The 143166-nt window shown below is 46.9% G+C and overlaps 1 protein-coding gene across 7 annotated transcripts; it reads left to right on the top strand.

The window, feature by feature from the left end:
- Positions 1-25615: 25615 nt before the first annotated feature.
- On the top strand, positions 25616-134132 carry ZNF831 (zinc finger protein 831). 7 transcript variants are annotated; one of them, XM_073883987.1, is made up of 7 exons: positions 25616-25915; positions 26533-26675; positions 65463-69194; positions 70288-70409; positions 86367-86518; positions 126872-127032; positions 127770-134132. In XM_073883987.1, exons 3-7 carry the CDS (start codon positions 65499-65501, stop codon positions 128607-128609), a joined length of 4971 nt encoding a protein of 1656 aa, XP_073740088.1. In that variant the 5' UTR covers positions 25616-25915; positions 26533-26675; positions 65463-65498; the 3' UTR covers positions 128610-134132. The 7 variants fall into 7 exon arrangements, 6 of the variants coding, with proteins under 6 accessions (XP_073740088.1, XP_025709049.1, XP_025709052.1 ...); XR_003204677.2 differs by lacking the exons at positions 25616-25915; positions 26533-26675 and adding an exon at positions 41376-41760 and having other exon boundaries at positions 127770-129000; positions 132473-134132; XM_025853264.2 differs by lacking the exons at positions 25616-25915; positions 26533-26675 and adding exons at positions 41376-41760; positions 45764-45816.
- The last annotated feature ends 9034 nt before the right edge of the window (positions 134133-143166 follow it).

The raw sequence follows: 143166 nt of genomic DNA, 5'->3' as shown, positions 1-143166 counted from the left end.
AGTGCCCGTAAATAGGCACAGCTCTGGGCCACGTTCCACTAAGAGGTTACTTGTCTTCCGTAACGTCCTCAGAGGGTGTTGGATGTCCCTGTGGCACGAGGCTTTCCAAGTTGGTGCGCAGATGAAACCTGTGTGGAGAGGGTCCTCGAGCCAACTTCAGGGGACTGGTAAGAGGCTTTCTGTTCTATCCCGAGGAATGACAACGTCGGATGTTCTTGCAGCTGGAGAGCCTGCTCTCTGTGGGGGCAGGTGGCACCAATGGACGAGAGACGAGGAGCACAAGCTCCTTGAGAGTCATTGTGTTGCCAAGTGTGGGATTTGGAGCGCTATCCAGTCTAGAGAACATTGAGCAAAACAAGAAAGAAACACACACCAAAATATTTATGACCTGGGTGATGAGGGGGCATCTGGGGAGGCTTCCTGGCCCACTGGCCCTGATCCCAGCCCTGTTGCCGAAAGTGATGCCTTCCAATGATTATTTTAACCCGGTATGTTGACATATGGAGAATAATATGCTGAGAAATACAGAGAAGGAGATTAAAGGGAGCTTTGTTGTTGTTGTTGTTGTTGTTGTTGTTAATGTGCCAAGGGTCTGTCTTCTGGCTCAAGCTTTCTCCCCATAGGCTGAGAAGCGGGCTGCCCCCTCTTGGGGTACTTCACGAAAACTCAGCGTGGAGAATTTGGGATTGCCCCGATTTATCATTTCAAGGACGATTTATTAGGATAGCGAAGGAGCATTTTTAAGTAGATTTCATTCATCCGGCAGCTACTGACAACCTGCTTTGTGTCGGAAACACTTTGTTGGGGGATGTGGTCAGGGCCAATGTAGGAACATGGAGATAAATATCTTGGCGATTCTAAGGTCATGATGTAATTCACAAATGTGGAGATTTCACAACTGCACTATAAAACGTGAAGGATACCTATAGCACGATACAAACAAAAACAAACAGAAATAAACAAACAAAGCCCCTGGAGATGAAACGCTTCCAGCTGGATTAAAAGCAACCGTTTGCGGAAATAGCCAATAACAACCCCCCCCCCCCGACCCAGGAGGGCCCCCGAGCCTCAGGCTTTCTTTTATCAGCCCAATTTCCTCATATTAAATTTAGACAAAAATGGAACATTGTCGTTGAAAATCAGCACATTTGTGAATTAGAAAATGATCTGAAAGCATAAGAAATGCAGGAGATAAATCAATTTTGACACCTAGCTTTTTGGTTGACTTTGTAGCCATTGAACTTGCCGAGCTGGAGTACATTTCCTAAGAAGCTGCTTTATTAACAAAGATCAGACTGAGATTTCTCTTATTGCGTCTGGGATAAGATTTGAAGCCGAGCAGGGGTTATTTTGGGTGACAATTTCCAGCCACTGCTTTCCACACACAAGCAAGATAATGTAAATTCAATGTCACTGCCCCTGGATGCACTGTGCAAGTTCCCTTAAAAAATAATAAAAAGAAAACGTCCAGAAAGCCCCATCCATCATGCGTCTTTGACTTCTTCCCTCCGCAGACTGTCACGACTCCACAGTATGATATTCTTTTTTGCTTCTGTTTAAAGCAACCACCTTTTAAAGAAGAGGTTTTCAACCCGGGGATTAGGGAATTGATTATGTGGTGACATGGTGCTCCTGACATTTCATGGAGTGGGAGGAAGGCGGGAATTTTAAAGTGGATGAATCACCAGGGGATTCAATCTGGAGCGCATGGCTTATTCTGAAATGCGACACTGTGCTTCTGCTTTTTTGAAGGCTAAATGGTGGAGAAAAACTTATTTCAGTGACTCATAGGGAGCAGGGAGCGGGAGATGGGTGATGGGTGAATGAGCAGGCGGATCCGGGCTCTGAGAAGTGGGTTAACTCTCTCGTGGCCTCTCTGAGGAGCGCTTGGGAGGAGCAGTCTCGCCTCCGGGGTGGCCCTTCCTAGTCCCTCCCCTGTGGGCGCTGTGGGCAGACAGGAGAGTCTTCAAGTTGCCAGTGGAAAATACCACATTGCCCAAGAAGTTCTGATGCATGAGAGATTTCTTTTTCCCTGGTCACTGGTTCCTTTTGTAAGTACCTGCTTGGTCCCTGGCACAGTGAAAGATGTTGGGGTTCCTACACTGGGGCCGAGACGTCTCACGAATCCAGTTGTATTTGGAAGGATCTTATCCTTGGTCAGAGGGACAGACAAGAGATGTGGCTGCTAATGTCACTTGAAACCCCAGCCTGGCCACATCTGAGCTCACCTGCTTGAGCCTGACCTTACTTCCCAGCTTGATGAATTCCTTTGGAAGGAAGCCCATCTGGCGGGGCCTTTGGTCACTTACAGAGAATCCTGAGGAACAGGAAGCTAACATTTGTTAAGTCAGGGCAGCCCTGGGCACGTGGTGAGCACTTATTAGAAGGGGATTTTCACCACCCCTGTTGGGCTGTCGCTGTACCCCACATGTGCTGTGACCCCTTATGCTGGACCACTCTGGAGTACGGCTTCCTTCACCAGCCTCAGGAGGGACGTAGACTCCTGTAGCCAGGTAGAAAGCCAGGTAGAAACCTGGTCTAAGATTAGGCAAGCTGAGATTATTCTAGAGTTTGTTTTTTTAAAATAGTTTTGATAGAGCTCTGAAGACTGCCAGAGGCTCAGGGGGGCAAAGGTTTCACCCAATGAGAAACCACTCCATTTCTCTTGCTAAATTGCCCTGTTGACCCAGCACGGATTCCTGCCTCTTGGCTGGGGGTGGCTGGTGGAGGTCTGCCATTAGTCACCTGTTGATTTTGGCTGTCCAGCGCTCATGTCCCTTTGCCTGGGGGTGGGATTTCTCTTTTCTGTGGGATATACTGTATTCTTTGCCTGTGTGGGTCAAGCCAACTGATAACATACATGCACAGATGGAAGCAATGCGGGCAGCTACAATGTCCGTGAGGAGGGGGAGTCTGCTTCTAGAAGGGTTGGCCAACTTGGGAATTCCAAGGGATCCATTCCCTCCGGGCCAAGGCTGCTTCTTGGCTATTGATGCCAAGTGGTGGTGTCTGAATCTCTTCACAGGAAATGTGGAGGGATGTGTGGTAGATTGTTTGCAAAAATGGTCACCCCTCCCCTTCACCCACCCACATTCTTTGTGATGTGGCTTTTCAGTCCCTCCCATCGAAAGGAAAAGTCTGTTGCTTTACCCCTTGAGTCTGGTCTGGACTAAGACTTGCTTTGGCCAATGGAAAGTGATGGAAACGATCTCGTGCCAGCTCCAAACCTAGGCCCCGAGAGAAGTCCCTATCTGGTCTTCTCCCTCCCTATCTCCCTATACCTCAAAAGCCTACTGCCTCCATATGAAAAAGCCTAGGATCACTGAAGGATAGGGAACCCTGAAGTGGGGAGTCTGACTGTCCTATCTGAAGCCATCCTGAACCAGTCTATGGCCAGAGGACCCCCAGATAAGTTCGAGAGCTTAGCCAAGACAAGTAGGCTCTGTACCCACCCACCTGAAGCTTTCCGCAGACAGGAGACTGAGCCCAGTTGAGACAGGGACAACTCCCAGCAATGACAATGCCTATTGCTTCAAGCCACCAAGTTGTAGGGTTATTTGTTACGCAGCAAAAGCTAACTGCTACAGACATCATGGGTTAGGCTTGCTAGGTACTAAATTGGTTGCTGTGGTAAAAAGTGGTCGACACATAATTTATCTCCACAAGTCCCATGAAGCCTGGGGAGGTCACTGACTTTGAAAACGCAAGGTATTCTTGTTGCTATGGATACCCCCATTGAGACATCAGAGTGCAAAGAGAGAAACCTAGTGTTGCCTTGACAACAGGTTTGAAAATCTGAGTCTGGTAAGGCAAAGACTAGGGGAAAAAATGGGAAAAAATTAGGAAGAAGCAGGAGGAGGGGGAAATGAGCCTGACCAAGCTTCCCCCCCCCCCCCCAAACAACAACTTGCCTCCATGTAGTCGTCAGTCTATTAGAAGCAAGCGCTGCCTGAGTCGGAGGCTATAAAGTGAGCAACAGGAAGCTCCTCTCTTTTCATGGCCCATCCCTGCAGCGGGAGGAAATTGCACAGCCGGGGAGCAGCAGGCATCACTGTCACTAAGTGCCGCCTTAAAGAGTCTGCAATTTGCTCTCAACCAAGTTTCATTCCAGGAATTAGAGTTTGCCCGAGCTGGAAGGGGTCTTAGAGTGTCCACTCCCTTACTCATGCTCTCCTTCTGCAGAGAGGGAAACTAAGGCCCAGAGAGGGTGGGCCTGCTCCAGGTCACCCAGGGTGCTAGGATTTTGGTCCTGGTGCAGTGGGTGATGGCTCCAGCCCAGGAGTCAGTCAGCCCTGGGTCCAGGTCCTTGTGATAGCATTTACTAGCTGTGTGATGGCGTATACACCAGCCGACCTCCTAGACCCTTTCTGTGAGAGGGGCTCATCATGATGTTGGCCTCAAAGCGTGGGGACAACCATGAGCTCCTGCATGAAAAGCCCAGGGTCCAGGCTGCAATGAGTTTGCAATAAACGGCTTGCTCTTATTTTTACTATAATCATGTTACTCTGTCTCTACTCTTCAGAGTCATGGGGGTAACCCCGGGGAGACCCAACAGGACCCAAATCTTCCCCGGGAGGCTTGCCGGTGCCTGCAATGATGCCCACTGTCATTTTCTGTCTCCTGCAGGTGGATGGCACAGCTGGTAATCTCCAAAGCAGCTTTTGTGTCCTCAGAGGCAGGCAGGAGGATGACGCAGTTTCATTGTCTCACTCTGTCAAGGAGGACATCACCTGAAGTCCCCAGGCAGCTCCGGTGTGCCCGAGGGTTGAAGCCCGGCTCCCCTGGCACATCTCCTTCCTCCCCATACACAGCTGCCCCGCAGAAAGGCACAGCCATGCAGATGGCCCAGATGTGGGGTTTAACACAGAACAAGAAGATGGAAGTTTGGGGTGTCTGTTAATGAGAGAAAATCACCAGTTGTGCATGGAAATCTTCTGTATGGCCAATAAATCATGGGCAAATACCACTTGCATATTCAGAGGCACATTCCAGACCTGAACATCCTTTCCCTCCTGAGCAATCCCAGCTAAGTTAGAACTTTTGTTAAGGGAGGGGAAGGGTCTCTGTGCATGGCCTGGTATGATAACAGAGAGGAGGGGCCCAGGGAGGTCCAAGGACACCGCCACCGGCCGGGGTTGTTTGCGGGGAGGGTGGCTTTGCAGTTGGAATCAGCAGCCCTTGTGTTGGACAGCCCCAGCATGAAAGGAGGGGTTAGAAAGCAGTGCTGGGCCGGAGATTCAATGACCAGGCCAACACAGGGGAAGGGAGTTGGCTCCCCACAAGTGGTGGGGTCAGCAAGCAGCAGAGGGATCTTGCTCTCCAACCAGCGTCTCTGAGCTGGGCATGTGCTCAGCAGAGCGCTTCCGGGTGCTGATCAGGCTTCTTGTTCACAGACCAGAAACCAGATGAAGAGGCTCTGCGGAGCGTCTTTGAAGTGGGTGCCAGTTGAAAGGATATGGAAGTCGGACTTCTCACTAGCTTAGCCAGGGCACGTAAGCCAGGGCATGTAAGAGCAGGCAACACAGACCTCCCTTCTGCCGGGAGGGCACGCGTCCACTGCCCACGAAGGTCAGCGATGTTGGTCCAGGTGTGGGGAGTTGGGGGGAGAGGGCGTCTGATGTGAAATAATCTGTGTTGGTAGCAATGGCAGGTGATCAGCTAACAGCTCAGGAAAAATAAATTTTCCTCCTATGGCTGTTCCTTTTCCTATGGCTCTGAGGAGAATGAGACACAGGGCTGTCTGCGTGTTCTGTAACGCCAGCCTCCAGGGTCACTGCTCAGGCTGCCTCGGCAGAAGATGGTTGCTGTGCTGGTGGCCTTGTCTGGCCCCGAGTTTGTACAGGTGGGCTGGAAGCACAGCTGGGTACAGATTCTGAGTTTGAATAAAACTGTCACCTCTTTTGTCCCTTGGCAACAGCCCCCAATGCCATGTAAGGTTCGTTTTTGTGAACCCAACTTGCCATCTGTCTCAGGGTTAGCAATCCAACTTCTGTGATCATTCAGGCTCCACAACCACGATGGGTGCTTGATCTGGCTTTTATCGACTCCAAACTCACAGTTGGGGATTAGATGCCACTAAGCAAGTGCTACCGTGTGGTCAGAGGCCTCCGTGGGGGGACAGCATGTCTGGGGAGCACCCTCCTCCTCCACTGGGCTTCCCATCCGACCAACGAGGAGTTTACACAAGGTGACACTGATCTTATAGTTAGAAGACCAGGCTCAGGTCAAGGCACCTCCCTCTGAGTGTCAGCTTCCTCTCACAGGAAGGGATGACCCTTTTGTGAGGCTCAGGCCGGTGCATAATGGTTGTTCCCATAGCTGGCGTTTCTCTCTACTGCTCCTCACCCTTGCTGGCAGAAGCTCTGTTTTGGGGGGGCGCCCACCCTCCTCCAAGTGGCGGATGTGTTCCCAACCTCAGACAGGGGCTCAACTCCGACCAGAGTCAGTCAGCCGTGGCAATCCCACTCCTCTGACCCGTGCTGGCTTTGGGGTGAGCAAGCGTCTCAGTCCGGCCTGGTAAGGCACTAGATGATGTCTGCTGGGGGCTTCTGGAAAAGGCTCTTAAAAACAGATGCAGGCAGAGATGGCTCTTTTCTTTGGCTGGACCTTCTTTGTTGGGACCGGCTATGATGCCCGGGATGGCACCGGCCATCTTGTGACAGTGACAGCCCGAGGACGAAGCTTGTGCTCCAGGGATGCAAGATCAGAGGGAGGGAAAGAACTCGGGGCCCTGCTAGGAGCTGTGGGGTTCCCGGCTTCGCCGTCCCTGGCCCTGCCCTGCTGTAGGACCTCTTGTTACTTGAGATAACCAAACCCTGACTTGTTTTAGCTTTTGTAAGTGCTGATGGCTTTTCCTTGCAGGTCAGCGCATCCTCAATGTCCTGGTTGTTTGAAAGCAACGACAGGCGATTCATGCTCACCACCCTGAAATCTGAGTAGCCCAGCCCTAATGGGTATGCTTTTTGTTCGACAAGCCTGACGGAGGAGGCCTTTGCCTTTGCCCTCAAGATAGAGTAAGAGGTGTTGGCGTGCGAGGTCTGCTGTGCCCGTCCCAGGTATGCCAAGGAGTGGGGGAGACAGTCGGGAAGATGGACAGCCTTGGCTGGCGTCTCCCAGAAAAATGTGAGTGAGTTATTAGTTTCTGCTTTCCCTATTTTTCATCCACTCGCATTTGAGTACAGCATTGATTTTAATCTAAAGCCGTGAGTGCAGGAAAATCTCATTAATTCAGGCCTCACCAATTTTGAAGTGATAATTTAAATTGGGGCCAGGCTGAGAGCTGGCTGGAGTGGGAGCAAGATGGAAAGCAAACTGTTTTTAAGGACTTTGGCTCACTAGGTAGATGTAACGAGATGCTTCCAATTATAAATGAACCTTGTGTGTTCAAGTTCAGTGGGAACTGTGCATGAAAATCAATCCATCAACAAATATTTATTGAGTGTCCCTTATGCACACGTCCCTGGCTGGCATAACACACTTTGTTAGAAGTTACTTCTAATCATTACCTATGCTGGAAAGTAATGAATTTCTTTAGGAAATGCAATTTCTTAAGCAGTCTGTGTTCCCATGCACAGCCACCTTCCCCACGGGTGTGTGTGCACTTGGCTGCAACCTGCGTCCCCGTCTAGCAACATCGATCCTCCTCCCCACAAGCTGTTTAGAACCTGACGCTACTTCTGTCATCTTGAAAAAAAGGGCTAATCTTGACCCTGTATCCCCCGTCACCGCCACCCCATTTCTCTGCTCCTGCAATGTCTTCCATGAGCAGACTGTTCCCCTTTGCACCTGTCCGCCATCTTCCTTTAGACCCACTGAAGTTTGGCCTACATTCCACACCCTGAAGACCTGGCTCCTTTCACGCTCACTAGGGGCATCAGGCGGCCCAGCTCCACGGTCTGCCCTCAACCAGCAGCAGGACGCAGTCTAGCCCTTTCTTTTTCTGGAGACCTTTTCTTTCTTTGTCCTCTAGGGCCAGCTCTTTCTTGGTGGTCAGCTGTGTTGGTTGCCCTGTCTTCTTTGCTGGATTTTTTCTCGTCTTCTCGTCTCTGCTGTTGGGAGTCTCCGGCTCTCTCCTAGGTGAGGTTCTGAATGTGTATGACACACACCTGCCACATGTCTGTGGGTCCCAAGTTCATGGTGCTGCTCGCACCCTTGCCCATGGCCACCAGCCCGACTGTCCCCCTTCACTGCTGGCTACCCCTAACTTCTTGCTTCCCCGCCTGAAGATGCTGCTCCCCAGGTGGGCTAAATTTCAGCTATTCTTGAGTAAATGTCAACTCTTCCTTTTGTTTTGGGCAGAACTCTTGAAAATTTGATTCTTCTCTTTAGCTCATGCCCTACATGGACTCCATCCTGTGGATGCTTCAGTTGAAGGACAGTTGGGGTCTTAACACCTTCACGGCTGCCTACTAGGTCCCAGGGGCCCTCTGGCCTCCTCTGGGTGGTCGCCCCCCGCCTCGCCTCTCCCCTGCCCTTGTGTCCCTGCAGTTTTCCCTTTCCTGAGCCGTCCTGGGATCCTCTTAGAACCTCAGTCAGATCGCAGCAGTGTCTGGTTGAATCTTCCTATGCTTTTCTCTTATTCAGAGTACAACCCTAAGTCCTCATTATGGCCCTGAGGCCTGACATCTTCCTGTCCCCATGGCACAGGGACTGCTCGCCCTGCCTGGGTTGTCCCAAACATGCCTCAGCTGAGAGCGTCAAAGCTTGCTTTCCTCTGTTTTTTGGAACTTGCTTCCCTCAGGTGTGTGCCTGGGTTGTTTGTCCTTTTATGGGTTCTCTATTCAGATGCTTCCCACTTTATTTCCTACTGGGCGGTTTCAACTCCTGGCTCATGAGACTGTCACCCTCTGGAATGGAAGACACTCGAGCGCCAGGCTTTGCCTGTTTTGGTCACTGCCATGCCCCACAGTGCTCAGTAAGCATTCATCCAGTGAGCTGGTCAGTCTGCCTGCTGAACCTTTCTGAATGTGGACTGATCTGGCCAAGACGCAAGAAGAGGGTTTTAGGGAGGATCCGAGTGAAAGAGATCTGAGATCCTCCCTGGTGAGCTCACTGTGCCGCGAGCCCGCAACGAGGTAAGCCTGGCAAATGTTTATTCATTGTATCCAGCCAGGACCTGAGCTAGATGCTGCGCACGCTGTGTGAACAGGCCAGATGTAGCTCCCGCCGTCCAGGAGGCCTCTGCTTCACCTCACGCAGAGGGCGGCTGACCGTGTGTGCGTGCAGAATGTGTGCGTGTGTGCATCTGTGTGTCAGGAGACAGGCAATACACAAGTAAACACGTGTGAAAACATGATGACAGTGACATGTGCCATGAAGAAAATAAACAGGGTGATAGAGCAGTCGCATTAGGCAGGGGTCTTCAACACTGTGATTGCATTCTTTTAACCAGGTGTAATTACATAAGGTACAGATCAAACACGTTCTCTTTGGTGAGCTTGGGCCAGTGTATGCACCCATACCACCAACACCCCCACCAGGGTACACTTCCACCACTCTAGAAAGTTCTGTGTCCCTCCCCTGTCAGGCCTGGAAGGGGCCCTGTAGGCAAGGGCTCAAAAACGGCCTGTCTGAAGAGGTGGTCTCTGAGACCTGAAGGAGGAGAAGGCAGTGGCCACAGGAGAGCCAGGCACTAGCGTGTCCCGATGCCGGGAAGCCAAGGGGGCCATGTGGCTGGTGGGGAGCAGAGGAGCGGAAGTGAGAGCAAGGAGACCCATAAAGGCCCGTGGCCATTGATGCCCCTGAGAGGTTGGTGGCCCCTGGCGAGTGCTGCAGGGCGACCAGCTAAGCGATGATGCAGCTCAGACTGGGAAGTAGGAAGTGGGCAGATTCTGGATGTATTTTTGAAAACTTTTTATTTTGAGATAATTTTAGACTCACAAGAGGTTATGAAGGTAGTACAGAGAGTTCCTGTGGACCCTTCCCCCAGCTTCCCCCAACGAAGGCACCATGTGGAGTCACAGCATGTATCAAAACCAGGAAACTGACCTTTGTGCAATGCCATCCACATGCTGCGGACCTCACCGAGGAATCGCCTGTGTGTTCGTATGTGTGTGTGTGCATGTGTAGTTCTACACAGTTCCATCATATGCGGATTCATGTGACTCCACCACCCTCAGGCTACGGAGCTGCCTGTCTCCCTGTCCTGCCCAGCATTTGCCGTGATTGAAAGGGGGGGAAGCTAGAATGCCGTCATGAGCTCCTTCCCTCCTTGTATTTTTCCGATGGGATGTGAACCATTATAGCTGTTGGGCGATGTGTGGGTTTTGAAGTGTGAAAGGCCCCCTCAGTTTCCAGGATGCCCTGAACTGCTGAACTGTTCTGGTCCTGGCACACTGGGCCGTCACCTGACACATCACCTTCCATCCTCCCCATCAGCGGGTGAGGGCCAGGAAATAGGTTTGGGGCCTTTGGCTCCTTTCCTCTACTAACATATGAGACGGGCTTTATAAACGTGCCCTGTGCATGTTTATGTGCTTGAGCCCCACCGAATGTACAAGAGCACTTTTGAAATGCAAGGTGCTTTCACGGGGAGCTTGTCAGTGGTGTTGGAAGCTGTTGGTAGCATGATTAACCCAGAAATGATAAATGCCCCCAGTTCACTATGGGTGCAGAAATATCCATGACTTTGGTGTTTTAGGTGTTATAGGTTGTTCCTAGCAGGCGGTCTAGGAATTTGAGGGTGGTTTTCCAAATCTCTACTTTTGAGACTCAAGACCCAGTGTCCTGTGTCTGACATTTACCCCTGGTGTGACATAGGCTGTCACTGTGTGCCACGGCTTCCTTGTCTGCCACGAGGGCTGGTAACACTCTCCTCAGGTTGTTGCAGGGCCATAGGAAGTGAGTGTGAAAGTGTGTGGTGCACAGTAGGTGCTTAGCACACGTGAGCTGCTTCTGAATGGGTCTCATTTTAAAATGCCCTTTTGTGTGGGAGAGAGGGTCAAGAGATGCCTTTATCCCAGTGCTAACCTGCCAGCATCTTGGGCCATTTCCCCGTCTGGGGTCATTGGCAGAGGCCTCCCTCCACATGCTCAGCGATCTGATCATTGAGGCCCAAGGTCACCAGATACTTCAAGTTCACCTCTAGCCAGAGTCTTGGTTTCTTCGGAGAGCAGGAACTACACTTCCAATAACACGGATGATTCATACTGCTTGAACCGTCTGTAAAGTCCAGGCCATCCAGATGCTGTGCTCAGTCCCCATGTGCATCAGTTCAGCATGAGGCAAGCACCATTGTATCTCACTGCACAGAAGAGGAGGTAGGATCCATTGCTCACTGATACACGACTGGCCAGTTCACCTGGCTCCCAAAGCGTTGGCAGTCTACTCCGCCCCCGCCCCGGGCTTCCTGCTGCCCATTCTAGTCCTGCACCCCAGACAGGGTCCCTAGTGGTGGCCCTCTCCTGCTGCTCATCCACTTCCCAGCCCTGTGCATGTGCCCCTCTGGGCATTGGGACTCCTCACAGGGCCCTGGGGCAGAGAAGGGAGGCGTGCTCAGGGCATGGGTGGGAATTTGCCAGCAGGGTGGGGGTGAGTGGGCCGTGTGTGCAGTAGGAGGAGGTCTGAGGCTGCATGTACCCCTGTAGGCAGGGACGGCCTTGCAGACTCCCTGCTCTCTGGGGCGTGAGGCAGATTTATCTCCCACCCAGGCATGGCAAGGGCCTTCAGAATGTCTGCATTCTTTGTGCCTCATTGAATTTGCTCGTTTTTTAAAATGGAAACCGTTTTTATTGTACTTTTTTCTGATTATAAAAATGATACATGATCATTGTAAAGAATTCAAACCATACAGGAAAGCATAAAGATGAAAATGAAAATCCCTCCAGTTCCCTCTATGGAGGGGTAACATTGTGGTCGGTCTTCTGCGGCGTCTCACTGAGCTACGCACACAAACGCCCCATCATATGAGCAATTTTGCATAAATGGGAAGATCAGAGTGTGCTGTTCTGTAACTTGCTATTTTTCCACCCAATAATGTCATAGAGACATCTTTCTAAGTCAAAAAATGTAAAGTTATACCAGCATTTAAAATGACTGCACTGCATTTCATTGTGTGAATGTCCCTTAATTTAGCTGGCCAAGGGTCTTTTGTTGGGGATTTAAGTTTTTTTTTTGTTTTGTTTTTTTGGTTGGGGGCATTTTCTGGCTTCGACAAACCACTCATACACACATACTGTGAATTTGTCTGATTATGTTGTCGGGCAGAAAATTCCTAGATGATTAATCACCGTGCCAATTGTGCCCAGCTGGACTCCACAGAAAGTTGACCACTGAACATGCCCTTCAGCGGGGTAGGAGATTACTTGTCTCCTTCCCCCTTGGCAACCCATGTTGGCAATACTTTACCTTGTTGTGAGCTCATTTTCACAAGCTTTTCTCTTGATGCTTTTCTCGAGGTGAAGCATCTTTTCATCTGCTTCTTTGACGGATATCTGCATATTTTCTGGAAATATCTTTGCCAACTTTGGCCTCTTTGTTCCTTTCATACTTATTTGTAAACCACTGGACTGCTAGACGGGTGAATTCACTCAAATCCTCGGCAAACCCTCCACTCCATCTCAAGCATTCCTTGACTGGAAGGTGAGCCCGTGAGGGGGAACAGGCTACTTCTCCAGCCTTGTGGGCACCGGTGAGCCGGGTGAAAACCCTGACGGTTGGAGATTCTGCTCTGCTGAGGTTCCCAGGCCCTGACAGGGGCCCCTTATGCTGCTGACCGCGGCTGGAAGCTTCTCAACTGATCTGTTAGGGCCTATTCAACCTCTGCTCCCACATGACTTCTGTGGGGTCGCCTTGGGTTGTAGCTCTGCTTGTTTTTCCAGTAGGAAAACACATCTCACCTGTCAAGCTCTTGCCCAAAGTCAATTTTTAAGATGATTTAAAGCAACATATGCTAACGCAGATCCACACACAGGCACCTCCATGCAGAACCAGACAGCCTTGCCCATGGGCGGTCCAGGTGGCCCTGTGTGGCTTGGTTTGACAGCTGCCAAGCAGGAAGAGGGAACCGAAAGCATCAATTTATAGTTATGAATGCAGGGCTGGGTGCACAGCAGGGGCAGACCGAGGCTGGGTGAGTGAGCGAGGGGTGAGTACATGTTGGAGGCTGGGAGCTGGAGGACACATGAGGGCTCATCTCCCTTTGTTCTTTCATCTAGAGCTTGGAAAATGGGGCTCAGAGAGGGGAGGCAGACTAGTGCCCAGGGCCGGCCCTGGATGGAGACCTCATGCATCCCCCTCTTCCTTTAGGCTCTGCTCCACTTCTGTTCTTGGGTTCCAGAGTTTCAGTTGTCACTGCCATGAAGTGTGCCTCACCGACAATCAGCAGGGAAGATCAGAGCCCCGATATGGGGACAGGTCGCAGTCCAGACTCTCCTCCTTGGCTCCCGGAGATGCCTTGGGCATATCTCTAGGTCAGCTCTATGCCAGCTTCCCAGCGGTACTGGGGACCACCCCAGATTCCTCCAACATGGACAGTGATGCCCAGCATCTTACTGAAGAGTGGAGAGAGGGTAGTGGCACCAGGAGCCAACAGACCCAGGCCTGAAGGGCTCCCTCTATCCACAATGATCAGATTTGCTCATTTGGTTATTTACTTGTTTCTTGTCCTAACCTCCTTACAGGGACTGTGCCCAGCTTGCTCAGTGATGTAACCCAGCATCAAGAACAGTGCCTGGCATCCAGAAGGAGCCCAATGATTACTGAATAATGGAGGAACTCTACTGGGCTTTTTGTCTACTTTTCTCTCTTTTGGCCTTTAAATGGATAGAAGTTGTGACCTTTCTCTTCAAGCAGCCAGCTCTTGGAAGCTGAACAGCAAGACATTAGGCTTCCCTGCCATCCAGGAAGGATGAGAGAAAACCACTAGCTCCACTGTGGGCCATGCCTGAAAGGCGATTGGTCATCTGTGTTTCAACCCAAGACCTGCTGTTCTTGTGGAGCTTGGCTCCCTAAAGACTGGCTCCCAGCTTCTCTTTGCTCATCTGTACAATGGGGCTGGGATGGGAGCATCTGGCTCCCTCCTCTCAGAGCTCTAGAGCCCCATGGTTTGGGTGGAATCTCAGCTTTGTTTATTAGCTTGTATCACCTTGATACTTTGTGCTTTGTGCACAAAGCACTTTGTGCTTCAGTTCCCTCTTCTGCAAATGGGGCCAATAAAAGTAACTGCCTTATAGGGTTGTGGCAAGCATTGATTAAGACTGTGCATGTAAGTGCCGGCTTCCATCTGTGTCTCGATGGCCTCGGGATCTCCGAGGTGGGAATAACAACTATCCCGTGCTGTAGCGGGAATATGTGTCGACTGTCTCCCGCACACCAACTATCTGAAGTGCCTTTTTTCAGCCTCCTACAAGCCCTCAGGAGTGACTGCTATTATTCTTCTTGTTGACCCATGAGGAAAACAAACTGCAGATGACGGACTTGCCCAAGGTCACTGGCCTTGTTTTCTATTGCTGCCATAGCAAATGACCACGTTTATCACCTTAAAGCTGCGTCCAGTTATTGTCTCACAGTCTGTTGGGCTCAGCTGGTCCTCTGCTCCAGTTCCAGGATGCTGAAAAGGGGTTGGCAGGTCTGTGTTCTTGTCTGGGGGGTCTGGGGAAGATCCCACTTTTAAGCTCATTCAGGTTGTTGGCAGAATTCAGTTCCACATGGGTGTAGGACTGAGGTCCTGTTCTTATTCAATGGGGGTTGGGGGACATTCTCAACTTCTGGAGGCCACCCACACCCTTTGGCTTGAGACCTCCTTCATGCCAGCTTGGTGGTTGAGTCCCTCTCACGTTTCAAACCTCTTTTCCCTCCCTGCTGCTTTATCTCCTGTCTTCCTCTTCCCCTGCACCTCTGCCTTCCTCTTCTGCTTTGAAGGGCTTGTGTGATTACACTGGCCTCACCTGGATAATCCAGAATACTTTTATTATTTAAAATTTTTTTTGAAGATTTATTTGAGAGTGAGAGAGAGAGAGCACACACAAGCGTGAGCAGGGGGAGGAAGACAAGCAGACTCCCAGGTGAGTGGGGAGCCTGACACGGGGTTGGATCCCAGGACCCTAAGATCATGACCTGAATTGAAATAAATAGTTGGACATTTAACTGACTGAGCCACACAGGTGCCCCCAGAATACTTTTAAAGTCTCAACAGATTTAGTAATCTTAATGCCATTTGCCAAGGTTTTCTGCAACTGTACCTAGACTCATGTTTGATTGAATAACAGGGGTTGGGAATCTTGGGAGAGATCTTTAGAATTCTGCCTTCGCTGTCACCGAGAAACTAAGTGGTGGGCAGGACTCAAGCTCTGTTCTATGACCCTGGAACTCAGGCCACCTTCTACCACCCTGCTTGTCCCTGCACTCTTGAGTTGATGTTAAGCCTGTAACTATCCTTTGCGGTAGATACTGTAGCTCCCTCTTGAGTTTGGTCCCCAAACTACCCCCTCCTGTGAGCTCCCATCCCCATAGGTGTTTGGCCCATTCTGGGGTGAAATGTTGGAATTTGGCCATATGCTTTTCTTCCTCCAGCAGACTCCAAACTCCCAGAGGGCAACATGCCAGGGCTTATAAGCTGTCCCTCCCATGTCACTTTTCCTTTCTGTCTCATAGCTGAATACCTGGTCACCCAGATAAAAATGAAACTTCCCATCTTCTCTTGCAGCTAGAAATGGCCTTATGACTAACTTCTGGCCAAAGAACTGCAAAGGGAAATGAGTTATACACTTTCCATGTCAAGCCCTCATGGGGGAGGGGTGTGCTCACCTCACACCCCTTGATCCATCGTGAAAAGAGGTGGTGCGCCATCTTGGATTGTATGGGCAGGGCATCTGCCAGGCAGGCAAACCAACCAGTTAGAAGCAGCCTGGGTCTTTGACTCTGTGCATCTGCCATTCATCCCTGGACTGCCTGTGTCGGGACTGTTACATAGCAGAAAAATAAACATCCATCTTGCTTATGCCACTGTAATTTTTGGATCTCTATTATAAAAGTGCAAACTTGCATCCCAAGACAGCAATATCCAGATTGTTGACATGTCATACATGTTAATACACCTTTCATATGCTCCCAATAAACCCTTTTTGGGAGTGAATCAGTGCAGCATAGTATACAAGATAAAAATATCTTGTGTTTTTCACTACATTTTTCTATTAGATGTGGTAATTCCCTCTTTATTTTTGTTCACTGGTGTAGCTGGGATGAAGAACTGGGAGCGCAAAGATGTTACTGTGGGCTCTAAGGGGTGGTCAGCTTCAAACTCAGCCTTTTCAAGGTTCTCTTAGTGGCTCAGACTTTATGGAGATATCAAAGCTGCTGTCCCCATCAGTTCCCCACTCCCTTGACATTTTCCTTTAGCTCCTAGTAGTCAGGCAGAGGCCAGGCAGGTATTCTTGTGTTGAGTGGGGATGTGAAGATACAGTCCACCTGTGGTTTGCAACCTTTGGTTTTCAGCAGCATCACCAACATGGCCACATCCTGGCAGAGTCTCCAGGCAGATAGAACAGTACTCACGGAGCATCTGCAGTCACCCAATGCCGGGTAGAGGGGCCTGGCCGTGCCCGTAGGTTCCCCTGGGTGCAGCTGTGTTATTCTAAGGTAGGCTCTGACACGGCACCAAGCCCCAAGCCCTTTGTTTTAGTGCTTGCCTCATTTCTGCACACAACCCCAGTTCTGAGAGCCAGGCCCCTCCATCCCTAGCCATCCCAAATAAAACTGCTAAGGCCCATTGGACTTTACCCATTGGCTTTCAGAAATGCATTATTTTCAAAATTCCAAGTGCCAGGTGTTAAATATGTATCAATTACTCAATGTATTTAATTAGAGGATTAATGCTGAGACACAGTAAAGTATTTAAGGACACATTCCATGTATTATTTTAAAACTGTGATTAACACCGATTTTGGAGCATTTTGGAAGACTAATTAAATGATTGAAAACCACATTCTGGCATTACAGTGTTTGCTCAACAAAAGCAGTTGTGGAAATTAGGTGTAATTGAACCACCTCATTATACAATTAGTTGCTTAATTCTGTCTACAGGCATTTGAGGTCATAGGATGAAGTTGTGATTTCTAGAGCATGGCTGGGCTCTAGGACAGGTCTCTCTACTCTTCAGGGTGCTATCTTCTGCCACTTGTCCCCCCTTCCACCCTTCTCCAGTCACACTGACCTTCTTCCTCTCTCTGCCCCATCCCTATCACCATGCTTCTTTGCACCTCACTGCATTTGTGCTTGCTCTTCTCTCTGCCTGTGTGGTCATCATTACTGCTGTGCCCTAAATCTGATTGGTTCTTCTCATAGGCACACGGTAGATTGTACTCCACTCCCCGTCCCCTGGAAGTTAGGCAGCCCTAGTAATTTGCTTTCACTAAAGTCACGTGGGCAGATGGACATGTGTCATTTGTGGGTAGCAGATTTTGCAACCTGTGTGGAATATACCCCCTTCCTTTCTCTTTGCCATGGCAACTGGAGATTTCCAGACAGTGGCTTCTCCATCAACCTTGAGTCTTAAAATGAGAACGATAACTTCAGTCTACCCGCGTATGCATGTGAAGTATAAATTAGAAACAAACCTTTATTGTTTTATGTATTTGAGACTTGGGGGTTGTTTTGTTTTGCAGCATAATCTAACTTCTCGTGCAGATACAGTCAGGGACACTTCCTCCTGATTTTCCTTTGGTCAATGGCTTCTTATTTTTCAAACTCTTTTCAAATATCCTGTCCTCAGAAAGGTTCTCTTTGTCCACCTCCCTCACAGCCATTTTTGATAATATTTTCCTGCTTCATTTTCTTGATAGCAGTTAAGGCCATCTGACATTATTTTATTTCTCTACTTATTGCATTTCATTATAAGATGAGCATTTTTCACATGAACATTATTTCTGAAATTAGAATGGATCTTATGGTCCACAGTGCGTTATGAAGGCCATGACATAGTCGAATTGTCTGTGCATTGCACAAACCAAAAAAGCCCAGCATCCAAGCCTGACATTCCCTTCTGCAGCAGCAAACACATGTAACTGATACAGAACTGAGCAGTCTCAGTATACTGGAAGATCCTGGATTGGACAGTGAGCCCTCTAATAACCTCTATGAATGTCATTGTTGTAGGGATGGAGTGATGAAGGATTTGAGCAAATCATTCCTGTTTAGTGACACTGCTGAAGTGGGAACCGAGGCAGAAAAACTGTATGTAACTTTAAAGTCTGATGAAAGCCCCATGCTCATGACTTTTAATCCTTTTATGGGTTCTTTAAAGAAATGCTACATCATCAGTGCTATGGATGAATGCACAGAGGATGAGAGAGTGTGGAAAAAACCCAGACATTGATGAGTCTGAGTTGAAAAGTGATTCAGAAGAGTTGGACTCAGTATAAAGAAGTTTGAGGAATAACAACCAATTTATTTCCCTTGTATTTTCATTTTTATGTATGCACAATAGTAATATGTGATAAAAATCTGTCTAATTAAGTCTCAAAGAACTCTTTCAATAAGTAAAATTAAAAATTCTAAGTGATAAGAAAGCATTGTGTCATGGTTTAATTGGCAGCTTATTTTTCTTTCATAGCGGAACAAAAAATAATGGTGCTTCTTGCAATTGTGTGTCTTAGAGTTGATGAAATGTGGTATTTCTGTCTAAGGCTGCTCTTATCACAAAGACATCTGCTGTATCATTCAATTCAATTTCAGTTGAGTTTAAAGAAGGCCTCTGGCCATTTAGAAAGTTGGCTCATTTGGACTCAGAGGCCACTGTGATTTTACATTTGCCCAGCCCTGAGTGGAGAAGAGCTAGAGTCTTGCTTCTGACCTCCACTGGATGTCTGCCCATGGGTGGGACCAGGCCTGTTGGCACCAGAGGAACATCTGTCCCCAAACCTTGGGTGCGTCTGTGTTGCTACCCCAATTTTCCTGCTGAATTCATGAATTACCTATACTATTATGTAATTAATATTTTTCTCTTTTGAAACCTTTTTTCAATAATTATAGACTCAAAAATAGTGGAGAGAGGTGCTGTTAACCTTTCATCATTTCAATGGCAACATCTTAATAACTCTGGTACGATATCAGAAGTAGGAAAGTGACATTGTACAATGCACTTAATTATGCTGTAGACCTCATTCTGACTTCACCAGTGTTCACGTGCACTCATGTGTATGTGTGTGTAGGTCTGTGCAATTTTATCCTGTGCGGATGCTATCAAGATCTCTGATGCCCCTTCATGATCTCACTTCACTGTCTGTCCCTAACCCCCCAGCAACTACTGATATGTTCTCCATCTCTATGATTTTGTCATTTTGAGAGTATTACATAATCATATAGAGCATATGATTGGCTTTTTCCCCCCTCAGCACAATGCCCTTGAGATTCATCCAAGTTGTATCAGTAGGGTTTTTTTTTTCCCCTTAATAGTATTCCATGGTGTAGATACATGAGTTTATCAAAGGACCTTTGGGTAGTTCCCAGTTGTTGGGTATTGCAAAGAAAGCACCTATAAACATGCATAGGCAGGCATGTGAAAATAAGTTTTCATTCCTCAGGGAGAAACACCCAAACGTGCAATCGCCAAGTTGTTTAGTAAGTGTATGTTTAATTTCATAAGAAACTGCCAGAATGTTTTTCAGAGTGACTGTCCAATTTTTCACATGGGTGATCAGATGTGGGTGATTTAGTTTACTGACATCTTTGCCAGTATTTGGTATTGTTGGTATTTTTTATTTTAGCTATTGTGGTAGGTGTGCAGTGATGGTTTTAATCTGCATTCCCGGATGGTGTTGAGCATCTTCTCATGTGCTTTTTGACCATCTGCTTGTCCTCTTGGTGGAGTGTCTGTTCACGTCTGATGCCTATTTTTTAAGTGGATTTTACCATTCAATTTTGAGAGTTTTTTACATTTACATTTGAGAATTCTTTACTACATCTACATTCGAATCTTTTGTCCAACATATGATTTGCAAATATTTTTTCCAGGTTTTAAAAATGAAGACAATTTTTAAGAGCAGTTTAAGGTTCTGATGAACCCACTTTGATACATCATCATCACTTAAAGTATATAGTTTATAATAAGGTCACTCTTGGTGTTGTGCCTTCTATTGGGGCTTGGACAAATGTATAATAAAATGCATCCATCAACATAGTATCATAAAGAGTGTTTTCACTGCCCTAAAACCTCTGTGCTCCACCTATTCATCCCTCCCCTCTCACCTGTGGCAAGCTCTACAGTTTTTTACTGTCTCTATAGTTTTGCCATTTCCAGAATGTTATATAGTTGGAATCATACAGTGGGTAGACTTTTCATGGCTTGAAGCTCATTTCTTGTTAGCACTGAATAATATTCCATTGTCTGGATGTAACCATTGTCTGGATATATCATGGTTTATTTATTCATTCACTTACTGGAGGACATTTTGGTTGCTTCCAAGTTTTAGCAATTATGAATAAAGCTGCTATAAATATCTGTGTGCAGATTTTTTTGTGGGTATAAGTTTCAACTCCTTTGGGTAAATACCAAGGAGTGTGATTACTGGATTATCTGCAAGAGTATGTTTAATTTCGTAAGAAACTACCAAACTGTCTTGCAGAGTGGCTGTACCATTTTGCATTCCCACCAGTAATGTATGAGAATTCCCATTGCTCCATATCCTTTTCAGCATTTGGTGTTGTCAGTGTTTCCAGGTTTCAGCCATTCTAATACTTACATAGTAGCATCTTGTTTTAATTTGCAATTACCTAGTGACATATGATGTTGCGCTTGTATACCTACTTGCCACCCTTGGATCTTCTTTGGTGAGGTGTGTATTAAGGTCTTTAGCTCATTTTTAAACTGGGTTTCCTTTTCTTTCTTTCTTCTTTTTTTTTTCTTTCTTTCTTTCTTTCTTTCTTTCTTTCTTTCTTTCTTTCTTTCTCTCTTTCTCTCTCTCTCTCTCTCTCTCTTTCTTTTTCTTTCTTCTTTCTCTCTCTCTCTTTCTATTTATTTATTTATTTTTTAAGTAAGTGCCACATCTAGCGTGGAGCCCAACTCACGGCTTGAATTTATGACCCTGAAATCAAGACCTGAGCTGAGATCAAGAGTCAGACACCTAACTGACTGAGCCACCCAGGCACCTGGGTTGTTTCCTTACTGCTGAGTTTTAAGAACTCTTTGTATGTTTTGGATAAGTCTTTATTAGATGTCTTTCACAAATATTTTCTCCCCATTTGTAGCTTGTTTCCTCATTCCCTTGACATTGGCTTTCACAGAGCAGAAATATTTAATTAAAAAAAAGTTTTTAATTTTAATGAAGTCTAGCTGACTGGTTATTTCTGTCATGGTGGGTGACTTTGGTGTTGTATCTACAAGGTTATTGCCAAACCCAAGGTCATCTAGGTGTTCTCCTATGTTGTCTTCCTGGAGTTTTACAGTATTGCGTTTAGGTCAGTGATTCATTTTGAGTTAATTTTGTGAAGAGTTAAGGTCTGTGTCTAGATTCATTTTTAAAATTTATTTTTATTATTTGAGAGAGAGAGGAGCAGTGGGAGGGAGAGGGAGAAGCAGACTTCCTGCTGAGCAGGGAGCCCAACATGGGGCTCAATCTCAGGACCCCAGGATCATGACCTGAGCTGAAGGCAGACACTTAATCAACTGAGCCACTCAGGTGGCCCTAGATTTTTTTTTTTTTTTTGCATGTAGATATCCAGTTGTTCCAACACCATTTGTTCAAAAAAACTTTTTTCATCATCTTCAGAGAGTCTTTTGCAGAGCAGAAGGTTTAATTTTAATAAAATACAACATTAACTTTTTTCTTTCGTGAATTATAGTTTTGGTGTCATATCTAAGAACTTTTCGTCTTAACCTTAGGTCCCAAGGCTTTTCTCCCATATTTTCTTCTAAAAGTTTTATGGTTTTACATTTGACACTTAAATCTACTATCCATTCCAAGTTACTTTTTGTATAAGGTGTGAGATTTAGCATAGATTTTTTTTCTTTTTGCCTAAGATGTCCAATTGCTCCAGCATCATTTGTTGAAAAGATTATCCTTCCTTCATTAAATTGCTTTTGCACCTTTGCCAGAATCAGTCAAGCATATTTGTGTGGGTCTATTTCTGGGTCCTTTATTCTGTTCTATTGATCTATGTGTTTATCTCCATCAATACCACACTGTCTTGATTACTGTAGCTATAAAAGAAGTCTTAAAATTAGATAGTGTGATTCTTCTGACTTCATTCTTTTTTCAAAATCATTTCTAGTTCACTTAGATGTACGTATAAGTCCTTCAATAATATTAGTATTTTTAAAATTGACTATTAACATTTATTGAAAAGGGAAACACACGAGTTTGATCTTTTAGCTGGAGCTCTACTAAGTCACGTTAGAATAAAAATATAACTACGGCAATTTAAAATATTCATCTGTAAGTCATGGGGAATTACCTCATGGACCACCAGATCGGTCCAGACCCTCATCTCCTAACACCACTATATTGGGAGGGAGGCTCTCCATAGAATGCTGGCTTTGCCCTTTGGAGAAACTCAGTCCCTTGTTTAGGGCTGGCTCAGTGGTAGCCGGCTGGCTCCACAGCAGTCATCTGAAAGAAGGCTTGTGGCTTCTGGGTAAACCCAAAGGGCAAGCTCTGACCAACTGTGAGGCTCTGTATAGACTAAGTGAACCATTTCCTCTCTTGACACATTTGAATGTCAGGTGTAAAGAGTCAGGAATTGGCAGTGGGAATAGGGTGGAAGCTATGGAAAAGCAGAGACACAAGGGAGCGAGGCATATAAAAAGCAGTAGACACTGATGTGTAGAGAAATCTTTCCCCATGGTGGGAAGCACTGGTGTGCCTCCTCTGGCCTGCCAGGACCCAGGGAAGGGTGGGGAACTACACAACCAGGCATCCCAGAGCTGTACTAGGTTCTGAACAGCACCCTTCCTTTGGTAAGACCTCAAATCCATGCTTGGGATGGTTTGGGTCCTCTTCTTCAACAGTGCCTCCACGTTTAAGGGAATGCTTCCAAAGCTTAGGGTTCACAGAAATTGTGGAGTGCAAGATGACTTTAGATGGCATAGAATCTGGAGTTGTGTAATGATGCATCACCAAATGGGAAGCTACTCCCTTTCCGACTAACCCATCGTAGATTGGTAGGTCCTTAACTCCTGGTCCCTCCCATCCCTTTTTAAAAAAATTTTTTTATTGTAATGTTAATCACCATACATTGCATCATTAGTTTTTGATGTAGTGTTTCATGATTCATTGTTTGTGCATAACACCCAGTACTCCATGCAGAACGTGCCCTCTTTAATACCCATCCACCCATCCCTTTTTAACAAAGACAGGTGGCCTCGGCTTTAGAGCTTCTGATAAGCATTACTCTTCAGATAGAGTTTCATGAAATTGTTGTTCTCATTGTTGATAATAATTTGCTTACACATTTTTTTTCTCCTTGAATAGTGCCTAGTATAAAGTAGAGGTTCAAATACTCAGTCGATGACTATTTGAATGAATTGGATGTTTTTCATAATTCTTTGATCTTTGTCTTTTTACTCCATCTGACTATGAGCACAATGAAGGCAGAGACTGTCCTTTGCTTTTTCTTCACCACTTTGTTCCTAGGGCCAAGCAAAGTGCTGGCACAGGAAGTTCTCAGATGTGCGACTATTGCTTGTCCTGGCTAGTGAGTGGATAGGTGGATGAGGGAGGCACGGGAAAGTAAAAACTAACAGCCTGGCCTTGCTCTCTGTTTTGGCTCCTGGAGGAAGCTGATGTAACTGGCTAGTGTGGGCCTAGTGCACCGTCCACGTCAGAAACTTGGCTTGTCATTCCTTCCTCGAAAGCCTCTTTGCAAGAGTGCTGGTCTTTGCACTGATAGCCTTGCACACACCCTGTCTTCCTTCACTCCCATCACAGCAGGTCTGGCCCTACCTGCCTCTCCTGAGTTCACACCCACCTGGGACTTCACTACTGGCCAAGAGAAAATTATTTCCAGGGCCTGGGCTCTGAGTCCTGCCTCAGGGTCCCACTGAATGGGGGCGCAGAGTGAGGCATGATCAGCTTTTCTTTTTGAGGCTGGGAAGTCAGCTGGAACAGGACTCTGAACTTTAATTTCACTTTCTCTTTTTGTTGATCTCTAATAATCTGCCATGTACTGAGAACTGTACTGTAGGCTTGGCTGAAGATTTCTTTAAAAGAAAACCTCCAACCAGGCTGGACACATTAGTGTTGTCAGCATGACCGTTACCCTCCTTCAGAGGAAAGGTCAACAAATAATTTCAGCTTTGTTTAAAGCCCCTTTAATGGATTCTATAAAATGCTCTAATTACCAATGATTATCCTTCGAAGTGCTTGCAAGCTTTTTAAAGGCTTTCTACACTCATTTCACTTTGTTCACACAGAGTTCAAGTTCTCTGATGTACTTAAGCAAGAGGAGGCATTTCTTATTTTTTTTTTTTTAAATCGCGTAATTTGGAGTGTTTATAAGGCAGGCAGGCAGGCTTTCTCTCATCTTGGTCTGAAGCAGAGAGCTTTTACTCTACTTTCCATCTGTTTCCATCTTGTTTCTCAATAAGAAATTAAATGCCATCTACATGATATGGAAGTCTCCTTCTTATCAAACATACTGTAATTGCCTTCTGGTTTAGTCAGAATCCCATGTGGTGTCTCATTTGAGCCCCATCAGGGGGGACTGGACACCTGGACTGGGTTCTCAGTTTCTGCCACACTGTTGGCATTGGGGCTTGATCATTCTCTTTTGGAGACCTCCCTGTGCATCTCTGGATGTTTAGCAGCATCCCTGGATGCTACCCACTGGATGCCAGGAGCACTCGCCCCTCGTTTTGACAACCAAAAACGTCCCCAGACATTGCCAAATGTCCCCCGGGGGTCAAAACCACCCTTGGTTTAAAACAGTTTTTATATGAGGCTAGGGCTCCAAGGCCTTGCCCAACGCCCAACGATGGGGACCGTGGGGCCGGCATCCCCCGGCACTGATGGGCCACAGCAGCCCCCAGTCCAGCAGAGTGCCCCATCTTTTCCTCTCCTGTCCCTTCCTCCACGCCCCTGCCTGTCCCACAGGCCATTTCCAATATGAAAGGCTCCCTTTGGCAAATTTATCTCCTGGAGTTGACGCGTTTCAGGCTATGTTCTTCTGCCTCCTAAGCGTCATGCTCTCGAGGAGCGGACGGCCCACCTGCTTTCTGCACCGCCCAGTAGAGGTCGGCGGGCAGGGGGCTCTCAGGCCGCTCCGCGCCCGGTGCCCCACCGCGCCCCGTGATCTCGCGTGGGTGCGGCCACAGGCTGCGCCTCTGGGAGGGAGGAGCCAGGAGGGGCCCCATCAGGCTGGGCGTCCGCAGCCCCGGGGAGCCGTCGGCACCCCTCGTGTTCCCTGTCCCGCCGGAACCGGAACCGCAACCTCAGGCTCAGCACTCACCGCGTGGGGCAGTCGTGTGAGTGCCTGGCTGCTGCGTCCTCACCGCCCCGGCCGCCCTCAGCACCTCGCTCCGCCAACTTCCTCCTGTGCTCGACTACAGTAGCCAACTGCCGGCAAGGTTCCTTGGCGGGACGGGGTGGACACGAGTGCGTGCGCGCGGCGTGCGTGCGGGGTGTGCGTGCGCGGCGTGCGTGCGCACCTGCGGGGCCTGCGTGCGCCTGCGTGGTGTGATGGATGGCGATGCTGTTCAGGCCCACGGCGCTCTGTGGACTGAGGTCTTGCGTGCTGTGGAAATGCTGGGTTAAATGAGAGAAACGGGGTTCTTAATCGCAGGACTTCTCAGAGCCTTTACCCGCTACCGTGCTCTGTGAGTCTCTGAGAGCGATACTGGATACAACGGTTACCAGAGTAACTTGACCATGGGACCCTCTTTCTTTTCAGCGACTCTCTCGTGTCGCCGTTCACAGGATATTCCGGGAGGAGAGGGTCACCCAGCTGGGGGAGTGCGTCTCGTCACCCTGCGTCGGCCAGTTCCCAGGTAGCTTTGAGACGAGGAGGGTTGGGAGGTGGCCAGATATGGAAGCCCCCGAGCCCGTGGGTTTGATGGCTGCCGGTGGCTGGATTCCGAGCGAGACCCTGGAGAAGAGAGTCTTCCTCGAGTATCTGGGCGTCTCTAGAGCTGTGGCGTCTCAGTGGTCGGACGCCCCTGGGCATGTCGGTGGCCACGGGAGTGGGTGGTGTGGCTGCGAGAGACGGGGCCAGGGGAGCCCAGCGTGTGCCCACCTTCGTCCGCCTCCTCCAGCACCCGAGCGGAGAGGTGCGGGGGGACAGAATACAGGAAGAGAAGGGAAAACAGAAGTTTCCATTTGTACCGGATGGTTTTGTTTTTTTATCTGTTTGCAAATGTTCAGTGTAATGGTTTGAAACCCAGCCGTGTAGCTGCCGCCGCCCACACACGGAGCTGCAGTGGCACTGAGCTTCAGCAGGCAAACCATCTCACCAGCGTCGGCCATTAAACCCGAACCCACACCAGGGCAGGCTGCACACCTACCCCCCCCGTGTCCCTCTGCCACCCCACACCGCCCCGGCACCCCCGACACCCACCACCCTCCACACACACAATTTTTTTTTTTTTTTTTTTTTTTAAATTTCCAGCACTCGGTTTTCTCTAGAGAAGGCATAAAGAGAAGCAAAGGCAGAGATGGGACGAGCAGGGAGAATACTCCTGCCTCATCGGAGCCACCGGTTTTCGGGAGAGCGCGGCAGCCCCCACCTGCCTGTGGACTGAGCACATGAAGGTGAGAGAGGTCTTTGTGATTTCTTTATGCACCTGGAGGTCTGGGATGCAAGGCCAGATGAAGGGACCTTAATCATTGAGCCTTGTCTGTTGCCTCCCGAGTGATTATATCAGGCAAGCATGATGGATGCTTCCTTCCAAGCACACGTAGTTATCTCTGACACAAGCCCCCACTCAGGTCCCTGTGAGAGCTTTTGAATCAGGGGGCTTCTGATCGCCCCTCCTCCACCTTCCAGCATAGCCTCCTAAGCCTGAGATGTGGAATAAGGTCTGATCCTGCCTTTGGCTTGACCTGTTGATTTCCACCCAAGGCTGCTGACCCTTCCTCCCTGAAGTGAGCACTGACCCATTCTTTTGGGGCTGTATGGAATGGGGCTCCATCCAAGGGGCTTTGGGAAACCTGTTTCCCCGGTGGCCCCAAGCCCAGTCATCAGAAGCAATCAGACCCAGCTGTCCAGCTAATCTGTATGAAATAGGCTTCCTTCCCAGTAGAAATCAACAAAGTTTAAAATAGAAGGGACCGTAATCGGAAACGAAGCTATAGAGTTCTGTGTGCGATGCAACAGGCAGAAACATCCGCATGGAAAATATTAAGTACAAATTACATAGCTCCCAACCCTGTGAGCCAGGAAAAGAAATGATTTCCTTGCTTATTAAGCATGTTTGTGGGTCGGAGGGTAGCCAAGTGGGGACATCTCTTCTGGAAGGTTTAAACCTCTCAACAAGAAGGAGAGACATAAAAGAAGAACAACAAAGATGGAGGGAGAGAAAAGAGGCCATAATCTAACGTACATACAGAAGAGAAACAGATACAAAACCTCCGAATTCTGTGCAGTCAGGGGATGAATCAGTTGGAATAGGTCTATTTTTAGTTTCCAAGATCTGCTGTTACATTTTGCCTGGCATTAATTAGTGTCACAGGCATGTTTCATCCACTGGTTTGGAAGGGCCTTAGCATGTCATTCAAACTGGGAGGGGCCGACCCTCATGTAGAGCCGCTCTCTGGTCCTATGAGTCTGTCTCTGACACACACGTGTCCAGAATGTTCTGCTCTCTGACCTTGCCCTCTCTGGGTGTATCCGTTAATCTCCTGGCTCCAGGCTTTGGATGTCTGGCCACTGGCCAAGGGAGAATTGTGATTGCTATGCTTTGTTTTTCAAAAAGGAAAGGCTGCACAAGCTGAAATTGGGAAAAAAAAAAAAAGATGTTGGATCATGGCTTGGATAAACAAAAATGGCTTTGGGGGCAACTCTACCACCACAAAGAAGAAGAGCGAGGCCCCCCTGATCTCCAAACGAGACTGATTTTGACAAAGTAGATTTCATAACCCAGGAACATCTTCCTATGTAGTTTAGACAAAGTGTAATATTTTAGCAGGAACTAATTATGGGGCTAGGTTGATCGCATGTTGGCTGAAACAGTGCGTGAGGCTCATTACCCTGAAAAAGCCTGTTCATGTTTCAGAGCTGAGGCTGTAAATCTGAAGAGCAGTTTAAATGTAGGAGTTACCATGAGCGTGGCACCTAGCTTTCCGAGGTGATAGAAGGATAGCTGTCAGCTTGAGCAAGAGGCAGGAAGGAGAAGTGGAAGGCCAAAAGGTAGTCGAGCTGTTGGGACAACTGTTTCTGTACATTTGCAACAATTATTAGGTCAGTAAGAAAGCGTGAATACGTCTTGGCCCCTAATGAGAAGAGACATGCCTTCTACTCTCGTACATTATTCACAATATTCTCTTGCTGTCCTGGAGTCAGATTGAGTCACTGCTAATTGTTCAGTGCCGTTTGTCAAGGCCTATGTATAGTCTTCCTTTAGTTTACAAATCACTTCTGGCTGGCCCTTCCAAGACAGGAGCATGGACAATCACTTCAGAGTAGTCTGGGAGAGTTCCCAGGGCACATGGCTGGCCTCTCTGTTGAGTGGGGAAACAGAATGTAGATGAGCTGGCCAAATCTGTTTTCAGTCCTGAAGAAGCAGTGCCACCACTGAGTTTCAGAACTTCTTGAGAAAAAGGGTCAGAGGGTATGAGTAAGCAGGGCACTGACCTTGGGTGTCATGCCGTGAGGCCCTACCCATTCCATCCACCCAGAGAGCTGATTCAAGGGTCCTGAGCCTGCCAGTCTCAGTTATGTGTGTCTGCCCTCTTGACCACACCATGCTCCTTGAACACTTCTGACCACGTCCTTCACCCAGGCACCTTTGGCCTGTCACCTTCAGCAGGCACAGTTGGATTGTCTTGGGCTGGGAACACCTGCCTTCAGCCGTGGCAAGAGGTCATGAAGGGGGAGCCAGTGAATGGTCTCTCTACTGGTAATAAGGATCTCTGGCCCCTTTTAGGCCAGCCATGTCTGTGGCCGCAGATGTACAAGATTAGTGCCCGTCTTAGCATGTCGGACAAGGCAGGTGGCTTTCAGACTTTTGCCCTGTTTGAGACCTGACCAGAGGCTGCCATTAGAAAATCAAACGAAATCTTCCTCTTGTGCCTAAAGCCTATAGAGTTCTTTGATTGCTTCATGATTCCTTTATGCACAGGGAGGTCTCACATACACGATCAGATGAAGAGATCTTAATCGTTGAGTCCCGTCTCAGCGGTAATCAGAGTCCCAGTTAGAGAAGGGCCTACTCTTGCCTGGTGCTGTGCCAGGGAAAGGCTTTACCTGCATTTCTTTATTCAGTCCTTGCAGTGGCCCTGTGCCTGTGAGGTTGGCATGCTCTCCATCCCTGCTTGAAGAAGGAGGAAGCCGAAAGTTTTACATTTTATTTTTAGCGTTTTATCTAAAAATACGAAAAATTTGCATGGCACTCCATAGTATATCAATTGATCTTACTATAAAATAACACTTTCCTCTAAAAAAAAAAAGTCTTGAAAGAAAATCGCCAGCCCCAGATGCAGCACATGCTTACTGGTAGTGTCACTAGGTGGTACTTCTGTGGCGCTCTGCCCATTCTAGAAAAACAGATGCCCCTGCTGGAAAAGCTTGAGCTTAGCCCATTGGAGGGTCAGACTGTGATGCCCTGAGGACAGAGCAGATGCTCTCCATGCACATTTCATGCCCGAGTCTTCTGCATTTGATGACAACTCCCAGTGAAAGGTGGGACTCCCTGAGCCCTGTCCCTTCCTGCTAAGGCCAACCCCCGAGCAGAAATTAGGAATCGGACACGTGATCACCTCTGTGCTCTGCAAAGGGTCCCAGTCCACTGGTGTGTAATGAGGAAGCTGGGCAAAGGGCTAGGGGGAGAAGGCTTTTGTCCCATGGCGGGTGGGGGCTCTCCAGGGAGCCCCCAGAGCCAGAGCCTCCCTCCCAAGCAGCCCCTGCCCATAGGCCCTCCCTCTTCCTCTGCGACCTGCCATGGGCCTCATATCCTGAGAGGAGCCCTAGAAACGGGCCCTGTTGATGCAAACACACGTACCCTTCGCCACAGGAAACGTGGCCTCACGTTCACAGTGATAACCACCGGGCTCCTCACAGAGACCAAAGAGGAACAGATTTTAGATTTTTAACTAAATTAGGAAACACATGTCCCTCCCCTCCCTCTTTACCCTCTCCCCTCAGCAGTTCTCAGTTCACTTCCCACGTAACCTCTGCTCTCCCCGTCCGACATCGGAAGCTGGACTTAGGAAACAAAGTCCGTGTTCTTTGTGTATAAGTGAAAGCTGTGAGAAAACAGACTATTAGTAACAAGGAAAGGCAGTGAGCCTTGGGTCCCAGGTAGCGTTGTCAGATAAAATACAGGACCCCCAGTTAAAGTGAAAATTCCAGGTATGCAACAGATACGTTTTTGGTATGTGTCCCAAATTTGCACAGGACATGCTTTATACTAACAGTCAGATTTAACTAGGTATCCTTCATTTTTATGTATTTGCTACAATCAGTAACCATAGCACAGGGAACCCACCCTTCGAGGCTCAGAAACTGCATCTGGGCAGAGTGTTGGGCCAACTTACGCACCCAGACTTGCTTTCTGGCCCTCAAGACCAGTAAGGCAGCCTGCTGCGCTCTGACAGGTGCTTGGCTGCAGGCACAGCCCAACATTTTCTGTGCAGGAAGATCTCCTTGGGTCTGCCCGGTGGAGGTGTAGGCTGTTATTTGTCGTTCAGGGGAGAAACTGAGGCCCAGGGTGGCTGCCGTGACTTGCCCGGCACTCACAGTCAGCTCTTGGCCTGTCTCACTGTATAGTACTTTCTGGCAGTGGGTGGTTAGCAGCACGAATGCTGAGAAAAACCGGGCTTCAGAGGAGCAGTAATAACAGGTTAGCTTGGAAGTGCTCTGTGCAGAGATGGGAAGGCTGTGTCAACACATGCAAATTATATGCAAATACACTTGGCCCCCTCACAGGCTCACCTACCTGATGGGACCCCCGTGAGCACAGCCCCTGCTGCCCTGGCTTTCCGGTAGGGCAGGTGTACCCGGCTGAGCCCTGCTGGGTCCCCGGCAAGGTCCACATTCCCGGGTGCACGTGGGCTGGAACAGGAGGCGTGTGTGTGCGTGAGTGAGTGCACACACGTGCTCTCTCGGCACAGCTGAGGATGCGAGGGGGCTGGCGTGGAGGTGGACGCGTGAGGCTGGGGGAGCATGTTGACATGTGCGTGACTTGCCACCTCGAGCTGTGCACGCCCGGCAAGCCGCATGGCTCCTGTCTCCTGGGATGACCTCTCCTGAGGCAGGAGTCAGCTCCTTTCCCTGGGCATCCTCCTCCTGAGATGGCCAGCCCCAGAGATGACTGATGAGAACATTCTTAACAGCGATGTTACTGTTGATGTTTGCTGAGGGTTGGAGGTCTACCTGTCCTCTGGTGAGCACCTTGTACCTCATTTTCCCGAAGTGCCTGTGTGGTGATTGTCCCTGCTTGACAGACAGATGGATACACAGAGGCTTTGGGAGGTAAAATAAATTGCCCCCGACCAGCGAGACACCCAGCCGAGCTCACCCCCAGGTGCCACCAGCTCCCTCACTCTGCTGCCCGGTGGGTGAATCACTGCCCGCTGAATACAAGACAGAATCCACACCTCGATCCTGGGCATGGGCTCTTTGAAGAGGGAGCACTGTCTTGAAAAGTTCTTGATGGAGATTTGCACCAGTAGAACTGAGATGGTTTGGGATTGGTGCTGTCAGTGTCAGTAGGGCTGGCCTCAGACGTTGGTGCTAGCTGAAACCCTCATGCTGGGAGACGTTCTCCAAGACGGGCTCTGAGCACAGGGGACATTGATCAGGAGTGGGTTGCCTCTTGCCCGTCTCTTGTTGAGCGAGGGCATTCAGGCTGAGCAAGGGAGCTTGTTTTCAGGACTACGCATGCTGGTGGGGCTGGTAGCCTGAGTCTAAAGGGTGTCTTCGCTGATGCCTGGCTGAGTGTTTCGGTAAAGCTGCCTCACCTGTGTGAGCATCCTTTTCCTCTTCTGTGAAATCGTGTGCATGATGGCTGCCTACCTCACGCCACAGATCGGAGGCGTGGCTGGCCTATCATCCAATAAGTTTCTTCTGTTATGAGTCATTGCCGGTGCTACCCCAGGTGCCACAAGGGGCACAGCAATATGAAATGTGTGGCTCTCACCTTTGAAGGTCCTAGAACTCAGGAAACCAAGCTAAATTCACTACAGTGGGAGGTGGGTAAAGATATACCCCAAAGTGCTGCAGAAAATGTGCTGCTGAGGGGACTGCTTCCAGCTGGGGGGACCCCAAGGCCATTGTTGGGGAGGCAGCATTTGGATCTATCTTGATGAACAGTAAGCTGTGGGAGGTCCAGGCTGAGGGAGTAGCATAAGCAGGAGTGCGGGGGTTGGGGGGATGGTCTGAGCTGTCCAGTTTGGGTGGACGATTCGTCCACTTACTCACTCATGCAGGGCAACAGAGTTGGTTGTCACTTGGAGCTGGTGACAAAGCAGAAGGGTCCCTGGCCTGTGGGGTTTGTGTCATTTAGCAAGTCCTGACACATGTAACGTTTCGTGAGAACTGTGGTAAGTGCGGGGGTCTGGCTTGGTCAGGGAGTGGGCGTCGCAGCAGGCTCCCCCTCAGGAGCTGGGAACTGGCTGAGAGCTGAAGGGTTAGTGGGGGCAGTGACATAGGCTGGAGCGTGAGGAGCTACATGGCCAGTGTGGCTGGGATGCAGAAATAAGATGAGAGGTTTGGGGAGGAACTAGGGAGGTGGCAGAGGCTGGTGCTCGTGGATAATGCAGACAGAGCAGATCGCTGAGCTCCAAGAGCGATGGGCACCAAGGGATTGTCACCAGCATGAGGTGGTGGACGTAATTGTGTTTTTGGGAACCGTCCCTCTGGCTGTGGAGTGGGGAGTGGATCTGTGAGGGGCCAGGATGAAGGTAGGGAATAGCTTTCACCGATTGTGGCCAGACAGTCTGACCAAAATCCTGCTTGGCCACCAGTGTCATCCCCAACCTGCTGAGTGGCTCACAGCTTAGCACCTGGAGCAGCGTGTCATGCAGATCCTGTTCCTGAGTTCAGGAGTCCCTTGGTCTCCTTACCACCTTCCTTAGGAGAACACGTGCTTTGGCTGCTAGCCCCCACACTCCGAGTTCTTCCCCTCTGAGCCAAATTCTGTGCAACTGGACCCAAGGAGAACAGGAAGGAGTCTACAAGATATTAAGCATGCTCCAGACCCATTGGCTGACTTTGGAGGAGGTCAGGGCTGATTTCTGTTTGGCTCTCTTCACTAGGCCAGGCACATCTGCACGGGCTGGACTTCCTGGGGAGCAGAAGGCTTGGCAGAAGGAGCAGATTGCTTCACTGAGAGGGGCCCACAAGGTGAAGAGCTTAATTGTGCTGGACGCTACCCAGACAGCTTGGGTCTCCCAGTTGCCAAGACCTGATTGGGAGGCTGGACGGACATGTTTGATGGTCCCGAGGGTCCACCAGCGCACCCTGTGAAGGGCAGGTCAAAGGTGGGGTGTCCCTGCTGAGGGACAGGGACTCTGTGGGAAGATGCCTGGGCCAGCACAGCCTCAGAGAGGGACGTCCTGCCCTGCCGCTTTGTGCTGCAGCGAACTCCTTTGAAAAAGCCCCGGGCAGCATTGGCTTTCCCCTGTTCTCAGCAGTTGCTCACCAAGCAGCTACTTGGGGCTAGGCTAAGAAAGTTAAACTTTTGTCAAGGAGTGCCTCGTTTAGTGAGAGAAAGTGATGTGTAAACTGATCAGTACGGCACACGGCGCTGAGTGCGTGAGGAAGGATATGCCTGCTGCCACGGGACCCTGGAAGTGGGGGAGGTCCCCTCAGCCAAAGCCAGTTGGGTCATGCCTGAGAGAGGAAGGAACATTTAAACAGCCCGGGCCCATTCTTCCCACGCAGGGACAGGGAAACATGCATCCACAGTGGGGACTTCTCCAAAGATGCACACGCGCATAGTCACACCTGTTGGTAAATCCCACAGGAGGCTTGGCTAACCCCCTTAGAATGGGCACCTATGTGGTCTCAGAGCAGCTTTATGAGCACCAGATCCAGGGCAGAAAACAATAAGCGATTTGATAATGCATGCTTTTTTGCTTGGATTTTTTCAGCCCTGGGAGGTAGAAGCATGATCCACAGCAGCCCTTGCAAATTTGTTCTTTCTCCTTACATTCACTTTCTCTCATGTAGACTCTGAAAAGTTCCTTCTTTTGTTCTGACCCTGTTGTTTCTCTCAATTGCTCTCCTCACCTCCACGCATTGTCTGATGCTTCTTAGAATAACATTTCTCCTGTGGCCTAAAAAGCTCTGCACCATCTTTCGTCTGCCTGCCCTCTGGCCTGTCTCCCAGCTCTCTCCTCTTTGCTATTACCCAGAATGCCCTTAGCCTTCTGCTCGTCTTAACCTGCCACAGGAGTGCTTGCCTCAGGGCATTTGCACATAGTGCCCTCATGTTTCCTCATGGGTGAATCTTTTTTCTATTTCAGGTCTCTTCCCAGGCATGCTCCTTCTTCCCTTTCCCTCATCCCTCATCAAACCACTCCAGTTTTCTGCCTTCATCACACTCATTTCTGTCTGAGATTACTCCACTCATTGATGTGTTTTTGTAGTTATGATGATGTCTCTCACTAGAATGTCAGCCTCGTGAAGGCAAGGACTTTATCTGTCTTACTCTCCCCTGATCCTTTGACCTAGAGTTTGGAAACTGGTTGGTACTCAAGCAGTATTTGGTGAATATATACCTGTTGAATGCAAAGTCCCAGACACCTGGGAGGGGTAATGTCTTCTTTCTTTCATTGCTTTTTTGGGGTTAGTATCTACCTATTTGGACTTTGCCCTTATCTTCTCCCCAGTTATTGTGATCCTCTCAAGGCAGTGGGAAGTGAAAGGACAGATTGGACAAAGCCAGAACAGGCAGGTCAGGAAAACAAACAAGGCTGGGCACACGTACCTGGACATGTGTCTGCATCTGCACATATGTGCAGGTAACACCACGACAAAAATAGTGGCAGCCAGAGTTTGGTGTTGCAGGGAATGGTGTGGGCTCTGGTGAGAGGTGGGTTCTGGTCCCCCTTCTGTGACCTTTACAATGAGGACGTGGTCGATTGGTTTTAGTACAGATCTCATGGTAGATGGTTTTGTAGAGGTCCAGATAAAGAGGCTTCCGATGCGTAGCTCTGTGGGGAAGAGTGCCATGACCAAGTAGCCATGGGTGCCAGGAGGGGAGGGGACTGGTGCACCTGCACTTGACATTGCTGGGTTACATGATCCTTGAAGTAGCTTTATCTCTAAATTCCGGGAGCCCTCATCCACTGGGCATGCTAAGAGGTGGGCTGGGGACACTGAGTGAGGGGGCGAATTCTCTCACATTGGGAGACTTCATCTTCAGAGCCTGGTCTTGAGAGATGTGCTAAAAAAGCTCTCCTGGGGGTAGGAAATGATGGGCAGTCCGAGGAAGGTGTGGATGAGGTGTATGTTTTCCCTGGTGCTTAGCCAAAGCTCCTGAAATTGCCAGCACTTAAATGCAAGTCCTCCTGCTGGGAGCTGGAGGTCTTTGTGCTGCTGGAAGCATGACATTGAGGTCACGCCACCCCTTCCCTCTGGATGTGGATGGGACTCTGGACTCTGGCTTTGGAGGGAAATTGGGTGGCTTACAACTCGAGCTCTACTTCCTTCCAAAAAGGCTTCGGGGGAACTTACAGTAAAAACACACCCAGAGGATAGGACAGTCAGAAATAGATCAGAGGCCACCAAGAGGAAGAGAAAACCAAATCTCCAGGAAGGTCCAGGATCTCTCAGGCCAGGCCTTGGATTCGAGGAACAATCATCATTTGGTCTCATAAGGATAAAAGGATTCTCGGCTTGGAAAGGCAGCTGGCAGAGGCTAATATACAAATCTGTGTTTTAATCTGTTTATCGAAATGTTTAAACATTGTTTTTGTAAATACATCCAAAAGACACTGATTAGCCAGTTTTCCAAGTGGTGGGGTGTGGTGGGGTCTTAACCCTGCCATTTTGTTCCCCATCTGGACCAGTGAACTCTTCCCTTTAAAAAAATAAAAACGAAAAAAAAGGCCTTACATAAGAAACTTTTGGAAGTGTTGGGGGGTGGGGGGAGAAACCAGTTTTTCTTGTTACAGTTGAAATGTATGGCTTTTTCTTTCTGCTCTAAAATATTAATCTACAGAAACAGTGGGTGACGCCAGCAAAATCCCTTCAGGTGCTGGAAGTGATTTCATTTTTACACTGTGATTAAAAGTCTGATAGCCAAGTGCTCAAGAGCCACATCACGTCTTCCTCCACAGGGATACAATTTGTAGGGAAACAAAACGCCCTGCCTAACCCTTGCTTTTCGGCTGTCACTCAGGCAGCCAGGGGCGATGGTTTGGGGAAATGAACGGCAGCTGGCAATTACGGCAGGAGAACATCGGGGGTAATGGGCCCCGGGAGGCTTTGTACCTTTCCCCCGACGCCGCAATCACAGCCGGTGCGAGGCGGGAGACAGCTTGATGGAGCCATCTCTGTCGGCCCGATGGGAGCTGTTCCGGAAAGGGTCAGGAAAGGGGGAGCTCTGTTGCGCAGGGAGAGGGGAGCAGGGCCGTTTGGGGGAAGCTGTCCTGTGAGTCATGAGGACGTCATCTCAGTGAAGTTCTGCCTGGTATCTTTTGAGAAAGACCCTTTTAAGAAAGCATAATGCTTAGGGAGTTATTTTAATGGACATCACAAAAATAGATGAGGCCCATGTCCATTAGGAGTATTATTATTATAGTAATGATACTGTTTGCAACACATTAAGTGGTAAAAGCAAGTCAATTTGAAGAAATGTGTTGTACCTATAAATAAAGGTGCCCTACAGCTTGGTGCTGAGGCACGCTGCAGTCCAGCCCCTTCCCGTCGCAGCCCCCCTGAAGGGAAGGGCGTTGTTCCACGCCCCCCAGTAAGCAAGTCACAAAGTCCTGGCCAGGGCCTGGATGCGGCCTCCAGCCCAGCGCCCCTTCCACAGTCCCACAGCGCCTCTCTCCCCTGCGGAAGGAAGGAAGGAGGTGGGGGAGAGGGAAACTCTCCGTGGGAATCAAGTTTCCATTTCAATTATTCAGCTGATCCTTGACCCCCATTACCATGGATAATCAAAAACTGGCTGGATGCATCATGTTTTAAATAAAAACATTGTTTAAGTGGCCCCAAGGACGTGCAGACAGATAATTGCATGGGGCACTCACGCAGTTACCCTTCGGGGAGGGGGGCCCTTTTCTATCTGCACAGAAATGAGAACTGCAGCCATCAGCACGAGGTCACACATCTGTGGAGTGCTCCTTTCTGAAGGGGCTTGACAGGTGCACCTCATTTCCCAGCCTACATGGGTTGTGATTACAAACCTCTTCTGACAGTGAGGACAGTGTGTGGAGGATGCGGAGGGGAGCTGACCTCCCAGACGACCGGACTTGAATGCAAATCCGAGTGCGCGTGTCCCCAAGGTGACTCGTTGTAGAGCCCCAGAGCTGCCTGTGCCGCTGTGACCCCTGCCCCCGGAGAGGTCAGCCTCAGGCTTCCCGTGTCAGGAGGGTTCCGCCTGGTTTGTACGTTTGTAAGGCTCTTGGTGCGAGGTCTGCCTTTGGCCCAGAGAGCGAGGGATTTGACAGGGCTCGTCACTCAGCAGACGCTGCCGGAGGGCTGCCTCTGTGCCCAGCACTGCGCGGGCTGTACGGCAGGGCGTGCGTGAAGGCCTGGCAGGGAGGCTGCGCTGGCGACACATGGGGCATGCGGCTGGAGAAGGGCTGCACGTACAGAGCAGGAGATGGGCCGTGCATGTCCATCTTGGGAGATTCTGCAGAGAGGAGGGGGTGGTATCTGTCTTGCTCGGCCTTGTGTGGCCTTGGTTCTTCACGTACTGTGTTCAAAAAAACAAACAAACATTCATTGATTTGGTGCATACTTTTGGGACTGTGACACTGTGCTAGGTGGGCACAGTTCTGGGTCCTTCCAGTGCTTTGAAGAGGGCCACCAGAGGTGGGGCTGGAAAGGCAGGTGGGAGGACGTGGGGAGAGGGACAGCACTTGGGGACCGGTCTGGCAGCTGCTATTGACTTGACTTGGGAGGCAGCGGGAATGACTTCTTTGTGCCCTGCTTGCAGGGGTGGTGGCCGGACCAGCCCCCAGCCAGTGCCTCTCCCTTCCTCTTTCTGCCCCCGAACGGCACACTCGGGGACTGGGGAAGGTCCCGAGGCCGAACCCCAGAGGCAGGGGCTCATTCTGCTCCTGGCTGTGGCTTCTCAGCAGGAGGGGGGGAGAGAGAGAGAGTGTGTGTGTGTGTGATTCTTCTGTGGCTTCTCAGCAGGAGTGTGTGTGTGTGATTCTTCTGTGGCTTCTCAGCAGGAGTGTGTGTGTGATTCTTCCGCGGCTTCTCAGCAGGTGTGTGTGTGTGTGTGTGTGTGTGTGTGAGATTCAGCAGGAGTGTGTGTGTGTGTGTGTGTGTGATTCTTCGGCCCGGTCTCACTGGGACCCTGGGGCGCCTGGCGTCTCCTCCTATTTCTGCTGTCGCTGCCTGTACCTGCACAAGCTCGCTTTGTCGCAAGAACAGCCATGGGAGACTGCGGTGTTGCCAGATGAAACTAGCTCCCGGCAAGGGAGTGATAGATCTTTTCTATTTGTTTCCTTGGTGAAAAAAAGGCTGGAGAAAGGAAGTTCACCATTCTTTGGAAATTATGTTTCTTTTCTTTTTTTGGTGACTATTGCCAATGCTGAGCTCATGGGCTGTCTGTTGTACCCGCTCTGGAGAGTTATGTTCTGGCGCTCAAGAACTTGGCTGGGGACTGATTATTATTACATCGAGGTATGAGTCGCGCACCATGAAATCTATCCTCTGAAGTGTACAATTGAGTGTTTTTTAACATAATCACACATTTGTGCAGTCACCACTATGATCTAGTTCCAGAACATTTTGAGCACCCCCAAATAAACCTTGTACCCATTAGCAGTCCCCCCCTCCTCCTTTCCCAATCCGTGGCGGCCACAAATCCACTTTCTGTCTCTGTGGGGTTGCCTGTTCTGGACATTTCCTAGAGGTGGAAGCCCGCAACATGGGGCCTTGTGTGTCTGGCTTCTCTCACTTAGCATAACGTTTTCAAGGGTCCTGAACGTGATAGCAGGTATCAGGACTTCATTTCCTTTCTGTTGCCTAATGATGGTCCATTGTATGGATGTTTGGATGTTTATCAGTTCATTGTCGATGTATTTATTTTCAATCAACTCCAAGGTTTTTTTTTTTCTTTGCTGTTACTGTTTTTTTTTTTTTTTTTAAGATTTCTATTTATTTATTTGACAGAGAGAGACACAGCGAGAGAGGGAACACAAGCAGGGGGAGTGGGAGAGGGAGAAGCAGGCCTCCCGTGGAGCAGGGAGCCCGACGCGGGGGCTCGATCCCAGAACCCTGGGATCACGACCTGAGCTGAAGGCAGACGCTTAACGACTGAGCCACCCAGGCGCCCCTGCTGTTACTGTTTTTTAATCAATGTTTTAGCTCTTGTACAGGAAACTTCTTCACTAATTTATCTTAATGAAGTGTTTTCAAACTGTAACTTTGGAGAAAAAAGGCAAATCAAAGTCCTTTTAGGATATAGAGACAAATTTGTCCTTGAGGACCTTCTTAGCCAAGCTTCTGGACCAGGCCTCTCAGAGAGTGGGGGTGGCAGTGTCCCAGAGAGCCTCACCCCTTTCTGCTTTGGTCCCTCCTTTTCCACAGCACTCAAGCTGCCAGGGCCCTCCCCCCCACGACCGGCAAGGCCGTTGTCTTCACCATGAGAGCTTGGGTGTCTGTTGGCTCATGCCAGCTTGTGTTTCCAGTAGCCCCCGTGCCCCCCTTGTCCACGGCTGCCCATGGCCCTCTCCCTGTTGAGTCAGGGGAGCATGTAGAAGTCTGGCCTTCGTGAACTTTCCGGCCTTCCCAGCTTGCCTCTTGCTGCCACTTCTGCCATCAAACTTTTCCACATCCGGCAGTGCCCAGCTCATCTGTCATTTTCTCCAGGAAGTCTCCCGAAACTTTCTTCCTCTGGGCTCTGGCAAAGTTTTGTTTGTATGTCTGTTGTGGCCAGGGGTGTTTCTGACAGTATTTAACAACGGAAGAGGTGCAAGCACCAGCAAATCAGAACGGACGGTGTCAGAGCCAGGCAGGTATTTACTCCTGGCTTCTGGGTTCTGGGGATGTCCGGGGGGCTTGAGGAGGGGACTCTGAGGTGTGGCCATGCCACACATGCCAGCCGAGTTCCGTCTCACGCACATGGACCGGTTGCATCAAAGCTGGCTCTGCATCGGTCACTTTTCCATTTTCAATGGCATCCTCCCTGTGGCCTCTGGCACAGCCAGTGAGGTGCCTGCTCACTGATGCTGGGGGGACGGGGAGTGGAAGCCACGTGAATCTGCATCATTTGGTTCTTCCAAAGCCTAGATCACTCAGCCAGATGAAGTTTGCCCCCAAACCCAACCTAGCTGAACATGAGTCTTAGATACTTGACCAGCTGGACATTACTGACGGCAAAGTGGGGCAAGGAAGCCTCCCTCTCCCAGTGAAAAACTAGCACATTCAGAGCAATGGGACACCGGTCTAAAGGAGTTGATGTGCCCCCAGTCCGCATGTCCAGAGTTGCATCTGGTCAACCCTGTTTCTCTCTTGAATGCACTTCTTTCCAGTAGCGTACCCCATTTTGCTGTCAGCCTCCACCACTTAGAACAACTGTATTTTTCCCTCTCCATTGCTGTCATGTTTGGTCCTTCCAAAGTTGTAGGGAGAGAGGGGGACTCAGGGTGCACAACTTAAGGGACACCTGAAATGCACTCGTCGGCACTTGTCGGGGTAATAGTTCACTGCAATGTGTTACAAATAAAAATGAATGGAAACAGTTCCAGGTTGGACAGACTATTCAAGTTGTAAGTGGGGACAGCACCCCAGAGATCCTTGTGAGGTCTCCCACCATATCACCTGCAGTGGAAATGCTCGTTCTGGGCCCTTGGGAAGCTCCAGGTATGCATGTGAAGGCTGTGCAGACGCTCTTTCCAACCCCACAGCCAGGAAGGGACCACACTGACTCTACTTCTTACCAACCTGCCCAGAAAAACCTCCCCTGTGGTGCAGGGGGCTGCACACCCTCATTTCCAGGGGGCAGGCTCTGTTTATGGTTGTTAGATCAATAGTCACAATTACCAGACTCGAGCTGTGGCTCTATTTTTTCCCCTGTGTCTAGCTCTTCCTGTTTTCTAAGGGCTGCTACTGTGACATTAAGTAATGTATAGAAAATAATGTACTTCCTATTTCTGAGCCAGCCCGGGTTTCGTCTCTGCTTGAGTCTCCTCCGTGCTGCTCAGAATGGTGCTTTTCCCAGTTAGATACAGAGTTGCCTCAAAGGCCAAGCAATGAGGGAGCCATCCTCTTTTGCTTTATTTTCTAAGATGCAGGGAGCATCTCTCTGTGCTTTGAGATGCTGCCTGCAGAGTGGGAATGGTGGAAGATGCCTCAGACACCTTCTCAGCAAAGAGTCGCAAACTCCCTACGTGGAGTGGGAGGAGGGTGTGTGAGCCCCCTCTGTCCTCGGGAAGGGGGCTGCCCACAGGTCTCTTCAGGAACTATGGATATCTTCTCAGTTTCTGGCCAGGTCATTTGTGTTTGAGTTGGAGCATCATTGGCTGAAAATCATCACGCTTCATAAAGGTATGTAACATGTCCCATGAGACAAGCATATAGAAGAAGCCAGCTAAAAAAAAAAAACCAAACTTTTTTTTTTACCCTGTGTTCTTAATGATATATTTATCTTCAAGCATGCAGTTAAAAAGAAATACCACGTAAAACTGGGTCTGACCCAGTTCAGTAATTCTCTTGTGTGCTTAACAGCACTGTTGCTTTTGTCAAAATATTTACTGCAATTCATAATGGCTGTCAGAAACCAGGTCCACAATCCATGTTTGACTAAACATAAAACAACCTATAGGAAATTTGTGGCATTGTAAGCAGTTTTTTCCAATGATAGACCTAATTAAAATGGAGGTGTGAACTGTTTAGAAATATTAGTTATGTTAGCCCAAGAGTTTGCAAAACTAAATGTACAGTAGATTCTAAAAAGGTATTTGATACAGATCCTATTTATGGCACTTGTACTGATCACCCAAGGGTAGCATTTTTCAATGAGATTTACAAGGGACCATGGACCCTGGGCCACGTATTTACACACATATTTGGCTTCCCAGTGTCCAAAATAGCTGAGAGCTGCAGGGTCTGTCAGATAAGCTATGGAGCCATGCTCTGAGAGGTAATGTGCTTCTCTGTTCCCGTAGCAAATCTTTCTGTAAGAATGAAACCAGAGATGTTATCTGCCAAAATGCAGCGAGGGACAGGATGCGAGCTAGAAAAATGATAGCATTGGGTGGCTGGGAAAAGCAGAATCAACGTCAGGGCCAGTTTAAAATAATGTGCCTAATTCTACTGCCCCAGATAAGAGCAGGCATTTTGGACCACAAGGCTAATGTCAGAGCGAGTGTGGAGGTTCTGCAGCCATCTTGGGGGCTGTGGGAAGACCCTGAGAAGCCAGGGGATGAAGATGGGCTTCCTCATTTGCACTTCGGCTGAGAAGTCGGGGAAGGGGTACGGTCACGGAGGAGGAAATCCACGTGATCGGGGTCATCCAGAAGAATCCACATGATCACTTCGTGGTGACCTATGGGAAATGAGGCCACCACAAGAGGCAAACAGGTACCAGGCAGAGACTTTTCTCCTGGTAGAAATTGTAAACATGTATGCAGAGAACCAAGCTTGCAGAAGGGAGGTGGGGGACTTCTGTTTGATTAAGAGGGAAAATCCTAACGTGTAGTACCTGCTGTGCACACACCAATCACATTTATTGTGTTTCCAATTTTTTGAAAAAGTGGACGTGAGCCCCACTTCTTATATCAGGAACGCTCAGCTTGGAGAAGTTGGGTGGCTTATTCAAAGTCACAGAGTTTGTCAGTAGCAGCAGACTCAAAGGCAGGTGTTGTCTCTGGAGTCTAGGGATTCCACGCGGCCCTTCTGGGTGTGGTGCTGCAGTGGTGGCTGAGTGGCCCTGGGATGGCCACACTGGCGGGGAGTTTCTGCAGGGCCCGTTTGAGACATCAAGAGGTAACCTTTTCTCTGCTTTGGCTTGCAACCAAGTGAGCACGGTCTTTGCAGACCTTCATTGCTTTAGCTGTGGTTTCATGATGACCACTCAGTATTCATAGCCATGGTGGAGCTTTTCCATATATGGTAGTAATGTCCTATGTCCTTCGAATATAAGAGTACATAAGGACAGACCTGTACCTCTGAAACAAATAATACATTATATGTTAAAAAAGAAAAAAAAAGAAAAAGATAGTAGGAAGGGAAAAATGAAGAGGGGGAAATCGGAGGGGGAGACAATCCATGAGAGACGATGGACTCTGAGAAACAAACAGGGTTCTAGAGGGGAGAGGGGTGGGGGGATGGGTTAGCCTGGTGATGGGTATTAAGGAGGGCACATTCTGCGTGGAGCACTGGGTGTTATATGCAAACAATGAATCATGGAACACTACATCCAAAACTAATGATGTAATGTATGGTGATTAACATAACATAATAAAATAAAATTAAAAAAAAAGAATACATAAGGAGAAGGGGTTGGTACAAAGAAGACCACGTCCAGGAAAATGATGCACGTTGAGTCCATTACTCCAAGGGGAGCCTTGTGGCACTCCCGGCTAGGGACATGGTTTTAGTTTAGGGAAACTACAGGTGCTGCATTAAATACATTGACTCACACACTGGAAAGGTGGTTCCTATTTCAGTTATTTATTTATTTATTTATTTATTATTTTAATAAATTAGCCTTTTGTTTTGAGATAATTGTAGATGTGCATGTGGTTGTAAGAAAACCAGAAAGACCCCTGTAGCTTTTATCCAGTTTCCCCCAATGGTAACGTCTTGCAGATCACAACTAGGATATTGATGTTGGTATGGTCACTTTGCAGACCATTTCCATCATTACAAGTATCCCACCCTCACAGTCATGCTCACTTTTCTCCTGCCCTCCTCCTCTTAACTCCTAGTAACCACCAATCTATCTTCCAGTTCTAGAATTTGTCACTTTAAGAATGTTATATGGATAGAATCACACAGCATGTAGCCTTTAGGGATTAACTTTCCTTGCTCAGCATAATTCTCTGGAGAATCATCTGAATTGTTCTGTATATTAATAGTTCACCTCTTTGGGGTGCCTGGGTGACTCAGTCAGTTAAGCCGTTGCCTTCGGCCAAGGTCATGATCTCAGGGTCCTGGGATCAAGCCCCGCATCGGCTCCTTGCTTAGCAGGGAGCCTGCTTCTCCCTCTCCTCCCCACTCGTGGTCTCTCTTGCTATCTCTGTCTGTCTGTCTCTCTCTCAAATAAATAAATAAATAAATAAAGTCTTAAAAAAAATAGTTCACCCCTTCTTATTGCTGAGTAGTATTCTATGATGTGGATGTACCACAGTTGGTTTAAACATTTGTCTGTTGAAGGACTTCTGGGCTGATTCTAGTTTTTTGCTCTTATAAATAAAGCTGCTATGAATATTTGTGTACAGGGTTTTGTGTGGACAGAACTTTTCCTTTCTCTGGAATAAATGCCCAGGAGTGCAATCCCTAGATTGAGTGGTAGTTGTATGTGTAACTTTTTTTTTTTTGAAACTGCCCAACTCTTTTCCAGAATGGCTGTACTACTCCACACTCACCCCGCCAGTGTATCTAGTGAATCAACATCCTCACCTGTGTTTGGTGGTGTCACTGTTTTTTGTTTTTGACATTCTGATAGGTGTGCAGTGATATTTCACTGTGGTTTTAATTTGCATTTCTCTGATGGCTAATAATGTTGAACATGTCATGAGCTTGTGAGTCTGTAGGTGCTCTTCACTGTCTTATAAACAGGGGCTTTCACAGAGCAAGGATTTTTCATCTTCAGCTCAGGTCTGAAAACTTTTTAAAATTTTTTATTGTTATGTTAATCACCATACATTACATCATTAGTTCTTGATGTTGAAAACGTGTTTTTTTAGAGAGAGCACGAACAGGAGGAGGGGCAGAGGGAGAGGGAGAAGCGGACTTCCCATTGAGCAGGGAGCCTGATATGGGGCTGCATCCCAGGACTCTGGGATGATGACCTGGGCCAAATGCAGATGCTTAACCAACTGAGCCATCCAGGCGCCCCTGAAAACTCTTTCCTATGCCCTAGATCCTGAAGATTTTCTCCAGTGTTTTTTTCTAGAGCTTTCTGATTTTACATTTTACATTCAAGCCTGTCTCACATTTTGAGTTTTTTGTCTACATAAGGTGTGAGGTTGAGGCTGACCTTTATTTTTTGTACCTATGCATGTCAGTTGCTGAAAAAGTTACATACTCCCTCCACTGAATTGCCTTTGAACCTTTGTTCACAATCAGTTGGGTATATTCGTGTGGGTCTAATTCTGTTTTTTAGGAAAATTCTTTTGATCGTGTGTCTCTTCCTCTGTGAATACAACACAGTCTTGATTACTGTAGCTGTGTAATATGTTTTCAAATCAGGTAGACTGATTTGATTCTTTCCATTTTACTATCATTTTTCAAAACTGAGTTATTCCAGTTCTTTTACCTTTCTATATAAATTTTAGAATAGTCTTGTCTATGCCCATAAAAAGTCTTACTGGGATTTTGATAGGAACGGACTTGAGCCTGCGTGTCAGTCTGGAGAGAATGGACATCTTTACCAAGGTGAGTTTTCCAATCTGTGGACACAATGTCTCCTTCTTCATTTAGACCTTCTTTGAGTTCTTCCATTAGTGCTTTCCACTTTTCAGCAAATAGGTCCTGTATAGGTTTCATTAGATTTATACCTAAGTATTTCAGTACTGTTGAGTGATTCTAAATGGCACTGTATTTTAAGCTTTGGTTTCCAGTTGTTCATTGCTAGTTATAAAAGTAGAATTGACTTTTGTATGTTGAACTTGTATCATGTGACTTTGATGAATTTATTAGTTCTAGGAATTTTTTTTGTAGATTTCTTGGAATTTTCTACATAAACAATCATGTCATTTGCAAAAAAGGGACAGTTTTATTTCTTCCTTTCCTATCCATATGTCTTTCATTTCCTTTCTTGCTTTATCACACTGGTTGGAACTTCCAGTACTGTGTTGAATGAAAATGATAAGAGAGGCATCTTTGTCTTGTTCCCGAACTTAAGGAGGAAGTATTTCAGTTTTTTGCCATTAAGTGTAATATCAGCTGTAGATGTTTTGTAGATGCTCCTCATCAAGTTGAGAAACTTTCCCTCTATTTCTGCGTTCTGAGAGATTTTACCACATGTAGATTTTGACTTTTGTCGAAAGCTTTTTCTACATCAGTTGGTGTGATCATGTGACTTTCCTCCTTTACTGTGTTAATGTGGTGGATCCTATTGGTACATCCTTGGAACCCTTGGCCATGGTGTATAGTTCTTTTTATATTGTAGTCTGTTTGCTAATATTTTTGTGAAGGATTCTGCCTCTATATCCAAGAGGGATGTTGCTCCATAGTTTTCTGTTTTGTGCTGTCTTTGGTTTTGGTGTCAGGGTAACATGTAGATTCCTAAAATTAGTTAGGAAGTCTTCCCTTCCCTTCTATTTTCTGGAAGAGGTTGTATAGAATTGGCATTGATTCTTTTTTAAACATTATGTAGAATTCTTCAGTGAAACCATCAGGGTCTGGAGACTTCTTTTTTGGGAGTTTTAGAATTACAAATTCAGTCTCCTTAATAGAGTGCTATATAAGTGATCTCTTTCATATTTAGCAAATTGTGATAGTTTGTGCTTTTTGAGGAATTTGTCCATTTTATCTAGGTTATCAAATTTATCTGAGTATCATGCTTATTCACAGAATTCCCTTTTTATCCATTTGGTATCCACAAGGTCTGTAGTGATATCCCTGCTTCTTGCCTGATACTGCTAATGCATGTCTTCTCTCATTTTTCCTTTCTCAATATTTGTAGAGATTCTGAAGATCAATTTATTGATCTTCTGGAAGAAGAAGATTTTTCCTTTCATTGACTATATTATTTTTCTCTTCCAACTTTATTAATTGCTTTCCTTTTCCTTATTATCTCCTTCCTTCTGCTTGCTTTGGGTTTATGATGCTTTTCTTTCACTAGGTTCTTGAAGTAGGAGCTTAGATTATTGCTTTGTGGCTCTCTTGTCAAATACAAGCCTTTAGTGCTCTACATTTCCCTCTGAGCACTGTGTTAGCTACACCCCACAAATTCTGAGATGCTGTATTTTCATTGTCATTCATTCAGTGTTTGTTGTTGTTGTTGCTACCCTTGATATTTCATCTTTAAACACATGGGTTACTTAGTGGTATGCTGATTCATTCCAAGTGTTCGGAGATTTTCCTGTTACCTTTCCATTATTGACGTCCAGTTTGATTTTATTCTGGGCAGAGAACACTCTGATTTCAGTTCTTACTAAGGTTTGTGTTATGGCCTGGGAGATGGTCTCTCTTGGTGTGGCATTCTGGATCCTGGCAGGAAGTAGAAATTACACAGGTTAAACAAGAGAAGGTTATGACAAGAAGTAATACCTTTGTAGAGAATGACTCTAAGATGTAAGGAAACTTTATAAAGTACTTTAGGATTGAGAAGAAGGACAAACTTGGAAGAGGTTCCTACCTCATTGGAGAGGCTATGGCTTGACTCTCGAACAGCAGAGAAGCTGGCTGGTTTAGCCAGACTGGAGCTTGCCTGGAGTTACTGGGTGAATGATAGGCCACATTCCAGAGTGTAGGCAGTCAGCAGGTGATGGACAATAGGAGACATGGGTCTACACTGGGAATCGGCACCAGTGGGGACAGAGGCCTTTGGAACTAATGGGCTGCGTGGGTGGGAGGTGGAGTGGTTCTCTGTGGATGCCCACCCCAGCCACAGGTGGGCTGTGCATAGGATACAGAAGGAGCTACACAACCATGTGACTCTCTGGCCATAGGCAGGCTGTATACATTCTGAACAGGAGCTTTGGTTTCCATGTGTGGGGCTACAGACAGCTTGGTGTCAGGCTGAGGTTGCAAGATTGCAGGGGGAGTATATCTGGGGACTTTGGCAGGGGTAGGCTCCAGTAGATGTCCTTGCACCCACACCACTGACCCTCTCCTTGGCCCCTGCTGAAAATTGCAGGAAGCCTCTCCTTCCTGGAATGTCCCTTAACATTGTGCCGTCTTTAAAATCTTAAAGGAATTGCACTGTTTATCCTATAGCATATGTTGAAGGGTACATTTGGCTCTGACAGGCAATAAATTAATAACTGACATGGCCTGCCCCTGTGGCCACTCAGCTTCCATGTACATATTGGGACTTCCTTAACACAATGAAACAACTCCATATTTCTGCCTAACAAGATACATCTTTCCTTCCTACAATTGAAGAAGTTTAACTCTTTCAAAATGAGAACAAACAGTCGTTATATCCGTCATGGGCTATATTAATTACTACTCAAATTCAGTCAAGGGCTTCCTCAATATTCTCTTCCCTAAAGACCAAGTTGTAAAGTTAACCTCCAATAACTCATGCATAAAATCTAAAAGTATGAAGGAGAAAGAAGTAGAGGATGATTAGTATATGTAAACAGACCCATTGGTACTGTATGCATAGAGATCACACATAAAGCTATTCTAGTCCTCATTTCTGCAGTTGGCCATGAAGTTGTGGTTCATTCCAGAGTTTCCTTGCCCTCAGGGCAGGACCTCAGCCTGCTCTGCATTCTTTACCCTTGGATTATATAGTATTCCCTGGAAAAGTTCGAGTATTTACTTTTTCCTCCATCACTAATATGTGGCCAAAGGTCCCTCTGGGGAGAAGGCTTAGAAGGAAGATCGAGTGTGTCTTTGTGGCAATAGGAGGGGGTCCTCTTTCAGGAGACCTAGCACTCCTGTCTTTCAGGGGCTTCTGGCCTGTGAACTGACTTAGGTCTGAGAACTGGATGAAAGGCCATGATTCTCCATTTGGTGACTCGAGTCAGGTTGTTTGCTACCACACTTAAGAGTGTTTCTTGCCATGTAGACCAAGCAACGTCCTAGTAGGCTGACTACGTTTTTCACTCTTTTTTTTTTTTTTTAAGATTTTATTTATTTATTTGACAGAGAGAGAGAGAGAGCACAAGCAGGGGGAGTGGCAGGCAGAGGGAGAGGGAGAAACAGGCTCTCTGCTGAGCAGGGAGCCCGACACGGGGCTCCATCCTTAGCACCCTGGGATCATGACCTGAGCCGAAGGCAGACACTTAACTGACTGAGCCACCCAGGCGCCCCTACCTTTTTCACTCTTAGGGACACCAGGATTAAGCAGCCACTGCTAAAGATCTCTGAGGCTCAGAGAATTCTGATTACTGACATGTCCCTACTGCTGTGTGGTTGACATGCCTACTTTGCCTTTGACAATTAAGTGCTGCCACTTGGCCTCTGCAATACTGGAATTCAGACATCACATTGAAATCAAGGAGCCTATCCCAAGGGTGGCATCCACTATAGTCATACTTGGCCCGAATAAACAGCAACCACAAAGGTTTTCAGAGACGGAAGTGGCCCCTCATTAATGTATTTCTCAATGTCCTTTGAATCTGTTTCCACACATATATTCCCCATGTTTCTGTGACTATGTATTAGCAAAGGCCTTCAGTTCTTTTGGTGGATAAGCTGTTTCCTCCTGGGTCACAGTGTATACCTGACCACCCAATCATGCTGAGACTTGATTCTCGTTTGGGGTCTTTTGGCAACAGGGGGTAGTTAGGGTGGGTTCAAAGAAGAAAGAGCAGCCCCTTTCAAGGTGTCTTCCCCAAATGAGGGTATCACAGGGCTTTTAAACTGACAGAGACAGGTCTTAGACATTGGAGGGGAATCTGTTGCTGCTGCTAAGAGAGACTCAGGATGACCCAGACATCAACATTGTCAATTTCTTGAGGTCCAATGAGATGTCCTTATTCCACGTTTCAAGGATCTCATTTTTTCCCCATTAATGACCTAATTTTTACATGAGAAACTTGGCAAGACTGTGAATTCAGCTGCCATTTTAATTCAGCAACTTATACCATTACATTTTGTGTTTGATTTTCAGCAATGTCGGCCCTGTGGCTACGAGAAAGAAGAGATTCTTTTAGGGCTGTCATGGAGGCTGTCTGCTTCTCAGACCATGACTTGAGGTGGGAGTTAACAGACCTGAGCTTGTCATTTTCTCTCCGTAAGCACTCAAGGGCACTCAGAAACATTCATCCCACACCACAGCCCTTGTAGTCATCATTACTGCCAACACGGCAAGAGCAGAAGCCACTTGAGCTCCCAAGGCACGTGCTGCAGTTGGCACTTTATCACAGTCAACCACAGATGATAGCTTGATTAATTGTGATGCCACCGCATGTCAGAGGTTACAAGCAACACATTTCTCATTGGCAAGGAGCTCAGCATCACACTCAGGTCCAGGGGCATGACCAGATCAGTCCCTAGATCCCATCTTTAGGGATCTGTGTCCCGGGACCACTCCTAGAATTCTGTAGTAGTCTGTGTCTAATCAGGAGACAGAAACCACAGTAATTGACACTCCAGAAGTTTAACATAAGAATGATGAACTGTAATAAAAGACCAATTATAAGATATAAGGCAACTCTGTGTGGTACCTTAGGGTAGAGAGATTACCCAAGAAAGGACATACTTGGAAGGGGTTCAGACCTCATTGGAGAAGCTGTGGTTTTGCCATTGAACAGCAGAGAAGTTGACTGGGTTAACCAGACTGGAGCTTGTCTGGAGTTGCTGGGTAAACAGTAGGTAAATATCCTGGAGTGCAGGCAGGAAGCAGGAAATGTTGGTGTGCACTGGGAGTTTGGACACCAGTAGGGACAGAGCTCTTCAGAGCTCGTGGACTGTGTGGAGAGAAGTAGGTCTTGCTGAGGGAGCAGCCACTTTGTGTAGATCCCCCCAGCCACAGATGGGCTGTGCTCTGACTGCCGGGCCCCTAGTTTCTCTGTCAAGAAGGCTACAGACACATCATCTCTGGTCTTAGGCTGTACAGTTGCAGAGAGACCACATCTGTGGCCCGTGGTTTAGGCAGACTCCATCAGATATCCCCATCTTGAGTATGCGGTTGCTCTCTGTATGACATCGTAGACATGTAGTTCATCAGAGTCCACTGGTGTCATTATTTTACCATTGGGACTGAAGTATAACAACCTTATCTTCATTTGCCCTCCCCCATTTATGGTTATCTTAAATATTCTACATGCATTTAGAACCATATGAGACAGTGTTGTTTTTGTTTCAGCCATAAAACATCATTTTAAAAGTTCTAAGGGAAATTTAGAATTTACCTATATTTCTATAGGTATACTAATATTACCTGTATTAACCTATATTTTTACTCTGCTACTCTTTTTCCTTTTTTTTTTTTTTAAGATTTTATTTATTTGACAGAGAGAGAGACAGTGAGAGAAGGAACACAAGCAGGGGGAGTGGGAGAGGGAGAAGCAGGCCTCCCTCTGAGCAGAGAGCCCGATGTGGGGCTCGATCCCAGGACCTTGGGACCACGACCCGAGCCGATGACAGATGCCCAATGACTGAGTCACCCAGGTGCCCCCTCTTTTTCCTTCTTGATGTTCCAACTTTCCTTCTTTTATTATTTCCTTTCTGTTTAGAGAACTTCCTTTAGGTATTCCTTTAGGGTAGGTCTGCTGGTGACAAATTCTCTTGGTTCTCTTTTATTTGAGAGTGTTTTGATTTCCCCTTCATTCAAGGAGGATATTTTTTTCTGGATATAGATTTTGGGTTGACAGTTCTTTTATTTCAGCCCTTTCAAAATGTACCATTTTCTTCTGACCTCCAAGTTTCTGATGAGAAATTTGCTGTCATTAGAATGGTTTTCCCCTTTAGGTAAGGTGTCATTTCTTTCTCATTGTTTTCAAGATTTTTTTCTTTGTCTTTAGAGGTCAGAAGTTTGACTCTGGTGTATTTTGGTGAGGGTTTCTTTGGTTTTATCTTGTTTGGGATTCACTAGCTTCCTGAATCTGTAGGTTTTATGTCTTTTGCCAAGTTGGAGTTTTCAGCCATTATTTAAGTACTGTTTGAACTCAGTCCCCTTTTACTTCTCCTGCCAGGACTCTGATGACATGAATATTACACTTTTTGTTAGTCTCACAGGTTCCTGAGACTCTGTTCATTTTTTCACCCTGTTTTCTCTCTGTAGTTCAGACTGGGAATTTCTATTATTTTATCTTCAAATACATTGATTCTTTTTTTCTGTCCCTTCCATCCTGCTCTTGAGCCCATCCACTGAGTTTTTAAAATTTTGGTTATAGCATTTTTCAGTTCTAAAATTTCCATTTGGTTGTTCTTTTCTTTCTTTTCTTTTCTTTTTTTTTTTTTGCTGAAACTTTCTATTTTTTAAATTTGTTTCAAGCATATTCATAAGTGTTCATTGAAACATTTTTATGATAGCTGCTCTAAAATCTTTGTCAGATAATTCCAACATTTCTTGCATCTTGGTGTTAGCATCTGTGGATTTTCTTTTTTCAGTCAGTTTCTTCCTGTTTCTTGGGTATGGCAGATGAGTTTTGATTGAAATGTAGACTTTTTCAGTGCTGTGTTATGAGAGCCTGGATTGATTAAACCTCCTGTTTTAGCTGGCTTTCTTTGATACTGCTCAGCAGGAGAAGCAGGTAGATAGACGGCCAGGTTGCTCACTCCGTCTCAACCCCCAAGGAGGAGCTTCTCATTAGTCCTTGGAGAGGGTGGTAATTTGGCTCCCCACTGGGCCATCACTGATTTCTCCCTGGGAGATAGCAGTGCCTGGAAGACATAGGATGCCTTGTTATTACTTCCCACGTGGCCTCCACTGCCACCGTGGACAGGGGTGGCCTCCTTGCTGTTAGGCAGTGTGAATGTCCTGACTTTCTGCAGTGCTTCCTCAGACACCACCCAGTAGGTGGGGAAAGTAAATAAACAAACTGTGACACACCAACATACTGGAATACAACCCAGCAATAACAAGGATGAACTAATGAAGCACGCAACAACCTGGATGCATCTCAGAGGCATTATGATGAGTGAAAGAAGTCCGACTAGAAAAGTTACGTACTGTGCAGTTCCATTTATATCACATCTGGACAAGGCAAACCAACAGGGACAGAAATAGATCTGTGGTTACCCGGCTAGGGGAGGGGAAGGGGGTGATCAGAAGAGGTGTAGGGTAACTGGGAGGAGGAGGTATTCTTCTGTATCTCCATTCTTTTGGTGGCTACACTAGTGTGTCTGCTTATCAAAATTCACAGAACCATATACTAAAAAGGTAAACAGTACCGTATGTAAATTGTAGCTTAATTGAAAAAACAAAGTTCAGCGCAGCCTGGCACTGCCAAAAGATGGAGAAGTTGGAGGAGTACCATCGCTTGTCAGCCAAAGCATCATCTTTGTGGGTCCTAATTGACATGACTTTAACAAGTAGAGCCCACAGGCCCCTGTAATGTGGATCTGTGCATTGCGTTCAGTGCACACAAGGTGCATATGTACAAAGAATGCCTGCCCACATGCAGCATTCCCAGAGTGGGCATTTGAATAGGTGGGGGTTAACTCTTGTAATCTTCTGAATTCCATCAATATTTGGGACCCTCTGTCCTACTCTGCTTTGAATTCAGCACCACATCTGTTTGCAGTTTTCCTGCCTAATTAGTATAATCATAGAAAACAATAACCATCTCCAATACCATATTCTGAATTATGTTATCTCACACTGTAAACACACAAATCTGTTTATAGCCTGCCAGGCGATCATGAATTATAGTGTTATGTACCATTTTATTTTATGTGTCCTGAGCTGCAAGGGATCATGATAAGCCTCCAGCATGGCCAGGCCTGTGGTGCGGAGAACTGGTGTTGGGATACACAACAGCAAAGGTGACCTTCAAACTCATGGTCTGTGGATAAAGGGAGGTGGTCCTGGAGGATGGTTCTCCCCTTTGGCTTATCCCCATCTCTTGGCCAAAAAGAGAGCTCTAAGCTGTGCTTTCTCCATCTGCCATAGAGGAGAGTAACAGTGACAATGGTGATGGGGACAGGCCTCTTGTTATTTAACTGAGAAGAGTACCTCGAAAGCTACAATTGGAGGTCACTTGGTACCTAGACATTTTTCTCCTTGCTTTGTGGTTGAGGAAACAAAGGTCCGGGGAAATAGACTTTCCCTGAAGGAATCACAAAATATAGTTGGGCAGGTTGGTATCTGTGAATGAATTTCCTTTGCATTTAGTGTATCATGTCTCAAGCATGCCAAACACATTCCCACCTCAGGGCCTTGGCTCTGATACCCCTGTGGCTCACTCCATCACTCGCTTCCTGTATTTGTTTAGACGTCCTGACCCATCCCATTTAAAATGGCAACCCTCCCTCCTTGCCTGCCTCCTCCCACACCCCCCCACCTCACTCCTACCCTTCCTTACCATGCTCTGATTTTTTTCCCATGACACTTATTTTCTGATGCATTATATAATTTATTTAAAAAAAAGCTCTCTCACCTGTCTGTGTACTGGTGTATCATAAGGGAAACCAGCACATGAAATAACACCTGACATGGAGTACATGTTCCATAAACATTCGAATGGATGAAAAAATGAATTTTCAATACGTGAAAGCTAAACTGGACTCCTCTATTTAATGTCATCCTGAGCAGTGCTAATAATGTACATTCTACCACTTTTTGTTTGAAATATTTTACTAAATAAACAGTGCGTTGTTAATGTGAACACCCCCATCATTTTGGCACAACGTCCAGCTGATGAGACCGAGTGTGGCAGAACCTACAGTATTTTCTAAGCCAGGGACAGTGGGATATCCATGCTGCCAACTCTCTCGGCCAGTGAGAGCTCTCCTGTGTGTCCTGTGGCCTCTCTCCTAGCTGTTTCTTTTGCATTCTAACAGTGTTGATCTCAAATGGATGTCAAAAAGCATGCGAGTCCTTGAGCTGGATTGCCTTAAGAACTGGTGGAAAATAATCTTGCTGTGGGTTAAAATGCTAGTTTTTAGCTATCGAGGCCCTTCAGAGAAGTGGGCGAGAAAACAGAGGGCAAGGATCAGACACAGAGGCCATCGTCAAAGCTGAGTTAGCCTGCAGGGTGACCAACGGTGGGAAAAAGGAAGCTGAAGAAACTCTGTCAAGACCTTTCAATATTTGAAGAAAACAGAAAGTACAATGCCACTGCCAGAGGGCCTCATCAATTCTGACCCCTTTCAGTGCTGGTGCAGTTGTCTATCCCAGCAGCGGATCCTGGGAAAAGTGGGTTATCATGTAGTCACAGCCTATGAGGGATATGGGGTAAGGCAAAAATCACCACTGGTCAAAATTACCCTTCAAATTCCTCAGGTAGGCACCATGTTGCTATCATACTATTCGGTTAGTTCTTGCTACCTAACAACCCCAAACATAGTGGCTTAAAATGACAGCCATTTGTTGAGCTTATGATGCTGAGGGTCAGTATCTTAGGCTGGCCTCAGTCTAGTGGGTCTTGTCTTGGCCGGGCTCACTCAGGTGTCTGTGGGCAGCAGGCAGCTCTGCTGGGCACTGGCTGGACTAAGGTGGCCTCGCCGGGAAGGCTTGTCTTGGCTCCACGTGGTCTCTCGTCCTCCAGGCGGCTAGCTGGGGCTTGTTCTCATGGCTGAGGCAGAGCAGAAGCATACAGAGTTCTTGAGTGCTAGGCTCGGAACCAGCTCACGGTCATTAATGCCACCCTGTCACCCAGAGTCGAGGGGTAGAGAAAAAGTCCCCTGATCTTAATGGGAAGAGCAGCAAAGTCCCCTTGCAAAGGCTGTGGAAACAGGGAGGTGTGAGGGATTGAGGCTGGTTTTTGCAACCTGCTAACAGTATTTCTCAGTACCTCAAATTCAGTCAGTTTTTCCTTTGGTGTTAAAGCTTATCTTATTTCTTTGTTTGATCACCACATGCAGCAGGGGACTTGTCTAGTCAGTGTGCGGTGCATGAAAAATACTGCTAGCACTGGGATTATGCTCAGCAGTGAGGTGCTCATGGCGTGAGAACCAAGTGGGCTTCAAGTCTGCTCATTTTACCCTGCTGTTTGCTTATGGAGTTGACTAGGGGCATTGCCAAGAGATTGAAATGATTATTTTCATTTTTGCTCAACCTCCCCACATGTTGTGGCTCTGTTGTATAAACCTTTGGGGTTTCTGAGAGATGAGAGACTGGAGCAGCACGGCTTGGTCCATGTCAAGTGAGGAGTCTCTTTACACTGGAGTTTCATGGACACAAGTCTCACCTGCCCCTCATGCCTGACTGTGTGGGGACATAGGAGCTGGGGGTGTCCTCTGCTTTCATTGGGCCCTGATTACAGTTGACTTCTTTCTTGGGGGGGGGACAGGGTGGGCAGTCACTGGATGGGTCACTGAATCTGCCATGGGGCTGACGTAGCTCCTGATCGAAGTTAGGCCATTTCTTTATCTTCTCCAATGCTGCACTGATTCAACAGTTAATTTATTGAATACCTACTATGTGCTGGGCCATGTTTGGGACACTGGGACATCTGGGCCAATGGTTAATAATATACAGCCAGTAACTGTTAACGATTCTGGAAGAGTTTCATGGTATGAAGAAACAGAGCTCACTCTGTGGCTCAGACACACACACAGCAGAGCGCTCCTTTCCTTTGCCTGTGGTTGACTGGCTCTTCTCTAAAGCCCTGTTCCTGGTTAGCGGGAGGCAAGAAGAAAAGTTAACTTGTATTTATTGACTCTTTTGAGCTGGTACTTTAGACCAGGCGCACTTACAATCCACACAACTCTCACACCACCATATGGGGGAGGTATTACTGTTTCCCCATTTTACAGTGAGGAAACTGAGTCACAAGGAGGTTGTGTGGGTCGTCTGAGGTCACAGCACAGATGAGTGTAGGGTGGGATTTGGGCCCTGCCTCCCAAGCCCACTCTCTAACCAGTCTGCAGAGCAAATCAAAACAAATGTCCAGTTCCTTTGGGTCTCCTCATATGATATCTTTTTTGCCCCTCCTCCACCCACAGCATCTCCACAATGGCATCTGTCAGTCCACTGGGCCTCTTCAGGGGTTTTGTTACAGAGCTGTTCTTCCTACCAGGTGCCCTCTTCTCAGCACCATGTCAGCCCCAAGCCAGACCCTGTCCAGCCTCCAGGAAGACCTGTGGCAGCTCAGGATGGCTCAGCCCCAGGGGCCTCCCTCTGCCCAGCCTCGCCTTGCTCTGGCCACCTCCTTGCAGAGGGCTTCAACAGAAAGATGGGGGACAGCCTGGTGTTGCCCAGGCTTGCACCTTCTCTTGTCCTGCTTGCCTTCCTCTTCTGGGCCCATGCCCCCCTCACCATCTTCCAGGGCCAGGAATTGGAGCATTTTCTTCTGTTTCCCATATGAGTGTCCTGGGACTGCTGTGACCAAGTCCCCCTGGGACACTGGGAGGTTTAAAACAATGGCAGTGTGGTCTCCCACCATCCAGAGGCTAGAAGTCTGAAATCCAGGTGTGAGCAGGGCTGGGCTCGCTTTGCAGGCTCTTGGGAGGCTCCTTCCCGACTCTTGACGCTTCTGGTGGCTCCATGTGCCCCTTGGCTTGTGGCTGCACCCCTCTGTCTCTGTCTAGTCACATGGTCTTCATGTTGACTGTGTGTGCCTCTGCATCCTCCCTCTTCTTACACAGACACAGGTCATTGGACTTAGGGCCCACTCACCTCCAGGTGCGGTTCCTCTTGTCTTGGAGCCTGAAACGTCAAAAGAAGAGAGAAGCTAATTGTGAAAAACCTTTTGCCCTCAACAGCAGTATCTGCCCTCAAGATTATTGTCTTACCAGAAATCCTGTTGTGCAAGCAGGAAGCTGAAGCTTACTTACCTTGTTTCTCTGTCTTCCTTCTTCAGGAGGGAGCACGTTTCCCAGCAGCTTGCCTTGGGAGAGCAAGTCTCTCCCTTCTTCAGCATCCCCCTCCCCCGGAACACCAGCAGTGCCTTCTGAAGCGGAAGCCTGGTGTGTACTGGGCATCTCAGCCCCTGTAAAGCACTGGGGCTGCTGACTAGCCCATGGCCGGCACTAAATAAGGCTCAGCTATGCCTGCTACCAACCTGAAAAATTCTCCTCTCTTTAGGCTGATAGATGTAGACGCCTTAGGCTGACCAAAGCGAAACTGATTAACTTGGAAAAGGAAAAAAGAGAGAAATGTCAGTAACTGTTAGCAGATTGTTCCCCTTTTGCACTTGTGCTGTGATAAGAGCCTGTGGGGAGTATCTCTCTTATCTTCCATGTTGATCCCCATTTTACAAATGAGAATCCTAAAGTGAGAGGAACTTGCTGCAGCCAGACAGTGGGTAAGTGGCAGAACTGGAATTTGAGCCAGGAAGATAGGTCTTTCTTCAGCCAGGGACCCCGGGCCCCAGGGATAGCTGACCAGAGATGCCACCTGGCAAACATGTGGCCTTCAGCAGAGGGACAGAGCTCCCTTGGAGCCAGTTCTGGTCCGGCTCTCCTCCTTCCTGCTCTGGGAGCCGTGGCTACTCCCTTGGGGACACAGGGCAGAGGGAAGAAGATCTGATTTATCTGGAGGGTCTAGCTGAAGTTGTCCCAGGTCAAGATCTTAAATTAGAGGTACGTTTCCCAAAGCATGGGACCATACCGCTCGGTTGTGCAAGATCATCTGAGGGCCCCGCAGATACACGTTTAAAAAGACTGTTACACAGGGGCTCCTGGGTGGCTCAGTTGGTTAAGCGACTGCCTTCGGCTCAGGTCATGATCCCAGGGTCCTGGGATCGAGCCCCGCATCGGGCTCCCTGCTCGGCGGGAAGCCTGCTTCTCCCTCTCCCACTCCCCCTGCTTGTGTTCCCTCTCTCTCTGTCTCTCTCTCTGTCAATTAAATAAATAAAATCTTAAAAAAAAAAAGTGTTACATATTTTAATAATAGTTTGAAGAAAAAATACTCTTTTTTTCTCCAGTTATTACAAGAATGTATTTATTTATTTAATTTACTTTGATAAGCAAAACATGGCATCATGTATACACCTTGGATTTCTTGGCTGATAAGGGTAAACGTCTTTTCACGTGTCTTTTTAAACACTGTTCTGATTTAAAAAATTTTTAAAAATGAATAGACTTAATTAATTTTTAAAAGATTTTCTTTATTTATCTGACAGAGAGAGAGGGAGAGCACAAGTAGGCAGAGAGGCAAGCAGAGGGTGAGGGAGAAGCTGGCTTCCCACAGAGCAGGGAGCCTGATGTGGGGCTTGATCCCAGGACCCTGGGATCATGACTTGAGTGGAAGGCAGACGTTTAACGTCTGAGCCACCCAGGCGCCCCTAGACTTAATTTTTTTAGAGCAGAGTTAGGTTTAAGGAGAAATGAGGGGAGAGTACAGAGAGCTCCTGCATAGCACTGACCCCCAGCCTCTTGTCCACTTTGGCCTGCGTTTAACGTCTTGCATTAGTGTGGGATATTGTTACAGTTGACGAGCCAGTATTAATGTGTCATTATTAACTGAAGTTCAGAGTTGACATTAGGATCACTCTTGGTGTTCTGCATTCTGTGGGTTTGGACAAATGTATAATGATACATATCTGCCATCACAGCTTGATAGCTCATTTTGTTTTAGTGCTGGATGATATTCCATTGTCTGGATAGACCACAGTTTATCCATTCACCTGCTGAAGGACATTTCGGTTGCTTCCAAGTTTTAGCAATTATGATGAAAGCTGCTATAAATATCCATGGGCAGGTTTTTGTGTGAGTGTAAGGTTTTGGCTTGTTGGGTAATGATATAGCACTCCCCCTACCCCATACCTTTTTTTCCTACCTTTTGAAAGTTGTAAGATACATATAACATACAATTTATCATTTCAGTCATTTTTAAGTGTGCAGTTTAGTGGCACTGAATACATGCACATTTTTGTGCACACAGCTCCCCTTTAAAGTAACCATATTCCAGGGGCCCCTGGATGGCTCAGTTGGAAGAGCATGCAGCTCTTGAGCTCAGGGTCATGAGTTCAAGCCCCACGTTGGGTCTAGAGATTACTCAAATAAATAGACAAACTTAAAAACAAGAGAGAGAAACTTAAAAAAAAAATAAAGTAACCATATTCCAGCAAACCCCAGTTACCCAGGGATGGGGAGGAAGTAAGGGCCTGAGAGGTCCCCACATGGCACAGCAGGTGACAGACAGACTGTGGCTTGGGAAACTTTTAGCGAAAACAGTGTACTTAGCACCAGGTTCTTCCTGAAAAGTTCAATGTGTTTAACACGTTGGGTACATTTCTCCATAGCCGCCTCTTTCAGGGCCCCAAACATGCATTTTTTAGAACCTGTTTGTGGCATTTCCATGCTCTTCCTTTGTCCAGGCCCCTTTATGGGTTGTTTTTGAAAAAAGGGATCTTTGGAAATAGTCACTTTCTTACAGCTTTCTGCCGCCTCTCCCTGTAAAGCTGCACATTCATACCAAAAAGTATTACGACCTTGGGGGGCTCAGAGGAGGTGGGGGGTTGCACATGTGGCAGAATGGAGGAGGTGAGGGGTTCTTCAGGCTCTCTGCGTGGTAGACCCTCAGGATGGCAAGGAGGCGAGCACCTGGCAATGAGTCTTGCCAACCAGGTGGTCTTTCCAGAGCCTTCCCTGACATGCCTGCCTTCTCCACCTTGTGCCTCAGTTTCCCCACTAGTCCAGTGGGGATAATAGGACCTGCTACCGCCTTAATTCAGAGTGAGAAAAATTAGTGGCGGCCCTTTGAGGTTTCCCTGAGAAAAGTGCCATCTCCCTGGAGGAAGGTGTTAGTTGGCTCATTATCTTGCCGGCAGGGATCAGCTGCCCCTAAAGGGTGTTGATTTTGCTGTGATCACAGAACAGCCTGCAGAGAGAGGAAAATAATCATCGTGGCAGGTGTTTCAAAAATGTAGCACTCTTTTTCTGGAATTTCTGTCTTGAAGCCCCGTGCTTCCCTGAGGCAGTCTGGGCTGCTTTTTTCCTTCCCCCATGGGTGGGCTGATTTCGGGGGGCATGTGGTGCTCAGCCCTCAGCTCCCCAAGCAGGACCCCCAGGACCCAACTGGAATTTTCCGGGTCCCTCCAGGGCCCCTCCCTGGGGCTCTGGTATTCACTCTGGAGCACGGGAACCCCATAGGCTTCCTCCATCCTGCTTGCCTGGACACGCACAGTGGGCTGTTTTTGCTCTGCCCTGGGCCCTCACCTGATTGCCCCAGGGAGTAGGGTCCAGGTCACACCTCCACTCAACTCACCCTGAAGCCAACTTTGGAAGGCTTCCTCCTTTTCCTCCCACCTCTCCTCCTTCCCACCTCCTCCTAACTCAGGGACCATCATAACTGAGGACTGGGAAATGGATTTCCTCCTTAGGGTTTAGGCTCTGGAATCCAGAAGACTTTACTCTTTTTCTGCCACAACAACTCCAGCAAAGCCCTGTCTACCCAGCTCCCCTTGCATTTGTAGGAGCCAGCTTCTGGCAGCGCTGCGAGCCTGACGGTGCTGCGGGACCCCCCAGAGCCGCCCGGTGTGTGCGCTTGCCAGCTGCACGGCCCGCATCTCACTGTTCTCCGGAGGACCCTCAGTGCATGACCGCTCCCTCACTGTGTGGGGTCACTGAGATATGTGTTCTGTACGGTCTCTGTATCCCCCTCGGGGTCAAGCTCTACCTGCCCCATGACACACACTCTGTAGCTTCCCTCACCTCGTCTTTCTCTCTCCCTTATGAGTGTTTCCTAGGGTCACCTCCCAAATAGAATCCTTGTGATGGCATCTCTTTTTGGGGGACCCAGCACGAGACAGCCTCTCTTCTCAAGAGCAATGAATGGGACCTGCTGACCGATGGGGGAAGAAGAGACAGGGTAGGAGGGAAGAGAGGGTGGAGGAGGAGTCACGAGTTAATAGTTCAAAATATCAAGGTATATCCTTGGAAGCCCAAATAAGTGGAGCTTTCCTAATTGTGTGCTTTCTTCGACAATTACTCCATGCCTGGCGCCGTGCTCCATATTCTCACAGACCGTTTCAGGAGATCTCCCTGTAGGTCTGCCCAGGTGACCTGTTCTCAGAGCTGAGGGATCTGGGTCTCAGGGATATCCACCAGCAAGCCAAGTGAGCAGGGCCAGGAACTCAATCCGATGGTTCTACTGGGAAGCATCTCAAAATTCTTCGGCTAGTAGGAAGGATGCAGTGCCTTGAGGTAAGCCATTGTCTATCCTTGACATCAGCTCTGAAGAATTCCAGTACCTTCTGATCTCTAAAGATTTTTGTCTTTAAATCTTCCCTTAAAAAATTATAACCTGTCAAATGTTTTGAGGCAGCTGGCATGGTGGTGTGAGATCTGTAACGTTAAATAGGTCTATAAGGAACAGAGAATGGGAGAGTTGGTTTCAGGATTAAAAAAAAAAAAAAGACTGGCTTGTGGCATTTGCTGATTTCTGTGGTGTGAATAGCCCCACCATGGCCAGTCCCAGGCTGTGAACATGACATCACTGAACCCAAAGCCGGGACGATACCAGGATATGGAGTGCTGCACAATCATGTGGCATTTCCATCCTGACGACGCAGTCAACAGAAACAACCCCCCGAGCACCGATAATGGTAAGATGAAATAAAATGATTAGCAAGTGATGAGCTTTACGTATTTAGCACCTTTTTTACTGAGGTAAAATTCACATAACATCAAACTCACCATTTTAACTATTTTAAAGTGGACATCTTGGCAGCGTTCAGGTACACTGATAATGTTGTACCACTGCCAGAACATTCTCATCACTGCAAAAGGAAGCCCTGTGCGCAATCAAGTGGCCACCCCGTATTCTCCCTCTCTGTCCCTCACAACCATTGTAATCCACTTTCTGTGCCTGTGAACTTGCCTCGTCTGGGTTTTTCATATAAATGGAATCACACAGGATGTGACCTCTTTGGTCTGGCTTCTTTCACTCAGCATTGTGTGTTCAAGGTTCGTCCCTGTGGTATCGTGGGTCAGCACTTCGCTCTCGTGATGGCTGAAGAATATCCCATTGTGTGGATGGACTGCATATTGTTTATCCATTCATCCGCCAGTGGACATTGGGGTTGTTCCCCCCCTTTTGACTGTGTTGAATTGTGCTGCTGTAAACATGCATGTACAAGTTTCTATATGAATTCCTATTTCCAGCCCTTTGGGGTGTGTGCCTAGAAGTTGAATTGCTAGGTCATATTGTAGTTTATGTCTAACTTGCTGAGGAGCCTCCAAAATGTTCACCATCTTACGTTCGCATAAGCAGTGCTCATTTGTCATTTCTAGCTTGTTGTTATTGCTGAAGATGTGCTGGTGTGAAGTCATGTCTCATGGTGGTTTTGATTTACATTTTTCTAATGACTGATGGTATCGAGCATCTTTGCCTCTGCTTTTGGCTCTTTGTAGACCTTCCTTTTGGAGAAATGTGTATTCAAGTCCTTCGCTCATTTTTTAGTTGAGTTGGTTGTCTTTATTGAGTTGTGAGAATTCTTTATGTATTCTGGACATAACAGATATGTGATTTGCAAATACTTTCTTCCATTCTGTGAGTTGTCTTTTCACTTTTTTAAAAAATTTATTATGTTCAGTTAGCCAACGTATAGTACATCTTGGTGTCCTTTGATGCCCAAAAGTTTAATTTTGGTAAAAAAATTTTTTTAATTGGTATAGGGGTGCCTGGGTGGCTCATTCTGTTAAGTGTCTGCCTTCGGCTCACGTCATGATCCCAGGGTCCTGAATTGGAGCCCTGCATCGGGCTCCTTGCTCAGTGGGGAGTCTGCTTCCCCCTCTCCCTCTGCCTGCCACTCCCTCTGCTTATGCTCTCTCTCCCTCTGTCAAATAAATAAAATCTTTAAAAAAAATAAAAAGTTGGTATACAATCAGGTTTAAAAAGTATAAGATTACATAAAACATGATTAAAATTTTTTTTAATTGTTTGTGCTTTTGATGTCATATCTAAGAATTCATTGCCAAATCCAAGGTCATGAAGATTTACTCCTACATTTTCTTCTAAGAGTTTTGTAGTTTTAGCTCTTACATTTAGATCTTTGGTCAATTTAGAGTTAATTTTCGTATATGAAGTGACATAGGGAGTCCAACTTCAATCTTTTACATGTGAATATCCAGTTGTGTACCTTTGTTTTTAAGATAACTTATAAGTTTATATAATTTAACTCTTAACTGTGGCCATGTTTAACAACTGGCTTGCAAAATTCCTGAAAATCAGCTATCATGAGCCAGCATGAACTGGTGTGAGCCGTTAGGAGCCGGTTCCCGCATGCCGCTACTTCTACCTTACCCAGCTTGCTGCAGAAACCTGCAGTATATATTGTTTTTCTGAAGGAGATGAGCTGGGGGATGATCAAAGGGTGCTTATGGAGCTCCTAGGGGATGGGTGTCTGAGTAAGAAACATCTGGAGACCCCATTCCTGTAACCTGGGCCTGTCCCGCCTCTTCCCATTGTATTTGGCTTTCCCTCCCATGGTTTGAAGAACATGGCTGGGTCTCTCTTGCTGTCCTGCCTTATATTTGCCCAGCTCTTCCCTCTGGCTGAGAGGGAACTGATTGTGTTCCAGTTGGATCTGGAGGGGTTTTGGAAACCCCACCTTTGAGCAGAGACCCAAGCCTGATCCTGAGGTTGAGGAAGTGCTCCTTATCCTGGTGGGGTAACCAGATGAAGTACAGGCTGCCATTACATTTGGATTTCAGGTAAATAATACATAATTTTTAGTGTAAGCATGACCTGTGCAAGATTGGGATATACTTATACTAAAGAATTACGTATTGTTTATCTGAAATTCATTTAGCAGGGAGTCTTCTGTTTTCATTTGCTGAATCTGTTAGGCTTCCCTTCAGGTCAGTTTTCTTCCTTATTGCCCCCATCCAATAGCAGAGGCTAAGAACTCCAGAGTGAAAAAGGTCCTAGGGAGGTGCTGATTCTCTTCCCCTTTTATAGATCTGGAAACCGAGTCCCGGCATGGAATCACTGTGCACTTTGAGGACCTTGCTAAGCTACACGACTTTTCTTTTTCATGAAGGCAGCACGTTTTCTAAGTGTCCCCTCTGCCCAGGGTACTGTGCTGGGTGTTGAGGGATGACAGTAACAAGCCCATCGTGTGTAGAGGGCAAGGGTCAAGAGTTCCCTTAAGGCATATGAAATAAGAGGCAGGAATCAGACAGACCTGGGTCCAGATCCTGATTTGCCATGTATTAGCTGCTTGTCAAGTCACTTCTCTCTGAGCCTCTGTCTCCCCTTTAATGTGGGGATAACTGTTTCTATGGGGGGATTGTTACCAAGGCTCCAGTGGGGTGATGAAATGCCAGGTGGGGGCAGGGAAGGGTTTACTGCATGATGAGAGAAGAGAGGTGCCCCCAGTAAAGTTTGGTGTTGCCCACAGGTCGCCAGGCATCCTGAACCACCCAGATGATGCAGGATGGAGGTGCCAGAACTCACTCGCGCTTTCTCACCTGCCGGGGGCCAGCCGGCTCTGGCTCCTAGACACCCAGGAGCCCCAGGTGGGCAGGTCTCATCTCACCTGACCCTGGGCCCTGTCATTCTGCCACCGGAGCAGGGTCTGGCCCCTACCGTGTTCCTGAAGGCCCTGCCCATCCCATTGTACCACACAGTGCCTCCGGGGGGCCTCCAGCCACGTGCCCCCCCTGTGACACACAGCCTCGACGGGGGCAGCATACCCTTTATTCTCAGCCCCCTGCTGCGGCCTGAAGGACCCGGCCCTACCCAGGCAGGGAAGCCAGTGGCCCCGGCACTCACCGTGAACATTGTGGGCACTCTGCCTGTCCTGTCGCCAGGCCTGGGGCCCACTCTGGGGAGCCCGGGCAAGGTACGGAATGCCGGCAAGTACCTTTGCCCACACTGTGGCCGGGATTGCCTGAAGCCCAGTGTTTTGGAGAAGCACATCAGGTCCCACACGGGTGAGAGGCCCTTTCCATGTGCTACCTGTGGCATCGCCTTTAAGACCCAGAGCAACCTGTATAAGCATAGACGCACCCAGACCCACCTCAACCACTCTCGGCTGTCCTCGGAGTCTGATGGCGGTGGGGGCAGCCTCCTGGAGGAGGGGGACAAGGCTGGGGAGAGCTCCGGAGCAGATGGCAGGGGGGACAGCAGCAGCCCGAGGGTGGGCGGTGGGGCCCGATCGGAGAGACCCCTTTCTGTAGGCGCCCAGGGTGCTGGGCACTGCCCAGCGCCTGCCATGCCCCTGTCTTCTGTTGCCAAGACCCTGGGTCTGAAGTTGGAAGCTGTTCCCTGTCCAGGGTCCACATTTGCTGACAGAGAGACCCCCGTGGACTCTGCCCACACGGCCTCCCCTGGGCCTGCCCTGGCTGGCTCCCAGCCGAGGTGGAAGCTGCCAGAGCAGACGTCCCCGACTGCCAGCCGGCTGTGCTCCCTGCAGCAGCAGCAAGTGGTCACGTCCTCGGAGAAGCCCTGGGACGCCAAGGCCTTGGAGGGCCGGCTGCGGAAGTGTGAGAGCACTGACTCGGGCTACCTGTCCCGCTCGGACAGCGCAGAGCAGCCGCCGGCCCCTGGCAGCCCCCTGCATAGCCTGTCGGGGCACAGTGCTGAGTCTGAGGTGGAGGTGGCCCTGGGGCCTGGGGGGCCCAGCCTGCAGCTGGAGAAGAAGCAGCTGGAGGAGCGCATCGCCTGGCTCATCTCCCACAATCAGGCTGTGGTGGACGATTCCCAGCTGGACAATGTGCGGCCCCGCAAGACGGTCCTGTGTAAGCAAGGCAGCATCGACCTGCCCATGCCCTACACCTACAAGGACTCCTTCCACTTTGACATCCGGGCGCTGCAGCCAGGCCGGAGGAAACCCGCTGCCCTCAGCTCGGCCCGTTCCACCTTCATCCTCCCGGACAAGGCACAGCCACTCTTCTTTCACTCTGTCCCCACTCAGCTCTCCACCACTGTGGCATGTGTGCCCATCACCAGGAGCAACTCACTGCCCCTTGTCGAGGGCACCAGGACATGGCAGGAGCCCCCGGGCCCCCAGGACGCCTGCCCCAGGAGGCAGAAGCCTCTAAGCCCCAGGCCTGCCCCCGCCCAACTGGTGAATGTTCCCAGCGGCCACCCCCGGGCCCTGGTCAGACAGGCTGCCGTGGAGGACCTGCCATGCCCCCCCACTGGAGACAGTCTGGTGCCCGCAGAGGACTCGGATAGAAACAGAGCTGCTGCTGGGGTGGGGGCAGCCAGCAAGGGCAGAGCAGGCAGTAAGAAGTGCAGCCAGAGGAAGCTGAAGATGTTCTCCCAGGACAAGTGGCAGGTGTATGGGAATGAGACATTCAAGAGAATCTACCAGAAAATGAAAACCAGTTGCCATGGAGGGAAGAAGGCAAGGGAGATGACCCTGGGTAGTGGGACAGAGCTGGCCCTTCCTCTCCAGGAAGAGTTAGCAGGGAATGAGGGCACAGTCCCATTCCAGGACAGGAGGACCCCTGTCCATGGGGACGCAGCTGTGGGGGCCAAGCCAGGGCCTTGCCAAAGTCCACTGGCCCCGGAGGGCTTCTTGGTGATGGAGTCCCCCAAGCAGAGGGAGATGGTGGCCAGAGCAGGAGGCAGTGAACAGCCTAGGGTGAACAGGGCCACCTCGCCCCCCACCCTCAGCTGCAGAGAACCCCCCTGCTTGGGCAGCAAGAGCCCCCTGCTTTCTCCAAATGGGAGGCTGGAGCTGGGGTGTCAGCTGCCTCCAGCACCTGGTCCCCTCAGGGGAGGTGACTTAGAGGCTCCCAAGCTGATTTTGCCAGACCCTAAGATGGAAGAAGGCACCAGTGGTGGTGGGGACAAGAAGGAGACCTGTCAGTGGACCCAAACTGTGCCAAGGCGGCCCAGTGGTAGCTCTGGGGAGCCCCAGCCCTCAGAGGACAAGCTCCCCTCAGAGAGGAAGAAGCTGAAGGTGGAGAAGCTGAGCTGCCAGGAGCAATCAGAGCCTCTGGGAACAGAAAGAGAGGCCCCAGGTGGCCCCGTGCAGGCCACGTCCCCACCATCTCAGAACCAGGACTGTGACCCTGGGGATAAGCCAGGGGAGCTGCATGGGAGTGCTGATGGCATGGCCAGGGGCAGGGCTGGGCAGCCGAGCAGGCCCTTGGAGCTTTCTGGCGCCCCCTCTGCTGCTCCTTCTGTGGCCCCGAGGCAGGTGGGGCTGAGGGAAGAGATCTTGCCATGTCCTAGAGCTGCGTCCCTTGGGCATCAGTCCCACCTGGCCACTCAGGCTCCTGGTGTCCTCGCTGCCCTGGCAGACACTGCCTTCCCCCCCAAGTACCTCCTCAGGTTGCCTCAGGAAGAGACCCACCCACCACCTCCCGTCGCCCTGGGGCCGGGACAAGGCCAGGACCCTGTCTGCAGGAGAAGGTGGCCCGAGCAACAGGCATCCTTTGTCGGGTCAGGGCTGGGGACCCTCTTGCCTCCCTGCCCGGCTTCAGGCTTGGCCCCCACTGGGGCAGACAGCTTCCAGGAGGACCCCAGCTGCTCTAGGCCATGGGGCAGGAGAAAAAGGGTGCAGGGAGAGGAGAAAGGATACTTGGACACTGGCACCCCAGCAGCGGGGCAGTCCCATGGCTCATCCAACAGCAGCCCCAGGGAGACAGCTTCTTTCTTGCCCACCCCAACGTGTGCCACCTGGAAGAGTGGGCCCCCTGACACCCGACACCTCTGCGCGGGCAGCACTGTGGTGGGGGCCAAGCTGTCTGGGGGTGTCCTGAGTCCCTGCGCACTTAGCAGGGAGTTGGGACCTCCTGAGAATGCCCCGGAAGACCCTCCCTCGGGGCCTCTGGCTGGGCTCAGTTCCTGCCACTCCTTCCTCACAGCCCCCACGCCCCCCAGCTGGCCAGAGCTGGCCTTGTGTACCCACTCAGAGACCCTGTGGAGCTTCAGGGCCCACGGCCCTTTCCCGTCATTGAGGGCTGAGCCCCGACTCACATGGTGTTGCTTGAGCCGAAGCCTGCCTCTGCCCACAGAGCAGAAGGAAAAGGCTGCTTCTGTGTACCTGGCACTGCACTTCCTTGGTGGCAGCGCGCAGGACAAGGGTCCAGACGCCCGGCCCGTGAGCAGGGCAGTGGTGGGAGGATGGACGAAGACAGGCCTGGGAGAAGGAGGGCAGGTCCAGACATCAAAGGTAAAATCCTCCTTTGCCTAGGGCCCCAGGGCTGGGGGAGTGTGCTTGGCACACTCGTAATGATGGAGAGGGGGCGTGAAGCCACCCCGGGGAACACTTGCTCTTTGTGATACCGTCTTCTCAGCCTGCTCCCAAGGGAAGTGGGGCTGCCATACACGGCGGGATAGATAAAGGCCAAAAATGCAACACAAAACAAAATAATGAAAAAATACATTTCAAAGGAAAGAATTACTGTACCAAGACCCTAGATGAGATACTTTTCATCACTAGACGTTAAATTTAACTCTGAGCTTCCCGGTAACAGCAGCAAAAAGTGAAATGAACACAGCCCAGGAAAGCTCTGTGGGTGACAGAGGATTATAAACTGGAAATTGTTACTGAGAGACTCCAGGTGAAACACCTTCTCTTACAAGGAGAGAATTATTGAGGCACCTGGCTGGCTCAGACGGTAGAGCATAGGACCCATGATCTCGGGGTTGTGAGTTCGAGCCCCACATCGGGTGTAGAGATTACTTAAAAACTAAAAAAGAGAGAGAGAGAAAGAGTTATTATACCAGGAACTCAGGAAGCAATTACTATGATCAGATAACTTAACGTCCGAGTTCCCTGGGAGTGGCCAAAAGGGAAGGGGCCGAGTGCTCTGGAGTTCTCACTTGGTGACCAGTAGTAAGTTTGTGGTCCCATCTCGAGAGCGAGTCCATACATCTGGATTGTGTCCGGATCTGGGAAGTCTTGGGCCAGGGCAGCTGAAGAGGGTCCTGGAGCCTCCGTTCTGACGTAACCGTAGGCAACAGTGGCAGAGCCGGGACTCCAGACCCTTACGGGCTCTTCTTTGTCCCGAGAGTGGTGATTAATAAGGAATGTGCTGAGTCTCAGATGGGGGTGCGAGGGGCAGGGCGGGTGGGATCCGAGACCCAATTGGGCCCTCCTTCCTCCAAAAGGCCATTGGGTACAAGGTGCGGGGGTTCCTGGAGAGGTGGAGTTGGGGGCTAGGGGTGGGGGTGGGGAAGACCTGGCCACAGTGTTCCCTGGGCCTCCAGTTGACACCATAGGGCTTTGAGCAATATGATGCCAACATGCCTGGTATTTTCAGCTCTCCTGCCCAGTGGCCTCAGGGATGGTGTCCCAGCCTGAATGGAAGAAAGGACCGCCGTGGAGGAAGGTGAAGATGTTCCGGGGGAGTGGCAAACAGAAGCTGAGCATCCGCTCCAGAAGGTAGGGGGTGTGGCCACCTCTGTCTGGCCCATGTGTGCTCATCCTGTCAGGAGCTGCCAGGGGCGATTTGCTAACCCCAGGAAAACCTTCACCGGGGTTCCAGAGGGTCTGTGTAGGAGTGAGGGTCTGGAGGTTCATGGGCAAAGGAATCAGTTTGTTCCCCATCAGCCCATCTGCACAGCACCCTCCCCCGACTGTGCTTTTCCGGGGGCACCTCTCCAAGGCCAGGAATCCAGTAAATATTTGAAATAACTGAGTTGAGAACACATCCACCCGTTTAAGTCCTGAGGAGAGAGTGCGTTAATTATTTACAGCTTTTATTGCTTTTTTATTTATGCAAGTGGTACATGTCCTTTGCAGAAAAGTTCGGAAATATAGGCCAGCAAAGAGGAGATGATAAAGCATCCTGGTACTGCCTCTGTTCCGGGGAGCATTACTGGTGTGTGTGTAAGGTGCTCCCTTCCAGACTTTTCTCTGTGACACGTGCATGCACAGCATCTCCTGACAGACGGGACGCACAGCTTTTACTAATACCACTCTTTCATCGTTGACAGTCTTGCCCCTTTGCTCAAAACCGTTTAGCTGCTGGGGATGAGGGGGCAAGGCCACTCTTTCACCAGGCCCCACCCCTCTGTGCTGCCTGATAAGCTGTTGGGTCTGGTTTTCCCGTGGCCTTCTGTCCTGCTCAGGGTGACTTCGTGTTGCCTCCCTGTCTCCTGTTCTCAGATTCACATGCTGAACCCAGAGCCCTGATGCTTTCCCGAATTCCGCCTCCACATCTCGGCCCTCTAATCTCCCCTTCCTGGAACATGCCTGCCTTCTCCCCTCATTGTCAGTATTTGACCCAAAGCTGAGATATTCTTCAAGAGGCAGTGCAGATTCCTAATTCTTCCCTACAGCTGCTCAGCACCTCTGTGGCTAGAGGTGATGTGCCCTCTGGACAGGCTTCGAGATGAGGCCCCTGCCTGTTTCAGCTGTCTGCCGGACCACGTGTCCAGAGCTGGCATCACTGAGGGCTTGCTATGTGCCGGGCACTGTAGAGTGACCCCCATTTTTCCCCTGAGGAACCTGAGACACAAATCGGGCAGCCTCTCCAAGGACCCAGATGTGAATCAGCAAGTCTTCTTTTTTTTTTTCAAGATTTTATTTTGTTTATTCCAGAGAGAGAGAGAGAGAGAAAGAGAGAGAGCACAAGCAGGGGGAGCAGCAGAGGGAGAGGCAAAAGCAGACTTCCCACTGAGCGGGGAGCCCGATGTGGGGCTCGATCCCAGGACCCTCGGATCATGACCTGAGCCGAAGGCAGACGCTGAATGACTGAGCCACCCAGGTGCCCCTGAATCAGCAAGTCTTACTGCAGAGCCTGTATGTAGATAGCAGCTTGCCCTGTGCCCCCCAGCCTGTGACGGGCATGAGAGTCACCTGGAGTTGTGTGGGTTTTCTTGTGATGCTGAGACACGTTCCTCAGGTCTGAGGTGGGGCCTGAGACTCTGCATTTCTAACAGGATCCCAGGTGATGCTCAGTGTGCCAGCCCCCGGGAGCACTCTTGCAGGAGCTATTCTTCATGCTGTCCCAAACCACATTTCATCCTTCCCCAAAGAAGCCCAGCTGTTCATAGGTGAATGAAAGAAGGGTCACTGCCTGTGTGACAGGGACATCCAGTCCTACCGCAAACCCCTGAGCCATGCAGAGTGGGGGAGGGATGGCTCCCTCAGGGAGAATTTGGGTGCTGTTCTCAGTTGGAATGAATGCTAGCCACACCAAAGAGAAGCTGCTCATGGATTCAGAGAGCACAGGGATGTTGGTAGGTGGCCATGTGCCCCGTCAGTATCTCCCACATTGGACTGATGTGGAAGAAGCACTAAACTGCATGTAGTGACAGCTGCAAGCCTGTTTCTGGGCCTCAATCATGGTCCCAGGAGAGCTGGGGTGAGGGACAAGCATGCATGCCTCATTGACTGCTCCCACCTTCTCCAGACTTCAGCTTAGCTAATACAACAGATCATCACCATGCACCTGCTGGGTGTCAGGCGCCACCATGGAGACCAGAGGGGAAACTTTCCCAAACCAGGCTGGTGGTGCCTGGCTGATGCTCCAGGAAGCCTGGAGAGGCGTCTGCAACAACTCCTGGGCCAAGCATAGCCTGGGTGAGAATCTTAGGTCTAACCACATTTATAAGTTTTGACTCTTAGTAGCCAAATAAATACCAGATTTCACATAAAAATCTGCATTTCTAGCGTGTCTTGAAATACCTGAAGCTCTGGAGAATCTGGGCCTGCCCTCCTGCATGGCAGCAGCTAGCTGGAGCTGAGTAGCGGCCGCCCCTGTGGACACCACCTGTGCTCTGCACCTCGCCTCAGTCCCCGCCCCTCCCTGTGGAGTTACACTGAGCTTGGTCTTAACATCTGGCTTTGCGGGAGCCAAAAACTGCCTCCCCCATCAGTGAGCTTCTCAGCAAGAGCCCATGGGTGGGAAGGTAGGTGAGGGGGGCATTGGCTCAGGGGTAGAACAAGGAGGGGTCTGAATCCTAGATGAGGATGAGGCCCCTGAGATTTTTATATCCATTGAGCATTTATCGGGCAACCATGACTGAGCCGTCATTTGTGCCTTTATTGGCTTTTGACTTTCCACTGAGTTCATTCCAGCTGCCTGGAGCTTCCAGCGTTGGCGCAGGCAGACCCTCTACCTCCTCCTACACAGCTCACCTCTGGCTCCTCATACAGCTGGCTCCCCCGTCTCAGCAGAGACAGCACCATTGCAGCGGGACTTCCCTGACCTCTGTACGTCAGTGTTCTCCCTCCCATCATCTCCCTCCCACCATCTGGTTTTATTACCTTCATGGCGTGTTGGCACAATTTGTTTTTTTGAGGCATAGAGTTCATGGTAGCTTGCTTCTTAACACCAACAATGGAGAGAGAATGTGCCTCTCCTGCCTAAATAAGTCTCTGACCTCAGAGATCTTCTTCTGAAGGACTTGCCTGATTAGATCAGGTCCACCCGGGATAATCTACTTGATTAGAAACCTTCATCCCATCAGCAAAAATACCTTTACCTTTGTCATATTTTGTTAATTAGGAGCAAGTCACAGTTTCCACCACACTCACAGGAGGAGAGGATTATACAAAGGTGTGACTTATAGGATCACCCTAGGGTGTGTCTGCCAGAAATGGCTTTCCCTGGCTCACCCAGCTTATGGAATTAGGGCTGCAATCTGAGTTTTCTGATCCAGTGTCTTCCATTGTACCACTCATGGTGAGTGGTTGCTAAGGTTTGTCCTTTTAATGAAGGACACACATCTCTGGGGAGGTGTTCAGAAGGGAATACGATGCTGGGCTTATGAGAAAAGAGTTCCCTTTAATGGCATATTCCTTACTAAGCCACTGGTTTGATAGCATTTGGCCTGCAAATATTTGATAAAGATGACTGATTTGTTTGACTCACTCGAGGTCTCAAACTCAGTTCATTTTCTGGTGGTGGATGGCATAGTTGGATGATAGAGCTTCTTGGAGAAGTGTCCTCTCCATTTCTTTCATATTTAGTCCATCTTCAGAAACAGGGATGTAGTGCCCAGTCTGAGGGGCAGTGTTGGGAAAATGCTGAAAGGTAGTGCCTAGTCTAAAGGGGCTTCGTGTTCACTGTTCAGGAGGCCATTTCACACAGCTTATTTTTTCTCTTTAGTATATTGAAATCCATCCATTTCTCACATAGTAACCTACGGGCAATTTACAACGGAAGTTAATAGTAACATAGGATTTGTTTAACGTATATTTACTTTGCAGATAACCAAACAGGAAAACTTTTGATGAAGGGTTTATCTACCATTGATCATCCATCATCCATCATCCATCCATCCATGTCTGTGTCTATGTCTAGATCTATCTATTTATCTGTCTATTTAACTATCTGTCTACCCACTGACCTACATACGTACCATCTACCTGATTAGTTTTCTGTTGCTGCTATAACAAATTACCAGTTTCACATAAATTTTGTTGTGAACAACACCAATTTAGTATTTTATAGTTCTGTAGATCAGAATTCAATATGTGTCTCCCCTGACAAAATCAAGGTGTCAGCAGGGCTGCATTCCTTCTGGAGGCTCCAGTGGAGAATCAGTTTCCTGCTCATTTGGGTGGTTGGCAGAATTTCGCTCCTGGCCAGTGGCTCCTCTTCCATATCACAAACCAGCTCCTCTTCCATATCACAAACCAGCAAAGGCGGGTTGGGTCCCTTTCACACTTCAGGTCTCTGCTCCTTCTTGTTCAGTCTCACTTTTCAGACCCAGTCTTCTGCCTCTTCTTTCATTTTTAAGGACTCGTGTGTTTAGATTGGGTTTACTTGGATAATCCAGGATACCTCATCATCTTGGGGACTATGCCCTTAATTACATTCATGAAATCCCTTTTGCTGGGGATGTCACATAGTCACAGCTCTGGGGATTAGGACACGGACATCTTTGAGGGTAGGGGCATTATTCCACTCCATCTATCTATCCGTCTGTTTGTCCACCCACATGTCTATGATGTATATGTGCATGATGCATCAATTTATGTATCTGTCTACGCATGTATGACATACATACGTATGTATGTATGTATGCGTGCATCTCTCTGTCATTTATCCACTCGTGTGTTCTCTTCTTGAGAAAGAGGCCTGTTTTCTTATTCACGTTCCCATTTCACTTCAGTTGTCTTCACATTCACCAGAAAATGAAATTCAGTAGCAGAGAATTCTCCATAGGCCTTAGCTCCCAGTGCATATGGTGAAACCCATGTAGCGGAGTATCTTTCCTCTTTTACTCTTGTTTTGAAAAACACTTAAAAATGCAGAACAGTTCAGAAAATATGTAACAGACTCTTGGGTAATGATCCAGAATTAGTAATTATTAACATTTTGTCATATTTGTTTCTGAGCTTTGGAAAAAATGAAATAAAATATTACTTTATATTTTATATATGAGGTATATGTTTATATTATATATTATATATATATACACATATACATATATGTTATGTAGTTTTACATATTTAGCACTGATTCAATCTGTGTTTTCATACTTTGCAAGTCAATGTACACACTAACAATATATATAATTATTTTGAGTCTTTAAAGCATGTGTGTAAATACCATACTGAATTAATCATTCTTCAGTTTGATTTTTATTTTATTTTATTTTATTTTTTAAGATTTTATTTATTTGACAGAGAGGCAGAGCGAGAGAGGGAATACAAGCAGTGGGAGAGGGAGAAGCAGGTCTCCCGCAGAGCAGGGAGCCCGATGCGGGGCTTGATCCCAGGACCCTAGGACCATGACCTGAGCTGAAGGCAGACGCTTCATGACTGGGCCACCCAGGCGCCCCCTCAGTTTGATTTTAAACTCGGTGTCGTGTTTTTGAAGGTCTGGCCGTGTTGGTCAAATTCACTGATTCTAAGTGCTGTGGAGTGCTCCTTCCTACGAGGATAGCACATTTTATTGTCCATTCCCCTGTTTATGGGCACTGAAATTGGCTCCAATTTTTTTTGTGTGCTAATTTGCAGTGAATGAATGCATATACATACATGCCTCCTTAGGCACAATGCAAGAGGTTTTCTCAGAACTATACCCAAAAGTGGAATTGCTGGGTTATAAGGTAATCACGTTTTCAACTTTACACATTATTTCTGAATTGCTCTTCAGAGCGGATGTGTCACTTTACATTTCCTTCAGCTGTGAGTGAAAATTTGCCCTGCTCCCATATTTCTGCTAAGGTTTGTTATTAGCACATTTGTATGCTGTGCCCATCCAGAATTTGTAGGTTTCGGTATATATTCTAGGTTTGTGTATGTGCTTTGCCGTTACACACACTGCAGATATTTTCCCAGGTCTGTTCTTTTGTCTTTTTAAGCCCATTTCTGTATATTTTACCCACGTAATTGCAAATGTCTTGTCTCTTCATTCTTTTTTGCATATCAGAGCTTACTTCTGGGATTATTTTCTTCTGTCCGAAGCATATTTTTTAAGAACTTCTCTAAAAGAAGAGAAGTCTCCATTCTCATTAGTCTGAAAATACATTGATTTCTTCCTTGTTGTTGAAAAATGTTTTTGCTGGGTATACAGCCTTAGGCTGAGAGTTACTTTCTCTCCACACTTCAAAGCCATTACTGCACTGTCATTTGGCTTCTATTTTGTGGCAGAAAAGTCAGCTATTAGTGTACTCATCTGTCTTTCAGAGGTCTCTTATCTCTGGCTACTTTTAAGATCTTCTTTTAATCTTTGGTGTTCCGTAGTTTTACTTTGATGTATACAGGTGTATGTTACCATTATTTATTCCATTAGGAATCCATTGGGCTTTTATGATTTGTGGATTGATGTCTACCTAGAAAATTCTCAGCCATCATTCTTCAAACATTGTCTCTAAAACCCATTCTTGGTCTTCTCTTTCTGGAACACTAAAGTAATGTATCTTAGGTCTTCTCTTTTATGTGTCTTAACCTCTGTTTTCAATAACGTTGTCTTTCTGTGCTAAAATCTAGATACTTTGTTCAGATCTATCTTTACTAATTTTCTAAACCCCCTGAGTTATTCTTTTTAAAGCTCTATTAAGGTATACTGAATTGTAATGTTATGCATATTTAAAGTATACAATTTAATAAGTTTGGGTGTATGTACACACCTGTGAAACCAATAGCAGCATCAAGGTAATGTATCAAAAATCCCTCAAATTTCCATGTGTCCTCCTCCGTCCTGCCATCCCCAGGCAGCCCCTGGTGTGCTTTCTGTAACTATACAGTAGTTCCCTTCTTCTAGAATTTTATAGAAATGGAATCACACAATATAGGCTCTTCTTTGTGGCTGGGAGGTCTGGCTTTTTTTCACTCAGCATGATTATTTTGAGGTTCATCCATGTTGCATGTATTAATAATTCATTCCTTTTTTTTTAAAGATTGATTTATTTATTTTAGAGAGTGTGAGAATGGGGGGAGGGGCAGAGAGAGAGGGAGAGAGAGAGAGAAGCAGACCTCCCATTGAGTGCAGAGCCCAACACCAGGCTCCATCTCACCACCCTGAGCTCATGACCTGAGCCAAAATCAAGAGTCAGATACTTAACTACCTGAGCCACCCAGGCACCCCAATAGTTCATTCCTTTTTATTGCTAAGTACTGGGCCATTGGGTGGATATGTCATAATTTGTTTATACATTTACTTGTTGGTAGACATTAATTTTGTTTCAGTTTGGGGCTGTTACAAATAAAAACTACTATAAATATCCAGACACAGGTCTTTGCATGGATATATACTTTATTTTCTAAAATTCTGAGTTGGTTATTTTTGTTGTTGTTCAAGTATAATTAACATGCAGTGTTATATTAGTTTCAGGGGTCCATACAGTGATTCAGCGATTCTCTACATTTCTCAGTGCTCATCAAGATAAGTGTGCTCTTCACCCGCTTCACCCTGTTTCACCCATCCCCCACCCGAAGTGAACAAACAGAAGAACAGAGACAAAGGAACAGACTCTGAAATGTTTGGATATATACTTTAAATTCTCTTGAGCAAATTAGAGTGCGATGTCTGGATTGTGTAGTAGATGCCAGACTGTTTCTGGGAGTGGCTGTATTAGTTCATACCCTTGCCAGCACTGTGTGAAAGTCCCAGCTTCTCCACAACCTTGCCAGCACTTAGCGTGGCCGTTCTTTTTACTTCAGGCATTCTAATAGGTGTGTAGGGGTGTCCCACAAGCTGGAATTTGCATTTCCCTCACAACTAATGATATGAAGCATCTCTTTTTGTGCTTATTTGCCTTTCATGTATCTTCTTTGGTGAAGTATCTGAATCTTTTGGCCATTGTAAAAATGGGTTGTTTTCTTATTATGGAGTTTTGAGAATTCCTTATGCATTCTGGTTTTAAGTCCTCTATCAGATACGGGATTTGTAAATATTTTCTTCCAGTCTGTGCCTTGTTTTCTAACGCTCTTAACAGGATCTTTTAAAGAGCATATATTTTTAATTTTGGTGAAGTCCAATTATCATTCTTTTCTTTGGATTGTGCTTTTGGTGTCATAACCACAAAATCTTTGCCTAACTCATGGCCACAAAGGTTTTTCTCCTAGGTTTTCTTCTGAAGTTTTATACTCTTAGGTTTAACATTACAGCCTATGATCCATTTTCACCTAATTTTTCTATATTGAGTGGTGTATAGATGAAAGTTCTTGTGTTTGCATGTGGACATCTAATTGTGTCAGTACGCTTTGTTCATCTATTTGTCTCTTTTGATGCAAGCACCACACCACCTTGATTACACAGCCTCACTTTAAGACTTGCCATAAAGCTAAAACGTCTAAGACGGAATGGTATTTGCAGCAAAGTAGACAAATAGGTCAATGGGACAGATAGTACAGAAATAGGGCCACTTGTATTTGGTCAATTGATTTTCACCAAAGGCTCAAAGGAAAGTATAATCTTTTCAACAGATGGTGCCGGACCTGGTAAATTCCTTCACCAGGAAGCTGAGCAATTACAGGGTTTACCTCATTTGTTTCTCTACTCTCAAGGGATCACTGCTTTCATTACTTGATGTCTCCTGTCCTGAAAACCATTGTTTTATATATTTACCTAGTTTTTTCTTTGGGAGAATAAATCCAGTTACTGTTAAACCGTCTTGGTCAGGAGAAAAAGCCCCTGGACTATGGCAGTGGCTTCTTAATTGCCCTCCCTTAACTACCCCATTACCGACTTATCGAGTGTTAAATTTGATTGTTAATGTATATTATGCTTTATTTCCAAAAAGTTCCACTTAAATATTTTTCAAATCTGCTTGATCATTTTTATAGTCTCGCTCTTTAGTCTTTTCTTTATTGAATTATGATTGACATACATAGAAGCTGTGCATATTTAATGTATGCATCTTGATGAGATTGAAGACAAGGATGTACCCATGAAACCATCCTCACATATGATGTCCCAATCTTATCTGTAATTTCTAGAAGCTTCTTTCCTTCTTTTTTTTATCAGAACGCCGAGAGAAGATTATCGTCTTAAATTTTTAACTATACGGTACAGCACTGTCAGCTGTGTGTGCTGTGGTGCCCAGGAGGTCTCTGGGGCTCATTCACTTCGCACAAGCAAAACTCTGTGCCCTTTAATCAACACCTCCTGATCCCCCTTCCTCTGGTCCCTGGCAACCAGCATTCTCCTTTCTGTTTTTATGAGTTTGACTGCGTTAGATTTCTGCTATCACTGGGGTCATGTAGTCTTTGTTTTGTATCTGGCTTATTCTACTTCCAAGTTCATCTGCATTGCAGCAAATGGCAAGATTTCCTTCTTTTTTAAGGCTGAGTAGTATTCTCTTGTGCATATACCATATCTTTATCCATTTATCCATTGATGGACGTTTGGGTTGATTCCACATCTTGGCTATTGTAAACAATGCTGCATTGAACATGGGTGTGCAGTTGTCTCTTTGAGATTCTAATTTCAGTTTGTTTGGGTATGTATCCAAGAGTGTGATTGTTGGATCATAGGATAGCTCTATTTTTAACTTTTTGAGGAACCTCTATACTGTTTTCCATAGTGGACATACAATATACATTCCCACCAACACAATACAAGGATTCCTTTCTCTTTTATTTTTATTTTTTGATAATAGCCATCCTAACAGGTTCACGTGAGGTGATCTTTCATTGTGGTTTTGATGTGCATTTCCCTGACGATCAGTGATGTTGAGCACCTTTTCATGTGTCTGTGGGCCATTTCTATGTCTTCTATGGAGAAAGGTTTTCTCAGGTCTTTTACCCATTTTTTTAAAGTTGGGGTTTTTGGGTTTTTTTTGTTTTGTTTTTTTGCTATTAAGTGACATGAATTCCTTAGATATTTTGGGTATTAACCTCTTATCAGATAAATGATTTGCAGGTATTTTCTCTCATTCTGTAGCTTGCCTTTTCATTTGGTTGATGGTTTCCTTCACCGTGCAGAAGCTTTTTAGTTTGATGTGGTCCCAGCTGTTTATTTTTGCTTTTGTTGCCTTTGGTGTCATATCTAAGGAATCACTGCCAAAGGCCAATATCGAGAAGCTTTTCCCCTGTGTTTTCTTTTAAGAGTTTTACAGTTTCAGATCTTATGTTTAAGTCTTTAAACCTTTTGGATTTGATTTTTGTGTGTGGTATAAAATAAGGGTCCAGTTTCACTGTTTTGCATGTGGATATCCAGTTTTCCCAATGTCATTTTCTCATTGTGTATTCTTGCCCCTCTTGTTGAAAATCAGTTTATTATAAATGAGTGGGTTTATTTCTGGCCTCTCTATTGCTCTCTATTCTGTCCCATTAGTTGATATGTCTATTTTTGTGCCAGTGCCATAATATTTTTATTACTACAGTTTTGTAATATATTTTAAAATCAGTAAGTGTGCTGCTGCCTGCTCTGTTGTTCTTGCTCAAGATGGCTTTGGTTATTTGGAATCTCTTGTGGTTCCATATGAATTTTAGGATTGTTTTTTAAAATTTCTGTAATCTTTACTCTTATTCTCAACCTTTTCTAAAAACACACTTAATATTTTACATCTGATAATGCCAACAAAGGAAGTCATGGCACATCTGATTCTGTTTTATGTATTATTAGCTTTCACTTGTAGTAACCTATTTCCTTGTTTGTTTTTGGATTTTTGATGGTGAGCTCAGATTTTTGGAACTTTGAGACTTGGGTTGGAGGTGGGTTTCTCCAGTAATGATTTGTTTTGCTTCTGCTAGGTGCCTGAGGGCATGCACTGGGCACTATTTTAAATAAAATTCTTAGTTTTAGGCTTTTTCGTGTCATCTGTATTGTAAATTCAGATTACAAACCCGTGAGAAGACTGTCTTATTATAAAATTAACAGAAGAGACTTTTGCCCCCTTCACTGAGTGATAAGATTGGAGTTTTTCAGTGTCCCGTGGGAAGGTGGTGGGGGTAGGGTATATTATTTCTAGTTCACCTATATATTGAGGGTCTTCTGAGGTCTCAGCTTTTGCAGGAGTAGAGGTTAGGTCTCCCACTTGACTTGCACCTGGGGTGGATTCTGGGTTTGAATCCTGCTCCCTGCACCCCACCAGACCATACAAATGGAAGCTCAAGCTCACTTGGTTTGACAGGTGCTCTCCCAATAGAAAGCCCTCTTACCTTTTCAGGTTTCAGTTTTCACTTGGTTTTTTATTTTTAATATATCTCACTTTCTAATCAGAACATCAATACATTTATGTAGAAGTGTTGAACATTTTTATATTTTAATTTGTATTTTTAGTTGTTTTCAGTGTAGGGGTGAGTACAGTGGGGTAGGCAACCAGAGTAACTAGTCAACTGTACTGGTGGGATGGGCTTCTTATCACCAAGAAGGTGTGTGTTTTGATGTAGTCAAGTGGAGCTGCCTTTCCCTTTATGGTTATTACTTTGTGGTCTTGTCTCAGAGGTCTTCCCTTACTCTCAGTCTCCCAGTGTCACAAACACAAAAACATATTCTCTTATGTTCTGTGTGTCTTAATGTAAGGAAGGATTTATTTTTACTTTTGTCCATATGGGAAACTATGGACCATGGATCAGATTTGACTTTTGATCTGTTTTTATATGCCCTTGTGAACTAGATAGGGTTTTTACATTTTTAAAAGGTTTTATATATATATATATAAAATGATATGTGGTAGAGATGGTATGGGACCTGTAAAATCTAAAAAACTTATTATCTGGACCTTTTTACAAAAAGCTTACAGACCCCTGGATTAATTTACCTTTTTTTCTCAGTTGTTTGCTATATTTTAACTTCCCAGTTATACCTGTAGTTTAGTTCTGGGCCCTCCATCTCATTTCATTTGTCTCTCCATTTGTTGCCAACTCCAAATACCACACTGTAATGAAAATGGCTGTTTTCATTAATGAAAGTACATGAGCTAAAGGAGAGGGATTAGAAAAGGCAGGATCCATTTTCAGAGTGGAAATGGAAAAATGTAGAAAATTCATACTTGGATGCCTAATTGCCCTGACATTAACTAGAGGCGTAGAGATTCAGAGTGCCCATGGACTATGCCTCTGTGTGCCCAGAGCAAGCGCTGGACCATGGAATTGGATTTTATTGATTAATTTGTAACTGTGTACAGTGCTGTATGAAGCATGAAACGCTTGTTCTAGGAAGCTTCTGACAAATGGAACAATGAGTTGTGAAGTCCCAAGTGGATCAGAATGAGCAAGGAAGAGATTGGGGGTCACATGGGAGAAGCCTGCATGGTAAACCCTAAAATCTGTGTTAATCATTGAAAGTGGGGGAAAGAGAGTAAACTGGGTCCTGGGAATAAAATCTTTCCCTCTAAAGTGGATGTTTGTCTGAGGTATGTGTCTGCTCACTTCAGTCATGACACAGTTTACCTGTTCAGTGAGGTAGCATTCTCGGGGATGATGGCACAACCTCTGAGGTGAGGTGGAGACACACATAAGAGATATGGTGGCTGCCACCACACCTGGCTGAGACATTTGTCACATTCACCAAGGCACTAGAGGCTTTGACCACAGTCCTACATCCTGCTTAGTGGGATACTGAAGGTCTGCATGCCTCTACTCTGCTTCCTTTTGCTTTCTTATTCCCTGTAGGATCAAATGGGAGGAACAGTATAACAGCACATGTCTCCCCGCACCCCGCAGAATATGTGAAGGGGCCTGACCCTCTCCTTGGATCCACCTTCCTTCCCTCAGACTTGGCTGATAAAAGGAGTGAATGTGTGTGGGGTGGGGAGGGTGCAGCTGGAGTAGGCAGGGTGGCCAGTGACTTCCTGCCGGCCTCAAGATACATGACAAAAACTTCACCCTGCCTCCTTTCAAGAGCTTCTCACTGAACTCTCGTTAAAACCAGTGTCTCCTGAGTTCTTGACCTTGGCCAGCCAGTCACCACTGGAGCTGATGTGAGGTAAGAAGGCTTTTTTCTGAGCAGTTTTCCATGAGGCCTATCAACAAAAACATTGTGCTGATCTTACGTAAGTGTCGATAACACAGGCTCTTAAAGAAAGACCTCTGGAGAGATACAGAGAGCGCAGGGGGTACACCGAGTGTAGGAGTTATATTTAAAATCTGGACTTTAAATGGCAGTTATTAAAAACCCTGTGAACCGCTCTACTGGTCAGCTCACAGTGAATTAGACATAAATATGGAAACCTAGATCGATTGTAACGATAACCTCCAGTAAAATTACAGTGAGAAAAAGAATGGCTCTGTGGGACAATGTCACGCACAAGAGCGACACTACGTATTTATAAGGATCCTTGTATTTAAGGATGTTTGTCAGACATATTTGAGTGAGTGTCTCTGGGGAAGATAGGCCAGTGGGACTCAGAGGAGAAGGGAAACACTTGAATCGTGTGTCTGGGGTCGGGCTCCCCAGAAGCAGACCCTGAGATGGGCATTCTTGGACAGGTGACTTACAGAGGGAGGGCTCTCAGGAGTGAGGGAAGCAGACCAGGGCACAGAAAGGACTAAGCACAGTTTGGCATTGTGTATCCAGTCCTGCCTGATCCCGTGGGAAGGTCTGGAGTGTGAGATGCACCAGAGATTGTCCTGCTCAGAGAGAAGGGGGCTGAGCTGTCACCCCTTGCAACTGTCAGTCAGTGGCTAAGGGCCCTTCCTGGGGTATGTGCAAGTTCCCCCAGGCCTCTTCAGACAGGATGGCTCCCATCAGCTAAGGGCAGTCCTCTTGAGAAGGGGATAAATATGAGTCATGAGCATCCAACACCCCAGCACCTGGAACACAACATGCAGCCTGGTGAAGGCGGTTGAGATGGGTCTTCGTGGCATCTGCTAAACTGCAGGAGGCCTTGTTTGGCTGGTGATGGTGACAGACTTGCCTCCCCTTCCACACCCTGTGTGTTCGTGCCCAGAGGAGGATCTTCCAGGAGGGGCTGCGTGCAGAATGTTCTCAGAGAACCCGGGAGAGGCAGCAACAGACCCTGCCCATGACTCAACAAAATACTGCTTTGAAGGCAAGACCAGGATACACTTGGGCTCCCCCAAGGGTAAAAGGGCCCAGATTCCACCTTCCTAAGACCTGAATTAGGGGCTGGGACTCTCTGTCTCCTAGCGGTTTTCATTGAGTAGAGTCCCTCACTAGGCCATTTTCCAAAAGCAAAACTTCCCAGCAGTTCAAACTGTGCCGTTCTTAACACTGCGAGCTTGTGGCAGTCACCCACTGACTTGGGGGTAAAGGTGACCCAGCAGCACATAGAGAAGAATTCTCCCCATACCACCCCCCCACTTCCTCCCTTTGTCTCTACACTTTGAAATCACTCTCTGCCCAGGCTCAGCAGGAGACCTGACTGGTTCAGGGGCTTGTGATTAGCTCCCTACCCTGGCTCAGAAAGCTCTTTCAGGAACCTGTGGACTTGACAAGCAGGAACGACTGCTTCAAAGAATAAAGCAGGCACCCCTGGGGAATGACAGTGCTTGCCCCAGGCTGGGGAGGCAGCAGGGCCATGTGAGTGGGGCCTCTCCCAAACACGGACTCCAGAAGAGATGAACACAAAGTCACTTTCTCATTGTTTTGATGCCATAAAAATCAACGCATAAGAGAATACAGCATTCTGCAGGTCTTATTTAAAATTCTGTGAGCAACCCTGGTGATTAGGGGACTGCAGCTGGAGGCTGGCGGAGGCTCAGACAAATGAGAAAGGAAAATGGCCAAGCAGGTCGCCTCACCTTCCCCCCAGGCTGAAGAGCGTCTGGGAGTAGAATTCTTGTAAACTGAGGTTTGTAAAAGAAAGGGCGTCCTTGTGGCTTGACTGGGCAGAGAGAAACAGTGCGAAGGTCTCTTCAAAGAGCTGACCACTGGTGGTGGCCTGTCGCAGAATGGTACAGAGCACTGGCCCAAGGGTCTAGCTCCACTTGGCTGCACGGTCTTGCATGTCTTAGGGCTCATAGCAGCTGCTCTGCGTCTTGGTTCTTTGGCCTGCAGCATGGTGGTACTAGAGCAGCTGGTCTGTCCTTGGTTGCACATTTGGTTGCATATCCTAATAAATGCGTAATTGTTTACTCAGAAATTATACACACGTTCTACTCTGCTAATGTGTTATGTATATTATGAAGGGCATACAGCAATAGATACAAGAAAGTCTAGAAGAAAGTAAATATAAATAGAAGCTCCAGTATTTTCTTTCTCAGCTTTGCCGTGCCTTCCCACTGGGATGTGAATACTGTTTCGGAGGTTAGACCAGATGATCTGGAAGGTCTTCTCTAGATGGAGAAGACCCTCCCCCTTTTTTTAAAAAAGATTTTATTTATTTATTTATTTGAGAGAGAGTGAGAGAAGGAGAGAGCACGAGAAGGGGGAGGGTCAGAGGGGAGCCCGACGCGGGACTCGATCCCAGGACTCCAGGATCATGACCTGAGCCAAAGACAGTCGCTTAACCAACTGAGCCAGCCAGGCACCCGGAGAAGCCCTTTTTTTCAAAGTAGATCCCCTAAGCCTGCAGTGTCCAGTACAGTAGCCATTGGCCACATGTGGCCATTTAAATTCATTAAAATGAAATAAAGTAAAACTCAGTTCCTCAGAAACCCTAACTACGTTTCAAATGCTCAATAGCTGCACGTGGTCAGTGTAGATTATAGAACGTTCCTGTCATTGCCGGAAATTGTACCGGGCAGCATGTTTCTAAGTGGCCAGGAGTGTATGATTCAGGATTTCGTTACAGCCACTAGCCTTTAGTGAATATGCACTATGTGCGAAGTACCACGGAGAGCCCTTCCTGTGCACCATCGCATGTCGTCCCTCCAACAACAGCCTTGCGGGTTAGGTCCCACTATTGTCTCCATGTCCTACAGGGGAAAAGGAGATAGGAAGGATGAGAAGTTTCTAGGCTGACCCCACAGGGACTCGGGGGTTTATTGTCTGAGTGTTGCCTTTGTAAATGTGTGTGTGTGTATGGGCTTCTGGGCACATATTCTCTGGGCAGGTGACTGCCTACGTGCTTCTCTGCCCCACAGGTACAAAGGGAGTTTCTTACAGAGCCGTGTCCAGCCGAAAGGGGGTGGACCGCGCAGGCCTCCCAGAGTGCTGAGAAAAGACCGCCACCTACCCCCACTCGAGGGGCTGGGCCCACGCGGGACCTGCAGGCAGCCTTCTTCAGAAATGGCAGGTAATGTTCTTCTTGGAACCAAATCCAAACTGGGCACACCAAGTCACCGGGCCCCTCATAGAGGCTGGGGATGCAGGATGGGCGGGAGCCAGCCATCCTTGCCCTTGGGAGCCTGAAAGTATGGTGACAAAGGTGGGACATCTATGGGACAGTGTGACCCCAAACTGGTGGGGAGAATACTGGGTGAGAATCTGGAGAAGTCAGGACACATCCTTCAGTCCTGGCCACATGTGCCGGGCCGTGTGCTGGGCCCTGTGCCAGGTACAGATTTCCTCCAGGACCTCGGGAACATGAGTCAGAACTCTTGGTGCCTCCACTCTTCCCCATCTTTAAAAAGGAAGTTCACTTGATTCTTTCCACAGGGCCATTGCGAGGCTGCAGTGGGTCAGTGGGGGGCTCGAGAGTCAGTGTTGGAATAGAAAGATGAGCAGTTAGTGCGCGTGGGAGCTGCAGGGAACATTGCTTACATGGAAGGCGTCAGAAGTGCATGCTTTGTCATGCTCAGAAATAAATCAAGGATGAACTAATGCAGAGCGCTTCCTGGAAAAAGGACTATTTTCAGCTGTAATCACTGGGCAACCAGGGCAAATCGCTGTACTTCTCCGGACCTCCGTTTCTCCTCCTCCCCAGCAGCAGTGGGCCCAGCCTTAGCCTCTTTTGCAAGGTGTTGACTGGGAAAAATGAAGAGCATCTGTGGAGAGGCTACAGGGTCCCATCTGGCCAGCGGCGACTGAATTACCATCCTTTTGTGGCTGATTATTGTCTGTTTGGCTCAAGGGCTGACCCTGGGCTGTGTCTGATGGCTGAGCTTTGGGTCCCTGGGGATAGTCGGCTAGGGCACCTCGCCCTCCACCTTTGTGTAGCTCCAGTGCCCCCTGCAGGCAGATGGCTCTTCCGTGGCGCCCCCCCCCCCTCCTGTAGGCAAGGACAGGGATTTGTCTTTTGTTTCTCAGTGAGAATTTAAATCAAGGTAAGTATTTGCTCTGTGGGTTGGCCAGGAAAAGCATTGTTTTTGCTAGGACCCTGGAGGTTTAAGATGGTGTCGGGGAGGCTGGGATGAGATGGAGGGTGGTAGCCCGAAGGCCCCAGGGAGCCCAGCTGATCCTCTCTTCACTTCTGTGGCCCATATCCTCAACTCCATGACTTTCCTTCTTCTCAAATAGATACAGCCAAAGGAACTGCCCAAGGGGTTGCATGGGTGATACCCACCCCCTGGCAGAACCAACTGGAAAGCTTCCAGTTGTCCCACATGGCAGAACCTTCCCACCATCTCTCTCCCCAGTGCCTTAAAGAGGGCCAAATCAGGCTGCTGGAAGCTCACGGCAGTTGCCATGTTTATATTCCTAAGCATTGTGCTTAGGAAGAGGAGAGAAATAATCCTGCTGTGGTACAGGGTGAAGTCTGGACTGGTGGACTCTCTCTTCACCCTTTGCTCAATCACAGCAGGTCAGGTAGCTGCCCCCTCGGGATCTGTGTCCACACAGCGAGGCTGTGGATAAAGGTTTTACTTAACCAGTGGCTCAGTGTGCGTGTGCAGGCGCCAGGAGACTCTACTGCAGATGATAGATGTTGATTGTTACTATCTGCGGAGCACGATAAGCATACCTGCATAAAAACAGGCAGGTGCTGAGTGCCAAGTGAGTGTGGGGCATGTGGTAATAAGTGTTTCTGTTGTTGGCAGAGGACAAGGTCAGTGTTGGGGGAGGGACCCCTAGGGGGAGTTTTCTTGAGAGACATAGGGCTTTGTCTGGAAATGCAGAGGTAGGGAGAATAGAACTGAGGCTTGCTGGATTGGGGAGTGGTGAGTAGGGGCTCAGGGGCAAGAATGCAGACTCTGGAGCGGGCAGCTGGAGCCCAGATGGGCCAGTGTGCACTGGGACCAGTGGGTGACAGGGGATAGCCACTGAAGCCGGGGCCCCACTTGGCCACCACCTGTACTAGTTTCCTGTGGCTGTGGAAGAAATTGCCACAAACTTGGTGGTTTAAAACAACAAAAATTAATTTTCTCACGGTGACGGAGGCCACTTGTCTCACACTCTCTCCAAAGGCTTTAGGGAAGGGGCCTTCCTGCCACTTCCAACTTTGGGTGGCTCCAGCTGTCCCCTGGCTGGTGGCTGCATCTCTCCAGCTTCTGCCTCCTGCACATGGACTTCTCTGTGTATTTCTGTGAATCAGATCTCCCCCTCTTTTTCCCTTATAAGTATACTTGTCATTGGATTTAGGGCTGATCCTAAAGCCAGGCTGATCTCACTTTCAGTCTTAATTTAATGACATCTGCAAAGACTCTTTGTCCAAGTAAGGCTACAGTCACAGGTTGTGCAGACTAGGACTTGGACATAGTGTTTTGGGGGTCACAGTTCAATCACTGTACCACTTTTACAATTTTTCCCATCTCTGTGAACCAACAGAAGTGACCTAAAAACGTATTTCTAAATGAGAAAAGCAGTGGCACACATGGACATTCAGTGTTCGATGAGGCACATTGTCTGTGCTCTTATTGTGTGCACACAGTTTGGGTAGGAAAGTTCTATTTGAAACCAAACCAGTACATAATCATTAAGAGTCACCTGGCCCACCACCAGCAGGACACGTTCCACACTTGCGGCAAGAGTTTATGAGGCGCTTCAACGCCAGGATGGGTGTGTTGGGCTAGGGGACCCATTAGCTTCTCTTTAGGGAGAAGCCCAGGGGCGGGTGGGGTAGGGCCCAGTTGGGCCCTTGAAGGTATGGCTGTGTGGGATTGTTCCCCCCGGGCCTGTGGTCCAGTTCCCATCTGGTTTGTCCAGCCTTGCCCTCTGACTATGGGGCTGTCAGCCCAAAGCAGGGAGCCCCGGCTCTTCTCTCCATTCACTTTCCACTGTGCGACCCGCCAGTGGAAGTGGGTGCCTCTTCCTAATGTGCACAGGTGACCCGGGGGAGCAGAGACCAGGCGGGAAGCCTCTGACCTGTCACTGTCCTCTGCACCCCCTTCTTCCCTTTGAAAGCGTCTCTTGGCCTCAGGGGGGTGGTCCTGCTCCCGCCCACGTGGACTTATGGAGGGCATCTGGAGACCCCCTCCATGTTGGGAGAAATCCCACTTCTATCTACTTCTTATCTCAGCAGCAGCTTTTCATACCAAAGCCTCAGAGCAAACTGGGGCACAGTGAGTGGTGAATAAAAACAGACCCAAACAAACAAAGAAAATCAGGAACACAATCTGAATGTGGAGCTAAGAAAGGAGAGGCTATCCATGGTTCAAATGCCCCCTGGGATGTGGCCCCACACAGGGGTATTATAATGCCCCAGCAACAGCCCAAGTGGTGACAAATGTCTCTGCTTTCATGTTTATTATTTGAGAAGCGGATTGAGCCAGAGCCTTGGGTCACTGGTGCCCATTTTCAAAAGGCTCCCTCCCCCGCAATTAGGAAGAACATGGAGGATGTCCATTAAGAGCAGGTGTGAGCCTGTGGGATGTGGGCTAAGCATTGGCCCAGGAAGTATTAATCACCCCTTGTCCCTTATTGAAGTGTCAGAGTGGGAATAGGACTGGCTGGTTGGGTAAACCAGCCAGCCCAGGGTGGATAGGTCATGATGGACACCAAGTCGGAGGGTGGTAGAGTGCATTACAATAAATTCCTCCTGGAAATCAAAAGGGCTCGGGGATTTATTGCCACTGCTTGCCCATACAAATATTTCACAGTGGAGTGACAGGCACTCTGAGTGTTGGGTGATTGAAGACAAAGTGCCGTTACTTCAAAAGAACCTAACAATGGGCCTCGGTCACCCACCATCTCCAAACAACTTTCTTATATCCTTTGACCTGGCAGGTCCTACGTGGAGAGATCAGGGCTGGCTTCTGAGTGAGGGAGCTGACCTCACCATGGTGTGGTGCTCGCGCCTGTGCGTGAGTGCGCCTGTGAATGCGTGCAGCTGTGTATGTTTTTTTTGTGAGGGGTGTTTGTGGGGGGAGGGCCTGTTCTCCACAGCAGGACAATGAGAGAATCACCTCTTTTGGGTGACTTGAGGGGCTGTAACTTTGGGGGAACTTGATGAAATGCAACAAAGAAATGGAGAATGGTCTTTGGGGGGAACTTCCCAATTAAGATAGGGAAGTCCTTTGTCCCTGATCCTTATAAGTCAACTAGAATCAGTAACACCTCTTCAAGTACGTAGGCATGAGTGCCTGTGTCTGGGGGTCGGAAGAAGGGATCATAACTGACTCTTTGTCCTCTTCAGTTTTGGTGAATCTTCCCGTCAACAGTTTATAAAGATGAGAGGAAGAGGATGTTTCTGAAACATATTTTTTAAAAGGCTGCTTAATTTCCCTCTTCTTTAAACTATTCTGATAGCTTGGTACTAATCACTGCAGTTAACAGATGGCTTGGCAGTGAAGTCATCTGCAAGCAGAAGGCCAGAGGAGTTAGAAAGGATAGAGACCTAATTTATCAGATTTTAGAGTGATTGGAGTCTTTGAGACTCTCCTGAGAACTGATTCTGTTTTTAAACCTGAGTCCAGTGGTCCATCCCATCCAAGTTTCCAGCAAGGGGGCCAGAGAAGCTGGAAGTTTTTTTAAAATATCAAGTAGCAATGAATTCCCCATAGCAACGGTGACTGTCTGTCGGCAGGGGTGTTGCCATTCCGGAGAACTTCCTTCCTCATTCATGCACTTCAGCATCGTGGGGGAAGTATGGTGTTTAGGTGACTTTAATCTCAGAAGCTCAAGGTTCTTCATTGAAGGGATTCATAAAAAGATGCTTTTTAAGATACCAGTCATTGAATATCCCAAGGAGAGCACACATCTCCTTGAGGGAAGACCTTGTAATCCAAACTTTCTTTATGGGACACCCCATCGCCATTGCCCGGGGAGGCGATGATTGTCACAGGATGAGAACATTCTCCAATAAACTGACTGCTTATAAATTTAGACCCCTTTTAAACACCACTTTATCTGTCTCTCTCTCTCCTTAACTTTAGCTTTCATTCCTGCCCTTCAGATTAATTTTCACAATATAATGTAAATTGATTGCCAAGTGAAACCACAAATCACGCTCAGGCCATAGAGTTTCATGAAGTTGATGGAAGTGACCACTGTGTGTTGATTGAAACTCATTGACAGAATCTGACTAGGTGACAAATGGCGGGGAGAAATCCAAGGGGGCTAATTCCAAGAGAGTGAGGTGCTTATTGGAGAGTTAGGAGAAGCCCCTTGGGAAAATAGAGGAGGCCCTATAATATTGGGGAAGGGGAGTCCCTTTTGATCTTCCTGTGAGAGTAAATGTAAACTGAAGAATAGCCACAGAATAGCTCTACAATTTTGTGTAAAAATGTACTCTCCCTCCATCAGCACTGGATTAACCTTTGTTGATTTCAACAATTAGCTCACAGTTTGCCGTGAAGGCTTATTTTTATTTTATCTTTGTTGGTTTATCAGCTTACTTTCACAGCTTTCGGTTTCAAGATAAATTCTCAGAGTCCTTAATTCCCCACTATTTACTGTGCAATTTTGGTCCCCATGGTGAATGGATTCATTTTAGGTGGCCTTTCCCCAGTGGCAGTGATCTCAGTTAATAAGGGCCCTATTTACCAAGCTGATGGGTCATCTCTGTCTTTGTACCCATGCCTAGCACGGTGTCACGTTCTTAGTAAACATTTATTGAATGAACAACTGAAGAAACAGAAGAAGTCACCTTGAAGCTCAGCCCAGTTGAAAGGATGATCAAAATCAACCCCCAAGGCTTCTTTGAGGATGAAGGAAGGGGCAGGCAACCGATAGATTTCATTTCTGATTGTATTTTGGAAAGACATCAACAACAGAAGAGTCCAGTGGGTGTCTAGTTTGGCTGGCAGTGAGCTAAGCAGCATAAAAGAAACCTTATCTTTATTTTTCTTCATAAAAGAAACTTTTTCATCAAAAAGAAACTTCCGTCTTCCCCTACCTTTGCTGGACTCAGTTTTGTGGCACCACCGTCTTCAACCTTAAGGATCATCTGTCTGTCTAATGCCACCTCAGGTGTACAGATGGAAGCTCCGGAGAGGTACAGACAGTGACTTTGAACCCGAGGAAGCTCACTTTGATGTTTTTTTAACCTGGGATCCTCTCTTACACAGTGCTGGGACCAAATCTTGAGTGGAAGATTTGCCAAAGTCAGCACTTTAGTTAAAACAACCTGTGGGCAACATTATCTTTGAAAATTCTATAACTCAATTACAAGAGTGTGCTTGGTATCTATAGTTCTGAGCAGAAATTCTCATGCACAAGAGGTTTAAGGACCACTGAGGTGAAGGAAAGAAAAGAGGCAGTCTGTCTGTCCCGGCTGTTCTAAGATCAACAACAAACCCTCCCTCTAAGGAGGGGAATGAGGAACTCTCTAGTGTCCTTGCTTTGCCATGCAGCGTACACCATTTGGTTTTAGCATTAAGCCTCTAAAACTGTTAGGACATCTTGCTGGAGTGAGATATTGGAGTTGTGTCCTCTGGGTGGTGCGGGGAGCAGCGTCTCAGAATTCAGAGTGTAGGTGAAATGTGTGGTGGGAGCCTGCTGCTGTGGTGGGTGGGGGATTGTTTCTCATATGGTGCTGGCTTAGGACTTGGGGGCAGTTCTCTATTTGGCAATTACTCCATGCCGACTTGAACCAGCTGGTGTAGGTCAGCCAAAGGCCATCTCTTCTGGTGTAAGGGGAAGTTCGCCACCAGCCCTTTTCAGGACAATGGTTTCTTTACTTCCCAAGTTGGGGTCTTGAGAGAAGTTTCGCAGGTGGGTGTGCGCGCATGTGCATGCACGTGTGTGCAGGCACGTGTGCACGTGCTTGTACTCGGAGGTTATTTTTCCATTAGAAAAAGCAATTGAAAAATCCACACATCCATATAAAGTGGATGACACCACCTGAGCGAAAGCAGCTACTGATTCTCTTTTGTTGTGGTTACCCAGTTCCTGATGCCTTTCTCCTGATGAGGTCATTGCTCTGAAATGAATACTTTTCTTTTCAGAATGGGGGGCACAGTGGAGATGAACACAACATCATTGAATTCTGTTTGCATTTCAAGTGGGACTTTCTAGTCTCTGGGAGCTTAAAACCCATGAGCATGCAGCCCTATTACTGGTTTCCTAATATCACAGTTACTGACCCTGGGCTGCAAAAAAGAATCTCATAATTAGGTTTGCCCTGTTTTCGTGTTTATATGCACATCCCTTTCTCTCCAGCTGATGACATATCAGTTTTTATTTTTTTATTATTGAAATCCTTTGTGTTAAAAGGACCTGCTCCATTAACTGAAACCTCTTCTATTTACTCTGATGCTGGGATACATTAAAACATTCCGTGGTATAAAGAGCGCTCTTATATATTTCTTAGAAATGCATTTTGCAGAACTAAATGGGGAACATTGATGTGGTTGAGGTTAATTATTCGGGTTTTGCTGGGCACATTGGCAGTCGTGCCACTTCTGTCGGTACACAGACTAAAATTGGGACACTGAAGAGGGGCCAAGCATGGCCCTGTGCCCGGATGACACATCCGAAGTCATATTGATTGAGGGGGATGTTTTATTGAGCCATAAGAACTATACCGTGTTTATGGTTTTGCAATCTCCTGCAGCTGGCATGGCTTCAAACTGTAAACACGGTGGAGTTCGGGGCTATGTTTCACAGTGAGATTTTAGAAACTCTCCCAGCAAGCTAGTGATAAAGGGACTCTTCATGTCCTTTGCAACTGGAGAAACGAAGACCCAGAGAGGCGTCAGCAACTTGCCCGGGGCCGCCCGCGTGATAAAGCTGGTGGTCAGCAGTGTTCCCTACATTCACATAATTCATGTGCCACCTCTAGAAATACTGCGTCTGCATGTCACCTCTGTGAATGTTTGCTCATGTTATCCTTTAAACTCACTCACCAAAAACACAAATACATTTATTTTAAGGAGAAGCTGTTTCTCCCCACTGAAAATGGAAAGCCAACATCATGTGCCATTAAGAGAGTGCTACAGGATAAAAACACTCTAATGTTCTATGGTAAATAAATTCTAGCTCCAGTCTGCTGTGGGCAGAAGGCCAGGAGCCCTAGGAAGGCCCCCTCTGCTGGAAAGAGAGTGTGAAGTCTTGAGGGGCATTAGAGTTCCATTAGCACCCAGTTGAGACTTTTCTTCTTTCCTTGATTAGAGGGATTCCAAGGGCACTGCTCTCTCACTGTGTGATGCAGTTTTATTTAATTCTAAGCTGTGAATCCCCTCTCCCTGGGACTTTGCTGGCTGCCACACCCTTTTCTTGACAAAAGGAAGGACCTCCCTTGGCTTGTGTCGCCCTAATCTAGTGTTTTCTTAACTTTTATAAGGCCTTGACCTGTATAGATTTAAACTCTGTGTTCACCAGAGTTGACTGCAGAGGCTATGGGATGACCTTCTGCACAGACCCTCCTTGAAGCCCCTACCTTCTCTGCCTCCTTGGGGGTGGGAGGCAGGGGCTGCCTGGGGCCTCCCAGGCAGCTTCCAACTCTGCATTTCTGAGATTCCCAGACAGTCTCCCAGAAGCTGCCGTGGTGCTGTCTGCTGAGGAAGGGGGTGGTGGGAAAGGCCTGGGAGCGCAGGTACTATGAGAGGACGTGGGAGGGTCTGGGTGCCCTTTGGGGCTTTGCAGGCATTTGGGTGGGGGTTGATCTTCTGAGGAAGATGGGGACCTGCTGAAGGATTTGGGTGCAGGGAGGAGGAGGGCAGCGGGGAGACCATTCACTGGAGGCGTTAAAAAGATCACTAAAGGTGCAGAGTGGAGCAAGGATTGTGGCAGATGGGGTGGACCCCAGGAGACTGATTGGAAGGCCCTGGAGACAGGCTGGGCACATTTGTGCTTAAAAAGATCTTGGAAAAATTGATGCTCCACCTAGAGGTATAAAATAGTGAATTATTAATTTTTAATTATGTGTGTAAGCATGAATGATACTTCCTTTAATGCATCAAAGTACAGTAGATAAGGCTAATGTTTGCTTTGACCACCTCCCCCCCCATTCCCAGTACCCCCTCGGATAAAACTGCTGTTTGGAGTGCATCTGCCAGATGGTTATCTGTGCATGTGCGTGCTTGTGTGCTTAACGCAACTGCCACACGTACGTCTCATTGTGCAACTTGCTGCTTGTTTTACTCAATCACATTTCATAGTTTTCCACACCGTTAATAAATACACAGAGACCTATGTCAACCTTGCAGATAGGGACAGAGCCTCTCCGGGTGGGAGTGCTCTGAGTTATGGAGCCATGCTAATCGGGGGGGCTGGCATTGCTAGCCTTTCCCTGCTGCATCCCGCTTCTGGGACCTGCTGTTCAAGCTCCTTGGCCTGAGCAAGGGGTTTCTCTAGGTTTCTGGGTGCTCTGTTGCACATTTCTGATCGATCTCTCCAGATTGCTTCCCCATTTACATTCCCAGCTGTAGCATTTTAGAGTATTTTCTTTTCCTTGATCTTCTCCAACTTCAAAAAAAAAGTCCCTCTGATGGGTAAAAGATGCTACCTCTAGTGCCCGTGGACAGCGTGGCCTTCCCACCCTACCCAGCAACTCACTGGGGGGCCACTGCCCAGAGGGACCATGTGGAAGGCTGGCCTTATCCAGCGGGGGGAAAACATGGAGGGATGACAAGACTGTTTTTGTTTTTGTTTTGTTTTCAGGCACAGAGAAGTGAGTTTCTCTTGACCAAACTTTAAGTCTACTGGGTACAATTTGATGTTCTCTCCCAATATTAATAGATTTGTTCCTCAGTCAAGGCACGACGTCTCAGTCTGCTCTGAGAGAGCTCTGTCACTGCAGAGGACACAAAGCCATGCAGGACTTCCTCTGTGCCTAGCCAATTCATTAGACCCGGTTAGCAATTTGCAGAAGAGATTAATTGATTTGCAGGCTGCTGAGCCCTGAGTGTTTCTCAGCTACCTCCCAGAAAGCTTAGGCCGCCCGGGAGCTCAAGAGAGCAAACAGTAATATGTGAGGGCTTTAGTGAGAGGCCGAGCGGCGTCTTTGCTCTGCATTATAAACAGAAGGCAGAGAGATGGATTTCTCAGTCCTTTCTGGTTCAGTGTGGGATTTGGGGCCACAGTCCAGACTCCCAGGATAAAACGAGAAGGCTCACAGAATTACGTCTGCCAATATGATAGCAATGTTTCTCTTTGCAAGCTTCTATTATCCCCAAACAGACACCCTGGTTGTCTTATTCTGAAATGTTGCCACCGGAGGTGGAGCTCTACACTCTGCATGCGGTGCTCGGAAGGACTCTGGGTGTAGGGAAAAGGGACTCCATTGCACCTGGCCTGAACAAAAACCTTCGCTATCTCATGTAAGACAACGGCCGCAGGCGTGGCCAGGCCCAGAGGTACGGGTGATGGCGTCAGGACGTCGTTTCTCTCCATCGCTTGGTCCCTGTTACCTTTGGGTCCTCAGCCCCCCTGGGAGCTGCCCGGCCTGTCCACACTTTGCCTGACTCCTAGCCCAAGTCCCCATACTGAATTTTGCTGGCCCGGTTGGGGCCCTGTGTCTCTCTGGAGCCAATCACTGGGGATTTGAGTGGCCAGGGCTGGATCATGTACCTGACCTTGTACAGAGGGACGGGCAGGGGCCTCCTTTGCCACAGCAGTTAAGGGTCAAGGAGAGCTGGTCTCCCCAAAGATGGAGGGGGCACGGCAGGTAAACTGTACAGATGTCCAGATGATCTCTTACTCATGGTTTAATGCAGTTCAGCATATGCTTGTGAGCAGTTGAGTCCCCTCATGCCCCTTGAGGGGGGAGGGAGGGGGCAGGTGACGTGTGCCCTCTTCTCAAGATGCTTGGGGACTGTGTGGTGGATGGAGACACCTTTGTGGCACAGCCTGAGGTTCACATGCAATTACTGGGGCCTGCTCTGTGCCAGGCAGTGTGTGGGAGCAGGAAGAGAGGCGAATAAGAACATGACGCGGCCCTTGTCCTTAGGGAGAGCCCAGTCTGGCAGAGGGAGCCGGCACAGACTGGTAAACAAGTCATTACAAATGCAATGCGGTAAGCTCGCTGATATGATTAAGCTTCCAAATGAGGGACTCTGACAAGGCCGGCTGGAGCGAGAAGGGGGAGTAGGCTAGCATCAACAAGAACATAATGAGGAGGGGCCGCCACGCTTCCGGCACCCATCCCGAAGGCCCCTCCATCCGGGCCCCCAGCACAGAGGGGAGGGCTGGCAGCACACGGCCGACTCAAAGGCTGGCACTCTTCATCATCCCTCTTTTCCTCCTTGGATCATAAAGAAATTTTGCCATATACACTAAACTGCTGGGAATGGAGGTGCACAGCACTTAACTACTATTTACTTATTTATCTAAAATGCTAAGTGTTTCCCTTGGCAGTTACTAATAGATTCCTGTAGGAACGGAGTGACATGTTCTCAATTCTGATTTCTGCACCAACGGAAGGTGGGAAGGCAAAAGTGGCTTGTGTACTCATGGTTGGTTCAGTCAGGGAGGTGGGAGGGCAGGATGATAGAGTCATTTAAGGAGAAGTAGAAATATGGGGTATTCGAAAGATAAATTTGTGTTTATATGGAGAGTTTGAGAGAGAGAGAGAGAGAGAGACATCAGTCCCAAACCTGAAATGGAAACTGTTCTGCTTTTGAAGGAACTTCTGAAAACCATTCTCAACCTTGAGTTGGAAGAGCCCCTTCTTAGCAGATCCCACAAAAGGAGTCTGAATCTTGTTCTAGAATTTTCTATGTGAAGTGCTGAAGCCAGTAGTCAAATGGAGTCAGAGGATGAGGCAGAATGGGAAGTGATGATCTCTGGCATGGTGTTCAACAGACCTCCAAATGGGGTACAAAATTATCAAGGATTCAGGGCTCACCTTGTTGGGTCTTTCCCTTCCCACTTCTACGTCATACCTGCTCTTCAGGAGGGGTGGGTTTTGGAGACCAGTTGATCCTTTAGGATTAATTCTAACTAAGGTGCTAGTGGCAAGTTGAGGCACCAATGGTGAGCCTAGAGGAGGAATAATCCTGAGTGATATGTAGAGTAACATTAAAATATCTCAATCTTAATGAGAAGGTAATTCTCTTCTTAATTCCCAAGTCTCTTGATTATATCACGGAGAAAGTCTTGTTTTGATGCTACTACTTAATGCTTGCCTAACCAACTCTTTACTAATCTCCCTTTTAAACAGAGAGAGGTTAGGTTTCAGATCTAGCTAGAATTTGAGAACACAGTTCTGTTTTTATTTTATTCATATTTATAGGTACCCTTTTATGCCAGACATCTTCTCTTACCCAGCTGCCTTGTACAAAAGACCTTAGAAAGCCAATAATCTAAATACCCTCTTCTTAGCCTTTTTTAGGCCAAGACTGGTACAGGGGAAGAGATTTTGGTTTTGGATTCAGAAGAATTTGTTTGAGTCCTGACTTTTCCTCTTACTGCCTTCTTGGGCAAGGATCATCCCTCCTCTTTGCTTCAGATCCTCATCTGTAAAATGGGGGTGTAGATAGATCTCAGAGGTGTTCACCAGTACTGATTCATTTCACCTGACCCTTGAAAACCCCATGAAGCTGGTCTGGGAATCTGCCCACGGGGCTGTTGAGAGGCTCAAACTCTGTGTGATGGTGAGTAGAAGGGTGCTTTGTCAACCATAAAGGACTTTGTAGGTATGGTGGCTATCATGACCGACAGTGGGGGGCTGTGTGCTAAATTTCCACCCCAGATCTGGAGAAGACCTCTACAAGTCACATGAGTCAGTGAATGGTGAATTTCATTGGTATTGGGGAGATATTTGGAGGCACTTTATGCCACAAGGTGCTCCCTCCTGCCCCAGGCGAGACCCTTTGAAGATAGAAAAGCGAGAAGGATCAGAAAAACCCTCTGTGCCCCAGCCCTACCCCATCTCCCTGGCAACCCCCAGCTCTGCTTAGGGGTGCTGCCTTCCTCTGAAGAAGTGCATCCACACTGGCCTTCACCCCAACATTGGATGCTGGCAGAGAGCACAGGAAATCTGCTCCAGCAACAAGCATTGCTTTCTGCCTGAGCATTTGGAGAGTTTCCTCCAAGTGTTTTTCCTCATCTCATTTTCAGTATGGCCCCGTGGGGTCAGGAGGGGGGCGTTGTGGCTGTTCTCCATCCCAATTAGGAGTCCTGCCCAAGTTCAGACATAGAGGACAAGAAATACAAGTTTAGCTCCAAGGTTTTTCCTTTGCTAAACCTCTAAAAATTTTGGCTTGTTTATTTCCATAAACTTCCAGAGACGTGAAGAAGTAATTGTTGTACCCTCCACATAGACATTAGTGATCATTTTCAGTCATTGTCAGCTCTCCCTTTTCTGCTACGAGGCACCTGGCGTGCTGGGAATGGACAAAAGCCATTTTTCTAAGTACTTGCATTTGAAATTATTAAGTGTTCATTAAGCACCCCCGGGTGCAAAGCACTCTCGGAGATGTTTGTTTCTCAATTTTCTATAATTTCCTTATTTTTTTCCCCTAGCTAAAGGCAGATTGAAAAATGAACTCAGAGCATTTGAGTCTCTGAATCATAGATAATGTGCGACGCCCCCTCCCTTAACTGCGCTGTTTTCCTTCTGCCTCCTCTTGTCTCCTTTGATTTCTTATGAATCCGATAAAGTTCTTATTCTTTTTAACCCCTACTCGGGGACTGAAACTTTTGCTTTATTCCTGACTACCTGCCAGGAAGAAACGGGTGCAAAAGCCCCCACCAGCCCTTGCCCCGGATTGCGGGCGAGAGCAGTGGAAAAATCAGGAAGGCGGCACGGGCAGCCTTGGATGTGCAGTCTGGGCTGCAGGGGCTCGTGGTGGTCTGAGCCCCGGTGCAGGATGAGCTCAGCTGATCTCCTGCCTTTGCTCTCCCCCCGCCCCCCTCCCCACTGATTGACATTAGAGGGCGGGGGGCACCACATCTCTGCGTGGACCCTTCTAGAAGGAATAAGAAAGCCCAAAGCCCCCCGCCTATCCGCCCTCTCAGGCTCCGTGATTCGGGTTCTTACATGAGCAGAGAGAAAGGCTCTGTTTTTTCTTTTTCTTTCTTTTTTTTCTTTTGACAACAACCTCATATAACCTCCAAAGTTACCCATGAATTTACCAAAACTTTTTATGAAACTATTTTAACCTCTGGTGGGGGTTAAAAAACAAGCTCTGCGAATTTATTACCCGGAAGAAGCGAAGCACGACTTTTTATTTGATGTGAAACCGTCTTCCAAACTTCAAGGGAGCCCCCTAGCGCTGGTCGGCGAGGAACAGGCAGGCACAGCAAATGTTTGCAGCTCTTGCTTCTGCCCCGGTGCCCGACGCCCGATGGCACCCAGGTGCGGGTCTGGACATGGACTGGACCTCGCTTCACTGGGGTGCCTGGGCATGTGGGGGGCTGCTCTGAATACCAGGGGGCCCCTCACCACAATTTGTCTCATGCTCTTAGGAGTTTAGGTGGCTGAACTAATGTGCAGGGCTGCAGCCAGAAAAAGGGAGAGGCGGGTTTAGAGACAGGAAGCCCTGGTGCTTCTGGAAACAGGCTGGACCCCTGCTGGAGAAGGACTCCTGCCATTGTCAGAGCAGGAAGACCCCCCACTCTTCTATGTGGTTCTGTATGTGCAAGAACAAAAATGATTGCCAAAGGAGAGGAGGCAGAAGCCCCAGCTGAGAACGGGAGGGCTGGAGAGGGGAGGAAAGGGAGAGCATGAGGAGATGGGGGTAAGGACCGCACTGGGCACTCACGCACCGAAAGGTCCTTTTTGGGGCTCAAGGACCGTCCTGAGGCATGTGATGCAGAATCCAGGATTCTGCTGTGAGCTCAAGCTCCCTGTCTTTGTATACTGAGCAGGACCTCCAAAGTTTTCTGTGCCGAGTAGGAGATGTTTCTGTCCTTCCCAACTAGGAAACACACTGGCTCTCTTTCAGAGTTGGCCATGTTTTTAAAAAGCACATGCAATAATGTTAAAAGCAAACCTTCTAAAACAGAGATGCAGGAGAGGAGAGAGGCTGCAGCAGCCTGCCCAGCAGGGGCCACAGTGCCAGAGCAATGAGGAGGGCAACCTAGGGGCGGGGTGGAGACACCCTTGGTCACATCTGGTGGCCACCGCCCCCCTGCCATCCCCCAACCCCTGGCGTTGTCTGCTTTCTGGAACGGGTCTTAGCTCCTCCATATCTCAGTTTACCCATCTGTAACATGAAGCTCAGAATAGCAGTAACTGTTTGCTGTTGAGTTACCATTTATATCATATATATAATTTAAAATTTAATAATTATAATTTATAATTTAATCATATAATTTAAAATGGAGCTATATGGTGAGCATGCCAGCTCAGTGTTACTAATCTATCTTCATAGAGAAGCCAGAGACACAGAATTTTCCATTAAAGAAAATCTCCCAATTTTTACATGGTGGTAATGAATTCACATTCAAACACATGGGCACGCTGGTCTGGACCCCACATGTGCTCAGGTAGTTTGAGACCTTTACCTTACAGGCTGCCAGGAGGAACAGGGAGAGCGGGGAGGAAGGGAGGGGGTGCTGGCTTCCATCTACCACCCTGGGCTTCCAGGGCACTTGAACCAAATGCTGAACCCAGTGTGGTCACACTTCTATTGGGGTGAATGGATTTTGGGGAAGTGGGCCCACTCTACTCCCCCTGGGAGAATATGGAGGGCACCCACTGTGAGTACAAGAGCATAAGGAAATCTTCAGGAGCCACTATGGAAATGGGATGGTATGACCTCGTCCCCGTCCCTGGAGACTCTACCCCTTCCTCCTGACAGGTGTGTGCTTTTTGCCAGCCCACACACCTTGGTGTTTCAAGGCTCCTCTTGGCTTCCGTCAGTGGTATCTCTTCCCAGGCTGGCTTCCCTGAGTTCCATGGGGCAAAACTGTCCTCCACCGTGAGAGGAGAACATGGGGGCTGCCCCTTCTGCCTGCAGCCCCTCTGGGTTTCTTTGGTCCCTCCCTGATTCCTTCTTGCCCATCCACTCTTGCTGCCCTGTCCTTGTGATAAGTCTGGCTGCTCTTGTGCCTGGCCCGGCCCTGGCAGAGGCAGTTCCCTTCCCTCGGGCGTTCACGTGCTCGTGGCTGTTTACTGAGCATCTACTGCGCATCCAACATCCGTTTCCCGAAGAGCAGATCAAGCACACTTCACTGCGTTCCTGCAGGCTCCTAAAGCGTTGAGACTTCCAAGCTTTTCCAAGTTGAATAGAGGAAACAACAGAAATTGCATGCTGTGGTGATTCCAAAGAGCCTTCTAGTGAGCACTGCTGAGAACCAAGGACACGCGTTCTCATTTACCTTCATTCAACTGGATTAAATGTAATATGTTATTGATTTTTAAAAATCCACACATTAGTGGTTCAAAAGAAATCGGTTTGTATGTTTTAATATGAAAACAATTATTTCCCTTTTTTAAAACTGCTTCCCGTGTCTGCAGGGCTCCCCACCCTTTCCACCCTGTAGACCGCTGCTGCGTGCTGCTCAGGGGAGGGGGGCGTGTATTTCCACTTATTAATTTAGATCCGCTTTGCCTTTTAAAGTCTGTGTTGTCTTTAATTTCAACTAATTTGGATTCATTTAAGTAACATTTCATTCTAGATCAATGCATAGGTTTTTTTTTTTTTTAATTAAGAAATGGGGAACGTTTTTAGCGAATTCTAAGTAATTTCTGCATTAATGCTAAGAAAACCTGCTTAGCCTGGTTTGCTCCAGAGCCTCCTTGAGGAGGAAGAGGCTCTTTCTAATGTGTGTTTGCCTGTCCCCGCCTCTGCTTAGATGTACCTCAGCTGGCGAAGCCCCGCTTGCTTTGGTCCTGACACCTTGAGGCTCTCGATGCTTCTGAGGACACAGGACATATTTCTTCTTTGCTTCCGGTTTTGCCCCTCAATAAATTTGAGGAGTCACGAAGCAGGCATCTGTGTAGTTAGATAAGGAAGAAAATGATTTCTCTATTATTTTGCTTAGAAGAATGGGAAACTAGATTAATCAATGTCTGTTGGAAATGTCTCTTTGTAAAAAAGACTGGCTTCTTTCATCAAAGTCATGATTGTGGCTCTTAGGCAAACACATTAGATGGTTTTCCAGGGGCTGGGAGCAGACAATCAAGGTTTGAATTTTAAATCTGTCATTAGGTAACGTGAAGTAAATCTGTAATCCCACCTTTAATATGGTTAAGAGGGTGTTCAGGGTCAGCAGGTATTCACGGCATCTGCCCCTCTCATCCTCTGGGGCACAAAGAAGGTGAATAAGTCTGTACGAGTCAGGAGGACATTTGCATATGGGTCACGGTTCTTTGTAATAAAGAACTGAAATCCCGACTCAGAAAGGTTTAAGCACCAGAAAGACTTGCCTTGCTCACATAATGCAAAGCCTTGGCTGGGACTCCAGGGATGTCCCCTGGGCTCCGATTCTCCATCTTCCCATCGGAGTTGGCTTTTCTCTGGGTTGCTTTCATCCCATTTCATCCCATTTGCTGGCCCCCAGGTGCCCTAGCTTCCATCCTACCCACTTAATGCTCGTGGTAGAAAAAGAGCACTCAGACTGAAGCCCCGGCATTGACTCTAATTTAGTGAGGTTTGGGTCCTGCGCCTGGCCCTGAACCTTCTGTTTGGTCAGATGGGTAGAACATGCCCGCAGCTGGAGATGGGAGAGGTGGTCATAAGCCAGCCGACTTCTATTGGGAAGGGATGTTTCCGAAGGAGAATTAAGGTGGATGAACCGGCCGCTGAACTCAGAATGAACTCAGATATTTGTCACAGCTTCTCTTGCTTCCGCGGTGTGGGAGGTCAGAACCGAGAGGTCAGCTTTGTTCTCTGTGCGGAGAGCTACAAGTTAATGGTGGTGGCAGTGGTGGCCTGCCCAGGTCCCCCTTCAGGCCAGGTACCCACCCATCACCACATGCTGCTTCCTGCTCTTATCTATACCCTTCTGCAGAGGATTGCCCTTGGCTGATGGGACTGCCTTCCTGTCAACAAACACAGGGCACTGCCTGATGGGGGTCAGGCCATGCAGCCCTTGGCCCCCCACTGGGACACACTGCAAATGCAGTTCACACTGCAGAGCTCCCTGTGGGCTCAGGCAGAGGCTAGACTTCTCCAGAAGTCATAGTGCTGTCTAACTTCTTCCTGCTTCTCCAGCTCCTGTCAAGTTTCTCCTGGGAGCACCCTCTCCAGAAATCACTTACACAAGAACCCAAGATAGCAGTCACCCACAAATCATGTGATGCATGTCCCCACCACTCATGCCCTAATGTCAGGCCACCCTGTTTTCTCAACACAAAGATCAAAAGAAGTTTGGGACCCAACCTGAAATATAATAAGTAAAGATGTAGATGAAGCAGGTAGTTTGTCCTTACCATACTCAATTTAAACCGGCCATGCTGTGAACTATTAACTTAGCCATCTGTGTCTTCTGCTCCCATTGCATGAGCCATTCTAGCCAGACATGCGGCATGTGTCTTTGTGTGGCCCTTGTCACCACAAGAGCCACCTGCCAGAGTCAGGCAAGAGTTTCCAGGGTGCAACACCTGCACTTTCACCTGGGCCCCTGGTGACTTGGTGCTTCCAGAATCAGAGCACGATGCTGTCCCAGCCGTCTACCCACCTCCCCTTTCGTTTCTCCTGGCCCATGCCATTTGCAGTTTCCACCAAATCAGTGGGGACTGTTTTGCTTTTTAAGGCAATCCTCAAGAGACTTATTTACAACAATATCCAGTGCTTATAACTCTGTCCCAAGTGCCCAAGAATAACGACTAGATTGGTGTTAAAGTTCTGTCCTCCCATGGCCTTTGTCACCAGTTTTATCAGTGCTCCTGTCAGTGACCCAGACTGCGAGGGGCTGGCACGGTATCAGGCCAGTGCGCCTTCCTGAACAGTATTTTGTAATTAAACATGAAGTAACTGGGTGAGTTCTTCATATAGTGGGAGATTCCGTAAGGTTTGATCATAAGGCAGCTCCATCTTTTCTGAAGGATGAATTGGGGGCAGCCTCTACTAGTCAGGCCTGTGCAGTCCTCAGCATAACGTGCCCTCTGTGTGTTCAGCAAGGGGCCGAGGTAGGACCATCGGGTCTTGCCCGACTCAGATGTGATATTCTGAAGGCACAGTATTTCAGTACAAACAGATACAGAAGAATACCCAACATCTGAGTGATAAGTCAGTCAGATGGGGACATTCGCGTCAATTCTAGCTTTCCATGCACTATTGTGGAGAGTCACTCCCTTTTTAGCCTTCTCTAGGGTGAACATCTCTATTCCCAGTCTCTGGTTCTGCTCAGTGCTCAGTCACATTGTGATTTGCTCATAAAGTTTTATGTTATCTAATAATCATCATAGGGATAATCGTAGCTTGTATCATTGGGGCACTTACCATGGACTAGTCATTATTCTGAGCCATTTTATCATCTACTGGAAGCTTCTGGACAGAAACACAGGTGCTGTAATTATCCTCATTTTACAGATGAGGAAATAGGCACAGAGTCGGTAACTGACTGGTTGGCAGTCATACGACAAACAAGCAGCAGGAATGTAGGCAGTGTGACCCCCGTCCCAGGTCATGAACTACTGTGCTGCTCATTCTAAACTTTCCTAGTTGTCACTGGAAGCCCTGAAGTGTAGTGCGTTTACCTCTGTGATTTATAAACAAATATTCCAAAAGAGTTTTAGTTGTCAAAAATATGCATATCAATCATAAATATATACATATGTCTTATTTTTATCAGTTATGCATCTTTTAAAAAAACTTTTTAAATTTTGCTTAGTTAACATACAGTGCAATATTGGTTTCCAGGGTAGAATTCAGTGATTCATCACTTACATATAGCGCCCAGTGTTCATCACGACAAGTGCCCTCCTTAACGCCCATCCCCCAGCTAGCCCGCCCCCAGCCACCTCCCTCCTACAACCCTCAGTTTGTTCTCTGTCGTTAAGAGTCTCTTATGGTTTGTTTCCCTCTCTCTTTTTTTCCCCCATTCCCATATGTTTGTCTCTTTTGTTGCTTAAATTCCACATATGAGTGTACCCCCCCCCCCCTTTAAGGGCATGCCTTGCAAATTCCATGGATCACATCCTCTCACATCTCTTTGGCCGGAGCTTAATTACCTGGTCATACTTGTCTGCAAGAAAAACTTAGAAATGTAGTTTTTAAGCAGAGTGGCAGTGCACCTCGCCTAGAAAGTGGGTTCTTGTTACTAAGAAAAAGGATAAGGAATAAGGAGGCAACTTACATGCTCTGCCACATGAGCTAGAGATACAGACAGGCTGAAAGTCCAAAAATCTTTTCTTTATAAAGAGAAATTTCAGTTAACACTCATGCAGTAATGCCATCTTCCATGTTCTGTTTACATGGTTAGATTTCCCTCTGTGCCCTGACCATGTGCCTTCCTAGGCAGGAGTAAGATCTTGTTCGTGATTATATTCTCTATCACAATAACAAGTCGAGTTAAAAAAAAATTACAGATAGAACTTTGAAATGCTCGTTAGAGAAGAGCATGTTTTTGTCCGATTATCTGCAGAAGGCAAGCGATCCTGCTCAAGAGTCTTGTTACTAAACAGCCATGTGCATGTTTACAAGCTTGGGGACGTGCCTTTCTTTCCTGAGCGCATGCTTTCGGATGCTTCTGTTTTGAACCCCTTTTGCATGCTCCCCCCCACCCCCCGATCGTAAAACAGGGAACACGTTTTCCTCCTTTATCCCCAAGATTCTAGGCACTGCACCTGATGGTGGTTGGTTTCATCCTTGTCACTTCCATTCAGTCCTTGCTGTTTCCCACCGTTGCCCACTGAAGAAATCTCAAATTAAAGTGAGCTTCAGCAGTAGCTCACAGTAGTGGAAACACCTTGCTGTTATTTACACAGAACAAGGCGTGAGCCTGTCATAACTGCAGGAGAGCGTTGCATTATCTGTACATATTCCACTGTTCCTTCCTGGTGCCCCCCACCGATCACCCAGGGAGAGCCCATGGGTACACCTGTATACCCTCTAAAAGGAAATTAATATCACGTGTAACTGGGAGGAGAGAGACGCTCTGGAGCTGGCTCGTAACCAAGGATGCTGTACTTCCCCGCATGGTGAGGCTCCTTGTGGGAACATGGCTGAAAAACATGGACACCTTTAATCTTCTTCAAGTTCCCTTCAGACAGGGCCTGTCACCTTCGAAATTCAGATTTAGCTGTTAAAGAGCACTACCCCTTTAAAGAAAAACCCTTGATGAATGCAAATTGACACTAAATGGAGTTTAAGAAAATGATCAGGGTTTTTAAATATGATTATAATCAGTGAGAATAGTAGAGCAGAGTCAAATCATTATTGATCTCACTCGTGGGGGTGGGAGGGAGGAACTGCTGTGAATTAATCAGACGAGATTTTTTGGAAAGCCTATCCAACTGTGAGTCCTCCCTGGGGTCCGCCTCCGCTGCAGGACATGCCCCCCTCCTCCCCCCAGGATGCTGGACACTTAGTTAACCCTTGATGAGCCTCCCCCAGGATCTGCAGTCACATCAGAGGGGAAAGTCTCTGTGCAGATTTATATTTGTGATCTTGAAGAATGAAGTGAAAAAGCAGGGTATGGTTTGAGTTTGGAGTCAGACTAGTTTTCACTCAGCAACTTTATATTACAGATTGTTTATTGAGTACCTTTTATGAGATGCTCACAGTGTTTTAGGTGCTGGAAAAACCTACGATTGGGACAGACCAGGTGCTGTCACTCCTGGAGCTGACTGTACCGGAGGGAGATGGGCCCAAGCCACAAAGCCGTGAGTCGGATGACACACAGATGTCTTGGCGGTGACGGTGTTGGCAGCGCTAAGGGCCGTAGCAGCCCCACATGGTTGAGGTGTGACGTCCCAGGCCTGAGCGTGGTGTGTGTGCTTTCGGCTCATTGAATTCTCTCCACCACCCTTGCAGGAAGGGCTAGAATCGTCCCATCACGGACGCGAGGACACTGAGGCACAGAGTGGAGGTGGGAGCTGACACCTTCCTTCACAGCTCTGAGGGGCCAGGCTCACTGGCTGTCACCTTCTCCTTCCTCCCTCTGGGCATGGGCAGTGGCTGTCTCAGTGAGCCGCCATTTTGGCCAGGGGTCTCCCCCCAGCGTTGGCCATTGAGCCCCTCTGCTGTGGTGGGGGCCACGTGTGTAGCAAGGACGCGGGAACTCAGGTGGCATCTGCCCGCACAATGGACAATGGGAGAGCCAAACAGCCAAAACCAAAACCAAACCAAACCAAACAAACCGCCCCCCCCCCAAATCTGATCAGGAAACAGCGAAGAATTTAAATTCTACCAAAGCCAAGGCCTCGGAAACAATCCTTTCAGAGGAAGAAGAGCGGCTACCCATGCCTCGCCCCCCACCCAGATCCCTCCGGTTCAGTAACTGCTGAAGTACCATGTGCCCCTTTGGGGCCTTGGGTTGGATGAAAGGTTTATCTATCAGACCTAAGCCACTCCTCTGCTTTATCCCAAAGACATGACAAGAATCGGGGAGACACCTTGAGGGATTCTCTGAATCCCCTTTCTAATGTGAGCCCAACACCCCCGCCCCCCACTCCATTCCCACCTTCCGGGAAAGAGTCAGAGAGAAAACAACCCAGGTCACCATCCCACCCTCACTGCCACCTCTGGTCATGAGCGGCTTTTCCCACTGTGGGCTCTCCAGTTCCTTCCTGAGGTCAGGTGGGGGTCTAGGGGTCCCTGGGGAGTTATAGGGCACAGAGGTGTGTGGCTCCTTCAGCTGCTATACCCCACTTCCTTCCACATCAGGCTTTATAAGACTCCATTCTTCCTCGCTTCTGTCTTCCAGGCACTGTTCTGTGGGTTGTCAGTGCTGGTACTAAGAACAGCTTCTTGACAAGTTGTGAATACCTTCTACCACAGTCCTCATGGTGTGTGACCCATGTGGCCACTCAGAGGGCCCCACGCTGTGACCCGGGCTCTGCTAGAAGGCTTGAAAGGTTCAATCCTTTTGAACAAGAGCCTGCATTTTCATTTGCATGAGGCCTGCAAATGAGGCCATGTGTCTGGACAGCATGGTACCCCGAATTCTGCTGAGGAAAGTGGTTGGACAGAAGAAAGGCGGCAAGGCATATGTTTGCTTCAGGGCCCATCTGGGAGGAAAGAGGCCCTCGCGTCAAGTTGTACAAGCCCTGGAGAGTAAGGGAGAAGGTGTAGACTTCCAGAAGGTTCTCAGATTTTGTCTAGGTCGTGAGACATCTAGAGCAATGGAAGGGAAGACCACCCCTTCTGCCACAAAGCTCTGCCCCCAGGAGACAGCACCTGGCACACTGGCCTTTTCTTTTTCCCCAATAAACCTCTTATTTTAGAATAGTTTCAGATTTACAGAAAAGTTGTAAAAATCATTCGGAGATTTCCATATAGCCCACACCGAGTTTCCCCTGTTTTTAACGCCTTACATTAGTATGGCATATCTGTTACAATTAGTGGTACGTTAACTGTGGGTAAAGAATTATTAACTAAACCGTACAGTTTATTCAGATTTCCCTATTTTTTTTTCTCATGTTCTTTTTCTGGCCCAGGATCCCACCTGGCACCACATGGCATTTATCACCATGTCTTCTTAGGCTCCCCTTGGCAGTAACAGTCTGCCAGACCCTCCTGTATTTGATGACCTTGACAGTTTGGAGGACCACTGGCTAGGTATGTTGTAGGATGTCCCTCTATTGAGGTTTGTCTGATGTTTTCCCCATAATTAGACTGGGGTGATGGTTTGGGGAGTAAGACTTCAGGAGTGAAGTGCCCTGCTCAACCCGTTGTATCAAGGGTGCATGCTTTTGGCATGACTCACTGCCATTAATGTTGACCTTGACCCTCCGGCTGAGGTCTGTCAAGCTCTCCACTGCAAGGTCACCTGGCCCCTATGCCCACCCTTCGACTTTTTACCTACAGGAACTTGGCTTCTTTCTCCCATTCCCCCATCTTCCCTCATGGGTGTCCTTTGGTTGCAGACTCTGCCCTCTGCCCTCAAGAGTCTCCCCATTCACCAGAATCTGTCTCCTGTGATGCACGGTGTAATTAGGATTTCTTGAACAAAGATAACCCGGAGCTGCTCTGTGAGACCAAGTTCACGTAGTCTTACCTGAACCCAAACGTTATTGGAAAAGTAAACGACTTTTATTTTCCTTGAAAATATTGGATAGGAACTGCATTAGAATCCTCACTGAGAGAACGTATACAAGACCTATAATCAGAGGAGAGATATTAACTATAAAATAAATAAACGTAGGGTACATTTCCACACTGAAACCTACTTTGAATTCTTTTATTGACCCTGTGCTATTTCACGGACCCCCATTTCCGTCCCTTGAATCTAGTGGCAGGTGTGGGCAGAACCCTTTTGGCCCTCGGTGACCTTCCTGGTCCTGGAGCGCGCGCTTCCGACTCCCTTCCAGGGAGTGCACGGCAGGCAAGTAGGGCGATGTTCAGTGAGAAAAATGGATGGCCTTGGGTCCTCATATATGGGGGAGAAATATTTCTGAGGTAAATAGACTAATAATTTTTTAAAATAGAATTTTTGAAGGCTGTTTTTACATAGTACGGTTAAAAATGTCTTGAACTGACAGGAAACCTATGGGATACTGATTTTTGAGCCTGGCCATCCGTCAAGCCCTTACTTTCTGTCTGTGTATTGTGGCCTCTTCTGGGTCCATTTGAAGTCCTTGTAAATTCATTCCTCCTTCTGGGCCTGCCCAGATCCCTGTAGCGTCAAGATGTTTTCATGAAGTGGCTGGTGCCTTTCTCTGCTCCGTGTAACCATGTGATGAACTCAAAAGTGAATGCTTGGATCACACATTCCATTGTGTCGTTTTGCTTCCTTCTTCCTCTTCCAGCAGGTGCAGGAGGGGAAAAGAATACCCAAGCGTCTCTCTGGGATGCTCGGTTTGTCCCTTCAGGGAGCCCTCCTTGAGGGCAGAGTCCCCTCCTCTGGATGGGGCTCATTTTCCTATGAGCCCTTTGCCCTCAGGGGAAAAGAGATGTTGCTGGCAGAAAAAAGCCAACTCTTGTCCTTTTCTGAAGTAGATGCCATTGGCAAGTTTACTAATAAGAGCCAGAGTTTGTAATTTTTTTCCCTTCTGGCTTAAAAAAGAGAAGGAAAAGAGGTTTACTCTTTTTCTCTCCCCTCTGCCTGAGTTAAAGCTCTTGCAGGAGAAGTTATGAGCACAATAAGACTCTCGTCTAGGAAGTGTCCCCGCACCTGCCATTACTGGAGTGTGGCCACCTGGCTGGGAACTCTAGAATGCCTTTCTGCAGAATGCCCCTTCCCAGTGCTGTTACCTGCATCATGCCATTTCTGCTCGGCTTGTCCTTCCCGCTCGTGTTTGTTAGAGGCCAGCCACGGTCTCTCACCCAGAAAACCTGATAACCAACTCTATTCAATGGCTTTTCTAGTGAGTGTGGGTTAGGGGACCTTCTAGGGAGGAAAATGAATGGCTTGGGGTCCTTGGATACACAAGAAAGGGGGGAAATAACGAGATCAGAGAGACTAATAATTTTCCAAAATAGACTGAAGGTTGTTTTCTCGTGGTGGTGGTAAAAAAATTCTTAAAATTGGGGGAAGGGCTGTGGGATGCTGGCTCTCTCCACGCCAGACCCTGCTTTGGCCTTTCCTGTGGGCTTGGCTCCTGAGTGTTTTGGACCCATAAGCAGTTTCTCAATCAAGAGCAGTTGGGGCTAAGATGCCTGGGTGGCTCAGTTGGTTAAGCATCTGCCTTTGGCTCAGGTCATGATCCCTGGGTCCTGGGATCAAGCCCCATGTTGGGCTTCCCTGCTCAGTGAGGAGTCTTCTTCTCCCTCTCCCTCTGCCCCTCCCCCCAAACTCATGTGCTCTCTCTCTCTCTCTCAAATAAGTAAGTAAGTAAATAAAATCTTAAAAAAAAAAAAGCAGTTGGGGCCATCTGACTGTCAGGACGTTCGTGGTGTGCCCCGTCACAAGATGTCTTGCTTGATAATAATTGCTCAAACCAGACTCTGCAGCCATCCCCGGATTAACAGCGTGCGGTGCCTGGAGCAGGTCAGGGGAAGAGGTGGCTGCCCAACCCCATACCTTCAGTGAGATGTTTCTGAGCACAGTCAGCCCCAGCCAGCTCCCCCTTTCCCACACCCTACGGCAGGGTGGCCAGAGATGGCAAATGGAAATACAGGGCACCCAGTTAAAGTTGAATTTCAGACGATGAGTATATTTTTTCAGCATAAGTATGTCCCAAACATGGCATAAGACACACTTATGCTAAAAACGATCCTTTGCTGCCCTGAGATTCAGATTTAACTGGGCATCCCTATTTTATCTGGCAACCCTTCCCTAAGACTCTCAGAGCACTCTTTCTGGCTTCGGCCTACCTGGGGGATTCCATGTATTTCAAAATTTTACCCTCAACTCTCTTTCAGATCTGATTTTGCTTCTGAATCGTCATCAGTTTGGGGGTTCCGGCTCATTCCTGCCCTGTCTGCCTGGAGCCCTTCTTGTAGCTGGGTTGATTTCAGGGTGGTGGGACTCTTGATTACGTCGTCAGAGGAGTGGGAGGCTGGTTCCAGCCTCTGGATCCTCTGGAGTCCCCCGTAATCAGCCCATTTTGATCCCTCTCGGTCTCTCTGCTTCTCTGAGTGTCTCTGCCAGTCTTCCCTCTGGGTCCTTGGCTCTAATATACAGGGTTTCCTCCTCCTTCTCAGGGCCGGAGGCCTCTGAGCCACACACCCCAACCAGAGTACAGATAGGTGGAGAGGTCTTCCTGGGCCCCACTTCCCCCATTACTTCGCCACCTTCACTTCCTCTCTTTGCAAAGCTAAACCATCGAAGGAAAGGGGTTAATTTTCTCTTCTCTTTGAAATTTGTGAGGGAAAAAGCATCAAAGCTGCGCCATTCTGGCTCAGAAGATGTAGTGGGAAGCCGTAGTCGGTGGCAAGCTATGGTCTTGTGTACAGCGTAATATTTCTGCACTAGAACCTATTTTAAATTTTATTATCTGCCTCGTGCTATGGCACCTCCTCGTGTCCTCTCCCTCTTGTATTTATTAGAGACTGGGTATGGATTTCTCTCCCTGAGAGAACCTTCATAATAATGAAGTGTACTTGGAAGCTGCTCACAGTGAATACAGGATTGGAGGGTATTCTGCAAGGAAAATGGATAGCCTCGTTTTCCTCTGTATGAGAGAAATATTTGAGGTGAAATAGACTAATAATTTCTCAAGATAGAAGTTTCGAAGGTTGCTCTTGCATAGAGAAGTTGGAAACTCCTTGAAGTGATAGAATGCATGTGGGACATCATAATCACGTGTCTCCCTCTCCCTGGCAGGCTGCTGTGGGCTCTCTGTCTCTGTGTGCCAGTGTCCTTTGGGGCTGGAGCCCACTTGCCATTTTTCTTCTGCTTTCTCCTCACTGACTTTTTTCAATTTTCATGAGGGGCCTGAGTGAGCAAGTCTACCAGAACCCACTCTTGGTGCTTCCAGCCCGCATTCTTTGATGGATGTTCATGCAATTTTCTCATTATTTTCCTGTCAGCATTCACAGAAACAGTGTAAACTACTTTATTTCAAAACCATTATGTTAGTTTACTCCATGATAATTTAAGCTGTGTATTCTTTCTCTGATTTGAATTTAGTAATAACATATTTTTAAAGACAAGTCAAGAGGCTTTCTTGAATGATTTTTCAGTGACAGCGCCCCCCCCACCTTGAGTCTCCTTTCATTAGACCCTCGTTTTCTGTACTTAATTGAATTTTCATCTCATTCTGTGCACATTCTAAACAGACCCTGTGCCTTCTATGGGGAGAAGATTTTGGAGAGCTAGTCTTACCAACCTATAGCTGTCTTTCCTTCAAGAGAATGAGCAAGTGGACAGCTATGTGGTAAGGGGTGCCAATGCCCTCACCCCACGCCTGCCCAGGGCTGCTACTGGGGAGCATTCTGGGAGCTGCTCCAAGGCAGGAGCTCCCACAGATTGTCCCCTCTCCCTCTAGCGGGTTTGAGTGTTTTAAATTCCATTCTTGCCACACACCCCTCAGCTCCTGTAGGTCATTATTACAGAACTGTGTATCTGCCTCAAGATTCATCTCCCACTCCACTCTCCACCCCTTCTCCCGGTGGAATTTCTGGGTGCACGATGTTGTTTACAGTCTTTTCCAGACAGAAGTTGAAGGGCACCTCCCGCTTTCTCTCAGACCACGGATTTCTTTTCCTATATTGCTTTAGAACTGCAAAACAAACACCTTTTTGAGGGGTGGTGGAGAAGAAGTCTTCAGGAAAGGTGTAAAGATTTTTAAAATGCCTCACAGTTTGGACTTTCTAGATGGTTCCACTATGTCGGTGGTAGGCTACTTAAGAAAAAATCTAGAAATTCAATTTCTTGATTAGTTGGGATTCAGAATGATTTCTGGGGCAATTTTCTCTCTTTTGTATTCTCTGTCTTTCCTTCCTGTTACATTGGTGATCTTACCCCTATTTCTAGCTAGTCTTTTGGTTGCACGTGTGCCTGAGCTTTTGAATTTCCAGAATGATCAAGTTCAGAGGCGGCTAAAAGCTCTACTCTGAGTCTGGGAGAGAGTTTCTGAAGTAAAAAAAAAAAAAAAAGTACATCAAGTTCCACATCATAAAAGGGAGGATTTCTAAAGCTGGTGTGAGGACAAAAGAGTGACTTCATAGAATTCTGTGAGAATTTGGCCCATTGTTCCTCCTTCCCCCTTTGTTGCCTGCGTCTCAGCTTCCGAGGTACAGACAGGGAATCTGTGAATGCAAGTGTCTGCGATCTTCCCAAGCAGGGCACAGGCAACTCTTTGTTTGTTTGTTTGTTTGTTTGTTTGTTTGTTTATTTATTTATTTATTTATTTATTTATTTATTAAAGATTTTATTTATTTATTCATGAGAGAGAGAGAGAGAGAGAAGCAGAGGGAGAAGCAGGCTCCCAAGGAGCAGGGAGCCCGATGCGGGACTCGATCCCAGGACCCTGGGATCATGACTGGGCCGAAGGCAGACGCTTAACCATCTGAGCCACCCAGGCGCCCACACAGGCAACTCTTGACATTTCATTCCCCGCTGGGGTTTGAAAGGACTTTGACCATCCCCCTGTATTTTTGTGTCAGGATCCATAGAAACCATATAGAGGCTTTTGCTCAAAAAACACTACTTGAGCTGCGTCGCTGCAGGATTGCAGTGACAGGAGTTCTGTTTCTTTTGAGGTGGGGTTCTTGAGAAAAGATCAAGCCAAGTTGCAAGTATTTCGGTGACTGCCATAGTCCACTCAATCGGGGTTCTGCCATTATTAAAAAAACCACACATTCTTGAGTAAACTTTGGTATGAAAGTTTTTAACGAGTATTTGGATGTCACTTCTCTTTTTTCCCTTTATCTTGGTCCCCATGCCCTCAAATAGTATGTAAGAAATGCTATTGAATTCTGTCCGTGTGCGGGACTTTACATTACTGGAATATTTTAAACAGGCTCTCCCACTAATGTTGTTTAGAAAAAGTATCTGAGTGGAAGAGGGTTTCCAGCTTTCCAAACACTTGCCTTTCCTCAAGAAAGCAAAGAGCACTGCACTGGCAGGTGTTCCGATGTAAGAAATGACCTCTGTGACACACAAGGTAGCGTAGCTAAACATGCCATGGAAACAGAAGAGTGTTCCCTCCTCCTCTTTACCTGATTTTCTCGTCAAATTAGGTTTTATTCGTCTACAATTTAGGATTGAGGGAAGAGCTAGATTCTCCCTGACCATTTATCTTTTCACAGAGACTGGGCTGAGAATGTTTTCTTTCCTAAGGTGATTGGAAAACCAAAATTGATGAGGCCAACTCCAATATTTTCTTTCTTGTCTTTGTTTCTAGTTTGAAATTCGTCCATTTTACCCCTTATCAGGATTAATGAAGTAGAAAAGGGCAGATCTTTCTTTCCAGCTATTATCATTGAAATGGATCAATTTCTTCTTTTTAAGGTTGCAAATCCTGAGGAAAAATGAGCTCTCTCAAATACCTCAATTATATTTCGAGAAATGGACTGTCTTTTATAGACTCATTTAGTAATGAGTAGCATTGAAAATAATTCAAAGAGTAGATACTCTTGATTTCAATCTCGGCATTATAGATTTCAAATGGTATTTCCAATAGTTGTATTTTTCCCCCTTCACCTCATTGTCTGCATTTGTTCTGTAAATTTTAGGTACATGATTATGGTCTGGGCATTAACTTTTAACTTAAGGATTGATCTTAAACATGACTTTCCACTAAACATCCTTCAGGGAAAGAAAAATTTTCTGAGAGGAAAATCTTAAATTGATTGCATTTCATCAAAGAAACAAAAAAGAAATGAGTACCACTAAGAAAAGTAGTATCTGAAATATATGATTACTTGGAAGAGACAAACTTTCAGAAAATCGCATTAGGAGAAGGAAATACTCAGGCATGTCGTGAGGTTTTCAGTAAATGCATTTTCCTGTCCCTCTGATGGGCCCTTCAGCCATGTTCTCTCTGAAGAACCAGGCTGAGCCTTCTTCATCACATTGGCTCCTTGGATGGTTTTGTGAGGTGACATTTTAGTGGGTCTGTAGGCCGGCCGCTCCTGAGGCTCAAGCCAGACTAGAAGTCCTTGTGGTATGATTCATAACTCATCTCCTTTGTGGCATTTACCACAATACCAATCATTGGGTAATTATGTTCTAATTTTCTTCTCTTCAGCTACGCATATGCTGCATCAACTAGGTAGAATTGAGCTTCTTCAATCATTGACAGTAAACCTGTATTTAATTCCAGGGTGAGGGAGCCACTCTGTTCTTTCTCTTTGTCTCATTTACTTTCTTTCTCACTGGAATCTCATCCTTTGAATTCTGCACCTAACTAAGCTTTTAAGTGACTGGAAATATTTTAACTAGATTTTTTTTCCCCATGAACATAGTTTAGGGAAAATGCCTCTGAGGCTAACATTATCAAAGCAGCTGTCTTTCATTGAAAAAACAGAAAAGGTAAAGAGAACTCTGACAGGTACTTTCTGAGATAAAAGGTTTACCTAATCGTGTTGAAGAGGTAGAATAGCTAAATATTATGTGAGCTTGGTGATGTAATTCTCTGAAATTAAGCAGATTCAATTTTTTTTTTTCCTTTTTAGCCTTTAAACTTTTGTTAGTCTGCCATGAGTGGAATGGGAGAGGTAGGGCTCCCTTGGTGTTGGTCGTGCCCTGCTCCCTCTGTCACAAATCACCTCAGAGTGTTTTCCTAAGAGAAACAAAATGGCAGCCTGAACGCCAGGGTTCCAAATCCACGAACTCCCTCCCCACCCTCTGACGAGAGCTAATGGCTCTGTACCATTATTTTTCCTGTCAGAATTAATGGGGAGATATTCTTTTCCTAAAGCCATTAGTTAAGTAATATTGCTTACAGAATTGCTGAAACAGGATAACACCTCCTTCTCCAGGGTGTAAATCTTAAGAAATGATGAGACAATTGCTTAAACACATCAATTATATTCCAAAGCCTGAACTTTTTTCTCTACAGTTTCATTTAGAGTTAAGAAACTTTGAAAGTAATGGTCCATAAAATGGATTCTCTTGACTCAATTTTGGCACTAAATAATTCAAATAATATTAGCAATTTTTTGTTCTCCATTTAGTTTTCTTTTTCCCCCACAATTTGTCCTCTCTTCATTTTAGAGCATTCTCCTATTGTCTGAGTGTGATTAAAGTTTCAACCTACCAAAAGATTTTAAGCATACTTTCCCACTAAATATGTTTTTTTTGGAGGAAATGGTAAGTGAAGTGTTCTCAAACTGATTGCCTTTCATCAGAGAAAGAGAAGAGAAATTCAAACCATGGAGAAAAGTGGTTTCTGAAAAAAAGAGATTGAAAAATGATTGCTCAGAAGAGGCAAAATTTCAAAAAAAATTAAGGTAGTGCAGAAATGTTCCAGATTTGGTTAGAGATGGAAAAATGTATTTTTCTCTTCTTTGGTGAGTCTTCCTTGTTCTTTGTCTGAGAAGCAGAACTTTCATTACACACCAGAGTGTGAGGCTTTCAATCCCTCTATCAGCAGTTGTGTTGTGTTCTGACCCTTAGCTTTGCCTGAACACGCCGGGCACACCCGGGGGCTTTTCCTTATTATGTTCAGTGTGAATTTTAGGGCCAGTGCCATCATTTGTCTCTTAGTTTTCTTTCATTGAATAAAGCAATATCATGCTTGTTGCAACAAAGAGAGCAACATCGACATATCTGAGGAGAGCTTGATGGTCCCCAGCCTCGTGGTTCCCTACGGCTACCAGAGTTCAGCTCATGTTCCTTGCACACCTTCCTCTGTGTACATACAAATAAGAACAGACACTTCAGTCTCTTGTTTTTTTCACAAATAGAGTCATCCCATATGTAGAAATCTGCAACTCTTTTCTTCTTCATCTATCTTGTATAAAATTCTAGGCCTATATTATAGATTGATCATTTTAATAATGGCATAAAATCCCACGGTATAGCTGTATCATAATTTTTTAATTCAACCCTTCCAATATCCATGGATGTTCCTGTTGATTGCTGTTGTTTTTCTATCCCAACTATTGCTGCAGGAAATATTCTGGCTCAGTTTTATATTTTATAATTATATATTTCACTATATAAGATACTACCAAAGTACTTTTAAAAAACCACATTTATTCTTCCATAGTTTTCAACAGCATTTTTAAAAAGAAACTTGGCTCCCGTTAAAAGTGAGGCCTGGGGGTGCCTGGGTGGCTCAGTCATTAAGCATCTGCCTTCGGCTCAGGTCATGGTCCCAGGGTCCTGGGATCGAGCCCCACATCGGGCTCTCTGCCCAGCGGGAAGCCTGCTTCTCCCTCTCCCACTCCCCCTGCTTGTGTTCCCTCTCTCTCTGTCAAATAAATGAATAAAATCTTAAAAAAAAAAAAAAAAAAAGACAGAGGCCTGGGTGAGGCCTCAAGCCTTACCATCACTGTTGGAGTACTTGAGCTTCGTAACTAACAAGGGGTTACAAACTGACCCCTCCTTGGCCAAATTCGGGCCATGGGCACATTGGTTAGCACAGTGTTGTTGTTTGAAAATTAATTCATTATCAGTGTTTACAAATACATAGAATCCAGTTTTTTGGTTTCTCTTGGAAAATAGATGTGGTGAACTTGGTCCTTCCCAGTCTCAGTCAGCGGAGCTGGGAGTCAGCTGTGCCCTCAAACCTGGGCATGCCCTCCATTCACCACAGTCCCCAGCCCCAGGCAGCATCCCTCGTTTATGTTATTTGCCTGACCCTACAGCATTTGAGTTTGTGACTCTTGGTTTAAAGCGGGGCATCTGCAGTGTGACTCTGCTGACCTGGGGGCCGGGTCCCTCCCTGTGGGGCCATCCTGGACACCAGCTCTCTGGCTGCCTCCTCCTTGTATGAGATGCCAGGGCCATGCCCCACTCGAGTCAGGATGACCACAGAAAGTCTCGGCACATCACCCCCAGTTAAGAACCACTGCTTCAGACAGATCACAAAGCCCATCTTCCTCGGCCAGTTTTGAGGTAAACTTTTCAAAGCGTGGGCCTGAGCCATTTTCATTATGTTTCTCTATTCTGTAGGCCTATGTTTCACTTTTTGAAGGCACATTGTTGAATTCTGTACACGACCAAGCTTTAAAGTCCCTGAAATGTTTCAAACCAGCCCCATGCACAGAGTTTAGAGAAAATAGAGGAGAAAGTGATCAAAACACATTCCTTTCATCTCAGGAACAGAAATGTAGAGATGCCGTGATTACAGGTGGTTTCTGAAGTAAAAGCTTTACCTAATTACACACACATAAAAGGTACAATTTCTAACTAGTGTATGAAGAGGCTGAATAAGTCCCTAGAATAAAGGTAGATGCTGCCTTTGTTCACTGGGCGCTTGGCAGTGGTTTCCTTTTGTGAGTTCATGGTGGCACCTCGGGAGCTAACCTCTCCCCTCCCTGTTCTCACCCGGGTGCCCCTTGGAAAGCAATTCGAGTGTCAGGAAGACACAGGAGGGTTTGGAGAGGGGTCTCTCCAGGGCCCTTCTCCCCCGGTGCCTTCTCTCTCCTTCTCTGACAGGAGCTAATGACTTCTCTACATCTTTTCTCATTAGAATTAATAGAGAAGCATTAATTCTTTCCCAAAAGCCATTAGTTAAGTCTTAGTGCTCTGAAATTGCTGAAACAGAATAATTCCTCCTTCATTCTAGGGTATAAATCTTGAGAAAAGATGAGAGGATGTTGCAGGTGTATCAGTTATGTTCTAGAGAAGAGAGTTGTGTAGACAATTCTCATTTAGCAACAGGAAAATTCTGGAATAACAATACATGAAGTAGATCAGCTAGGTGCAGCCTTGACATTTATAATGTTCCAAATGGCATTTCTTTTATAATCTTCTTTTTTCCTTATGTGATTTCATAATCCTATTTTTGCTGTGTGTCTTAAAGTCACACTCCTGCCTGGACATGATAAAACTTTTAACTGAAAGTAAGATTTCTTTTTTAAAGATTTTATTTACTTATTCATGAGAAATAGAGAGAGAGGCAGAGGGAGAAGCAGACTCCCCATGGAGCAGTGAGCCCGATGTGGGGCTCAATCCCAGGACACCGGGATCATGACCCGAGCTGAAGGCAGACACCCAACTGACTGAGCCACCCAGGTGCCCCTGAAAGCAAGATTTTAAAGCACACTTTGCACTAAACACAGTTTAAGTGAAGAATTTCCATGTGGGGAGAATTCTTGTCCTGATTGATTGCCTTTCATCAAATATATAGACAAGAGGGACCCCTGTGTGGCTCAGTTGGTTAAGTGTCCGACTCTTGATTTCAGCTCAGGTAATGATCTCAGGGTCGTTGTATTGAGCCCTATGTTGGGCTCTGTGCTGGGCATGGAGTCTACTTAAGTTTCTCTCTCTCCCTCTGCCCCTCCCCCTTCTAAAAAAAAGATATAGACAAGAGATGAAAACCACAAGGAAAAGCAATTTCTGAAGTAAAAGATTTGTTTGTGATTACTGAGAGGCAAGCTCCCACCAGACTGCGTTAGGGTGGCACAGAGACACCGGGACTCTCCCTGATGAAGGCGTCCTGTGGTCCTTCCTCCCATCCCCCTTGTCCGTGGGACTCAGGTCTCCGGCTGCTCGTGATCACTTTCTGATTAGGATCGAAGTCCCCCAGGCTCTGCCTGAGAGGAAGAAGTCCTGTCACCCTTCCACAGAGTCCTCACCAGTGAAGCTTATAGTACGATCAAGGAAGCGGATGAATTTATCTGCAAAAATATTTTAGTACAATGTCTGGCATGAAACAGAGCCTTAAAAATCTTGGCTGAATAATAACATGAGTGAATGGCTGACACTTATTGGAGAGAGAACCAGCCCCCACAGGTGCAGTGTCCACACATTCTTGCAGAGTGTATGCTTCTACTGTCCTCCACAGGTCTAGGTGGAGTTAGGGCCCCATTTTCACCATCTTATGGCTCCTTCCACTTTTCCCTTCATAGTGTTTACCACATTTGCTTGGTGAATTTTCTGCGTCATTATTTGCGGGCTGCATCTCTCCCCCATTAGATGGTAATGGGTGTCTCGTTTGCCACTCAATGAATTGCCTGTGTTCACCACGGTTCTTGGCACAGAGTATTGGCTGTACTCAGTACTCAGTAAATATGGGCTCAGTGGATAGTTAGGCTTAAAAATATGGGCACATAAATGGGCTCAACAAATAGGGACTCAGAAAAATGGGTTCAGAAAACATTTGAACAAATGAGCAAACATCTGCCAATATAGTGACTACTTTTCAAGTTCTACCCAACCTTGACTCAAATAACTGCAAATTTTTCTCGCTAACACATTGTGTATCCTTCAATGGCAGGGATGCTCCTAAACAATTTAATCTCAGATCAGTTCATAGTCTAGGAGATCACTCCTGTGTTCTTACTTATGTTTGTAGCTTGCTTAGAAGGCCAACATGGTAGACTCATTTTTACCCCTTCCTTATATATAATTCAGAGTCTCTAGTCTCCAAATTAATGGAGTTTTTGGTATATTGGGGCAACCGAAGGAAATGTATCCATTTACACATTTTCCGATAATGATATTTGAGTAATATAATATGTCTATTAGCATTTCCATAAAGCCCAGGAGGGGCTTTGGCTTGGGAGGAGGCTTGGCTCTGAAGAGGTTGACAGTTCTGTGAGTTTCATCAGCCTGCTTCACTCCATTTTCTAATTATTTTACAGTTTCTGGTAGCCTTTTCAAGATGGCTAAATTTAAATTTGCTACAACGTTTTAAGCAGTCTCTTTCTCTCAGTGTGGCTTGGCAATTATTTCTGAGGGAAATGATTAAAAGCGCAGCCTTTCATCAGGGGGAGAACAGAGTGGCATGCGGAGCTCAGATGAGAGGTGCTTTCTTAAGAAGATTCACGTAATTGTGCGAGAGTGGTCAAATTTCTGAAGATTGCATGAAGATGGCAGAGTCCATCATTTGTGGAGATGTAGGAAGTGATTCACAGAGGGACGCTGTGCCGTAAACAGGATCACATTCTGTGCTTTAACATTCGGCCAGGGCGCCACTTACTTTTTGAAAAGGGCCATTCATTTAAAAGCGAGTTAGCATCCTTCTTCAATAATCCAAATTAGTTTAACACACTTCAGTGACATTATTTGGGCATTTTTCACAATTATTAAAGAAAACTCACTTTTCTCTGTAGACTGTAGGTCAAAAGCAAATTAAATCAATGGATTTTCTCCCTTCCTGCTCTCAGATGAGTCAGAAAGTATTGGTCAAATGCGCACATGGCCTTTCCGTTAAGCTTCAAAACCCAAACAACCTGCTGAGAAGACATTTGGCCAATCTGATTATTTTCTCTATACTAATTGGTTTTCCTTCTTCATTGAATTGAATGAATTGCCTGGTTGTTTTGTCACTGTGGGGACCCAGCTTAATCCACTTAGAGTGAGGTGCTTGTGCTTGGTAAGCTGGGGGGCTATAGAAACGTTTATTGTCAATATTATCTTTTGTGATTTTTCTTCGTGGGGGGAATGAGGATATAGCTTGAATCCATCCATTTTCTCTGTTTTGATTTCCACTGCCTTTGCTCGCCGTCTCATCTGGCCACTGGATTGCCCTGGTAAGCCCCAGGGTCCGGACCGCAGTCATCTATGCATTTTGAGAAGATGGGGACCCCCTGCTGGAAACAATGGTTGCTTCACAGTGAATGTGGAAAAAATCTAAGCCCCTTTCCGCAGCTGCCTGCACCTGACAAGACCTGAGCCCCTGCTGGCTTCCCCACCTTCATTTTGTGTCCTGCCCCCTTGCTCACTGCCCTTCCTCCATCATGGCCTCCCACTGGGTTCCTCAACCCCCTCCAGGCTCCTTCCCACCGCAGGGTCTCTGCATCTGTTCCTCCTTCACCTGGAATGGCCTTCCAGGGCTGGTTCTTTCTCACCCTGAAAGTTTCATTTCAGATGTTGCTTCTTCAGAGAGGCCTTCCTCAGTATGGGCAGCAGTCACGTACCTACCACTCTGTGTCATGTGCCCCGTATCAACTGTGACTCTCTGGAAGAGCCCCTGTTTACAGTGACAGGAACGTGCTCCCCTCCCTGCTTACCGTCAGTCTCTGTCTGCAGCCCCCTGCTGCTATTTACATTCTGCGATAGCCCCACCCTCTGCTCATTTCCTTCACAATGCCTGGCACAACTGGAAATGATCTTATCAGTTGACTGGTCTTCATCTCTCTTCCCTACTGAAGCAGAGGCTCTCGAGGGCCAGGGCACCTCCATCTTGTTCTGCAGTGTTTGGGGGGCCAGCTGCATGGCACCTGCCTCACTGAACAGGCCCAAGTCATGTTTGTCGAGCAAATGAATGGAATACCAAAAGCCTGGTTCTGTGTCGATACACAGGTGCTCAAGTGAAAATTGTATTAAAGGAAAAATGACTACTTCCTTTCCCAAACCGTTGCATTTTCCTATGGATTTTCAGAGTTGATTTGCTCAGGATTAATGCACTTGCTAATCTAGTCACCTACCCCTCGAGATATAAGAAGCAGGTCTGTACTTTCCAGGCAGGAGATTGGAGGACTCCTCACACGGAAGCTGTCTAGTCCTCGTGGAAGACCCGGAGAATTATTTCAGGGCTTCCCACTTAAATACGGCAAGCAGATAACCCCGCAGGGTGGCCCCAGTTGACAAAGTGCACATGTAAAGAGCTCCCAGTCCGTTGTGTAGTGCCTGTTTCCTAGACGTGGGCGGATATTTAAGTTTGCTGGATACCGCAGGACCGTCTTTAATATGGAAGGGAAAGATGAAAACAAATGAGAACAAAAGGAACTGGGAAGAAAGACTGTGTAGGGAGAGGCAAACTTCAGCAAGAACAACAGTGGCCGCAAACCATTATTAATATGGCCAGAGACACAATGGAAAATACTGGAGCCATGAAGTAACAACAGGGTGCTCTAAAGAGGAAAATAATAATAGGCTCTTAGAAATGAAAAACATGATAGCAGAAATAGGAAATTATGCGTTGGAATAGAAAATCCCAAAAGTAAAATAAAAAGACAAGTAGGAGATAGGAGAGAAAAGATAAGAAAAAGAGGAATAGACAAGGAAAAGCCCAGTAACTTACTAAGAGCAGTGCGAGGAAGAGAGAAAAGGTGAAACAGGAGAATAAATATCAAAGAAACAGCACCATGTTTTCCCAAAACCGAAGGACATGATTCAGATTGAAAGGGCACATTGAATGCCCAGACAATGAATGAAAATAAACCCAGGACCATGGAGACACTGAACAAAGAAGAGTCTAGGAGTTTCCAGAGAGACAAAACACAAAAAGGTTTTGCCCAAAGGATCATGAATCATAAATCATGTTGGCTCCAGACTTCCTAACAACTAGAACTCAACAGAGTCGTGTCTTTGGTTCTGAAAGCAAATGATTTCTAATTCAGAATGTTATACCCCAACAAGTGGCAGACTGAAGTCTATAAACAATTTTATTTCACACACCCTTTCTCACGAAGCTGCGGGAAGCTTTGCATTAGGAAAGCAAGGAAACAGAAGTGGGGGGCTCCAGGAACCAAAGAGGTGAGGAGAATCGCCACAGTGGGGTGAAGGGGATCCGGGGGCACAGCCACACAGTAGGCCCAGGGAGCAGCGGGCCACTGGGGGCAGATCAGAGAATTTGAAGAGCGATCCTTCTAAGGAAAGGAAACAAAACCTCAGACAATTGAGAAGGAGGTGGGAGGCTAGTTTTAGTGCTAGGTCTACGGACAACCAAGCAAAATTTAAAAACGAGGTAGTTGTTAACTCCAGGGAAAACAGTGTTGGCCAGAAAGACCATGTAGTCATGGCACATTACGTGGCTCAGCAGTGAGAGACATGGTCCTAAACATGTAAACACTAAATATTCTTCTAGACAAAATTATGACATCATAGTTACATAACTGTTGCGAGGAGATGGGGTGAAAAGTGTGCATACGTGGTGGGTGGTGGTGGGGGAATGAAGGTTCTGGATCCAGGGGTGCTGGAGAAAGAGGTGAATGCTCCTCTCTCCTCATGAGAAGTCACAGGCTCTTCTCCAAACTGAAAAAAAAAAAAAATCAAGAAGTAGTGCTATAAGCATGTTATTAAAAGTGAAGGAGATAAATATCAAAAGAATCCAAAGCGGGAAAAGGTGAGTGGGTTGGCAGGCATTGCTATTTTTCTTAATAAGTAGAAAGATTCGACTTTTTGATACTCTGTGCATATGTAACTTTAATCAAAATGAAAGCAAATTTGAAAGGGGATCTAATGCTTTTCTCTGGTGGCATAGCCATGCTAGAATTTTTTCTGATTTCATTTCATGATATAATCCATCGTCTCTGCAATTCTGTGGGCCTTCTGACCTGTATCCCAGGCCACTGTGACAAAAGGAGAGCAAGTATGGGTGAGGCGGGAGGGGAAGCCGCTGCTCCCTTGAGAGAGTGCTGCTGTTTGGTGGATGTTGTCAAACTTCCCTCTTTGGTGCCCCCTCCCCTCCCAGATCACAACCATAACCACCACCAAACAACAGCAACACCAAAACCACCCTGGCTTCCTGCTGCCTGGTGCTCCAATGGAGACAAAACCTCATTTCCATAGAGACGGAAATGTCTACCCTTGACCCTGGTTGAATGGCCAGAGAATTCACGCTAACCTGAAATTAACCTAACCTGGCCTAAAGGTGGCCAGGAAGATGGCTCTGATGAAAAATAGCCACGTGACATATTTTTTAAAAAATGTATGTGACTTAGGGATTTTTCTGCCTTGGGAACTGGTTTTACCATTTCTTAGCGGAAGTGGAGACGTTTTATTGAGCTGTGTGAAGTGATTCAAGGTAAGCGGGGTTCCCGTGCACATTGTGGGAGACGCGGGTTAATGAGCCCTGAGCTGTGGAGGAAGACAAAGTCCTAGGGAACTCACATTTGCTGATGTTATCACTTCCGGTGTGTGTAAGCGTGCCTCCCCGTTTCAGGTCTGAATCTGCAAGAGGAACCATCTCGTGCCTCTTCAGAATCACCTGTTGGTTGTGGGCACAGAGAGAAGGAGGAGGAGGGCTCCAGACAAACTTCGGGAAGCTTCTCTCCCAGCACAAGTTCAAGGGCCAGGAGTGGAATAGACCCCGTAATCATGAAGGTGGGGACCACGGTTCTGAGCTGTCTCTGTTCGTGGGCTGTCTAGATTAATGGCTCTCTTTTGCTTGTTGTTGGTGTCCCAGGTGGCAGAACTTGCCCCACCACCCAGCACACACAGCCCAGTAGGTGCACAAACGCCTCCAGACACCGTGTGCTGAAAGAATGGGATGATTACTAAAAATCCTAAATAATGCTTTTAATTCGTACCTGAGTAGGATAGAGATGCTCTCATGCTGCAGACATCACTGTGACATGACTTCACTGCCAGGCAGGAAGGGGGGGGGGCGTCGGTTGAAAAGCACAAAAATGCTAATCCAGACCACACTTCAAAAAGTGCTCCTCTGGAAAAACTTAAGTTCAAGGTAACTATAAAGTAGCACATTTGTCTGCCTCGTGAGCAGTGGTAATTTAACATTGGATACTCAGAACGGGGTGGATAATTGAGTGATTTGGTTTTTCACAAAGCCAGGTAAAAACACATAGCAATCTCAGCAACCTATTTTGTGGCAACAAGGAGTTTTCCTCGAGTTAATGCACCAATTAGTTATTAATGGGAACTGATTGAGGGCATCCTGTTGAAGTTCACGCTTGGTAAAGAATCATTAAGAACTCAAGACCTAGTTTTACTGAGGACCACGTTTCTGACCACAAGTTTTTTTTGTTTTTGTTTTGTTTTGTTTTGTTTTGTACCAGTTAACCTTTCTTCCCCCATTTGTTTTCCTTTGCACTTTTTTGCAGGTAATTTCTCCAGCTGCCGGTGGCTGCAGTGACTGCCACCATCAGAACACTGCTGCTGGGTCAGGACAGTCTGAGCGCCCCGGCTCCTGCGTGGCTGTGGGTACCGACAGGCTTCTGTCTCCAGGCAGAAGTCTCAGCCTGGGATTGCTGGAGACCCGGCCGCTGCCCTCCCAGGAGCAAGTCTCAGTAGATATGAAACCATACATTTCCTCCGATGCTCAGGAGCCTTCTTCCTTTGAGTCCAAAGGAACCTCTCCCTGCCAGGATGTTGCTCCTTCTGTGGCTGCCATTTGTGCTCTGGGGGAGAGAGCAGGTCACACAACCCTGGGAATTCACAGTGCGGAGCCGCAAGCCCAAAGAGCTGCAGGGGAGGCTCTGACACAAAGCTCCTCAGACAGAAAAGCTAAAGCGGAGGGCATGTCACCACCAGTCCTGCCAGGGAGACCTTCATCTGAGCAAAGAATTTCAGGTTTGGTTTTGTTGGAGTCAACTGGAAAAACTCGTCTTGAAATACCAGCATCAGGAGCAGGCTCAGCTAGTTCATACCAAGAGGAAGGGGAGCACAAGATGTTTTCTCCTACTGGGGTACAGGAGGGGCGTGGAGAGATGGTAGTCCCTTGCCCTCCTTTAGGAAATGAAAGTGGGAAATGTCGAGGCTCTGGATTAACTGCTCTAAAAGATCGTGTGGTTCCTTTTAACCCAGGGCAGCCCAGAGAATCCCCTGAATCCCCTTCAAAAACTGTCAAAAGGAGGGGTCTGGAAGGACTGAGAAAGCAGACCCGAGTGGAGGTCAGTGACACCAGCAGTGACGATGAAGACCGGTTAGTGATAGAGATGTGACGCTTCTGAGCCTGCGGTTGGAGACCAGATGCTGTCAGACAGGCAGACAGTTGAACTCTCTTTCACCAAGCACCTACCTATGAGGAAAGCCATCTGGGGATCTTTCCAAGGCATCCCCAGCGAACTCTAGCCCCCTATTCCCCAGATGCCCTTGTGGTATACCAGGTGCCAGGCAGGCAAAGGCAGCAACGGAGCCCAGTCTAAGAATGCTTGGCGCACAATGACTACACTCACCTCCCAACCATGTCTTCTACATCGGCCCCCACTGCCTCCTCCGTACGTTGGCATTAACCAGGATAGCCGCAGTCGACATATTTATGTGCAAGTGAACCGGTAGAGTCAAGTCGACCGACTTCCTCCATTAGTAAGCTGAGGGTTTGCTTCAAAGGTGGTAAGCACACTTGGGTAACTGGGGTAGCTTGCAGAGGAGATGGGGCATTAAGATACATCTGTTCATTCTGGAAACCAAATCCAGATTCATTAAAAAACTGCAGTTTGGTTAGAATAACTTGCATCCTTAGTGGAAGTTGTAAATATACTTCAAAATGCCTATGATCTAGTAAAATGCTGATTATCTTTAAATGTTACACCAGTGGTCAGTGCTTACGTATGATCCAACGACACAAGCATGTACTGCTCTTAGGCCCGGTGCCTTTTCTCTTGAGACCTCTGAAACCCTTGGTTTTTTTAGCTCTTGCAAAGGAACGCAGTGTTAAAAGTTAATAGAACAGTCTCTGTAATGAGTCATTTTTTGAGGGGGAAAAATTCACTTATTTTTCTCTGATTCTTTCTGTCATATTGTGCTCTGAGCAATTTCAATTAGAGGGTTACATTTTAGTAATCTCTACAGCTTAAATTGATGCCTGCTCATCGTGACGGGAGCCTTTTAGATTTCCTCCAGAAGCTTCAAGGATACAAAACTAATTGGAGTTTTGACGCTGTTTTACATCTCAGTAATTTTATTTTGGGGGCTTGGTGTTACTTTGCTGTCAAATTAAATCAGCCTCTGTATTGTGCAAGTCAGAACAGTACAGATAAAATTCCCCCGTATTCCAAGCCAGCGCGCCCCTGTGCAGGAGAAAATAGCTGATCGACGTCAGCCAGCTCAGTGAGCGAAGCCTCAGATTTACTGCATTCTTCTCCTTCTCCTTAAATGGGAGAGGAAAAACTTACAGAGATTTACACTGCTGCATTTCAATAAAATTTTATACTTGCTTTTGGTAGATTTTGTACAATTTGAAATTTATAGCTGAGCTCTTTTGGCTTAGCTTTTGACGTGATGATGTTCATATGACATCTTGTACCTTCAGAAGCAGGAGCAATGCCTAGCATCTCGCACACGTGAACACACTTAATGTGTCCTTGCCTGGGACTAAGGATGGGCAAGTTTCAAGTATCGTCATGTGAGTTTTCCAATTTTGGAGTTATTCACAGGGAACTTCAATGCAAGACCAGCTTCCCCTGGTGACTTAGCATATATGAGATGCGCTCATAAATATTCAAGTGATTTCAAGCATAGCCAAATAAAACATAAGGAGGGAGGTAAAAGGATGATAGGTATTCACTTTGTGTACTTTATTTTTCGTTGTGTACTTTTTAAACCAAACAAAAGTGATGTGGTGATTATCTACTTTTGAATGACCCATGCCCCTGTAATGAGAGAGGAAGTCTAGGAAAGTGGCTGAGTCTTGGAGGAAGAGAGAAGTCCTGACTATGTCCTTATTGAGCTGGGAAATCTTGGTAAGACACACATGCCCTCTACACCTCAGTTTCTCCAGCTGAGAATCAGAGTTGGACTAGATGAGCTGGATGCATCTCCAGGCTCTAATCCTTGTCAGATGAGCTGTCCTTTACCTGAGGAGGTTTGGGGGCTCTGAGGTGACCCCCATGGGGAGGGGCCCCCCACACAAGACATTTCAGGGGGACCGTGGAGAACTGAAGCGTGAACATCTTCAGCCAAGTATTGCCATGAAGAACGTGAGCTCAGAGAAGCTCTGTATGATTTTTTTTTCTTCAGAGTTCCAGATTTTGGGGGTACAGTCATCCAGTTTATACATTTGGCTCATAATTCAAAAATTGAAAGCAAAACCAGAACACTACCGTGTGAGGTGAAGACAACATGTCTGTGGGCTGAATTGACTACTTTGTCTGGGGACACACTGGTTAGGGGAAGAAAACTTTCTTCCAGATACTTCTTTCCTGGTGGCTACTAAGCTGTCAGCAGGATCGCTCATCTAAATCAGTAAGTCACAGCTCCAAATAGCACTGACCTCCAGATGGTGGTGGAAGTTCTGTCCTTCTAAGAGCCACCATTGCTGGCTGCCACATCCCAACCTGGATCCCATATGGTGGAATATTGGTTCCATCTCTTTGACTCCCTGTGTCTCTTACCAAGGCAAGCAGGTTGCCAAGCCATCCTGTCAGCTGGTCATTTAGCAATGGGTAGCAATGTTTACAAGGGTACCTTACTTTATATCAGCATGAATTTGTGAAAAGCTATATTCTGGTGGATTTTTTTAAAAAAAGTATTATGAGTGACTCTAGGGGAGTTGGCTATTGGAAATCATCCTAAGGTATAATTTTTTTTTTTTATGAAGAATCCTTTTATAAAGCAACAAATACTCCCTGATTTTATAAATCTTAATTTTCCTGTGGGGCTTCTTAAAGAGAAGTGCAGTCCCAGGGCTATGTTTATCAGCAATCTATAACCCAGTTTGGGTTATTGAAAATAAAATTTCAATATTATCAATTGATAATTGCTGCAGCTTTTACTCTTCAGGTGTGCACTCTGTAGTGGTTAAGGGAAAACAAATTTATTTCAGAACAAGACAAACTGGAGTTTACCGATCAGGGATTCCTCCCTCTCCTTAGGGCTGTTAATTTTATTGTACCTTCGGGTAAGGGTCTTAACCAGTTGGTGCTCAGCTTCTTCCACTCCAGGGATGCTGGCATAGACTAAAGTCAAGTGCACTTTGAATTCTTTGCTTTTATCTCAGGGCAAGGTATACAAGTGCCATGACCAGTAATGCTCAAGGCTTACCACCTGGTTTCTCTCCAGTTGTACCTACACCTGGCCAGACATCCCTTGTTAAAGATGCGTGGAGAGAGGTTTCACCTCCCCCCTTGGCAACCTATACTGTTAAGTGACTTTTGAAGTCACATGGTGTTTAACAGACAACCTGGATCCTCTTTGTTGTAAGGCATGATGGAGGACAACTCATCCCTTCTGTTATGTATAACCTTGGAGATTCTGGATGAACTGAATATCCCTTTGATTCACAACCCAAGAGAACCTATGGTTCATTTGCTGAGAGATTAAAAAGAGATGGGTGAGGAGTGCCTCTGGATTCTAATCAAACCCTGCCAATAGCATGATGGGTAACTGAGGGCAAGTTACACTTTCTCTTCCTAAAATCCCTCTTCTACGGCTCAGATGGAAAGAGCCTTGCAAGAATGCATTGTGACCACAGTTCTTGGCATGAAAGATGAACGAGTTGCAGCCTTATGCCAAAAAGTATTTCCTTGCATTTACATTCATTACTTAGAATGATCACATTATTCATTTTTTCCCCAGCATAGAAATTTGCATTTTGCACAAAATTTGCCTGGTGCAGCAGATTTTTATAGTTAGGGAAACTGTCATCATTATTGGAACGTGCTGCTGCTCAGCTCCCCAGACATAATTTAATATGGTGAGGAGAAAATGGTCTGCCTGACTCCATGGCGATCAGATTTCTACAATGGCAGCAAAGAGAACCTGTGTATTCTTCCTCACTTCAGTTGTGATTCCCAGAGTTCTCTCTGGCTTTTGAAACACTACATTTCTTGATATTTAAGCACAATTTCGTGTCTTTATCTTTCAGAACTCATTAAATATAGGTGTCAGGACCCAGAGAATCTTGTGTGCTAGATTTGCACCTGTACAGTTCTCTTCACCCATGCTTTTGTACTTATGTGGGCACATAATTCGATGTGAAGAAGTCTAGGAACATTTGAGCGTATTGCTTCACCATTGGAAGAAAAGGAGCCAGGAAAATAATCCATCTCTGTCCCTTGGAGCCCTAGAGGATGACTCAACATCTCCTATATGCAGCCCACCGTTCAGAACTTACTACTCTCTTGATTGTTCATGATCAGGAAAGCTATTGGCCTCTTGGTTGTTTGTTGAAATTTATCTCCTTCTTTATATGGTTAAATTATTTTGTTTTGATAAAAATAAAACTGAAAAAAATGTTTTGTGTGATTTGTTAACATTTTAACTAAAACTATCGCAGGCAGTATCCTGTATGAATACGATACCTGATCATTCCCAAGTAGTGAACCAGACATCCTGTCCGCCATATTGGTATCCCATTCCACTCAACAGAAAGATTGGGTAATGGCAAATTAGCACATTTTCTTGTGCTGTTTCCGTTTCCCATGTGTCTCATTTGTCATTGTCTGCCATATTTTAGACTTCTTAACTAAAAAATGTGTTTTTAAATTCTTAAATGTAGCTAAGTTTTGAAGCCACATGAGGGCACTATCCACAGTGCAATAATCTAAAACTTTTCCCCTTAGAATTGATGTCTCTTGGGTATTTAATATTATTCATCAACAGAAAAAACATTCTTAATTCAAAACAGTGCCTCCTTATGAAGATAGTTCATGTATTCTTTGCAAGAATAAGTAGAGTTCTTTTACATACCAATACAATACTAGTCTTCTACATCTACACCTCTTGAAGGCACTTGAAGTCAATGGAGACACAATGCATCGGGAGAAAAAGTTCAAGTGGAAAAACATAAGGCACAGATGTACTTACTGATGGGTCTGAGATGTGTTTTTGCTAACTCGTCAAACTCTAATAGTAATAAATTAACCCATTATTTCCAAACTTCAGTCATTTGAAAATCATCCTAATGCTTTTTGCCATATATGTCCACATATGGGTGTATTATTTACTTAATACTTCTGTTTAACTCATCCTGTTTTCCACATGCTTTTATTTAAGAAAATTTTTATTACTGAAATGTAGTTGACATGCAGTGTTTTATTAGTTTTAGGTATACAACATAGTGATTAAACAGTTTTAAACAATTCTCAATGTTAAGTGTAGTCACCATCTGTCACCATACAACATTATAATAATATTACTGACTGTATTCCCTATGGTGTACTTTTTATCTCTGTGACTTACTCTTTTATAACTGGAAGTTTCTACCTCCCAATCCCCTTATTTCTCCCTCCCACTACCCACTTTCCCTCTGGCAACCACCAGTTTGTTCTCTGCATTTTAGAGTATCTGTTTTTGCTTTTTAGATTCTGTATGTAAGTGAAATCATATGGTGTTTTTCTTTCTGTGTCTGACTTATTTCACTTAGCATTATAGTCTTTAGGTCCATCCATGTTGTCACAGATGGCAAGATTTCATTCTTTTTTATGGCTGAGTGATATTCCATTGTGTGTATTTACTACATCTTTATCATCCCTGTCTTAAAGAAGTGAGTATTGCCCTAAATAATGATATCTGTGAAATCTCAACCTGAATGTAATAGTTTTGTTTATTTTCTGATCTGCAGTAAACTAAACTGTTAAAAAAAAGTATTCATCCATGTACCAGTTAAATATCATCTTTACACTACCAGTGGTATATCCCTCACACTTGCAGAAGCATTGAGTGAGTCTGAAAGGTACATGCATTGTTAGTTTCTTTAATTATTCTAGTTTCTGGTAAGCACAGCTCTCTCCCATTTTTTCTCCAAGCCAAAAGAACTGGTGACCAGAAGTAGAATTGTAGGTTTATCAGATAAGTTTTCACCAGTCAAACTTCATAGGTGAGTAATTAACCTTCCAAGTCAAAGGATTATCACATCCTTCAGTTGCAAAGGATAGTCACATAATGTCTTGTGATATAAGCACATTTTTTGGTGTTTGGTTGGTGGGTTGGTTGATCAGTTGGCTGGCTGGTGAGTACCAGGTGATATACAGGAAAACACAGTTAAGGATTCATGCCCAACCGCAAGGACTACCATCAATTCTGCTTCTGCTGAAGGACCTGCTTCCATACTTTTGGATTTGAAGCAAATGGATTTGGCTGCACCAAGAACCATGGAGAGCAGCTTTCCAGTCTGCTGCTTGGTGACAGCCTGTTGATCTTCAGGCTGTGAATGCAGAAGGATTTGCTCTGTGGCGTCTAGGACCTTTGTCTCCAGCTGTGACAGACATCTGCTTTCAGTTTCCCTCCCAGAGGCAAGTTCAACACCCTTTATGATTGAGCATTTGGTGATTTTTGACCAGAAGTAAGTGAATTGTTTTTCTGCGTAAATGCATGAGTGAATGGATTCCTATAAGAAATTAGTGGTTTTGTACATGTAGCATCTGGGGCAGAGTGACCCAGTCCTGTCTCTGGCCACAGTGGAAATCTGGTTGCCTTCTGTGTGTACGTAGTGTGAAATGGGATATAATTCGGTAGAAATGAGGCCTCAACTCCCTTATAAATGAAAGGCTGGCTATCCAGGCTTGTTTTTTCTATATGCTAGCGTTCCAGTCAGACACGTTTGCTCTACGGATTCCTGCACACACGTAGAGGCCATACATTGAGGACCTACGCAAAAAGTCCTCTTCTTGTTCAAGAACTGAGTGGAGTGGGGCCAGTGAGCTAGGAAATGAGATGGCCACATATATAGTCCAGGAGGGATCTCCTTGGAGCAGGGCCCATAGTGTCTTCATCTGGGTGTTCTCAGCAGCTGGAACAGTGTCTGGCTCCCAGCAGGTATTAATGCACATTTGTTAAGTAAGGGGATGAAGTGGCTCACTGCTAGTCAAGGAGAGGAAAGAAAGACTCTAAGATGAATGATTTGGCCCAGCCTTGTTCCTTATTATCAGAGATGAGCAAAAGCATATAGTGAAGTTTCTGTCCACCAATTTCAGAATGTGTCACTTTCCCATTATCTTCTCCATGTTGTTTGTTCAACCAATATTTACTGATTGTTAAGTAGGTAGTAGGCATATGAGGATATAGGATTGAAAAAGACAGGATCTGTGGAGCTTTTATTGGGAGGAGGGAGTGTCCATTCATTAACCAACCAGACAGACAAATATGTAAACAATATAATATCAGATGGTGCTAAGGGGGTATTAGAGAGTATCTATCTCACCCTAATTCAAAACGTCTAATGCAAATAAACATTTTTCTCTTACTGTCCTCAGTAAAGCAGGAGAAATCATCCTCTGCATTAAGATCTATCCCACTTTGTGCCAACCACCCCAGTTCTTCTCAGCTGAAGCAGAGAATGTTGCAGAGTGATCTCATGAGTCTTGTGCTTATAAGTTTCCTTACTTTCTTGGTCGCTTCAGTAAGTGTTAGTGGCATATCCTGACCCAAGCATGGTGACTTCATGCTGATTTATAGGTACCCCAGCACTTAGGGGTGCATGCCTCTTGGACCCCACAGTAGCAGGTGGGCACTGTTTTAACCTAATTCCCTTGACAGAAGCTATCAAATATTTGATGCCTTGGTGATCTCAGTCCTGGATTCTTTTTCTCAGGAGAGGTTAAGCAATCACCCTTAAAGGCAGTGGTTCTCAGAAGAGGGTGATTGGACGAAAGGGGAACATTGGACAGTGTCTGAAAGACAGTTCTGATGTCTCAACTTTGGGTGAGGGGTGCTGCTGGCCTCTGGTGAAGGAATGCCGCATGACATCTTGCGATCATATCCTACCGTGTGCACAGGCTGGCCCCACACAAAACGTCCAGTCCACCAAGCCACCAGTCCTGAGGTCGAGAGCCTGGGGCTCAGGAGGTGAGGTTACAGTCCACGAGAGACCCAAGAACAGCTCGCTTCTCATACTGGTGATGACACTGGACCCGAAGTAGAGTCCAGGCTCCATGTCCCAGGCCAGTACACTTTCCACAGCATCACACATCCAAGAGGACATGCTTCCAGAGCCTGCACACAGTAGGCCATCGGTTGGTTATGGTTCAGTTTACCCTGAATCTCATTTGCTTTTCCTACTCTTCATTCCACCTTGAGGAGAAATAACCAGGACTTGGGAAGGTAAATCTATGTGAACAGGTGTTTGAGTATTGAGTAGATATTCAGGAAATATTTTTAGATCAAGAGCTTGGATTTTACTGTGAGGGTGAATGCAGCCCAAACTCTCATACAGTCTCCTTGGATCTCCAGATCCAAAAGGAAGGAAAGAGACAGGATACTGATTTAGGCACCAGGAAGCTTTCGGATTTGACTAAGCTGAGCGGTTTGTTGGCTTGTGCTTTCTTCTTTTTAGGGGAAACTGAGAACCAGAGGATTTTGTCCTGGCTTGAGTCAGAGTTAGCCATGACTAACACCTGGGCTTCAGCCCTGAAGTCCAACATTCTTGCCATGACACGATCACCTTCTGCCTCTGAAATGTTCCATTATGTTCTACCATCCTTGCTAAAAATGCAAAGAAGAACAATACATTTTATAAAGATTCTTTGCATCAGGGTTTGAAAATATTGATGAATTTCTGGTGAACTGGGAATTACCCAGACAATTAAATTATCCAGAATATTCCGTTCCCCAAATGTTCTGGTTAATCAAGGTTTGATTGTGTTTGTTTTGCAAAAAGAAAACTTCTGTCCTAAGACATTTAGACTCAGAGATGTGAGCAGCGCCTGTGTGGTCTTATAATTTATGCACTTGAGTTGCTGTTCCGTGGGCAATTTGGCAGGGATCACAAACGTAGACAAAGAAGATGCTAACAGCAGAAAGACATCACCAGAAAGCCTGTGGAAGACAAACACTTCGCATCTTCAATTATAAGACAACCTGATGCAGAGAGAGAATAAATTAATTTAAAAACCTCCTGCACAAAGAAAATAATGGAAAAATACATCACAAGTAGTTATCCCTTTTGTGCTAAAAACAAGTGATTTGAAGAAAATAACTGCATGGGGCTGAATGTGTTAGTCTTATTATCTTTTTCTGGTTTTAAATTCTTAGGGGAGAAACAGAGAACAAGGGGAAAAAAAAGAAGCTTTCATTGTTTCCACAAACATCTATTGGGTATTTGGTATGTTGCCAGGCACCAGGCTACACTTTCTGTGACTTTTTCTACTTTTTAAAATTACTTTCAATCAGGTGAAAGAAACCTCTAGATGCCTCATTGCTGATTCCAGGGGTGGTTCCAGAAAGGCCATTTCTTCTAAGGTTTTTGCCAAAACTGTTATGGTTCAACTTAGAGGTACAGCTGGGGAATATCACCTAGGATTCTCCCCACTGGAACCTAAGTTTTAGGGGTTGGCTCCTCCTAGGCTTTGGGGGGCATCCATTTGCAAGGAGAGTTTTATGAGAGTTTCAGATTGGTTTTCCCTGGAAGCAGACTCTGAAACAGAGTTTAGTGTTGGAGGTTGGTTTGGGAGGGCCCTTGGGACGACCGACACCTGTGTAAAGTAGCATAGGGGAGCAGAAAGGGCAGAGGGAGGGGCCGAGCTCTAATGCAAAGACAGCCTTAGCCAACCCATGGGGTGCGTTGGAGAAGGGCTGTGCCCTTGGGGGAGGCAGCTCTCTGTGGCCCAGGCAGGCCTTGGAGGGACCAGTAGCTAAAGGCTGCCTGCAGACAGCACTCCATCAGCTGGGGCAGCAGCCCTTCACTAGGGGGATTGGGGTGGCACATCTCGGTCTCTACTGCAGTGAGGCTCCACTGCAGTCCCATCTTCCTCCTTCCCTCCCTTCCTCCCCCCCTCACCCCCTCCCCTCCCTTCTTACCTTCCTTCCTTCATTCCTCCCTTCCTTCCTATCCAACAAATATGTACTGAGCATCTGCCATCTGCCCAGCACAGCCTGGTAAAGAAGATGTCAAACAAAATATATATTATTTACTTACAACTTAACAAACGCTAACAAGGGACTATGCTAGGTGAGAAAAGAGAAAATAATCTGGGGGAACCAACAGAATCAAGGAGCCTTTAGGCTGAACCCAGAAGGCTGAGCTGGGATGAGGGTAATGGTGCTCCTGGTGAAGGAGCTCTGAGCTGGAGGAGGAGAGGACAGGTGTGGCCTGTGGGCCACAGGGAAGCAGGAATGAAACTGTGGGGCGAGGCTGGATCTGGAGGATTCTACGGGTAGTGTTAAGCAGTGTTCTTTTATCCTGAACAGTATGACCTAAAATTCCACACCATGTTTGGGGATCCAGTAAATTTCTTCTGGGACTGGAAAGCTGGAAATTGGTTTAAAATGTGAATGGCAGTCCTGCCCAGAAAGTTTGTATTGTTTTTGAGAATGGGAGGTACCTAAGAATAAATTAGCTTCTCTTAGTGTGGCCCAAGGGGGCGCTGTGCAGAACTGTGCAAAATTCCATAGAGACCTGTTTAGGTTTTTGTCATCCCAGGCCACTGCAATTTTGACAACAGACCATCTACATGGGATCATCTAAGCTATAAAACGAAATACTTAAAGGGTCAGTCAACCATGGGATTTGAGAACTGCAGTCTGCAGACCTTGTAATGAAGGAGTAGGTGGCTTGAATCGCCTTGCAATTTTTGTGTTCATCTGGTTGAAAAGATGAAAGAAAAAGGTCACTTTAACATCCAGAAGATTCCAGATGTCTGCCATCCAGTGTTGTGTCTTGTGGGATTCATGGAGTGAGAAGTTTCCCTTCTGACTTAATGTAGGAACAGAATCAAAATCAATTAGAATCTGATAAAATTCCAGAAGGGACTCATGTTTGGAGTCTGTGGCTCCCTCTCAGTCCCTCATTCTCTCTTCATTCAGAGAGAATGGTGGAGAAGCATTTGAAAAACAAGCCTATTTTGGGCTTGAGGAAGAACAGGCTGTAAGAATTTGTGGTCTTGCTCAGGGTTCTCTGGGAGCGACCCCTCCCCCTCCCCTGCCAAACGGGGCTGCTTTATTGCGTTCAGCAGGCTGAGTCCTCATTTAATATAAAGTTTGAAAAGCTTAACCTTTTCAATTAGTAGCTGAGCTCTCCCCCATAGAGATCATCCAATTAAAAAAACCAATTCTTGGGTCCGTGTAGATGAGTCGTCTTTTATTTGGCACTTACAAAAGTGGTCCACATCGGCCAAGGAGTGCATCAGGGAAAAGCACTTCAAAATGCGCTGTCTTCAAAGTGTCAGATCCCACATCAGGCTGGGAGCCTGGGAACAGAAGGTGCATATTGGTCTTTAATTAAGGAAACTGTTGAGCATGAAGAACATTTAACTTCTTAAACCACCGGTGGCTTAAAGGCCGCATGGATCCCCTGGGTCACAAAGATGGGCTTGTTGTCCCAGCTGTGTCCTGGTACCTGCCTTGGTCTGTGCCGCTGACCCAAAGCTAAATGCCGCCCAGCAGGGGGGATTAGAACCAAGCCACAGTAGGCTCCTCATGCTGTGACAACTCAATTTTCACAAGTACCCAAGAAAGTAAAGCTGCAGTCCCCTCCTGCGGGACACGTCTGCCACAAAACATGAACAGGGCTGGAGAAGTAAGAGCCCTCTGCCAGGAGAAGCCCACAGCCTCGGGAATGTGCGAGGGCCACGCACGACCAAAGATCAGAGCCTCATTGTGCAGGTTTCATCACTATTTCATCTGGGGAAGAAAGAACCTATAGGAGGATGGATGGAGGGAAAAAAAAGCCCTACAGATTGTACTTTGATTTTATAACCAGATTGTTGGAAATTACTGACAGATTGAATAAAATAATATGCTTTAGAGCAGCAGGAAACTTAAAGGTGGAAATCTAATTGACTTCTACCCTAAACCTAGGAGCTTTGGAGGGGGATGGGTGGGAGAGGCTATATTATTAATCACCACTGTGGTCACTGCTTGGTGGTTTCCTGTGCTGCGGGAGGAAATGTAGCTTTCAATTACATACATATGAATTTCAAATGACTACCTGGTGTACCAGAGAGGGGAATTCACGTGGATGGGGAGCTGCAACCCATGTGTGTATGCATTTGAACAGAACCACGCCACCCCATAAAACGATGCAATTAGGGTATTAGGGGTGAGCACTGTGGGGGTGTAAAGCCCCAATCTGTAAGGGCCCCACCTTGCCAGTCTGCTGAAGCATGTGTTACTTTCCTTCCTGCAAAGCCCTTGCAATGGCCCTGGCCTGAATAGATTTCAGATCTGCCTTGAATTAGAAATACCTCTGGATGCATTCAGCCATTTTCTACCCTTGAAAGAGAGACAAAAGGAAGATTGTGTCTGACTTCCAGTGATATTTCAGGAGTTCACTAATGTTGAAATAAAATGAGGGACAGACAGGAAGTCTTTTCTGAATTAATATGAATTCTTTAGCATCTGAGTTTAGAAGGCCCTCTTCTGTTAAGCTTCTGGAGTTTTCCTCTAATATTCAAACAAAAGACAAGGTTTTTGTGGTGGGGTTTATTGTTAGTATGGACGCTGGTTTCCTTTAACAAGAAAGTCTTTTGCTTCCATTGAGAATAGACCCCCCCCCCCAATTCACCTGGGCTTGCTGATTTGCATAGCGAATAGCTATTGTGAGCCCACTGGTGTGGGACATGGAAGACTCAGAGATCAAGACAGGCTTCTTCCTGCTCTGGGGAAACCTGTCTTAGCCCCGGTACATGGCTGGCATGTGGTGGGCTCAAAACAAGATGTGTTTAGTTGTACTGTGTAAGCTGGGAGGCTCATTCATTTGACAAGACTTTCCAGAGTGCCTACAACGTGCGGAGCCATGGTCGACTGGTCACTCGATAACACAGAAGATTGAATGAGAGTAAGCTCAACATCTGGCCAAACACACAGTCTTTGGACTCAGATAAACCTGGGCTAGAGTCTGCCTCTGCTCTGAACCTCTGTCTGGCTTGGAGGCCTCTCTGTCCCTCAGTTTCCCCTCCTATAAAACAGGGACAGGAGGGAGCACCACTCAGACCGATTACATTAGGTGAGCGCTTTACTTGTATTAGTGGTTCTGGCCTCGGGACTCCTTGATACCCTTAAAAATGATGGAGAACCCTGAAGAGGTTTTGTTACAAAATCCCTATTATAGAATAGTGATAGATATTTATTGTATTGTAAACTAACACTGAACACATGCAGAATTATTTATTAACTCATTTAAAAATAGCAATAATAAACCCATTATGTATTTTTTAATGGAAACTAGTGATATTTTCCAGAATATTAGGGAAAAGAGGGACATTATTCATCATTTTTGCACATCTCTTTTAATGTCTGTTGCAATATCACACTGCATGTAATCTCCAGAGAACTCCCCTGTGTGGTCCTAACAGAATCTGAGTTTTGTTGTTTATTTATTATTATTTTTTTAAATTTTATTTATTTATTTGAAAGAAAGTGCACACGAGTTGTGGGGGGAAGGGTCAGAGGGAAAAGCAGGCTCCCCGCCGAGCAGGGAGCCGGACTCAGGGCTCGATCTCAGGACCCTGAGATCATGACCTGAGCTGAAGGTAGACTGAGCCACCCAGGCACCCCTGAGTCTTACTGTTAAAATAGGGTCAGACCCTTGAAAGGGTCTGGGGGGCCCCAGACCACACCATGGGCACCAAGGTGGGAAGTCATTAGACTTTCACTGCAGCCCTCCAGGACAAGGGCTATTTTCATCCCCATTCTACAGATGAGGAAACTGAGGCACAGAAGGGTTAAAGGGGCCTCCCCGATGCCACACAAGGGAAGCAGCAGACTGGCATTTGCCCCCAGCTGTCTGCCCCCAGGGACTTCCCACTACCACCGCTGGGGCAGAAAGCCCAGAGTAATGCCTGGCACAGGGTGCTTCAGGGAAATGGGGTCACTGAGACAGCCCTGAAGCATGTGACATTCTTCTGTGGCACGGACGATCCCACCCCATCCCCCAAGAGCCAGTTCATCTCAGCGCTCGGAGAAGCGGACAGAGCAAGGCCACTGGAATCTCGAGATTTGAGGCTTTGGAAAATAGTAAGATTCTGACCATCCCTGAAACACCTGAATCCTTTCGAGAATATCTCCAGGGACTAGAAGTCGCTCACAGAGAGAGTCTGTCAGATCATCTGGAAAGTGTTAGAAATCCTCAGCCGTCCGAGCAGCTCTCTCCCACCGTGGTTTACCTGGTAGTGGGGCCGACCCACCCCACTCATTCGTGGAGGACAAACGAGGCAGGCTCTTTTATGGGCAGGGGCAAAAATGTCACATCAGCTCAAGTCTCTCACACTTTAACGGGAAAGGTGGGTCGTTGATCAAAGGGCTTGCAGCTGAGGGGAGGCCCAGAGCCCTTGCAGCTCTGAGGCCAAGCAAATGCAGGGGAATGTGTTTCTCACACTCCCCCCGCCCCCGCTTTTTTTTTTAAATCCACGGATCATTTACTCTTTGTGGCTCAAAATACCCCAAAGACTTTGCAACTCACCTGTTTCCATTTGCCAGTTAAAAAGAAAAAAAGATGAGGGGGAAACAAAACCCAGCCACATTAGAATTCATGGGAAGAAATAAGATTGTTTTTGAGACACTGGCAACTGGATTTCTTTGTTTTATTAGCATAAGTGAATTATTAATTCAGCACAGAAAAAGCATAGATCTTTGTCATATAAAAAGTCATCAATACCACAAGGGACCTTCACAACCCAGGATAAT

The sequence above is a fragment of the Callorhinus ursinus genome, unplaced genomic scaffold (genome assembly GCF_003265705.2).
Source record: "Callorhinus ursinus isolate GAN/ISIS: 27379988/994484 unplaced genomic scaffold, GSC_fseal_2.0 scaffold53, whole genome shotgun sequence".
Taxonomy (NCBI): Eukaryota; Metazoa; Chordata; class Mammalia; order Carnivora; family Otariidae; genus Callorhinus; species Callorhinus ursinus.
The sequence above is the reverse complement of the archived record's forward strand: the minus strand, read 5'-3'. Positions and strand labels throughout refer to the sequence as shown.

Coding starts and splice junctions, on each gene's coding strand:
- ZNF831 (XM_073883987.1), top strand. CDS start 65,499: ATGGAGGTGCCAGAACTCACTCGCGCTTTCTCACCTGCCGGGGGCCAG. Junction 70,410..86,366: donor CTGAGCATCCGCTCCAGAAG/GTAGGGGGTGTG, acceptor TCTGCCCCACAG/GTACAAAGGGAGTTTCTTAC. Junction 86,519..126,871: donor GCCTTCTTCAGAAATGGCAG/GTAATGTTCTTC, acceptor TCCCCGTTTCAG/GTCTGAATCTGCAAGAGGAA.